Source organism: Trachypithecus francoisi, unplaced genomic scaffold, assembly GCF_009764315.1.
Source record: "Trachypithecus francoisi isolate TF-2019V2 unplaced genomic scaffold, Tfra_2.0 Lachesis_group2, whole genome shotgun sequence".
Lineage (NCBI taxonomy): Eukaryota > Metazoa > Chordata > Mammalia > Primates > Cercopithecidae > Trachypithecus > Trachypithecus francoisi.
The window spans coordinates 82522658-82666836 of record NW_022681465.1 but is presented as its reverse complement, the minus strand read 5'-3'; the positions used below and the strand labels follow the sequence as shown (position 1 = coordinate 82666836).

The window sequence follows — 144179 nt, the reverse complement described above, 5'->3', positions numbered from 1 at the left end:
GAATCTGGGTGCTCCTGTATTGGGTGCATATATATTTAGGATAGTTAGCTCTTCCTGTTGAATTGATCCCTTTACCATTATGTAATGGCCTTCTTTGTCTCTTTTGATCTTTGATGGTTTAAAGTCTGTTTTATCAGAGACTAGGATTGCAACCCCTGGTTTTTTTTGTTCTCCATTTGCTTGGTAGATCTTCCTCCATCCCTTTATTTTGAGCCTATGTATGTCTCTGCATGTGAGATGGGTCTCCTGAATACAGCAGACTGATGGGTCTTGACTCTTTATCCAGTTTGCCAGTCTGTGTCTTTTAATTGGAGCATTTAGTCCATTTACATTTAAGGTTAATATTGTTATGTGTGAACTTGATCCTGCCATGATGATATTAACTGATTATTTTGCTCGTTAGTTGATGCAGTTTCTTCCTAGCCTCGATGGTCTTTACATTTTGGCATGTTTTTGCAATGGCTGGTACCGGTTGTTCCTTTCCATGTTTAGGGCTTCCTTCAGGGTTTCCTGTTAGGCAGGCCTGGTGGTGACAAAATCTCTAAGCATTTGCTTATCTGTAAAGGATTTTATTTCTCCTTCACTGATGAAACTTAGTTTGGCTGGATATGAAATTCTGGGTTTAAAATTCTTTTCTTTAAGAACATTGAATATTGGCCACCACTCTCTTCTGGCTTGTAGAGTTTCTGCTGAGAGATCTGCTGTTAGTCTGATGGGCTTCCGTTTGTGGGTAATCCGACCTTTCTCTCTGGCTGCCCTTAAGATTTTTTCCTTCATTTCAACTTTGGTGAATCTGGCAATTATGTGTCTTGGAGTTGCTCTTCTGGAGGAGTATCTTTGTGGCGTTCTCTGTATTTCCTGAATTTGAATGTTGGCCTGCCCTACTAGGTTGGGGAAGTTCTCCTAGATGATATCCTGAAGAGTGTTTTCCAACTTGGTTCCACTTTCCCCCTCACTTACAGGCACCCCAATCAGACGTAGATTTGGTCTTTTTACATCATCCCATACTTCTTGCAGGCTTTGTTCATTTCTTTTTCTTGTTTTTTCTTTTGGTTTCTCTTCTCGCTTCATTGCATTCATTTTAGCCTAAATCGCTGATACTCTTTCTACCAGTTGATTGAGTCGGTTACTGAAGCTTGTGCATCTGTCATGTATTTCTCGTGTCATGGTTTTCATCTCTGTCATTTCGTTTATGACCTTCTCTGCATTAATTAGTCTAGCTGTCAATTCTTCCACTCTTTTTTCAAGATTTTTCATTTCTTTGTGCTGGGTATGTAATTCCTCCTTTAGCTCTGAGAAGTTTGATGGACTGAAGCCTTCTTCTCTCATCTCGTCAAAGTCATTCTCTGACCAGCTTTGATCCGTTGCTGGCGATGGGCTGCGCTCCTTTGCAGGGGGAGATGCGCTCTTATTTTTTGAATTTCCAGCTTTTCTGCCCTGCTTTTTCCCTATCTTTGTGGTTTTATCTGTCTCTGGTCTTTGATGATGGTGACGTACTGATGGGGTTTTGGTATAGGTGTCCTTCCTGTTTGATAGTTTTCCTTCTGACAGTCAGGACTCTCAGCTATAGGTCTGTTGGAGATTGCTTGAGGTCCACTCCAGACCCTGTTTGCCTGGGTATCAGCAGCAGAGGTTGCAGAAGATAGAATATTGCTGAACAGCGAGTGTACCTGTCTGATTCTTCCTTTGGAAGCTTCCTCTCAGGGATGTACTCCACCCTGTGAGGTGTGGGGTGTCAGACTGCCCCTAGTGGGGGATGTCTCCCCGCTAGGCTACTCAGGGGTCAGGGACCCACTTGAGCAGGCAGTCTGTCCGTTCTCAGATCTCAGCCTCCGTGTTGGGAGATCCACCGCTCTCCCCAAAGCTGTCAGAAAGAGTCGTTCGCGTCTGCACACGCCCCTGCTGCCTCCCCTGTTGATCTTCAGCTGTGCCCTGTCCCCAGAGGTAGAGTCTACAGAAACAGGCAGGCTTCCTTGAGCTGCTGTGAGCTCCACCCAGTTTGAGCTTCCCAGCAGCTTTGTTTACCTACTTAAGCCTCAGCAATGGCTGGCGCCCCTCCCCCAGCCTCGCTGCTGCCTTGCAGATAGATGGCCACAGACTGCTGTGTTAGCAATGAGGGAGGCTCCGTTGGCATGGGACCCTCCCGGCCAGGTGTGGGATATATTCTCCTGGTGTGCCCCTTTGCTTAAAGCGCAGTATTGGGGTGGGAGTTACCCGATTTTCCAGGTGTTGTGTATCTCAGTTCCCCTGGCTAGGAAAAGGGATTCCCTTCCCCCTTGCGCTTCCCAGGTGAGGCGATGCCTCGCCCTGCTTCAGCTCTGGCTGGTCAGGCTGCAGCAGCTTACCAGCACCGATTGTCCGGCACTCCCTAGTGAGATGACCCCAGTACCTCAGTTGAAAATGCAGAAATCACCGGTCTTCTGTGTCACTGGCACTGGGAGTTGGAGACTGGAGCTGTTCCTATTCGGCCATCTTGCTCTGCCCCCCGTGCTTATTTGTTTAATATCAAAAAAGTAAGGTTTTAATGATAGTCTAAGGGTATGTACATCATTAATAGAATTATTAAATGAAAAAATGTTGTACTTAACATAAGGAAATTTAAACTATTTTTTAAAGATTTTAGAGGTAGAATCAGAGAGCTTGGTTACTGTACAATAATCACTGGGAATTGATCATGTGCCTGTAATTGTCCATATGCATTTTGTTCCATCAATAGTTGCTTAAAATTTTTGCTCTAGTTCTTTAGTACTTACCTATATGACCCCAAATGTTATTACTTTCCTTTACATATTACATTGAATTAAGATATTACATTTCAGTAGGTCTGTATTTCATTTTCTATTTCTGAAAGATCATCACAGCCACAATTTGTCTATGCACCGTTTGTGAATAACTATTATTCAAGAAAATAATTGGGTTTCCATGAGCAGAACAAGTAGGAGATAACATTGGCCTCAGATATATGAGATGCAACCAAACTACATGCAGAGTAAATGTTATTTTTGCTATTTTTGAAATAAATGAAATATTTTATTAAGAGCTTAATACATAAGAAGAAAAATAAGCAAAATCTGAATTTCCTTCTGAATAAGTCAGAAGGAAATAATGATGCTTTAAGCAGAAACAAGTATATGACAAAACAATAGATATGATCAATATGAGACATAAATAATTATACAGAAAAAACTGATTAACCAAATTATTTTGAAAATGAGAAAAATAATATTTTAACAACTATAGAATATGTTTTAAGGTAAGATTTTTCTGAGAAAAATTTATGCTAATATATTTAATTATCTCAAGAAAATGCAATTTTCTAAAAAAAAAAACACACAAATAGCCAAAACTAATTCAACAAGAATTTAAGAAAAGAAAATGTAAACCAAAAAAAAAAAAAGATGTCAAAAACTTAGCACAGAAAAGCATCTTCAGAGACAGAGGCTTTTACACTTGACTTATTTGAACTTTTCAAGACACAGATGTCTATGCTTAAAGAAATGGTGCAAAAAGTAGATTTAAAAAGTGGAACATTACCAAATTCACTTTATAAAGCAATAACTACTGTGACAATTAAAGCTGGCTGAGATATGGAGAAAATAAAGAGGTGTATCCAATTATTTATGACTGCAGACATGTAAAATCCTAAACAGACTATAACAAAATGGTCTGTAGTCTAAGAATCAAGCTACTCATCATTATGAAATCTACTAATAAAATTTGTCACATAGATAAGTAAGAAAAATAACATAATGTTTTCCATTGGATCCTCAAAAAGGCAACAACAAAAATCGAGGACAATTAGCTGGTATATGATTTTAATATACGTAAGTAAAGATGCTTTCTCAACATGAAAACTATCAACCTGAGACCAGGAGACAATGTGACACTTAACCCAAAGCCACAGGAAGACACCATTACTATGGAATATTGTCCTAAGTCTGGCTAGTGAAACCTGGAAAGGAGACAGTAAAATAATTTTTTTGCAGATGATACCATGTTAAATCTGGAACTCCCAAATGTATACAAAGCAATGTAACAATTGAACCTCACTAAAAATGAAACTTATATATAGAAAAAGACTAGAGTATAAAGAGTGTCTTTGGAGAGAAGAATTGTAGTATCTGTTTTTTTTCTACCTTTTGTAGATTTCCCAAATTTCTTAATACATATGTAATGTTTCAACAGGTAAATGAAAACAGTAAAATTATCTGGAAACAATAACACTAAACAAACTGGCAGTAGGGGAGAAAAATGATTCCTATGATGCTAAAGTCACAAACAATTTTGTGTGTAGACTTGTACATGTATGTGATACCCACACCTATTCCAACATATCCAAGTGTGTGTGAATTCATACAATATGTATTATCTCTTAATTTGTAATGATATCGGCTTCTTGTCATTTTTTCATAAAATACATGTATTTATTCTAATCATTCCAACAGCCAGACACATGGTAGTTTTTTATATGGGTTTGCTATAAATTTCTTAACTAGTCCCTTAAAAATGGAATTTAAATTGTTCACAGACTTCACATTTTACAGATAATGCTTCAGTGAAGATTCTTGCATATATGTCTTTTTTAACTTACGTATTGCTACAAAACATACTACCACAAAATGTAGTAACTTAAAACAATAATTTATTCTGTATCAAGATGTTGTGTGTCAGGAATTCTTGGGTGATTCTTTAATTACATATGCCATGAATGCAAGTCACTAAGTGGTATTTAGGTGCAGAAGTGCTGGTCCAGTGTCTAAGGTTGCTTCCCTCCTAGGACTGGCACCTAGACAGGAAATCCTGGAAAGCTGGACTCAGCAGGCTCTTGAAAGGAGTACCTATGTGTAATCTCTTCAGCACAGTAGTGTTAGTATTTTGGGGCTTCCCAGTTGGTAACTTAGAGTTCAGAATATATATATCCTAAGAGGTCCAGATGGAAGCTACAAGGTGTTTTATGACCTAATTTTAGAAGTCCCATAACATCACTTTTTCTACTTTCTACTGGTCAAGAACTCCACTAACACCAGCCCAAAGTTGAGGAGAGGAGAAATAAATTCTACCTCTCCAGAAACATAGTAAATAATTTGCAACCATCTTTTACTAAACATAAGTTGTAAGTCTAGAGTACCTTGAAGTGCAGTTACAGGGTCAAAGGGTCTATGCATTCCTGTCACCCATTTGCACCTATGGCTCTGAGGGATGCAGCCACAAGTCCTGCATTTCCTTTTGTTTCTTTTCTTTCCTTTTTCTTTTCTTTTCTTTTTTTTTGTCCTTGGAAGAGAGAAGAACAGAATCTTCAATTCTGCTTATTTGTTTTTACTGTGTGTGTGTGTGTTCCTGTGTTTGTTTTGGTTTTTGTTTTTGTTTTAATAGAATCTCCTTCCTCTCTTTTCCCCCCTTCTCCCTCCCTACCTCCTGGCTTTTGTTCCTTTTGTTGTGTTGTTTCAGTGTGAATCCAAATTCCTGTTTGTACCCCTTGGTTCACCAAGTTTTAGGTTTGCAGTATAACTTCATTACACTAAAAGAAAAAAAATCACTTTCCACAAAGTTTGTATGAAACAAAATTTAAGGAAATCTCCAAGAGCACCTTGAAAATAGATATATGCATTGACATGTTCGTTGTCTCTGAAGAGCCCTCAAGGCCATCCAGCATCTTCAGGAAGGGTTCACTTGTGACGGTACATGCAGCTGAGCACATAAAATGTGACTTTTGGTATAAACATTTTATCTATAATCAGGATATTAAAAAACAATATCAAGAGAAACAAGTCAGAATTCTCTTTTATCTGAAAAGCTCACTGAAATCCTATCAGGCTGATTTTTATATGGTTTGCAATATGTTCAGGTCTATCTCCTGAAGGTAGATCATCGAACTGCTATGCTGGGAGGTTAAACGGTGGTATTAACCATATTAGAATGAGACCTATACTGAGGCAAGAAATCTTTTTGCTTTCCAAATCTTCTTTAGATCATTTCCGTGGATTGCTTTCCATATTTTCTTCCCTTCCCTGAAGCTGATGAGGTATGAAGAACTCAGAACCTTCCTCCACTTAGATGGAGATGCTATCCACATGTCTAACACTCCAACTCTAAAAGTTTAATTTACAAATATTAACCTTTATCTGGCTACAAGCAAGAGAGAAACCGACTAACTGTGACTCAAAATATAACATTTAGTTTTACTTAACAAGCCAGGGAATAGGTAGTCTCAAGATAGGTCAGCAGTTCCATGATATTATCAAGGATTCAATTTCTATCTTTCCACTCCTCTATTCTTATCTGTTGGCTGATTGTTCTCATCTTTATTGCCTCGTGGGGAAAAATGGCTGCCTTAGCTCCAGACAGTATTTTCATGCTCAAAGCTTAAAGAATGGAGAATGAGTTTTTTTCTCATCTTGTTCCCTTTTTTAAGATACTTTAAAACTCCCAGTAGGCACCTCTTCAGCTATACTTGGTTACCCTTTGTCTTCAAGGAAGCTGAAAAAGAGATTACCTGACTTTCTGTTGTGAGTAGGTAAAGAAGAAGGAGATGGGTATTGCTTTCTGGTAGTGAACCAACAATTCTACTATGTAAGACAAAACAGAAAGCAGATTGAGTTTTGAGGTAAGTTTGAAGAATCACACTCAAGAATGTATTTATAAAAGGAAAAAGAAGCCTTTACAGGTTATGTATGGTCCAATCTAATTCCCCAATACAGATCTAGCGAATAATGAAACCCAAGGTATTCTTACAGTCTTGGTTCTTACCCAAGATCACTTTTCTTGAAGACCTAATGAGGGTAGATTTTTTTTTTTTAATTTTTTATTTTTTTATTTTTTATTTTTTATTATACTTTAAGTTCTAGGGTACATGTGCATAACGTTTATATCATGTATAACACCCCAATGCAATCCCTCCCTCCTCCCCCCTCCCCCGATAGGCCCCAGTGTGGGATGTTCCCCTTCCCGAGTCCAAGTGATCTCATTGTTCAGTTCCCACCTATGAGTGAGAACATGCGGTGTTTGGTTTTCTTCTTGTGATAGTTTGCTAAGAATGATGGTTTCCAGCTGCATCCATGTCCCTAAAAGGACGCAAACTCATCCTTTTTGATGGCTGCATAGTATTCCATGGTGTATATGTGCCACATTTTCTTAATCCAGTCTGTCACAGATGGACATTTGGGTTGATTCCAAGTCTTTGCTATTGTGAATAGTGCCGCAATAAACATACGTGTGCATGTGTCTTTGTAGTAGAGTAATTTATAATCCCTTGGGTATATACCCAGTAGTGGATGGCTGGGTCATATGGTACATCTAGTTCTAGATCCTTGAGGAATCGCCATACTGTTTTCCATAATGGTTGAACTAGTTTACAATTCCACCAACAGTGTAAAAGTGTTTATTTCTCCACATCCTCTCCAACATCTATGTTTCCTGACTTCTTAATGATTGCCATTCTAACTGGTGTGAGATGGTATCTCATTGTGGTTTTGATTTGCATTTCTCTGATGGCGAGTGATGATGAGCATTTTTTCATGTGTCTGTTGGCTGTATGGATGTCTTCTTTTGAGAAATGTCTGTTCATATCCTTTCCCCACTTTTTGATGGGGTTGTTTGTTTTTTTCTTGTATATTTGTTTGAGTTCTTTGTAGATTCTGGATATTAGCCCTTTGTCAGATGAGTAGATTGCAAAAATTTCTCCCATTCTGTAGGTTGCCTGTTCACTCTGATGGTAGTTTCTTTTGCTGTGCAAAAGCTCTTTAGTTTAATGAGATCCCATTTGTCAATTTTGGCTTTTGCTGCCGTTGCTTTTGTGTTTTAGACATGAAGTCCTTGCCCATGCCTATGTCCTGAATGGTCCTACCTAGATTTTTCTAGGGTTTTTATGGTATTAGGTCTAACATTTAAGTCTCTATCCATCTTGAATTAATTTCGTATAAGGGGTAAGGAAAGGATCCAGTTTCAGCTTTCTACTTATGGCTAGCCAATTTTCCCAGCACCATTTATTAAATAGGGAATCCTTTCCCATTTCTTGTTTCTCTCAGGTTTGTCAAAGATCAGATGGCTGTAGATGTGTGGTATTATTTCTGAGGACTCTGTTCTGTTCCATTGGTCTATTTCTCTGTTGTGGTACCAGTACCATGCTGTTTTGGTTACTGTAGCCTTGTAGTATAGTTTGAAGTCAGGTAGCATGATGCCTCCAGCTTTGTCCTTTGACCTAGGATTGTCTTGGCAATGCGGGCTCTTTTTTGGTTCCATATGAACTTTAAAGCAGTTTTTTTCCAATTCTGTGAAAAAGTCATTGGTAGCTTGATGGGGATGGCATTGAATCTATAAATCACCTTGGGCAGTATGGCCATTTTCACGATATTGATTCTTCCTATCCATGAGCATGGTATGTTCTTCCATTTGTTTGTGTATGAGGGTAGATTTTAATGAGCTTGTGGCAATGTGAGAGTTAAGAATATTATCTCTCTCTCTCACTGCTCTCTGTCTCTCTTTTTTCTCTCTTCTCTAAATTTGGCCTTAGTATCTGTTGTCCACTTGCAATGTTTTTTTTTTTTAAATGTTTGAAGCAAAGGATAAAATAAGCTTTTCAGACAGCAATAACACAATATAGAGGAAAAAAAAGAACTTAGATACCTGGATAACGATTTGAGGTTTTATTCTTGGCTCTGCTGCTAATTCTAAAGTCAGGGTCTCTCTCTTTAATTATAAATCTTAATTTCCTTACCTGTAAATGAGGAAGTGGCAAAAGATTCCATTCAGGGCTATATTTTATCATCTCATTATGATTCTGCTACATAGTGACCAAAGTATGCTTAAGCACTGACAGGATTATTATTTTTTTAAAATTTTCTTATCTTTGCTTCTAACTGGAATCACTTAATTATCATCATCATCATCATCATCATCATCATCCACATCGTTATCATGAAGCATGAAAAGCCAGGCAATGTGCTAAATACTGTTTGTAAACTATATCATTAAATTGTACTTCTGTCCCCATCTTTAGAGATGACACAGTTTAAAGCAGGAGTGGTTATTTGCACACAGTTGCTTGGAAATTTATGTGACCAGAAATTATACAAAATTATAATTGATTACAGAGACCAGATACTTAATCATTACACCATTGATTAACTGAGGAATATCTCAAGAAAGCAATGAGATTAGTATAAATGTTCTGGGTTTCAAACAAAACTTGTTAAATAAAATATTACTAAAATAAGAAAATGAGTTCTTTTAAAAGTTTTCTATCATATTCTGACAAGACTGACCCAACTGTGAGATCTGTGTTCACTTTTGAATGTTTGTAAGCAGACTACACAGATTTAGGAGAGGCAATAGACGCTCAAGAATGGCCAGTTCAAGTGTGGTGGCATGCACCTGTAATCCCAGCTACTTTGGTGGCTGAGGCATGAGAATTACTTGAACCTGGGAGGCAGACGTGGCAGTGAGCTGAGATCCCACCACTGCTCTCCAGCCTGGGCGACAGAGCAAAAGAGTGGCTAGTTACAAGGTTGCCTAAATATTGATGAGGAGTAAGACATGCTGATTTTTGGATAGTTTCTAACCCCAGTACCAGAAAGACAAACTTTAAAAACAGAGAAAGACTGGCAGAGCAGCCTGGAATAAGACAAAGTAATTGAAGGATCTGCTATAGTCCCCTCACACACTAAGTAAATCAGGATGCAGTGGTGGTCAGGGCAGAATAACGGCAACCTATTGCACAGAGCAGATGCAACAGGAAGCTTGTAAAAGCCTTAGATTGAGAAAGAAACAGATACTTCCTTTGCCAAAATGAACTGCTGCCAATGCTAATTCTACACAAAACGGATTGGCAGTCAGCCTGCGGTGTGATGTTTGGGGCCAGACTCCCATGAGAGGACAATGTGGAACTGCTACTTGCATGCTCAGAAAATAGAAAAGGCAAGACTTTATTTTTCTTTTTTCTTTTGATGCTTTAACTGAAGAGGAAAATAATTTTATTTTCTGCCACACCCTTTGAAGGTTGCTTCAGACAGCCATGCAGAGACATTTGCACCTGAACAAAAATAAAATCAATCCCAAAAAGGGAAGGTGTGTTGAAGTGAACTAAATGTCACTCGTAATTTAATAACAAGTAGATGGTAATGTTTATTTTCTGAGACATGGACTTCTGAAAAGCTTTAAAACCAACTGTGGCCCAGAAGTATATACCTGAAACCTAACAAATGAATTTTAGTTAGTAGTTTTTGAATAAAGGTTTTTCTTTGCTGCGTAAAGCTAGATTTGCAAATATTTGTATTTTCCATGAAAAAACACATTCATTGAATGGTATCTCAAAACATGCTGGATAGAATTCCAAGTTTAAAAGCCATTTACACACTGGTACATCAACAGAGCACAACAGAGCAATTCTTTTACAGCAAGAATCACAAATTCTTAATAAGTTTGAATTTGAGGATCCTGGTCTTTCTCTCTGTCAATGTTTTGTGTTCACTTACTTTGAATCCCATAGATTGAAAGAGAAATAAGAAATAAGTCAATGTTAATTAGCTTGACTTAGCTATTCCATGATGTATATATTTTATAACATCAGGTTGTACAATATAAGTATGTATAATTTTTGTCAGTTAAATATTTAAAAGCAAATAACAAACCTAATTTTAAAAAAAGTGAGATGAAAAACCTCACTTTCTCTAAAGAAGAATAGCAACTGTCATCTTTAGATCATTGCTGAGCTACTCTGACCACCACCACTTATTAGACAGTCATGGGGCAGAGCTATGCTGATGAGAATGTTGCCTGCACCGCATTCTGAGATCCTGATATAGAGTTAAGTTACAAGAAAAATGATGTCAGTGGCCCACAGTGTAGTAATCTTAATAAGTATTTCCCTGAAATGGAAATCCTATAAACCAGGATTACATATGTTATTTCCAGTCCTACCAAATTTTTTACAACTTGCATTGACATTTTCTAGTATTTGTGTTTTATAACTCTATTGGGATACTGAGGTGATTTCTTTATCAAAAACTAAACCCATATATTTCAAAACAATTCAGTGTTCATTAGCTTTTTCCAAATATTAAAAGTACATTATTTATTTAGTAAAAATTACCCCATGTCTTCTTTTTATTGTAATGGCTCAATTAGAGAAACCTAACCTGGCTCAGACTTTTGCATCTGTAAGACAAGTGATGACTTAAGGGTATGATTTGAGAGGTACCAGAAGACTGTCCCAGAATAAAAATGTTACCTCCTACATTGTCTGAGTATCCACTATTGGGTGATTCTGTGGCTAACACAATCTCACTGTCAAATGTCCTCTTTTGCAAGAAAACATTGCTTCCGAGATAAGTACAGCCTTGGAATGAAAGAAGTTGTCCAGTTATTTTCTCCTTAAATTATCAACACAGAAACAGACGATCCTTCTCCTTGCAACAGGCAAAGTAATTTTTACACCTCAAAATCCAGTTTAATTACATGATTTTGGTATTTCTTTATTTTATTTTACTTTAAGTTCTCGGATACATATGCAGAAATTCAGGTTTGTTACATGTGCCATGGTGGTTTGCTGCACCTATCAACCCATCATCTAGGTTTTAAGAACCACATGCATTAGGTATTTGTCCTAATGCTCTCCCTCCCCTTCCCCCAATCCCCTGATACGCCCCAGTGTGTGATGTTCCCCTTCCTTGTCCATATGTTCTCATTGTTCAACTCCCACTTATGAGTGAGAACGTGTGGTGTTTGGTTTTCTGTTCCTGTGTTAGTTTGCTGAGAATGATGGTTTCCAGCTTCATCCATGTCCCCACAAAAGACATGAAGTCATTCTTTTTTATGGCTGGATACTATTCCATGGTGTATATGTGCCATGTTTTCTTTATCCAGTCTATCATTGATGGGCATTTGGGTTCGTTCCAAGTCTTTGATACTTTAAGTAGTGCTGCAATAAACATACGTGTGCATGTGTCTTTATAGTTGAGTGATTTATATATAATCCTTTGGGTATATACTTAGTAATGGGCTTCCGGGGTCAAATGGTATTTCTGATTCTAGATCCTTGAGGAATTGCCACACTGTCTTCCACAATGGTTAAACTAATTACACTCCCACAAACAGTGTAAAAGCATTCCTATTTCTCCACAGTCTCTCCAGCATCTGTTGCTTCCTGATTTTTTTTTTTTTTTTTTTTTTGAGACAGAGTCTCACCCTGTGGTCCAGGCTGAAGTGCAGTGCTACAATCTTGGCTCACTGCAATCTCCACCTCCTGGGTTCTAGTGATTCTCCTGCCTCAGCTTCCCAAGTAGCTAGGACTACAGGCGTGCACCACCACTCTCGACTAATTTTTTATATTTTTAGTAGAGATGGGGTTTCACCGTATTGGCCAGGCTGGTCTCAAATTCCTAACCTCATGATCCACCCGTCTCGGCCTCCCAAAATGCTGGGATTACAGGCATGAGCCACTACGCTGGCCTGTTGTTTATTGATTTTTTAATGATCGCCATTCTAATTGGCATAAGATGGCATCACATTGTGGTTTTGATTTGCATTTCTCTAATGACCAGTGATAACAAGCTTTTTTTCATATGTTTGTTGACTGCATGTCTTCTTTTGAGAAATGTCTGTTCATATCCTTTGCCCACTTTTTGATGGCGTTATTTGGTTTGTAAATTTGTTTAAGTACCTTGTAGATTCTGGATATGAGAACTTTGTCAGAGAGATAGAGTGCAAAAATTTTCTCCCACCTTGTAGGTAGCCTGTTAACTCTGATAATAGTTGCTTTTGTTGTGCTGGAGCTCTTTAGTTTAATTAGATCCCATTTGTCAATTTTGGCTTTTGTTACCACTGCTTTGGTGTTTTAGTCATGAAGTCTTTGCCCATGCCTATGTCCTGAATGGTATTGCCTAGGTTTTCTTGTAGGGTTTTTATGGTTTTAGGTCTTACATTTAAGTCTTTAATCCATCATGAGTTAATTTTTGTATAATGTGTAAAGAAGAGGTCCACTTTCAGTTTTCTACATATGGCTAGCCAGTTTTCCCAGCACCATTAATAGGGAATCCTTTCCCCATTGCTTGTTTTTATCAGGTTTGGGAAAGATCAGATGGTTGCAGATGTGTGGTTTTATTTCTGAGGCATCTGTTCTGTTCCATTGGTCTATAGATCTGTTTTAGTACCAGTACCATGCTGTTTTAGTTACTGCAGCCTTGCAGTATAGTTTGAAGTCAAGTAGGGTGATGTCTCCAACTTTGTTCTTTTTGCGAGAAGCACATCAAAAAGCTTAACCACCATGATCAGGTCGGCTTCATCCCTGGGATGCAAGGCTGGTTCAACATATGCAAATCAGCTAATGTAATCCATCACATAAACAGAACCAATGACAAAAACCATATAGTCATCTCAATAGATACAGAAAAGGCCTTTGACAAAATTCAACATCCCTTCATGCTAAAAACTCTCAATGAACTAGGTATTGATGAAAAATCTCAAAATAATATTAGCTATTTATGGCAAACCCTTAGCCAATATCATACTGAATGGTATTTCTACCTCAAGGGAAATCAACTACTTCTTTCTCCTGGCTACCATAGGCTTTATATTCACTGTTATCATAGCATATATTACTGTGCTTTATAATTAGCAGTTTACAGGTGTCTGTTATCCCTATTGAACTGTGACCTCCTTTAGGCCAATGAGTAGGACTAAGTCTGATTTGTATTTATCTTTATATTCTCAGGATCTACAGCAGCACATTAGTATAGTGGATGTTCAAATATGTTTCTAAAAAGATTTAATGATGAAATCAGTACCAAAAATAGCAAATCTTTCTTTACTATCTTACCTAGAGTATAAGTCAGCCCTGTATCTAACCTCATGTGAATTCAGTCAAAATGGCTGACTTGCTCATTACACGCATATTGACTGAGCACCTGCTGTGTGCTGGGCTCTGCTCTAGCACAGAGAAGTCAGTGCAGCAGACAGTGGGGGAAATAAATGGGACCTGTCCCATGGAGCTTACATCACCCTGTGGCAGCTAGATAGTGAGCAAAAAACAAACAAACAAACAAACCTCTATATTGTCAAGTAGTGACAGATGGTATAAAGAAAAGTCAAGCATGGTGAGGAGAGAGAGTGATGGATGAGAAAGAGAGGGAAGAAGATGCTGGATCAATGGTTGAAACAATTTTGTGGGTTGGCAAGGCATTCATTTAAGAAAACACATACTCCAGATACTAGATGACCAAAAGACCATGGTGTAGCAAAAGGGGAGAGATGGAAGCAGGGTACCTGGGATCTATACATTAAGGGGCTGCATTTTCTGTACCCATGGAAAATTTTAAAATAACCATCTAAGCACAAATCTGTCTTTTATTAATACCATGTGCTAGTAATATTAAACAATCTTACTGGTAAAATATTCCTCCCCACTAAGGAACACTATGCTTATGCCTCCTCCTCCTTGGTGCACTATGGCAGAAGTATATTGTCATTTTTTATATTTATTCTTATGTTTCAAAACCTAGTCTAATTTCTCAGCTGCACCACCAATATAGTCATTTCAAGTTAGGCTTTTAGGTATTTAATTGGGTTTTCTGTTCCACTAAATACAAAATTTGATGGGGTTATACTTTGCATTATGTTTTTGGTCTTGAAGCAATCTAAATAGGCTCTATTTTCTACTGCAAATTGAATGAATCATACAATTATTTAGAAAATACAAGTTAAAAATCAGTTCTCATTTGGTTCTATTAAATTTACTTTCAGCCTGTCAGGGATTGTGAGTCCATCGTTTCTTCGGTGATATTTTTTCTTTATAATCTATGTTAACAATTTTTTATTTGGCAATAAAACTGAGACTTACTTATATTGGCAGGCAAAATCTATTAATTGAAAGAAATAAGTAGATTTGGGAAATGTTGGTCATTAGTAGCTCCCCAGCTGTCCCTCCTTTTATAGTCATTCTGTTGGTGGACACTGTTGGAGAAAATATGCAAAATATTTTCAATAACTTACATATATCTGTCTCAAGATTATGTGCTTATAGAACATGAAAGCAGACTGTGCGTACGGCCTCACCACACAGATAAACAGCATGTATTTATCAAAAATCTTTCGAGACAACATTTGAATGAAGAGAATATGTTTGACTCATAAGCACTGCCATCTTGAAGCTGTTCAGGCAATTATTTTGGTTTCCAAGTAGAAATACGTTACGTAAAAATGTTGGTATTCTCATTGATAAGAACCTAATAGGTTAGACATCTCTTCTTTCTTTTGCAAGCCTTTCATGGATTTTTTTCTTAGAAAAGTAGTTCAAATACTGTTGCAGGTTAATATTTTGATATATTAGCCGACAGGATTTCTGCCTGTAAGTATGTGTATCTCATGATCTTTCCAGAGCTCACAGAGCTAGCTTCTTCCAAATTCATATCTCAGGGAAAGGATATATTAAGAGAAATACAGAGCCAACAAAGGAGTCAAATTACTGGCTTTTGAGGCAGCCTGATTCTACAGATGGGAGTGAGAAGCATGAGCCCAGCAACCTTGTATAAGAAAGAAACAGTAACCAGCTTGGTCCAGCTAACACAGAGGACTGTGCTCAAGAGTAATCAAGTTGTAAGGTGAATATATAGTGAATCAGTGTTTGAAGGCTATTGTAGGTAGATTTGGATCCAGTAGGAATTGAGATAGAGTGTCATATGCAAAGGTGAGTATAATTATTTAAGCCAATTATCTAGTTCTAAAAACAATCCCGTGGTAGCTGGAGTGCTTATTGTTGATCAACCCTCCTTACCTAAAACCTTCTGGGATTATTCTCTTACTAACATAATTGTCATCAAATGCTGGAATGTGGAGGGAAGTTCAGGTCTATCGGAAACAGAGTCCTAAGGAAGAGAACAGACACATTGAGTTTTATGGTTTACACCTGGAGGAGGTTTGAGACTCTTACCTTAATGATGGCAAGCAACCTCTGCTGATGAGGGTGTCATGGAGGAGAGATCGTGTTGGCTGAGGACAAGCTTTCTTTGTTTCAACCTGCCAACTGGGTAGCCCTTCCTCCAGGGGCCTCAGCATAGAGCTACCATTTGCCAGCGGTCCACTTGTGAAAAATCCTGCTTAACAATCCACTGGCTGTTGATCTACCATTCTCTAAGGAACCCAACAGCTTGAAAAGCACAGCCCTAGAGCAGCACTATTATTAATAACTCAAAGCCTCTGTAATCTGACTGCCACACTCAGAGTCCTAGCTATTCCTTAGAATCATAGTGGAGTAATCAAAAGCAAGTTGATTAACCTGTCTGTGCCTCAATGTTCTCACTAGAGAATTTTATAGTGCTGTTGTGAGAATCAGAAATATGAGCACATGGGAAGTTCATAGGATTTTTGGACACATGGGTATGAGTTCCTACTGTAAAATTTATCATGACACAGCCTTTGGTTGACATGAACTAATAATGAGACATGAGTTCTTTGCGGTAGACTGATTAATGCCCTCCAAATATATCTATCAGAATCTGTGAATCTTACCTTATATGACAAATGGGACATTGTAGTTGTGATTAAATTAACAATCTTGAGATGGGGAGGTTACCCTGGAGTGTCTGGATAGGTCAAGATACTCACAGTGGTCCTTATAAGAGGACACAGAAGTCAGATTCAGACTAGTGGGCAATATGATGACAGAAGCAGAGATTAGAGTGATGTACCTTAAGACTGAGGAGCTGGCCACGTGCCAAGAAATAGGGACTGCCATTAGAAGCTGAAAAAGCCATGATTTTAAAAGTTCTGATTTTAATGCCCTGAATCCTCAAATAAAGTCAGGCAAGGTGTTATTGTACTGATTCTATAGGCAAGATAATGAAGTTAAAAAGCATTTGTAACTTGCCCAAGATTAAGTGTCTAGTAAATGGGGAACGAGAACCACCTTCCATCTGTCTAACTCCAAACACTACACTTTCCATGATTCCAAGGTGTCTCTGTGGAGACTTCTATCTCAAGTTCCCATCTTAAGGGAAACCAGTTACTTTGTTAAAACGTAACAACATACCTATACATGCAACATCATTCTAACTCACTTCCAAACTTCATCTTATTCTTAGCAAAGTAAAAACAGAATGATAGCAAGAGAAAGCTACTTATTAATACATCTACAGCTATAACCTCAAGGAGTTATGAAGATCAGGGGCTAGAATTAAAATATTTGAAGTCCAAAGAGATTTGAGTCTTGAGTCAGCCATATTTCTGCTATGTGACCAAGAATGATTCACTTAATTTCCTTTAGTTTTAATTTCCCCATTGTTAAAATATTACCTGACAAGATTTTGTGGAAGAGTAAATGATATAATCAATTTGAAACTCTTTATATGCCATGTACATAATTGTAATCATATTTAACCTTTATAGAGATCTGATTACATGTCCTAAATTATTCTAACTTCATTATATGAATTATCTCATTTAATTTTCACATTATTCCTAGCATGTAAGCATGCCAGAAGCAGTATAATAATGGCTTAGAGCATAAACTCACCATCCAAACTGTGGGATTAGAAAACACATTTAACCTCTCTATGCCTCTACTTCCTCACTTATAAAATGATAACAATAATTCTTTACTTGTATATTTGATGTAAGAAATAAATGAGTGTGTGTGTGTCTGTGTGTGTGTGTTTAGCTTTAAGAACTGTGTGCTTCCTATGTAAGTGTCTGTGGTTATCGTTCTCCACTTTACAGATGAGAAAAGTAGTTAATTGCTCCTCCAAAATCCAAGAGCTTTTAGGTGCTGGGGTGCTGGAAACAAGATTAAAATTCAATCTTTCCATGTTGCTTCCCAGTATTAAAAAAATACTTAATCTATATTCTATAACATAAGAGAAATGATGCGAAAACTGATATAAAGGAATTTGAAATGACTTATTTCCTACCGGTAGATGGTGTGAAGTCTTTGCATACAATTTTTTTCTCTAATTATTTTAAATTCCATAAATTCATTTATTTGTAACCATTGGAATTTTTTAAAAGAAAGGACTCTGCACTTGTAAATGAATGTTTATAGCAGCTTTACTCATAATTGACAAAACTTGGAAGCAGCCAAGATGCCCTTTAGTAGGTGAATGGATAAGTAAACTGTGGCATATTCAAAAAATGGAATATTAAACATCACTGAAAAGAAAGAATCTGTCAAGCCATGAAAAGGCATGAAAGAAACTTAAATGCATATTACTAAGAGAATTAAGCCAATTCAAAAAGGCTACATACTGTATAATTTCAACTTTATGCCATTCTGGAAAAGGTAAAATTGTGGAGACGGTAAAAAGATCAGTGGTTGCCAAGGATTAGTGGGGCAGGAAGGATAAATAAGCAGAACACAGAGGATTTTTAGGACAATGGAACTACTGTGTATGACACTATAATGGTGGAAACATGTTACTGTGCATTTGTCAAAACCCATAGAATGTGCAATACCAAGAGTGAGTGAACTCAAAGGTAAGCTATGGACTTTGGGTGATAATGATGAGTCAATATTGGCTCATTGATAGTTGGGGAGGCTGTGCATGTGTGCAGGGAGGGGAGTATGGGAACTCTACTTTTGCTCAATTTGTTATGAACCTGAAAATGTTCTTAAGAAAGAAAAAAGGCGAAAAAGAAGCCTTCATCCATCTGATATTTGCTCAACTTCTTATTTTAAAATTATAATTGCCCTAATTTGTTGCCTTTGTATGGTATTTTATAATAATATCAAACAAAATGTGAGTGATTCTCTTTTAATCATATTTTGGGTTTTTGAAAGTATAATTTACATAAAATTATTAAAAAATAAATATTTGATTTTTTTCATCATTATCATTCTGGAATTTAAATAACTCAAAGAAAACATTATTAATTATTTGAGAAGGCCTGCCCCAGAAATCAGACCTAATTTTACCTGAAATTAATGTTACAGTCTGAGTCCTATCCCTAGAGTGTTACTTTAAAAACATCATAATTTTCACCAAATTTGACCATGCACTTGCTGTTTAAATTCACTTGTTTCATGATATAACACATTCAGAAAAGGCAAACCCCGTCGGCAGTGAACTCTACACTTCACCATGATCGTCTCTTCTCCTGTTATCCTGAGTACTACATCTTTGAACACTCTCAGCACAAAGCTTTATTATTTCTGCCAATTTCTGAAACTTCTAATCTATGCCCAACACTATTCTCACTGCTGAGAAACATTCTCATTTATCCACTCATCTTTGCAATCATCCTCCCCAAATTTGGGAGATTTATACAGAATTTATTTTTGTTTGTTTTTATTCGCATACTACTTACTGATAAGACAAATGCCAAGAAATGTTTGGTTAATTGTTTCACACTAACTTCCATCACTATTTATTGCTTCCTCCTTTCTCTTTCTTTCCTTCCTTACATCTTGCTCTCATCTTGTTTTTCTACCTCCTCTCTTTGTATTCCTATAAGTTCGTTTACAATCGAAGTATAGGAAATACTGGATTAAATAACTGTTTAATTACAAACTCCAGTGGGGGACCTTTGATTGATTTCAAGGATGATTCTCCCCAAGAAAACTTTTCTGTCAGGGTGGTAGTATATATGCCCTTGCATGTCCCCTGAATACCCAATAACAACCACAACAACAATAAAATCACATGCAGTTTATATAAGCCTTGATGCAGAACTTTGGAGTGTTCACACCCTATCCTATATTATATCATTTCTCCAGTTTTTTATCTTGAGTTCTGAAAAATATATAAAAAGATGCAGAAAGTCATTTCAGCATATGAAAAATAAAAGTTACCTTTTTAAAATAGATTCAAACAGGGAAATGCAGTTTCCTGAGGGTGAGATCAAGCTGTTTGGACCTGTGACTGGCAGCATTCTTCAAAACCCAATAATATCTCAAATTTTCTGAAGACTTAAAGAACAATTTGAGATGATGAGACATTTTAGTACCAATACTTATTTTCATTTAGGAAAAGTCAACACATTGTTACCATTATTGACTCAGATGGGATGTTAAGGCTCTTGGTGATGTAGCCAATAACATGCATAAAAGGCTGTACAGATGCTTGGTTCAATCAATTCACCTGCAGTAACACGTCTGAAAAGCGTCACTTCTGACTGAACCTGAAGCATTTAGTGGAAATGGAAGTTAAGTGGTTAACTCAAGTATCTGCTAAGATCACCCAGAAGTTTTTCTGTGGTTGTTTTGTAAACAAAGCCATAGCGACCACCACAGTAGAATAGGAATCCAGGGAGAGTGTAGCATTTGTAAGCAAGTTACTAGAATTTAATAAAAATGGCATTAATCAGAAATATATAGATCTCTTTTGAAAAAAAAACACTTAGCAAAAGCTACGCAAATTGTCTCATTTTTCTGCAATAAAGCTATTATGCAAAGCAGTAAAAATAAAGCAAATGATCAAAGAATTCGCCAATGTGAGCAAGAAAGAAAAATTCAAGTAGTGCAGTAATTAATTAAACAGAAATTAGAAAAATATATCTTCAAATGTCAGTATCTAAGAAAATGTTAAATTCGTAATAACAGAGTCCTTTCTAAATATAAAGATTTAGAGATATATAAACAGACTAAAATGAGTGACATTTACAACTTTTGAAAAACAAATAGATAATTTTCATCTGCTTGGATAGTCTTCAGAGAAAGAAGTAAACTATATTACAACCTGAGTTTATTTACAATCTGACAATCTGCATACGCTAGCATCTATGTAATGAGGCAGCGAAATAAATATTTGATCCAATTAGCTCATTCATTTCCCATGATACTGTAATCTTATAAAAAGTATAAAAAATGGAATTGGGAAGCATGCAAATACACTTTTGAACTTTTCAAAAGATACAAATGCAAAAACAATATATAAACTTAGACCTCCATTGAACTGCAAAAGGCTAAATTTTTTTAAAGGAGTTTGAATAGGTGCAAACTATTTTCTTTCTAAAGCAGATTAACTAGTTGGGTATTTCTTTGAATACTTTAAAAGGTTCAAGTTATATCTGGCAGAGTGAATAGGTAATGATATACGCCTCATTCACCAAAGAAACAAATGTTTTGTTTCCCAATTCTAATTCTGTATTTTGTAGTAAGCTAGAATGATATAATATACACTAGTATTATTGTAAAACAAGAGCTTATTACCTGGCTAAGTAAGTTGATCTTTGGAAAAGCGTACAAGTGCTTTGAAATAAAATAAAAACTACTTAATCCAATCTTCTCTTATACAGTTTATTTCAAGGAGAACAGACACAGCCTGTTAAAATAACAAAGAATGTAGAGTTTCCATTCATGGACAAAGTGTCCTCATTCAAACTCCCACTCTAAAGCTACCTTGCCCTTCTTCTCAACTTTCTTTGCAGTAGGGAAATGTGATTCCATGAAACCACCAGGATTCTGTTTTATGTTAACTGGCAGAGCTTTTCACGTCTCACAGACCTGCTGACACCTAAATGACACACACTTTGGATTGTCTTGTTGTGTGGAAAAGGTAGATAAAGGGAGGAGGAGAAACTTAAAACAGGTGGGGAAGGGCAAGGTGGCATTCACAAATGTTCCTGAGATCAGGGCCAGGCTTAGGATCATTGGGGAGATAAAACAATCGTTCCAGTGAAATGATTTCACAAGAAGTGTTAAGTTACAGAGTCCTGAGAATTCCCCAAAATCTGACAGCCCTAGAATGGAGCTTTGCAAAGGAAAAGGTAAAATCTTCAGAATCTACAACCAGTATATGAGCAGAGACTAATATTATTTAAATGTAATTAGTAGACTATATCTGGCTTGCAAAGTGACTGTGGAATTGTGTTAGATGGGGACTGAGTGGTATAAAATGCCAGCATTTCCAGCTGTACTGGGGGATAAGATAGAATGCTTGGAATGGAATTCTATTTGTTCTCATATTTATATCACTTCTAGAATTCAGCTATTGGTGTGTATTTAGTATATATATATATATATATATACATTCAAATTCTTTGTAGGAAATTATAAACAATGCATGTTTTCTAGTTTCAGAATGATTCAGTGATTTAGAACAAAAGATTTCATACTAATTTGAAGAAAATATGCATATACTGTCTAAGTTTCTGACTTTATAGAAATACATCTTTAATGCATGCATTCCCAAAATAATTTTTAAAAGTGTGTTCAATAAAAAAAATCATTAAAGGTTGAAATGTGATTTCCACAAGATTACAAAATGTAAAACAAATGTCAAAGTAAATTTTTGCAATTGCTTTTGATTACAGCATTTTGAGATTCTAGAGCATTAAAGGAAATTCTTAAACCAGTTTTTTTTTTTTTAACCAAACATAACCTCCCTTGAACCTAACCACATTTCTTTCCCCTCCTGTCAGTCAGTTCCTTGTACTTCTTTTGAATCGCTGTTTGTAAGACAGGCCCCTAGGGCAGAAAGCATTTGTTGGGCCAGCTCCCATTATAAAAAGACCTTTCTGAGGGCTGGGATACTCTTCAGCACTGAGAAGGCAAAGCCTCTTCTGGAGGTTCATTTTATTAGACTCCTTGTTCCCACTGTCAATGTGAGTAACTCACAACTTCTTAGAAAAAGAATGAAATCAAGTGTGAACCCAGGTTACAAACCAGAGTTTTTATATAGTCAGTGAGAATATTTATTTTCTTCTCTGAAAATTCAGTACTGGCTAGAGTTACTAATGGGACCAATCATTACCAAAACATATCTGTATCATTGGCTGTATTTTTTTCCAGTTCTGAACACAACTGTATTATCCTACCACAATAAAGTACCTCCTTTCAACTAATGAGTTCAAAACTGAATCTAATCTTGGTGGTTATATGAGTAAAGCAGTAGAGCTCATTCCTATTTAGGAGAGCAGTTCTGTGTATCACAAAAGGAGGCCAGGTGGAAATAAAATGCACATCTACTGAATTCCTCTTCAACATTCCAGCTACTAGAAAGCACTAGCCTCACTGAGTTCCACTCAATCCCTTGCTTATTTGACATCATGATTATATACATAAAGTTTTAACTTTCTGTTTATCAAACACCATAGATTTCATGAGGATTGTAATTTTGAACTTGGTCTATTTGTGCCAAATGGACTGAAAATAATAATTAGAGACAGTTTAACATAATGAATACAGTAGTTTCAGATAAACTGCCCCTACAGAATATTAATTTTATTCATTAAATAGAAAGGGCTAAAATTCCAAGGCCAGATTTATTACGGTTTTATTTTTAGAAATCATCTTCAATTTCTCTTTTTAATTTAGAAGACAATAATTTAAACAAAATGAAGAGATGTTTAGCTAGTAAAATTATTACATTAGGATGTCAGTTTCAATTTAAAAAATTTGGCTTAAATTCACTCAAAATCACATTCTAGTTATGTTCTGACTTTGTGTGTATGCATTATTGTGAGTTTAAAATCTCCTTAGTATCTAAGCCATAGAAGATTATTCAAGTTTGAATTTTTTCTGGTTTGTTAGTTTCATTAGCCTAAATGAATGAACATAAAAGTAGATATATGGAGAAAAGCATACTGAATTCGACATTGAGAAGTCTACCTAGAACACTCTTTTGGATATCAATGATTGGTCAAATTTAAATAGAATAAATGCCCTTAGATGTCTTAATTGATTCTTTTTTATTGTTACGATTATTGATCCTGAAGGATTTACCAAGATTTATCAAGGACAGGGTTATGAACTTAATGATGGGATTGAAATGTGACTTATACAGGAATAGTTATGAATTATGTCTCTTCTGACCCAAAGTCAATGTGTGTTGGCACAAGCCAAGGATATGGTATGTATTCAAAATTTAATATCCTGGACAGAGGGAAGTATAGAATATTTGATACTAAAGCATGACTGATCATTCATGATTTTCTTAATGAAAACCCTCATAAAATCATGAGATGCCTTTTTATCACCTTCCAGGTTTAATGTGTAGCTACCCAACTGCTAATTCAGTGCTATTGCTAACTGAAAAGGAATGATCTGGGGAAGTCTCACCACTAGACTTACATACTCCTCACTGAAAACCAATAAAACTTCAGTTTTTGTTTTAAATCTATTGTTACAACCTGGGTGAAGATGTGCCCAAATGCTTAAATCTTGTTAACTCAGGCTGAAGTGTTAAAATCAAAATTCTGAACTTGGAAACCTTGGTCATTTTAACTCCACCAAAATGACTCTCTGCCTCTAGTCAGAAAATATCTATTTGCCTATCTAATAGGCATCATGAACTTAATATGACTAAAACAGAATTTTTTCCTTTCAATTCCAAATCTGTCTCACTGTGTAAGAAAATGGCACAACCATCCAGCCATTTATTCTAACAAAACAACTAAACAAAAACACTAGGAGCCATTCCTTGATTTCTCTTTTTCCCATTCCCAACACACAAGCAATCTTGAATTCTCCCCGCTAAAAATAAAACCCACTTGAATTCACTTCTCATTATCTCCATTTATACTTCCCTGGGTCTAGACACAATCTTCTGTTGCCTGGACTCCTACGACTAATTCATCCTCCCAAGTTCCCTTCTTGCACTCCATTCTACACTCTATGGAGCCATTCTTTTACAACATAAGTCATACAGTATCTTCCCTCTACTCAAAAACTTCCAGTGGCTCCCATCTTACTCTCAATAAAAGCAAAGGTTCTACCACGCTTTCTATAATCTTGCACAGGCTGGAACTTTGACCTACAATTTTGTCCCTCTCTCACTGGTACACTTTGCTTCAGGGGTACTTGCCTCTTTGCTCTTCCTCTAGTTACTCAGGCTCACGTGTGTGTCAGGACTTCTGCCATTGCCATTTCAGTGGTCAAGGATGCTGGTTCCCCAGATAATTGCATCGTTCTTCCTCAGAGTATTCAAGTTTCTGTTCAAATTTTGCCTCATCAGAGAGCCCTTTCCTGATCACTCCAAGTAAAACAGCAATTCCCCTCCCCAACCATTCTCTTTTCCTTCATCCCGTCTTGTTTCTTCTCAGCACTCATCATTGCTTGAAATAGTAAATAAGTATATTTTCGTTTTTGATCTGTTTCCCACAGTAGACTGTAAAGTCTACGAGAGCAGGGACTTAGTCTGGTGTGCTATCTCCAAGTTAGAGCAGTGCCGTATATAAACTGTAGAAGATAAATAAATATGTAAATATCAATTCAGGGAACAAACGAATGCTAGACTGGGTATAAGAAATACATTTTTAACCGGGTGACACTGCTGCTTGGTTCACAGAGTATCTTTCTTCATTTCTATATTGTTTATAATAAAATGGAACAAAAGGTCCTTATTTAAATGTAATGCTTTGATCAAGACAGGCTGAAGGATTTGTGTGTCTCCTTACTCACGATGTGATTTCAGTCCTGTGTGAACCTCAGGAAGCATGACACCTGCCTCCATTGCCCTCCCCAGTCTGGGCTCTCCTGGCAAATATCCACCAAGTTAGCTTTTTGGAAGCTAATTCAACAGACTTCTCACAAGTAAAATTATCACTCCTCTTTGTAGCTCTATAACCTATGCATAATTTTCTCATGGCTCCCGGAATATTGTCCTTGTTTTTTACTGGTGCATCTCTTTCTACTAGTCTGTTAAGTTTCTTGACAGCAGTGTCTATGTGCTCATCATCTTGGTGTCCTCCAGATCAAAAAGTACTTCACTCATTTCAAAAATAATTATTATGAAATATGTTGCGAGCATGAGTTTGGTGTGTTCAAGCGATTGAAAGAAAGCTAGTGTAGCTTGAGAAGAGATAACAAAGTGGGGGAGGTAGGAGATGAGACAGACTAGGAGTCAATCATATTGGGTATTGTAGGCATTAATACATTTTATTATTTTAAGTGAAGTGGGAAGGCATCAGAGGTTTCCAACAGGAGAGATATGATCTGATTGATGTTTTTTAAAGCTCACTCTGATACATGAAGAATAGGCATTAAAGTATCATGAAAACAATGGGAAAAAAACAAAACAATGAAAAACAAAACAAAAGAAGACTATAAATTTGGGAGGACCATTAGGAAGCTTCAAGTAGCTTGAACTAGGGTATCAGTAGAGGAGATGGAGAGAGGTTGGTTTCATGTTATAGAAGGAATGTTCTGAATGGATATATGAGATGGCAGAAAGAAAGCAACCGAGGCTCTCTCAAGGGTATTTGGTTTCAGTAACTGGGCATATTGTATCATTTATGCAATGGCATGAGTCGAGAAAGGGTTGGACTGTGTGTATGGTATCAGAAGGCGTTTTTGTTTTGACGTGTTTTGTGTCCACATTTAATTTTAGATGCCTTTTAAACTTCTAAGTGAAACCACAAGTAGGTGGTTGAATATGCAAATGTAGATCTCAATATTGATAAGTTAATTAATTTACTAATGCCTCATGGAAGCATCTTAAATTGTTCTTTGTCAGAACACCAAGATTTTATGATTGTACAAATTAAATAAATGTCCTTCATTCAATAAATAAATGGGAGAAACGTTTATACAAGAATCTTCTCAAATGTACATTTTATCCTAATATATTTTTTCTCACATTTTCACTTATCTACATTAGAGTCTGGCAATAGATAGATAATTATATATGAGAAACATATATGTGCTATAAATACAAATCCAAACACACACAAATGTCACTCAATATTTTTATTATATGCTTAATATTTAGTTCTTTTATGACTTTCTATCTAAATGTCAATATATTTCAAATGACTTAGCACTTAAAAACATTGGAGAATCAGTCTCTAGGGGATCTGATGTGGTATCCCAAGAACCCAGCTGTGACAATCTCCAATATTCTGCTTTACTCTTCTATAGGGACTCTGGGTACAAGTTACAGATGAAAATGTCTCTACAAAGGGTTAGAAGCTCCAAGAATATAGGTAATTATCACCACCATTAAAACCAACTGTGTCCTAACTAATGATCCTAAAAGGGAAGTCATGGGTCATTGGGCCAAAATTCAGAGTGTCTATAACTGAACTTGCTATTAGAAACTCATTGCTTCAATCACTGGGATATTATCAACCACATGTTACCATTAAGGTAGAAGAATTATATCCAGCATTCGAGAGGAAGAAATAATTTTAATGAAGAAAAGAAAAGTGTTACCCAAAATAAATGTAGCAAAAAGAAGATAGTAGGTTGATTTTTTTATTGGCTTATTTAACAGCACATTGTGAATTCTAAATGAAGCTGTTTTCCACCTCATAATGTTCACACCTGGTGCTATAAAAAATTCTTAGCGTTTTACGGGCTGTGGCTGTCAGTACTTCAACAATACTGACTCATGAATTGTTTATGTTGTTGTTTTAATATAATTTAGAGGACACTTATATCTCTAAATGAGGAAAACTCTAGATGAGTTTTCCTAGGTCTTTAGACTATATTTAATTTCTTTGTTAGGAGATTTCTAAACATTTCACCTTAAAAAAATGATTCTACAATTTCAAAAACTGGTAGACATTGACACTGATTTCTTTGGCCTCAGTTTAGAAAAGATAACGCCAGTTAGTTTATTTTAAAATCTTAGGGAAACAATTTAAAAGCTGTATTAACAAAAAAGAAAAAAAATCAGAAAAGTTACATATAAATATTATCCTTCAAACTGACTACTAGCTAAAATGTCCACATGAAAGAATACAAAGGAATGTAAAAAAGCTACCACTTCCTCATTTGCTGAACAGCAAAACGATGTATTTCACTGCATTTTTTTTGTTTTTGCTTGGTTTTGTTTTGTTTGTTTTCGAAATAGAGCCTCACTCTTTCCCCCAGGCAGGAGTGCAGTGGCATGATCATAGCTCACTGTACCCTTGATTCCCACGGTCAATAGATCCTCCTGCCTCAGTATCCCAAGTAGCTGGGCCTACAGGATTGCACCACGACACACAGTTAATTTTTTTCATTTCTTGTAGAGACGAGGTTATACCATGTTGCCCAGGCTGGCCTCGAACTCCCAGCCTCAAACAATCTGCCTACCTCGGCTTTCCAAATTGCTGGGATTACAGGCATGAGCCAATGTGCCCAGCCTTCATTCTTATATATGTTTCAAATTAAAAAACAATTTAATGCATGTTAAAATGATGTTTATACGTACTTAAAAATTCAAACACTGAGAATTTATGTAGATAAATAGTAATATCACTTTTAATTTGTACCCCATCTCACTTCTCTCTCCACAAATAATCACTCAATATTTTTTTTATCACTCAATATTTTTATGAGTATTCTGCAAGATTGATTTTTAGGTATTTAAATATTACTTTTATAATATAACATGAATATGTATGTGTATACACATATACACATGTATGTATACACATATACACATATATGTATACACATATATACACATATATGTATATTATATAAAGGGATCATATTATACATACTGGGCACCCTGCTTGCTTTTTCAGTTTAACAATATATCCGCACTCTTTTCATACATAATTGATTTTTTGTATATATTACACAGCTTAGATAATAGCGATATACAGTAAGCAATGCTACTACCATTTAAGTCCATTTCTTTCTTGAACTATAGAGACAAATATAAAAAAAAATTGTTATGCTCTAACCAAACACATTTGAAAAAATGAACAGATAGATAGACAAATAATCCAGTAGTGATTGAGATTTCATAGTCACCATAACTTTGTTATAAAATATTTCTGGAAAACTTGGGATTACACAAAAAGCCCCAAGTGGAGTTGAATTAATCACCCTTTTGGATTCCTCATTAGATGTCTGCCACCACAATCATGTTGTTCTTACAGATGTTCACAGGAAAAAGTTCTTAATTAGTACCTGGGCTAAACATTTATACTTGTCATGATAAGCTCGATTCTTAAGTCTCTTTTTTTTTTTTTTTTTTTTTTTTTTTTTTTTTGAGGCGGAGTCTCGCTCTGTCGCCCGGACTGGAGTGCAGTGGCCGGATCTCAGCTCACTGCAAGCTCCGCCTCCCGGGTTCACGCCATCTCCTGCCTCAGCCTCCCGAGTAGCTGGGACTACAGGCGCCCGCCACTTCGCCCGGCTAGTTTTTGTATTTTTAGTAGAGATGGGTTTCACCGTGTTAGCCAGTATGGTCTCGATCTCCTGACCTCGTGATCCGCCGTCTCGGCCTCCCAAAGTGCTGGGATTACAGGCTTGAGCCACCGCGCCCGGCCGATTCTTAAGTCTCTTAACAAAGGAAGCATCTGCCTTGCTTAAATGTCATGGTCAATAAATATCTACCTGGAAAAGTAGAACTTCTGTATATCATTCTACAATGTCAAACACATAGTGTATACTAATTAAGATAATGTACTATCTAAAAGGGGACTATGGGTAGGAATAAGCCACGTAAGCTTATTCACCTAGGAAACTCCCTGATTCAATCTTACTACAAAACCAGCACTCTGTAAATAAAATTTAATCCAGAAATTGTTAACAGACCATTCCCTAGAAATTGTGTAAACATTTCTAACATGAGAAAAACAGGAATGATATAGAAGCACCTCTTTTATCTCCTAATGGGGAACAAATCAGGTTTAAAACAAAAGATGAGACTTCGGGTTAAAAATAAGGAATAAAGCAAGCATTGTCATTTTGGAACACTTTCTTTAGACAGAATATTTTATAATTCCTTCATATTTCTCACTCAAAAGTAGGTAGGAAGCCATTTAGGAATGCACTGGGGATGAAATAATATGCCATCATGATGGGATGAATGTCCTTAGCTTGAAAATAATTCCTATGGTTGTCCCATCATGATGTAGCGATCCTAGTCATGATATTAACATTGATGTAAGATTTCTCTGGACAAGAACTATAAGAACGATGTAGATGAAAATGGTTTATACATATTTCGGATGGCAAAATAAATTAGGTCATCCATATTGAATGTGAGGTGACAGAAAAGGGAGACAGAAAACCACAGATTCAATGATTACTCAGTTCTATTTTTTCTATAAAAATAGAAAATTTATTATAGGCTGCTATATGGATCACTGAGAGCATTAAAGATATAAAAACAGGAAATGGACTTCAATTGTCATAGAGGATTTATTTAAGACTGATGGCAGAGACTATTAAATTCTGAGTTTCTTTCCTGAAAAGTATTTAAGAATATAGAGGATAGCTGTTTGCAGTATTTTACAACACCTTTGTCTGTGAATGCCATTTCCTACTTTATCAGTTATATAATCCTGTGATTTCTCTGCTTTCTGTAGGTCCTCTCAACTTAGCAGCCAGTGCTCTTTTTATCTTGTTTTATTGCAAGCCTAGTTTACACAATTCTTAACTATCCAGTAACGAAGATTGCTTGCAGTGTACATATGTGATCATGGAAATGCTGAATGTTCAGACACTGAGTTCTTGCTGTTTTCCTAAATTGTTAGGAAGAGGAAAAGGAACTGTTTTATTAGACAATGTTCAAAGTTAAAAGGCTGAGCCAATATCATCATGGGACTGTTCCTAGTATTAGAATTCACATATTATATTTCCCAGAAGTTGTGGCAATTAGTTGTCTTTGGACTCTTAATTAACATTTTCAGAATGTCCTTAAGAATCACCCATCCGTATACTACCTTAATGCAATATCAGAAAAGATAACCTTACAAGATGAAATGGCTATAAGTCAAATTATATTCTCTTTGTGTCCTTGGAACCACAGATGCATAACTGTTTAAGGAAATAAGAAGGTAGTTAAAATACTAAATAGTCTACAAATTCTGGGAACATCTTTAGAAGTATGTCTTGCAAACACAGACTAGAATCATTTCAAATCCTTTACAGTCTCATCTTCTTTCACATATTCATGCACATCTGCAGGTTGTTAATCATGAGTGTGATTGTAATCTGGGAGGATTTCAGTCTTAGTTTGAGTCAATGCTCTTTCATAAGTTTAATGCATTTATCATGAGGTGTAGGGGCAAGGGCCATCTCGTTCTTGTTATGCTTCTAGTAATACATGGTATAGTATTCTATATACACCTGATTTTAACAAATCCATGTTGAATTGAAAGGATTTCTGGTGAATTCATAAATATGAATACTATTAGTCCCATTTTTTAGCCCAATCATTTTTGTCAGTGTTTCTTAAATGTCTAACATATCCATTTGTCAAAGATGAGATTCCTTGGAGTGGAGAGTCAAGTACGGTTTACAAAGGGGGGGTCTTCAGGAATAACATTAGTGGGAGAGTGGATATATTGGAAAGAAGGAGAAGTAGTTGAAGTGTAATACAGTCACCAGAAAGACCTTACTGGATGTAACTGATGGCTCTAGGGCTGCTATGCCTTCCATCTCCAGAGTTGTCCCACTTTAAGGAAAGGAGGTTTGCCTTAATACTTCCTCATCGACCAGTCTTGAATGCAGTCTACCCACAGAGGAGGGGGCATGACTTTGGGTGAGCAAACTTTCTTCAGAAAAGGGTAGTTCTAAGAGAAGGACTCAACTAAGGATTGTCAACCACCAACATTACCAGCAGCTGGAGGAATGAGCGCTTCAGTCCCAAAGGGGATCTAAGTGTTACACTACATCAGCTACTACACTATTTTTATTTCAATCCTTTGTCATCTGGTAATTCGTTCCTCACCACTCTACTAAAAAAAAAAAAATCAGACATCATTGATACCTTTATTTTTCAATACTCAACATTTTTGTCTATAATTGAGCCACAATATCTTGAAAAATTCTCTACTCTTGTTTTATATTCTTCAGAGATCTTTTCCTACTCCAAATGCTACTTTCTCCTGCCTTGTACTTGTTCTCATTATTCTCTTTCTATCAGATGATTCATCCTCTTGCAGTTTAGTTCTCAGGGTATATGAAGGGTATACCAAATGGACATCTCCAAGTTGTCCACACTTACAGATGACTCTTTTATTTCCAAATTCATGTTGGATACTTTCGCTTGAATATTTCTTTCCATTATGTCAAAGGAAACATTTGAAAGTAGTAAGACACTTTTAAAACAGCAAACCAATACCATTTTATTAGTGATAAAGCTAGTGTTATTTTATTATTATCACTATATTATTATTAATGATTTAATATAAGTAATGCCAACCCCTGCTTCCACTTCCCCTTTCATGAACTCTTTCACTAAGTATCTTTATGTATTCCAGTGGATCTTCTTTCCCTAAATACCTAATTTTGCATCAGAATTAATTGTGATTTTTTTCTTCCTCTTATCCAATAACCAGCCATAAAATATTAATTCGAAGTAATTGCTATCTTCTTTGTTTTGTTCTATTTCATCTTGACCACAAAATATGCACTAAATTTCCATAACACACTTCGAGAAGATGGGCTTCTTGTCTTAATCCTTTACAGCTTTGGGGCATTTGAGTCATGATAGTATATTCAAATAATAATTTTGGAAATTAACCTTACTATAATACCTCTTTAACATAACACTTTACTGTGAAAAAGATACCACAGGTGTCTCAGAACCAAGCAAACACAATTTTCAATGTTTGGCCTAATTCTCAGGACTTGGAAAATACAGTCAAAATTGAACAACCACGATATGCCATGTACTCTTCCAGGAACTGAATTACACTAGTGAGCAACATGGACACAAATTCTTGCTTACAACTATTGAAGAAGTGACACAATAATCTAGATAAATAATAAAATATTTAGGATGTAAGTAGTAGACTTATAAGTACCAAGGGGGAAAAACAAAACAGGCAAAGGGATATTAAGTACTGGGAGAAAGTGTTGTGATTTTATACAGGGTTGGTGCCCTAGTTGGTTTTGCATTACAAGTCTGATAGACAGGATACCTTAAACAACAAACATTTATTTCTCATCATTTTGGAGATAGCAAAGTCCAAGATCAAGGTGCCAGCAGATCTGGCATTGGGAGAGAACCATTTCTTTCATGTTCACATGGTCACCTTCTGTTGTATCCTCACATGGTAGAGAGAGAGAGAGATCATCTCTCTCATGTCTCTCTTAAAAAGGACACTAATTCCATTCATGAGGGCTCTACCCTCATGACTGATTGACTCCATAAAGGCTCCATCTCCATATACAATCACAATGGGGCTCAGGGCTGCAGCACATAAATTTTGGAAGGGCAAATATTCAGTTCATAGATGCAGAATTCACCAAAATTGGGACTGTTGAAGGAAATGAGAGCACATGTCATATAGATATCTGGAGGAAAAGGGAACAGTAATTTCAAATGTCCTGATAAAAGAACTTGTAAAGCAGGTTCACTGTGCATTGGTTACCAACATGTGTGAGTCTGGCGAGATAGAACACCCACATAAAACAATTTACATAAAGCATGTTTATTTCAAACACATAAACAGCAAGGGATAATAGAAGTCTAAGATTCATTGTCAACCTGTCTCCCAAGGCTCAGGAAAGCTGCTTGGGTTAAATGGGATCTCATCTGCCTGTGTTCTACTTGCCCCACAGCTGAGCGACCCCCAAAAGTAGCCCACTGTGTGTCTTCTACCTGAGGGTGAAAGAACTCTAAAGCATTGAGGGACACTTTTTCCTGTGAGGAACAAAGCCTGGGCTGTTCTGGTCAGCTCCCTCTTATTGCAAGATGTTGCATTCCCAGAACATTCTTGAGAACTACAAGTAAGAAAGAAGGAAGAACTGGGTTAGTCTAAGGTCACTATTCTGCAGACCTTATCTGTATATTTGAAAAGCAGTAAAAAGAACCATGTGACTGGAGTAGAATGAGTAAGGAGAGTACTAAGAGATGAGGTCAGAGAGGTGAAGAATGCTAGATCACTCAAAATGTTGGGGTTATTGTAAAAACCTTTTTTCCAGTAATCTCTGAGTGAGATAGAAGCCATTAAAAGATGTTGAGCAGAGTTGTAAGATGATTTGACCTTCATTTAAAAAGCTACTCTGTTGAGAATGTACTGAAGGAGGAAAAGTGGAAAGGAAGAGCAGACTAGGAGGCTATAGTAATTTGGGTAAGAAATAATGATGGCTGGATCAGGGTGTTGTAGAGGAGATGAGAAGTGGCTGCATTCTGAATATACTTTGAAAGTAGATTCAACAGGACTTACTGATGGATTGAATAAGTGGTAATAAGGGAAAATGAAAATGAAGAATAAATCTAGTTTACTGTGCAAGTGACATATATATCTCTATATTTTTATATATATCTATATATTTTTATATATATTATATATATGTATTAGAACTACAACGTAGCAAGACAGGGAACACTACAAGAGAAGGACACAGCAGTGAGGGGAGGTAAGGTAGATAACAGAAGTTCAGTTTTGGATATGTTTCATTTAATATGTGTATTAAATATTCAAGAGATTATATGTTACAGATGATCAAGTAGGTGGTTTTATAGCTGAATGTGAAGTTCAGGGAAGTAGAGGGTAGAGATATAAGTGTAGGAGATACCAGTTTATATATGGCATAAAAAACTATGTGATTGAAACAATACCACATCTGAAATAAGTACAGAAAAACCAGTAAAGGAAACTAGAGGGAGTGTCCAGAAAGGAAGAATAAAAGTAAAGCATGGATAATGTTTGGAAGCCAAATGATGAGTTTGTTTCAAACAGGAGGGAGTGATCAGGTGTATCAGTGCTGGTGTTTGGTCAGGTAAGATGATGACTGTGAACTGAGTATTTAACTTAGACCATGAACGTCACTGGAGACCATTAATGACAAACTCAATCTCTCCTTCCAAACAATTATTTCATAAACATTTACATACATGCTTTTTTTCCAGTTAGATTTGCCTACTCAGTGTCTTATGAAAATGGCATATTCGGTTATGCTTCTTTCTGTACTCTTAGATGTATATTCCACAATTAAAATAGTTACTTCTCTACCTATTCAAAAGCTATGCATCTTTAAAGTACTAATCTCATTATCCTGTAACCATTTTCTGCAGCATACTTTCTATTCAGTATCCAGGACAACAGGTTTACTATCAAAACCACATATTTATTAATTGTCATAGAAAATACTGCTTGAGGGAGTATACATTCATGAAGAATCTCAATCAGCAAACTTCAAGATTATTTAGACAGGATTCACGCATGTTATTGACCTTGGAGTCAATTTTTTTGGCTAAACTTGCATCTAAATTAGAAAATCCATGCCATTTTAGAATTTCTAAATTTTAAAAAGTTCTTCTTTTTATAAGTCATGCCCTGCCTCCTTTGAACTTAATCTACCACTACTAGTGAGACCTTTTGTGACCCCCCAAAACAAATCCTCTTTATTTTGTTGGTCCTGTAAATGTTTAAAAATAGATGGCTATCATGTTCCTCCACCAATCCATAGCCCCATCATTCTTTCCTTCTGCAGACTAAACATTCCAGTTTTTTCTAAACATTTCTTATGTGACACCATGTCTAGCCTTTTACTATCTTGGTTGCCCTATGTATTATCTCCAATTTGTCAATGTCTCTCTTAAAGAATGGCAAATCAAACTGAACCCAGCCTTCCAGAATGCCTCAAATCAGTGTATGCTGAAGTAGAAATTTTCTTCTCTGTGTTCCAGTCATTCAAATTGGTTAAGGTAGTCTAAGATTTAGCTTACTATTGGCTGATAAATGATTTTCTATTGAATCTCTTCTCTGATTTATAGTCAACAAACATAATGATTATGTTCAATATAGATAAAAGTAAATTTTTAGTATTGGTGAAGGAATCTACATTTGTACCCACTATCAAATGTCCCTTTATTTCATCTTTACTTTGTGGTGTTTAATAGCAGTTGTTGGTTGTTTGCAAATTTAGTGAGAGTCAAATATAAAAAAGTACTGTAAACAAAATTGAACATCAAATTAAAGTAATATAGTCATTTATAAATTTATAAAACTTAAGGTTAATGCAAAAATAGTTTTTTTAATAAAATATTAAAAGCTTTCTACATTATAGTATGCAAAATTCATTGTTTTGGTTCAAAACCACAATTGAAATTCAAATTTCTTTAGCTGGTAAAGAGAGAAGCACAAAGACATAGAGACATGCAAAATTCTTATCTTTGAATAGAGAGCTCATGTTGTTGTTTATAAATATATCCAAATAAGCTTGAGTGTTGTTTTCAAGTGTAAAATGACAGTGATAATAATAGTCATATAACTCTAGAAATTAACTAAGGTTCATTAAATTGTACACTTACAATAGGTATATTATACCACAATAAAGCTTTAAAAAATCGCTTCTGACAAAGAACTTGTATCCAGAATATATAAATAACTCTCAAAATTTATAAGAAAGAATTCTATTAAAAATGAGTAAAATGTTTTGAACATACTTTTCACTAAAGATATACATATGGAAAAATAAGCACGTCAAAATCACATCAAATAATGCACAGTCATTAGTCATCATAAATCGAAATCTAAAAATCAAAAAGGTATCACTGCATAGCTACTAAAATGGCTAAAATAAAATAAACAGCATTTGAAAGCCATCTTCAGGCAAAAAAATGCAGAGCAACTGGAACAATGAAACATTGTTGATAGGAATACAATATTGTATAGAGCCGGAAAACAAGAAAGTCACAAAAAGAAGAAAAAAAAAGAGGAGAAATGTAACAATAGGAGTATGTCAAAGGAACACAGAAGTCAGCTCAAAAGGCCCCCAATGGCTAAAATTGGAGCAATATGAAAATCAAGATAATGTAATATTAGTTTATAATACAAAGTATAAAATACGCATTTATGAGTCTGCGCTGATACAAATAAATAAGGGAATAAATAAATGGGAGTGAATAGAAAAATTTCCTGTGCAGAATAATCTAAATAATTTATGTAGACAGTTCCCCGTTAACAGGCAGAGTAGAATATCCTAGCCATTACATGTGGGTTGTTCACAGTTACTTCTTTCTAAATAATTCTGTTTAACAAGTAGGAGAACAGGAAAATTTATAGGGAAGAAACTCAACAAATGATACATCAGCCAAGTGATTAACAATGATAAGTCTCACTAATAATCTGCCCCCTTATATGATACGTAGGGAAATGAAATTTTACCTCTGTGGTTTTCCTTCCCCAAATCCAATAACCCCATGAGAAACACGTTGGACAACCAAAATTGAAGGACCTTCTACCTGATGGGTACTCCTCAAAACTACCAACGTCATCAAAAACAAGGAGAGTCTGAAAAACTGTCATAGTCCATAGGAAGTTAAGGAGACATAAGAACTAACTGCAATATGCTATTCTGGATAAGAGTATGGTCGCAAAAAAGGACATTAAGTAAAAAGTAAGAAAATCTGAATAAAATACAGATATTAATAATAAGATACAAATATTTATTAGTTGTAACAAATGTATCTTACTAATTTAACTTGTTAATAGAGGAAACTAGTGTGGAATATATGGAAACTCTACAAAATTAACTTTTTTGTAAATTTAAAACTTTTGAGAAATAAATTTTTACTTAAAAGTCTCTATATGGATATTTATAGTAGCTTTATTTATTAATACTCCAAACTGGAAACAATCCAAATGTCCTTAAACTAGTAAATGGGTAAACAAACTGCTGCACCTCTAATCAATGGAATACTGCTCATTAATTTTAAAAGGAACAAACTGCTGATATATACTACAATATGCATAAAATCAAATGTATAAGACTAACTAAAAGAAGTTATACTTAAAGGGCTACTTCCTGTATGTGTCAATTTGCACACCGTTCTTGAAAGGCAAAACTATAAGAATGAAAATAAATTAATCATTACCGGGACAGGCAGCGGGAAAGTGACAAAGGGGCAGTAAGAGGATTTTTTTTTTTTTTTTTCAGATAATAGAACTATTTTTTGCTTTTTTTTTTTCAGATGACGGATTTTTCAGATGATGATATTTTTGGATTGTGGCTGTAGTTACATGCCTGTATGCATTTGTACAACCTCATAGATCCATACTCCAAAAAAACTAAATTTTGCTGGATGTAAAATATACTTCAATTATTTTTTAAAAATAACTGTCAGAATTTATTCTTCCCAAATAAAGAGAGGAAAAAATAAAGAAAATGGAACACTTTGGCAAGGCACAGAGGTTAAAAGAGAAGGAAACAAGAAGTAAACATAACCAAAAAAAAGTAAGATTAAAGATATAATACCAAAAATGTTGATTACTATAATTAATATACATAGATTTAACTTTGGATTGGAACCTGCATATGATGAGCATTATAAGACCCGGGTGCTTAATTAAATATGTGTTTAGCCCATGCAGTTTCAGTAGGCAAAGGGGAACATTGCCTCATTATTGCCAAGTATGGGGTGGAAATCCAGTTTCTCCACCTCTCCTCTGTAGACATGAGAAGGAACTATTTTGATGGTTGCTGTAGTAATGGCAACATCCATTCTTACCTTCTCCTAGACTGTTTAGAGTTACTATTATAATATTGTTACAAGATTTACAAAAATAAAATTATTTTACCAACTCTTGCTACTAAACTTTCTGATATTGTTTTCATATAAATTATCTTTACATGGATTATAACCCCCCAAAGAAGGTTATAATTTTTCTATCAATTGTGCTACATGTTTTAGAGATACTGATGGGTTATTATTTTGTATTTACCCAAATATTTATTTTCTTTTTTTTTTGCTTTTGTTACTGAAAATCCAACTTTCCTTTTGCTATCTTTTCTATCCATTATGATTTCTAATAGCACAGGTCTGCTAGTAAAAATTTTGTCTGAAATTTTCTTTATTTGAAATTGCATTTGTTTTTATTTCATTCTTAAAGAAAAGTTGGCTTGATACAGAATTTTGAGTATACAATTTTTATCTCTGCAATTTAAAAATGTTCTTCCACTGTTTTTTACCTCTATAGTTTCTGATATGAAGTCTGTTATCATTCAACTTTATGTTTCCTTGTATGGAATGTAATGTTTTCGTATTGTTGCTTTCAGGACATTTTTTCTATATCTTTAGTTTTATACAGTTTGATTTTAAAGTATGTAGGAGTAATTTTCTTTGATTTTTTTTCTTCTTGGTTGTTGATCTTACTGAACCAGGTATTTTGCCAAATTTACAAAGTCTTTGACCATTATTTCTTTCAATAATTTTTTAGCTCCATTCTCTCTTATCTTTCTGAGACTCTGATTATGCATATATTATACCTTTTGATGTTGTCTCACAAGTCTCTGAGGCAATGTTTATTTTCTCTCTCTTTCTCAGAGTGGATAATTTTCATTTTCTTATGTTCGAGTTCACAGATCCCTTCCTGTGTCATTTTTATTTTGCTATTGACCACATCTGGTAAAACTTGTATTTCAAATATTGCACTTTTCAATTTCCAAATATCCATGAGCTGATGTTTTGTTCCTTACGTTTATCTGCCAAGCATAACTTTTTTTTCATTCACTTAGAGTCATTTCATTTTACTTCATCCAGTATAGCTTTTTTTTAATCTGCTGTATAACTTTCTTGGAGCTGCTAAAGCAAAGTGCCACAAAGAGGGTGACTCAAACAGCAAAAATTTGTCCTACAATTCTGGAGGATAGAAGTCCAAAATCAACATGTCTGTAAGGCTGATTCATTCTGAGAACTCTGAGGGATAATCTCTTCCATTCCTCCCTCCTACCTCCTGATAGCCCCAGGTATTTCTTGTTTTGTATATGACATTTTTCATGTGTGTTTACATCATCGTTCCTCTATATATATCTATCTCTGCATCTAAATTTTGCCTTTTTTATAATTATGGGGTCCTATTGGATTGAGGCCAACCCTTATGACTTCATCTCAACTTGATTTGGAAAGAGCACATTTGTAAATAAGGTCACATTCACAGGTACTGAGGGTTAGGACTTCAAAATCTTTTGGGGAGACAAATTTCAACTCTAACAGTTGATTTAAATTTCATCTTTGATAATTGCAACGTTGAGTCATCTCATGATGTGAGTCTAATGATTGCATTTTCTCTTGGGAGTGTGTGTTATTTTCTGATTTTTTTATGTCAAGTAATTTTGGATTATGTCCTAACTGTTACGCATGTTATGTTAGAAAGACTCTGTGTTCTATTATAGTCTTCTGAAGAATGTTGGTGGTTTTGTTTTAGGGAGAAATTAACTTTGTTAGACTCAGATTTGAAGCTCTGTCTTGCTCCTCTGGTTTGTAACTCAAATCTTTGTCAATTGTTGAAGTTCAATATTGAAACAGGTATTACCGATGCATGCATGATTCAGTGGTGTCAGCCTGAGACCTGGGCAGATTTCATACATAAAGTTAATGAACCCCTTTCTCTAGCTCTTTCTTCTCCAGCATTCACCCCTTACTCTCCAGTGCCCTTGGTTACTTGGGCCCCTTTCTCTGTTTTTTTCCTAGCCAGAAGAATATTAGGCTTTTAATTTCTTTTAGAATTTCACCCATCCATGCTATAGTACTCAGCAACTGCTGCCCATACTTAAGGCAAAGCTACCAAGCTAAATGAAATGAGACAAAACCCAGGAAACTCACACACTGTCAGTTACCGTTCAAAGTTTTAACTCCACCTCATATTTTATTTGTGTTCATTTTCTCATTAGTTCCTTCAGGTAGTAGGGATTTAATTTAGAGTTTTTCCAGAGTTATTATCTTGTGGTGGGCTAGTTTGTAATGGATTTATGCTATCATATATAAAGCAGACAGCCTGTATTAGTCTGTTCTCACACTGCTATAAAGAACTACCTGCACCTGGATAATTCATGATAAAAAGAAGTTTAATTAACTCACAGTTCTGCAGGCTTAAGAGGGAAGCATTATTGGAAGGCCTCAGGAAACTTACAGTCATGGCAGAAGGTGGAGAGCAGGCAAGTACTTTCTTCACATGTTGGAGCAACGGTGGGGGGCAGGTGACACACTCTTTTAAACCATCAGTCTTCGTGAGTACTCATTCACTCTCATGAGAACAGTATGGGGGGAAATCCACCCCCATGATCCAATCACCTACCACCAAGTACTTTCCCCAATAATTGGAATTACAATTCAACATGAAAATTTGGGTGGGGAAACACAGCCAAACCATATCATAGCCCTTACTTTCTTTTCTATCCACAATGATATTTCAACAATTTTTCCATTATTTACATGTGTTTTTAGTCTGTGTGTTAGTGTGTGGGAGTGGGTGTGTTTTGAGAGCAGGTGGTGTGTGTAAAACTCCTTACATATCAGCTAAATCTGCAACATGGAAAAGTTGAACTTGTAGTTCACCATTACCTCCTGAAAAATTAGCAAAACTAGAAATTAGTAAACAGTTTAAACACTCAAAGACCAACCAATGTAAATTTTATTATGTTATAACCTATGATATCTATCAATAGGAAATAAAAGATTTATGTTTATCCTAATTAGAAACTACTAATAATGAAGGCAGGGCATATTAAAACATATAAGATGCTGACATAGTTATCACAGAGAAAATTTTAAAGCTTTAAGTGTTTTTATTACAAAATAAAAAGGATAAAAGTAGTTGAACAAAAACAAACCTCAGGAAAGCAGGAAAAATGATAATAAAAGTAGACATGATTAAATTAAAGAACAGAAAAAGTAGAATTGATTTATTTAACAGAAAAAGGCAGCAGACCTCACTGTAGTTATTATAACCCACAAAATAAGAGATAAAATGCAAACATATAAAATTGTGAATGAGAAATAGAATATAATCTTTCAGAATAAAACAAAATGATTTTGCAAGTGATGGCTTTTAAATTTTAGGGAAAACATGAGAAAAAATCCATGCTATTTATAGTTTTCCAGGACAAAATAATAACTACAAGTACTTTTCAGCAGTTTTAAACAATTCATTTACTGTGGACTCGTAAGTCTGTTGTGTTGCCAGTTTAGCAATGGTTTTATCATTTTGTCTGACGACAATATGTACCAAGAGAAGAAACAGAATAGAAATAGATAATTGGAGTAACTGATGCTGGTAATTAGTTAAGAAACAATGGCAGAGAACAAGGTTGCTGGACTTTGAACAAATGGGTTAGGAAATACATCTAGTACTTGAAGACTGGCGATCTCAATAGTGTAAAAGAGATTCCGCGTGAATGAGGGCACATGGTTCAGAAATTGGAAATGCTTAATTCAAGATTTTTAAGGATCACACCTGGAAAATTACAAGTTCCAAATAATGTCAAGATCAAGTAAAAAACACACATTAAAATAAGAGTTAAGATCATTGGTGCAGAAATATTTCAGAGGCTTATTAGAGGATTCATTCATGAGGACATTATAGATATCCATATTGATAACATGATTTGAAATAAAAGATGACTTTTCAATTAGGTGACAGTGCAATCTTTGAATACCAATTATTTATCTTTAATTCTTTAAAGGACAAAATATAAATGAGAATCTAAAAACCAAAGCCCCATGGCACAGACCATGAACAGACCTTGTTTTTCTTTGTGCTGGTGAAAGAGCAGTAGCCTAGCAATGGCCAAATGGAGTGAAGACAATGAACTGTAATAGTTCTAAAAAAAAGGATCAATTGAAAGAATGAGCAGCCTCCATTTGAGAGGACTTTGTGGGTAACAAAATTCTCCCACAAAAGCTTTTTGAAGTCTTTACCTCAGTGATAGTAGTAGTGTTACGGTTCCATAGTAGGGAAAATGGTGTTGGGTTCATTAGCCTTAGAGTTTCTCAAGATTATGGTTGTGACCAGTGTCTCGAGAATCATTTTACCATAGTGGGGAGCAGAGGGTGATCGTCAGGAACTGCAAGTCATTCCATGTCAGCAACTTTTTTTATAGCAAAGTTTCAGAATATAAACCCTATCCCTTAATGGAGTCTGTGTCTATACCACTTAGACTTCGACTAATAAAACAGAAGTGAATAAATAATTGCTCAATTCTATTCTCAACCCTGCGTCCTAGCATTATTAAAAGTCAAAATATACCCTCAGATTAGACACTATTTCCTCCACATTTTCATGGTTTCACAAATGTTCTTCAGTTAGAATCCTTATGGTTTCAGAATGGAAACTGAACATTTTACAGGTGACTTGAAATGTCACAGGGTCCAAGATTTTTATTCTTCAACCTACATGTAAATCTGCTCTAATCAATACTCACAGGCTTTTAGTTGAGGAAAACAAAACCATTTCCATTTGACTACTGTGATATTTTAAAAGTTCTAGAATACTTATCCATGATTATACAACTCAATATATGAAAAGTATTAGCCGAAAGAACAGATTCTTAAAAGGTTATTAGTTTCCTTCTAATCACTATTAAAACTTGTTGTCTTTGAATCACCTCCACAGCAAGATAGTGGAACCCCTGATTCCACTGTAGCTCATTCCTATGGTCTCATGACTAAGAAAGCACACTAATCTACTCCTTTTACAATATTCTGTTCACCCAAGCTAATCAATACTTCATATATAGAATGACTCCAGGCCAAATTGAACTTGAACAAGCTTTTAAAATCTAAAAGTATAGGTCTTTGTCTGAAATAGGCTTTCATTGTGATTAAGAGAAGTGGTATTCCTATAATAGCATGTGGTCCTGGAATCAGAACCACTGGCATGAACAAGCAGAGACCCAAGTAGAACAAATGGGAAAAAAATGGCTTTTCTCCAAGTAGCAAATTTCCTTGAAACATATTCTCTTAGAGCATATTAAAAAGAACTAGAATGTCTGGTTAATGTTTAGATCACTTTATAAGATCTCACATGTAGGCTTCAGGTTGTGTACAATAGTGGCCATATAATAAATCCACTGGAGATTTTGGTTTTGTCTAGATTTATTGTTTTATCCATCATTTAAAGATCTTACTTGACTTCATTTACAAGGCCATTGTGAAACCTTCCCACTTCTAGATGGCTTATAGGGAATGGGGTGTTTTAATTTAAAAGCCAACAAGCAGTAACGTATGCAATAAGGATCTCTGTTCCAGAGCCTTAGAAAGCCTTTTCTATACCTTGATAGTTAATTGTCAGAGATCTGAAATCTTTTCAAATTTGATTCCTCTATAGTAATTTAAGTTAAATTTAGGAAATATTTTGTGAAACTTGGTCATTTTTAGATATGAATCATAAAATACTGTAGTATCTGTGTACATTTTAGAATAGCTGTGAATTATTCTCACTGTAATAAAAAGATAACCCTTCTAATATTTGTAAATTTAACCATTTCAACGGAGTAATATTTTGTCCAACTTCTGACAGTAGAAAAAATTCTCATTTCTGTCCAAATTAATTGTTAATAATTTTCCTGATCCTTGAGTGAGATTAGGTACAGAATTCTCATACAAGTTAGAATAAGCTATCGAAAAGACACTGACCTCATGGGAGTTTTATCCAAACCTACAAATCTTTGAAAGTTTATGCATCACCACTTTTTAATTTGAATTAGGAATTCCAGCCAGAAGCAGCAGAAGGACACGAGCCAAGTGAATTATAATACCTAATAGTTATTACACTGGGAAGAATTGGTTGAAAAACTGGGCCTGGAGCCAGGCAGCTTTTAGCTACTAATAGTATACACACAAATCATTGTCCATATTCTCAACATGGGTTAAAGGAGTACCAGTAGAGTGGAGCTTACAGACCACACCCCTAAAGAACTAAATTAAAATTACCTTATCTCTAATTAAAAGTTGGCAGAAGTCACTCTATTTTATCTGTCAGTTCTCATAGTACAAGCATGCATCACTTAAAGAGGGGGATATATTCTGAGAAATGTGTCATTAGGTGATTTTGTCATTGTGTGATCATCTAAAGTATACTTATACAAACGTTAATGGTAGAGCCTACTACTCCCCTAGGTCACATGGTATGGTCTGTTATCCTAGGCTACAAACCTATACAGCTTGTTACTGTTTTGAATACTGTAGGCAATTGTAACACGATACTTAATATTTGTGTATATAAAACATATCTAATCATAAAAAAGTTGCAGAAAAAAAATAGGATATAAAGCTTAAAATGTGGTATACCCATATAGGGCACATAGCATGAATGGCGCTTGTAGAACTGAAAGTTACTGCAGGTGAGTCAGTGAGTGAGCCGTAAATGAATGTGGAGACCTAAGGCATTACTGTACACTACTGTAGACATTATAAGTACTGTAAATATAAGCTATACTAAATTTATGTCAAAATAGTTTTCTTTCTTCATTAATAAATTAACCTTAGCTTACTGTAACTTTTTTAGTAAATTTTTTTGTTTTTTAACATTTTGACTCTTTTGTGAAAACACTTTGGTTGGCCGGGCACTGTGGTTCATGCCTGTAATCTCAGCACTTTAGGAGGTTGAGGCGGGCGGCTCACTTAAGGTCAGGAATTCGAGACCAGCCTGGCCCACATGGCAAAACCCTGTCTCTACTAATAACACAAATTAACTGGGCATGGTGGCACCTGCCTGTAATACCAGCTACTCGGAAGGCTGAAGCAGGAGAATAGCTTGAACCTGGGAGGCAAAGGTTGCAGTGAGCCAGGATCGTGCCATTGCACTCCAACCTAGGCAACAAGAGCAAAACTCTGCCTCAAAATAAATAAATAAATAAATAAATAAATAAGCACTTAGGTTAAATACAAACACATTGTACAACTGCACAGAAATATCATCTGTCTTTCTATCTTTATTATATAAGCTTTTCTATTTTTAGTTATTTTTATTTTTAAAACTTTTTTGTTAAAAAGTAAGACACAAATACACACACTAGCTTAGGCCTACACAGGGTCAGGTTCATTAATATCAATGCCTGCCACCTCCACATCTTGTTGCACTGGAAGGTCTTGGGGCAATAACATGCATGGAGTTGTCATCTCCTATGACAATGCCTTCTTTTGGATACCTCCTGAAGGACCTAACTGAGGCTGTTCTACAGTTAGATTTATTTTATATGTAGAAAAAGTGCACTCTAAAATAAAGGTGAAAAGTATAGTATAGTAAATACATAAGCCAGTAACATAATTGTTTAGTATCACTATCAAGTATTAATAACTGTGTGTAATTGTACGTGCTAGGTTCTTACGCAACGGGTATTGCCACAAACATGTGAGTAATGCCTTGTATTATGATGTTAAGATGGCTACAAAATCACTAGGCAATAGGTGTTTTTCAGCTGCATTATAATCTTATGGAACCACCATCATAAATGCAGCCTGTCATTGATTAAAATGTCATTATGCAGTGCATGGCTATATTTTGAGAAAGCCTCTATTGATTATTGTTAGCTCTGAAGGGCCTAATGTCATGCCTAAGAAATGTTCATAATAGCACAATTTCTGCTCGGCGTGGTGGCTCACGCTTGTAGTCCCATCACTTTGGGAGGCTGAGGCAGGCGGATCACTTGAGGTCAGGAGTTCGAGACCAGCCTGGCCAACATGGTAAACCCCATCTCTACTAAAAATACAAAACATTAGCTGGGCATGGTCGTGCATCCCTGTAATCCCAGGTACTCGGGAGGCTGAGGCAGGATAATCACTTGAACCTGGAGGCAGAGGTTGCAGTGAGCCAAAATAGCACCACTGCACTCCAGCCTGGGTGACAGAGTGAGACTCTGTCTCAAAGAAAACACACACAGAAAAGATACATACACACATAGTTTCTAACCAAACTATCAGCAATAAAAAATTATTGACATGTGAAACTTCTGGATTTAAATATATTTATGCTTTTGTGGACAGAGCTACTAGTTGAGTATCATATGATTAAAAATTGGAATATTATAGGAGATTAATTTATAAATAAATAAAATATTGCATGAATGATTTACATAATGACATAACGATAAGTCAGATATAAAGTACATTTTTTCTTTTGAATTATGAACTCATCGTAATGTTATTCAGGCATAATAAGACATGTGAGTCCTTTGTTTTAAATTACATATATTCAGCTTCCCTTCCCATTCACTAATCATGCAATCACCAGTTTGTATTTTTTTTTATTTATTTTTATTATACTTTAAGTTCTAGGGTACATGTGCATAACGTGCAGGTTTGTTACATATGTACACTTGTGCCATGTTGGTGTGCTGCAACCATCAACTCGTAAGCACCCATCAATTCATCATTTATATCATGTATAACTCCACCATGCAATCCCTCCCCCCTCCCCCCTCCCCATGATAGGCCCCAGTGTGTGATGTTCCCCTTCCCGAGTCCAAGTGATCTCATTGTTCAGTTCCCACCTATGAGTGAGAACATGCGGTGTTTGGTTTTCTCTTCTTGTGATAGTTTGCTAAGAATGATGGTTTCCAGCTGCATCCGTGTCCCTACAAAGGACGCAAACTCATCCTTTTTTATGGCTGCATAGTATTCCATGGTGTATATGTGCCACATTTTCTTAATCCAGTCTGTCACAGATGGACATTTGGGTTGATTCCAAGTCTTTGCTATTGTGAATAGTGCCGCAATAAACATACGTGTGCATGTGTCTTTGTAGTAGAATAATTTATAATCCTTTGGGTATATACCCAGTAGTGGGATGGCTGGGTCATATGGTACATCTAGTTCTAGATCCTTGAGGAATTGCCATACTGTTTTCCATAATGGTTGAACTAGTTTACAATCCCACCAACAGTGTAAAAGTGTTCCTATTTCTCCACATCCTCTCCAACACCTGTTGTTTCCTGATTTTTTAATGATTGCCGTTCTAACTGGTATGAGATGGTATCTCATTGTGGTTTTAATTTGCATTTCTCTGATGGGGAGTGATGATGAGCATTTTTTCATGTGTCTGTTGGCTCTATGAATGTCTTCTTTTGAGAAATGTCTGTTCATATACTTTGCCCACTTTTTGATGGGGTTGTTTGTTTTTTTCTTGTATATTTGTTTGAGTTCTTTGCAGATTCTGGATATTAGCCCTTTGTCAGATGAGTAGATTGCAAAAATTTTCTCCCATTCTGTAGGTTGCCTGTTCACTCTGATGGTAGTTTCTTTTGCTGTGCAGAAGCTCTTCAGTTTAATTAGATCCCATTTGTCAATTTTGGCTTTTGCTGCCATTGCTTTTGGTGTTTTAGACATGAAGTCCTTGCCCATGCCTATGTCCTGAATGGTACTACTTAGATTTTCTTGTAGGGTTTTTATGGCATTAGGTCTAACATTTAAGTCTCTAATCCATCTTGAATTAATCTTCGAATAAGGAGTAAGGAAAGGATCCAGTTTCAGCTTTCTACTTATGGCTAGCCAATTTTCCCAGCACCATTTATTAAATAGGGAATCCTTTCACCATTTCTTGTGTCTCTCAGGTTTGTCAAAGATCAGATGGCTGTAGATGTGTGGTATTATTTCTGAGTACTCTGTTCTGTTGCATTGGTCTATATCTCAGTTTTGGTACCAGTACCATGCTGTTTTGGTTACTGTAGCCTTGTAGTATAGTTTGAAGTCAGGTAGCGTGTCGCTTCCAGCTTTGTTCTTTTGACTTAGGATTGTCTTGACAATGCGGGCTCTTTTTTGGTTCCATATGAACTTTAAAGCGTTTTTTTCCAATTCTGTGAAGAAACTCATTGGTAGCTTGATGGGGATGGCATTGAATCTATAAATAACCTTGGGCAGTATGGCCATTTTCACGATATTGATTCTTCCTATCCATGAGAATGATATGTTCTTCCATTTGTTTGTGTCCTCTTTTATTTCACTGTGCAGTGGTTTGTAGTTCTCCTTGAAGAGGTCCTTTATATCCCTTGTAGGTTGGATTCCTAGGTATTTTATTCTCTTTGAAGCAATTGTGAATGGAAGTTCATTCATGATTTGGATCTCTGTCTGTTACTGGTGTATAAGAATGCTTGTGATTTTTGCACATTAATTTTGTATCCTGAGACTTTGCTGATGTTGCTTATCAGCTTAAGAAGATTTTGGGCTGAGACAGTGGGGTTTTCTAAATATACAATCATGTCATCTGCAAACAGGGACAATTTGACTTCTTCTTTTCCTAACTGAATACCCTTGATTTCTTTCTCTTGCCTGATTGCCCTAGCCAGAACTTCCAACACTATGTTGAATAGGAGTGGTGAGAGAGGGCATCCCTGTCTTGTGCCAGTTTTCAAAGGGAATTTTTCCCGTTTTTGCCCATTCAGTATGATATTAGCTGTGGGTTTGTCACAAATAGCTCTTATGATTTTGAGGTACGTTCCATCAATACCGAATTTATTGAGTGTTTTTAGCATGAAGGGCTGTTGAATTTTGTCAAAAGCCTTTACTGCATCTATTGAGATAATCATGTGGTTCTTGTCTTTGGTTCTGTTTATATGCTCGATTACATTTATTGATTTGGGAATGTTGAACCAACCTTGCATCCCAGAGATGAAGCCCAATTGATCATGGTGGATAAGCTTTTTGATGTGCTGCTGAATCCGGTTTGCCAGTATTTTACTGAGGATTTTTACATCGATGTTCATCAGGGATATTGGTCTAAAATTCTCTTTTTTTGTTGTGTCTCTGCCAGGCTTTGGTATCAGGATGATGTTGGCCTCATAAAATGAGTTACGGAGGATTCCCTCTTTTTCTATTGATTGGAATAGTTTCAGAAGAAATGGCACCAGCTCCTCCTTGTACCTCTGGTAGAATTCAGCTGTGAATCCATCTGGTCCTGGACTTTTTTTGGTGGGTAGGCTATTAATTGTTGCCTCAATTTCAGAGCCTGCTATTGGTCTATTCAGGGATTCAACTTCTTCCTGGTTTAGTCTTGGAAGAGTGTAAGTGTCCAGGAAATTATCCATTTCTTCTAGATTTTCTAGTTGATTTGTGTAGAGGTGTTTCTAGTATTCTCTGATGATAGTTTGTATTTCTGTGGGGTCGGTGGTGATATCCCCTTTATCATTTTTTATTGTGTCTATTTGATTCCTCTCTCTTTTCTTCTTTATTAGTCTTGCTAACGGTCTGTCAATTTTGTTGATCTTTTCAAAAAACCAACTCCTGGATTCATTGATTTTTTGGAGGGTTTTTGTGTCTTTATCTCCTTCAGTTCTGCTCTGATCTTAGTTATTTCTTGCCTTCTGCTAGCTTTTGAATGTGTTTGCTCTTGCCTCTCTAGTTCTTTTAATTGTGATGTAAGAGTATCAATTTTAGATCTTTCCTGCTTTCTCTTGTGGGCATTTAATGCTATAAATTTCCCTCTCCACACTGCTTTCAATGTGTCCCAGAGAATCTGGTATGTTGTATCTTTGTTCTCATTGGTTTCAAGGAACATCTTCATTTCTGCTTTCATTTTGTTATGTACCCAGTAGTCATTCAGGACCAGGTTGTTCAGTTTCCATGTAGTTGAAAGGTTTTGATTGAGTTTCTTAGTCCTGAGTTCTAGTTTGATTGCACTGTGGTCTGAGAGACAGTTTGTTATCATTTCTGTTCTTGCACATTTGCTGAGGAGTGCTTTACTTCCAATTATGTGGTCAATTTTGGAATAAGTGCGATGTGATGTTGAGAAGAATGTATATTCTGTTGATTTAGGGTGGAGAGTTCTATAGATGTCTATTAGGTCCGCTTGGTGAAGAGATGGGTTCAATTCCTGGATATCTTTGTTAACTTTCTGTCTCGTTGATCTGTCTAATGTTGACAGTGGAGTGTTGAAGTCTCCCTTTATTATTGTATGGGAGTCTAAGTCTCTTTGTAAGTCTCTATGGACTTGGTTTATGAATCTGGGTGCTCCCGTATTGGGTGCATATATATTTAGGAGAGTTAGCTCTTCCTGTTGAATTGATCCCTTTAACATTATGTAATGGCCTTCTTTGTCTCTTTTGATCTTTGATGGTTTAAAGTCTGTTTTATCAGAGACTAGGATTGCAACCCCTGTTTTTTTTTGTTCTCCATTTGCTTGGTAGATCTTCCTCCATCCCTTTATTTTGAGCCTATGTATGTCTCTGCATGTGAGATGGGTCTCCTGAATACAGCAGACTGATGGGTCTTGACTCTTTATCCAGTTTGCCAGTCTGTGTCTTTTAATTGGAGCATTTAGTCCATTAACATTTAAGGTTAATATTGTTATGTGTGAACCTGATCCTGCCATTATGATATTAACTGGTTATTTTGCTCGTTAGTTGATGCAGTTTCTTCTTAGCCTCGATGGTCTTTACATTTTGGCATGTTTTTGCAATGGCTGGTACCGGTTGTTCCTTTCCACATTTAGGGCTTCCTTCAGGGTCTCTTGTAAGGCAGGCCTGGTGGTGACAAAATCTCTAAGCATTTACTTCTCTGTAAAGGATTTTATTTCTCCTTCACTTATGAAACTTAGTTTGGCTGGATATGAAATTCTGGGTTTAAAATTCTTTTCTTTAAGAACGTTGAATATTGGCCCCCACTCTCGTCTGGCTTGTAGAGTTTCTGCTGAGAGATCTGCTGTTAGTCTGATGGGCTTCCCTTTGTGGGTAACCCGACCTTTCTCTCTGGCTGCCCTTAAGATTTTTTCCTTCATTTCAACTTTGGTGAATCTGGCAATTATGTGTCTTGGAGTTGCTCTTCTGGAGGAGTATCTTTGTGGCATTCTCTGTGTTTCCTGAATTTGAATGTTGGCCTGCCCTACGAGGTTGGGGAAGTTCTCCTGGATGATATCCTGAAGAGTGTTTTCCAACTTGGTTCCACTTTCCCCCTCACTTTTAGGCACCCCAATCAGACGTAGATTTGGTCTTTTTACATCATCCCATACTTCTTGCAGGCTTTGTTCATTTCTTTTGCTTCTTTTTTCTTTTGGTTTCTCTTCTCGCTTCATTGCATTCATTTATCCTCAATCGTTGATACTCTTTCTTCCAGTTGATTGAGTCGGTTACTGAAGCTTGTGCATTTGTCACATATTTCTTATGTCATGCTTTTCATCTCTGTCATTTTGTTTATGACCTTCTCTGCATTAATTAGTCTAGCTGTCAATTCTTCCACTCTTTTTTCAAGATTTTTAGTTTCTTTGCGCTGGGTATGTAATTCCTCCTTTAGCTCTGAGAAGTTTGATGGACTGAAGCCTTCTTCTCTCATCTCGTCAAAGTCATTCTCTGACCAGCTTTGATCCATTGCTGGTGATGAGCTGTGCTCCTCAATTGAAAATGCAGAAATCACCGGTCTTCTGTGTCGCTCACGCTGGGAGTTGGAGACTGGAGCTGTTCCACTTCAGCCATCTTGCCACTATTTCTGGGATTTCAAAATATTTTTATGATGGGGAAGGGAAGGAGGGGGGAGCCTCACATGTTACTTCCTTATTTTATAAACTATTACTCTTTCAAATCTAATGTTTGAATAAAATATTTTTTCTTCAATATAAAATTGAACTTTTTAGATAAAAATCAATCAGCACAGTGACCTTGTCTATCTTACACTAAAGCCAGCATAACAGTAAATCTGAAAGGAAAATTTAGAAAACAATATTATACTGTCATAACCTGTATTTTAACTTGAAAATTTTTTCATTAATTCTAGCACCTAAATTAATAAGTAAGAATGCTCAGCATCCAAGCCATGAATACAGAATTTATTCTACTTTGTACTTCAAAGTCACAGAATGACATCCATATGATAGTTATAAATTCTACTCTACATTTTCAAGTTCTCAATCCATAGATTAGGACAAGTCACTTTATTGCTGGCAACATTCATGGAAGGTCCAGGTTTCTCATAAAAAGACTAATTTTGATTGGGAGCAGGGCAGTGCCCTACTCACAGATCAGCAGAATTATAGAAATCAAGAGACAACCTTTTTTTTCCTTTCAAAGTAGCAAAGGAACAACAAAAGATTGGCTGACTGGTGACTGGCCCCACATAAGAGTGCATAGCTCATCAGGATCAAGGCTGGCATCTGTGAACAGTTAACTTCATAAGAGCACATGTGGGCATTATATCATCTGCATTACAGATTTCACCCTGGAAAATATCTGAAAATATTTTATGCTCAAATGACAGCCTGCAAATGAGAGTATGCATTCCTTCTCCTTGAGTACCCAAGTATAAATCTAAAATGATAAGGGTACTTCTTCAGTCTGAAGGCAGGAAATCCTTGCAGCAGAGCAGCTCTAGAATTTCACAAAAATAAAAGCAGCAGCTAACTCCTCTTCAGCTTCTTGGCCCTTCGACGTTGCATTTCTTCTTCTTCACGTCTCATTTCCTCTAAGTCCTCTTGCATACCTAGTCTTGAGCTCTTTGCTTCTTCCTTCTGCTGCTCTTTCCAACTACTTTCCATGTAACGTAAGGCATAATCACTTTCATCTTTGTATTTTTTTTGGTCATAACCAAAATTTCTCTAATGTGCTTGGATATTTCTTCCTGAGGCTCTCCTTCATCTTCGATAAAATCTTCCATTTCAGAGTCGTATTCATCATCATCATCATCTTCCTCTTCATATTCTCACTGCCTTTTGTAACCAGTAGGGAAGGGAAGCCTTTGAGGACCTTGGGCAGATCTGTAGCCAGATAGGGGAGGCTTCATTCCATTCATCTGTCCATTGCTGGACCGGCTAATGATATTCTTGGAAGAAATTGTTTCAGAGACAACAGTGCACTTAGGCTTTATCGTGGGACCTGAGCTACTAACTGTTCGCCCAGGTCTCAAGCTGCTCACTGGTCTTCCTGGGACTGAACTACTGACAGTCCGTCCAGCTGGAACTGAGCCACTTACGGATCTCCCAGGGCCACTGACAGACCGCCCAGGGGGGCCTGAGCCACTCACTGGTCGTCGAAGTTCATGTGGACTGCTCACAGGTCGGCCAGGGCCACGAGAGCTGCCCAAGGGTCTTGCAGAACTACCTGAACCACTGATGGGCTGCCCAGGGCCACTTGAGCTGCTTGCAGGTTGTCCAGGGCCACATGTACCACTGACTGTCCGCCTAGAGGGATTTGAGTCATTGGTTGGCTTCTTGGACCCACTGATTGATCGCTCAGGTCCTGAGCTGGAGCTGCCATTCTGGCGTTTAGGCACAGGGCCAGAACTAACTGTGGGTCGAGCAACTCCTGTGCTGGGCTGCCCAGGGGCTGAGCTAGAGCTGCTGCCTGGCTGCCTGACACCTGGACTCTTAGCCTTATTGTGTGGGGTGACCATGGGCCCAGGCCTGGAATGGCTAGGATGGGATGGAGATTTTTTGGCTTCGTGCTTAATAGCAGATTTCTGAGTCCTGCTAGCAGGAGTCTTTGGGACACTTGGTGAAGAGGTGCTGGAATAAGGCTTTCCAGCTCCATTGAAAACAGGTCTGTCGTGGCCCTCACGAAGTGAGGGTTGGGCGCTATTGCCAGATCCTGTCTTGATCCTTTCTCCTGGCATGGATTTGGATGAAGACAAAGCAAGGTGTTTCTCATTGGCCATGCTGGCTCTTGATTTTTTCTCAGCATGAGGAAGGGGCATTCCTTTGGAAGAAGGATGCCTGTCTCCAGAACCTTTGCTTAGTTTTGTGCCCACACTTTCTTTCTGAGAGGGTGCCTTTTTGGACACAGTTGGAGGTAGTTTTCCATCTGTCTCAAGTTTTTTTCTCCGATGCTTTCGTTCAAGGAATTCTCGCTCCCTAAGTTCTTCTGCAGTCATAGGTCGCTCTTCTGATTTCTTCACTACCTTGATTTCCACTGGTTCAAACTGCTTTTTCTCAGCCAGCCTGAGTAAATCAGTGAAGTTCATAGGTGGTGGGGCACTTTTAAGGGGGACCTTTGGTTTGCTTTCAACTTTGGGAGGTTCTTGCTCTTCCTCATACTCCTGCTCTGACTCTGCGTGATTGTACTCAAGGAATTCATTCTCTTCTTCCATTTCATACTCTCGGTCGGTTCCTTGGCTGGTATGGCTTTCTGTTGCCTGCCTCTTCTTTGACTTTTCCTCAATAGGAATCCCATTGTAACCATGGAAATTATCCTTTGTCTTCTTGGCCATAGCTCTTGCTTTCTTGTCATATTTGAGCTCAATTCGCTTTTTCACTAGTTCCTCTTTTCTCCTTTTCTCCTCTAAGGCTTTCTGTCTAAGCTCCTCTTCTTTCCTTTTAAGAAAAGCTTGTACAGCTGCTGATTGGACACCTTTAACTTTTGGGTCTTTTTTGGAGGCCCCACTGCCAAACTATACCTTTTCGGCACATTGTTGACACCTTGTCCCTTGGAAGCTATCAGGAGAATTTCTCTGAAGTCCATGTTGGGCCGAGGCGGGAGAAACTGGGGCAGGCACTCGGAAAGGACTGACAGCGCACCTAACCGAGGAGCCCAGCTACAGCCAAGTCACCAGTTTGTATTTTTGTTATTGCTGCTACTCTTCTGTGGATAATATAAAAAGATATAATATATTTGAATAAGAAAGATGAAGAAAAAGAAGCATCTTTACTCTGAATTGACTAACCTCGATTGCTCCTCATTGCAATGGAGGTAACAGTTGACGATTTTCAGAGATCATCCCTCGAGTTTTATAATTAGACTGTAAAACACTGTGAGAACTCATACTGCCCCCTAAAAGTAAAACTACAAAGAAAGATCACTGCATGAAGTGGGCACATTGATAATTGTATCAGTTGGCAGACACAATAAATATTTTCAATTATTCAAGAAACAAAGAGTGTATATTAATATTAAAATAATAGAAATTATTTAGAACAAAGCATTTTAGATCACACTGAATTTGGATTCCAAACCAAAATATTTAGTTTATTTTCTTTACCTTGATACTGTGACAGGTAAGCTATATATATATATATATATATATATATATATATATATATGAAGTAAAATCAAAAGTAAGATATATTTAATTTTTAAAAATCTTGGATGGAAAGGCTTTTGCAAGAAGACTTAATGTAAACAATTCAAAATTTACTATGATTTCTTTTTTAATCCTATACAATAACAAATGCTATAAAACAAGTCAGTAGCCAAATGATAATCAGTAACAAATATTTTCAACTCACAAGAGTCAAAGTGCTGATAGCCTTAAAATGAAAAGAGCACTTACAACTCAATAGCAAACTGATGCTCAAATGAAATAGAAGGATGAAAAAAATGAAATAAGTAGATAAAGAAAAAAGAAATATGAAAAGGGGCCGGGTACGGTGGCTCAAGCCTGTAATCCCAGCACTTTGGGAGGCCGAGATGGGCGGATCACGAGGTCAGGAGATCGAGACCATCCTGGCTAACACGGTGAAACCCCGTCTCTACTAAAAAAAAAAAAATACAAAAAAATTAGCCAGGCGAGGTGGCGGGCGCCTGTAGTCCCAGCTACTCGGGAGGCTGAGGCAGGAGAATGGCGTGAACCTGGAAGGCGGAGCTTGCAGTGAGCTGAGATCTGGCCACAGCACTCCAGCCTGGGCAGTAGAGTGAGACTCCGTCTCAAAAAAAAAAAAAAAAAAGAAATATGAAAAGGTAGTAAATATTTACAACGTGTGCATCAAAATGTAATACTATCTTTTATCTATTTTGTTGATTAAAATTTCACAAAGAAATGGCAAAATAGATCTTTTCATACTTCACTAGTAATTGGTCCAATCTCTATGGAAGATGTTTTGTCAATATCAAAAATTGAATCACTTAAAATTTTGACCCAGATTCCTATTCTAGGAATTTTTTCTATGAATGTTTTCCCACTGCTACACAAAGGCCCACATGCAAGGACCATCAAGATATATTTCAACAATAATAAGTTAAAAACAAACTAAATATTCACTCATAGGATACTAGTTAATTAAGCAATGGTACATCTACACAATGGGTTTCTAGGCAACAGATCAAAGTAATGTTGCAAGTGTTATTATGGAAAATAGCCATAATATATTGCTAACTGTTAAGAATCAAGTTGAGAACAGTGTATACTGTAATTATATAATATAATCCAATCTGTAATAATATTTTAAGAAGTGTGTATGAGTGTAGATATGGATAGCATCTTTTCCTCTGGTTATTAGCTTTTTATATTTCTTCTTTTTACCTGTTTATTTCATTTTACTATAAAATTTTGTAGTAAATATTTTAATATTGCAATTACATAAGCATCATGGAATCTGTTCAAAATCATTCTTTGTCTTTGAGTTTTCCATAGACTGTCTACAGTCTTTAAAAACATAATTTCTCTACACAAGTGCTATATTTTATTATATACATCTTCTGGTTTCCATTGTAAAGTACAACTTAATCTACACATATGCACAAGTTGAGAACAGTATATACTGTAATTATATACCCTAATCCAATCAGTAACCATATTTTAAGATGTGTGTGGGTATGTAGATATGGATACAGAAGAACCTATTAGCAATAGTACCTATGTGAAGTAGAAAGGTGGGTATGGAGAGTTTTAATTTTTACTTACTTATTTTCAAATATATACAAATATTTTAATATTGTAAATACTTAAGCATCACAGAATCTGTTCAAAATAATTCCTTGTCTTTGAGTTTTTCATAGAATGTCTATATTCTTTAGAACATAGTTTATCTCTGCAAGCACTATATTTTATTACATTTTTTTCTGATTTCTATTGTAAATTAAAACTCAATCTATACATATGTACAATTTTGACATGACAGATAATTTTTCTGTATTAGTTGTTAACTTTGTAGTTGGTGATTTGGGGCACCTTTTTACTTCAGGGTAGCATCTCAACGATGAAACTCTAACCAGTGTCTGCAATGGTAGACATAGTTGCACTATTTCATTATATGTTATTGATCATGTTTTTGTATTGTCTTTGGCCTTCAGGCCAGGCAGTATCATTTTTGCACAGAATGGTCCCCTTGTTGATGGGGAAGAATTCCCTTTAGTTATCATATGCCACTTGGTAATGTTTCCTTAAATATCTACATATGTCCTTTATTAATATGGTATTAGAAACTAAGGTGCATTAAAATAGCAAACAAAAGTTATTTTGAAAACACAGGATTAGAGCCATATTATAAATAATTGAAAAACAATAAGAACCTCAGAACCTCTTTGTAGCATGTGAATGACTTGATTGCTTGCTGGGAAATTTACCCACCCAAAAGTGTAACAACAAAAGTAGTGCATTTATTCGGCATGCAATTTTACATACTCTAATGAATATTGCATGATATTAATAATTGTATATGAATTATAAGACTGATATACCAATATTCACAAGGGGTCTAATCTATGTTTAAACTAATAATTTATAAGTAGTATGTGTAGAAGAAAATTGTGTTTCTTTTGTGAAATATGATCTTTAGAAAAAGAGAATAAAGAGTGAATGAAATGTTCTGGAAACCCTAGTCAATATTTGTTTGGATTTCAGTTGTTTAAAAAAGTGACTACCAATAATGAGGCTAATTTCCTGGAATAATATGATAGTATTTTAGATCTTTCTCAGTATTCATATCACAAACCAATATGTGGGATTCAGCTCCGCACAAAACAATTTGATAGCTAAAATGGCTTTTGATAACTTCTTAATCTTTTATTCATTTCCTAAGTACTCAGTGCTAAAGTGCTAACCACATATTACCAAATTAGTGTATACTTACAGAATTTCAAACCCAACTTCTAGTGCCCATAACTACAAGCACCAGAAGAAATTATACAACATAAAAGGCACCATAATAAATGCTTCTGAATTTTAATTTCAGAAACTGTTTCTTCTATTTATGTTTTCTCTTTAATACATTACAATTGCATGTACTTGTCAAGAATAAGATGTGCTTTTAAAAATTCTTTGAACTTTCTGGATCTTAAGACTATTCGATTGGGTGTGGTGGCTTACGCCTGTAATCCCAGCACTTTGGGAGACCACGGTGGGTGGATCACTTGAGTCCAGGAGTTCAAGACCAGCCTGGCTAATATGGAGAAACTCTTTCTCTACTAAAAGTACAAAAAAATTAGCTGGACATGTGGCACACTATTGTCATCCCAGCTACAATCCAGTGAGGCTGAGGTAGGAGAATTGCTTGAATGTGGGAGGTGAAGGTTGCAGCAAGCCGAGATTGGTGCCACTGCACTCCAGCCTGAGAGACAAAGCATGACTCTGTTTCAAAAAAAAAAAAAAAAAAGAATTATTCATTCACAAATGTACATAAATCAACCTAAATATTCCACACAATGAGGTTAACCCATTCAACATCCAATGTTCTTACTCCAACAAGATGCTGAAAAAAAGAACACTGAGGAATAAAGAGCTTGGCTTTTTGGAATCAGACAATTTGAGTTAGAATGACAGTTCTTCCAGCTGCTAGATGTATCACTGAACCCCAGTTTTCTCATCCGAGAAACAATTATTTATTGCATACTACTATGAGCCAAGCATCTGATCATAATACTTTCCACGTAAATTCACTGGGAGAATTAATTATTGTAAGGATTCTTGATTAGGCACTTTACACAGAGTCTGAAACACAGACCATATTTTTTGCATGGTAGCTACTGTAATTTTATTGTAGAAAGGGACTTCATCCTTCTTGAAATCACCTTTACATATTATATATGGCCTCCCAAACAACTTCATTTCCTTTACTGATAATCTGTCATGAGCATTTTGGGTTGAATATATTTAAAACTTTTTTAAGTGATGCTGTCTGCAGTCCATAGTACCTCTTTAAACTGTTTTATTCATTGTATGCTTTAATTCCCTATGTTCCACTACAGAGTGTCACTGTATGTTTAGAATAATTGAATTCAAGGTCAATAAGCAGTTCTTATTGACTAATGCTTGTCAAGTACAACATGCTTATACTTTTATACATTGTGTTTTAGAGACTTGAAATTCTCTTTATATTTGTGGCAAAACCTGAGATAATGAGATATGTACCACGTGGCACAAATATAATAATTTTGAGAAGCTCTTTTACGTTGCTTCCAAAATACACTTTGCTACTCTTTGATCATAGGCGTAATTCCCAAGCCAACGCCATGATGGTAAAGCAAAAAAGCATTGCAGAGTGACAAATACTCGTGTTACTAGAAATAAACTTGCAGCAGGGTCTTAACTAGGAGATCATGTAATCATGTTTGAAAAACATTTTAGTGCTTTTTACACACAAGATTGGACATCATGAGACCTGAATTCTAGTACTGGCTCTGGCACTGACCAGCTGTACCCCTCTCTACCTGATCCAGATATTTATTGTCTATATGAAGAAAATTCTAGGCCGGGTGTGGCGGCTCACGCCTGTAATCCCAGCACTTTGGGAGGCTGAGGAGGGCAGGTCACGAGGTCAGGAGATAGAAACCACCCTGGCTAACACGGTGAAACCCCGTCTCTACTAAACATACAAAAAAATTAGCTAGGCGTGGTGGCAGGCGCCTATAGTCCCAGCTACTCGGGAGGCTGAAGCAGGAGAATGGCGTGAACCTGGGAAGTGGAGCTGGCAGTGAGCGGAGATTGCACCACTGCACTCCAGCCCGGGCTACAGACTGAGATTTCGTCTGGAAAAACAGAAAAAAAAAAAAAAGAATGTGAAGATCTCATTCAGATAAAAATTGTCACATTCTTAATTCTTATGATGAGCAGAACCTCTGAATGCTTTGGTAAGCAACTAAAACAATCTTTGACCTGGATTCTTGAACCTGTATCTCTACAGCTTCAAAATTTCTGAACAGATGAAGAACCACTGTTTGACTCTAAAACTATCGACAGAGCATAAAGCAATGATTAGAGATGATGTATTTAATAAACAGAGAGCTCTTAATAGGTGCATGCACACTCCTAAGTATTTTACAGTTGTGAATTTATTAAATCCTCATAACCTTATGAGGTCATCACTACCATAAATCCATATTACAGATGACAAAACTGAGGTAAGTAATTCACCTAAGGTAATACAAATAGTAACTGACAGAGCAGAGATTCAAATTAAGGCAGTCTAGTTCATATGGGCTCTTGACTACTATGCAACTTGCATAATCATTTGATGTAATTAATTTATTTTAGGAATCATCTAGTCTTCGGTAAGGAAAGCAAAACATTTCCCCCTTTTGATTAGTCATGAGTTCTAAGCACACACTGGAACTGATAAATAATATTATCATGAGGCCTGAAATGTAGATGGTAGTGCTGATATGGGAAAATAAAACATGGTCACTTAGGAAGGCAATAGGGAGGTGATTGTTAATGTGGATTCCAAGTTGAGCAGCTTCAACAAGTGCTCGCCGTGTGCCTCCAAGCAAGTGAAAGTACCTCTCTAAAGTTCAGCTTTCTCATCTGGGGATAATTACTGTATCTCACAGAAGTGATGTGAAAATAAAGAAAATTTTGCTTATAAAATGCTGACCACAGTACTCACAGAAATAGCAAGTGCTCGATAAATGCCAGTTATTGTGATTCTAAGGTTATTGTGAAGTATACTCCAAAAATGTTTATTTGTATGCTTTTATGTAAATAAAATTAAAATTCCATCTTTATTCACTTTTTCCATGACCATTCTCAGCCATGTCACCATCAACTTCATCTGTGCTATGACAACCCACTTCTAAGTAGTTCTCTTGCTTCTACCCATGTCTTTTTCTCAAATCCATTCTCTACATAGAGAGCAACACAACTTTAAAAAACTCTCATGCTTTTTTGCTGCTGTTAGAACAAAATGCAAATTCCATACACTAGCCTTTAAGAAACTTCATTGTTTCATGAAAAACCAGTCTGATTCCTGCCCTAGAGTCTTCACACTGGTTAGTTTCTCAGCCTAGAATATTCCACTTCCAGAACTGGTTCTTTCTGGTTACAAACCTCTCAGGAAAACTAATTCCTCCTCATCTCTTTGCTTACCCAGCTTCTTGTTTTATTTGCATCATAGAATCAGAGTATATCCTTAATTATTTAGCTGCTACATTATTCTCTCTCATGTCCTTCATGATAGTAGGGACTGTGCTTTCAAATTTTTCACTTCTTTTGGATTTTTCTCATCAGTCCACAATTATGTTTTTATTTTCCGTTAAATAATCCCTTCTTGGTTTCACTTACAACTTCAGTCACCACTCCTTTTCCTTTCATAACATATATATGAAATTTATATTGAATGAATGTATTCTGCCTAATGAGAGAATTTCAGTAAATCTAATGAAATTGTCAATTGCAATTACTCCCAGTTCATGTTACATCCTAAAATCTCGTAGACAGTTTGTAAGGCTATTTTTTCCTGACATCCCCTTCTTACTCCATTTTAGTGCACTCCCATACTTGAAGTCGACAGGAGGAGGAGAAATATACCTTCTCTATGAGTACATTATAATTGCTAACTTTTACTGTTTTAGAGATGGGCAATGAATAGACGACTCTTCAAAATGATTTCACTCTAAAGAAGTATTTTAAGACCCTTTAAATATATTAATGACAAGTGAATCCTCTTAGATATTAAGTACCCTCACACCACATGGCCAGACAGGAACCTCCATTTTAAAGTATTTAACAGGGAATCAAATATCACAAAACAAATGGAGTATCACTTTCATGGATTAGACAGTTATAATGCATACTCAGGTAAACTTGATTTACTACTTCAACGCTCATGCCTGAAAGCTTTTAAAGGAGATTCATATATTTTTTAAAAAATCAAAATGCTCAGGACAAGGACATCTAAGCGATGTTCTCTTAAGCACAGAGCCAAGTTACACAATTGGAAATATATGGCTCTATGACCACACAACTTCCTAGGCTAAAAAGATACTTTTCATGCTTAATACATTTGGCTGTCTTCCTGCTACATAAAGAATGAATCTGATTTAAAGCTTCTACATGAATTATTCTTTGTTGTGTTAAATTATAGTTCTTTTCTTATTTACAGTCTTCATAGAATATAAGAACTATTCTGTAATGTGCATTTCAAGCAATGAAGGAAACTTTCTAGAATCAATCAGATTTTTGGAGAAAACTACAAATAGTATGTAGTTTACAAATAGTTGTGTAAATCTATAGATTAAGAAAATGTATTTTTATGCTTTCAACTTTTCTAATAAATAGAAACTTTTATGTATAATGAGAGTATGCACTGGCCATTTCAAATCCTTCTTCATTTGTTGATTCATACATTCAAAAATATTTAGGACTTATATCCTTCTTGCCCCCACCATTGAATTTAGCTTAAGCTATTTCAGAAGTAAGTGCAGAATAAATTTTATATTAATGAATTATCTATTCATCAGCAACCTCTAATAGCAGGATTTAAATATATATACTTTTTATGTTTTATTTAATAGTCAAAAAAGATATTGTAGGTTTACATTGCTCTCGCAAGTTAAACACAATGAATTAGTTAATTTATGAGACTAAAGCCTATTGTTGATTTTTGTGATATTGGAAGTTTCTCCTTCAATATGAATTTGTTTCTATCAGAATGTATGCCTGTGAACACCAGCAAAAACAAGACTATGTTACTCACTATCACAGCAATAAATTTGGGGTGTTAGAATAACCATGAAATTTAAACATCAAGTAGTTAATGTTGCTCTCTTATTCCTTTAAGTTTTCATTGATTTACTTAGTTTCTACTAGCAAAAATAATGCAAGGTGTTTGTAGCTGTTAATTATAAACATTATAATTTTAAATTATAAATTATTGATATCCCTGTGACACAAGTTAACCTATATAACAAATCTGCACATGTACCCCTGAACTTTTATTTTAGTGAAAGTTAAACAGTTTTTAAGAAGGAAAATGGGTGAAAATTTTTTTTCACTTTTAAAATTTCTCTTATTGATATGCATGACTCTCTTTACCAATGCATAAAAGTAATTAAAGTTTGCCCTTTACGTAAGAAAACATATACTGCTTCATAATAGGACATAAAGACCTATTTTTCCTGCATTATATTTTCTCCTCATCCTTCTTAAGAAAAAAAAATGGCTATTTTTATAATATCAACTCGGCCTAAGTAATCACATTAACTTATATACATTAATAGAGTCTTTAAGATACATTGCATGCTTATTTAAAAATGTCATCCTGCAGTGAGACAGAGAAGCCTGAGTGGAGATCATCAAGTCACAGTGAAAAACTAGAGACCACTCACCAGAGTAATAAACAGGAAGGGCTCATCTAGGTTCTGCAATTAAAATCTCTATGTGAGAATGGGAATGAGTAGTGCAGGGAAAGGGAACTGTGTCTCTGTCATCATTCCTGTAGATAACAGTTTATTATAAATGTGATCAATATCTAAGGCACTAATCATTGAAGCTGTGGTACCAAAGTACCAAAAGGAACAAAATATGCAACTTTTAATTATGTCTTGTTCCCATCAGGTAGATGATGAAGATAGTATTTCAGACACTCTGTGAAAATATTATTGCCTCTGCAATGAAATTATATGTTTTTTAATCCTCTATTGGAGGTTTTGACTTAAATGGAAATAAAAATGCCAGGTGATTGATAGATACTTAATAAAACCTGTGCTGTGCACTGTGTGAAGAGATTAGAGAGGTATTAGACACAGTTTCTGCCCATAGAAATTGTACAATCTCTTTGGAGATATAGTGTGCATATTCAGAAAAATGTAACAAGCAATGACTCCTTGGGAATACTGCTACTATTGGATGTGTAAAAGCCAAGAATATAAATGAATCTTTAGAAGCAAAAGTATATGTGTTTCACTTATGTGTTCCATAAGGAATTAAATAAAAATTAACATGACCAATAATGTTTCCTTTTTTCAAGCCCTGAATCATCTGTTTCTCTTTCCCTCTCAGACTCAGGCACCACATTTTGTTCATCTTAATTCCTCAACCTTTTTCCTATATTTATATCCATCCACAATTCTCCACCGTCTACCACCACTGCCCTGAGTCAGGCTTCTCTCTCTCTCTTATCAATAACCACCAAAATATGTGTTTGTTTATTCAACAAAAATCTATCGAGCACCTGCTCACTTTGCAGGTCATTGAGACCATTGTGAATAGGAAAAACTGTTTCTGCAGTTCTGAAGCCTAGAGTCTTTGCACCATCACTCCCGAAGGACAGCAGAACAATTCAGCCAGAGACATCAGTTTAAAATACAAATACAGTTAGTTATGCCTTACCCCTACTGAAAACCATGTAACACCTCCATTACCTGCAGTGCTAATTCCAAATTCCAGCAGGTGGCTATAAGGCCCCCTCTGACCTCACTGTTCCCTGTCTAGCTACATAACTTCAACTGTTGTGAACCTTCAGCCTCACCCAGTTATTTCATACTTGATATGCTAAGAATTACAAACTCTCTGTGCTCCTGCTAGCACCACAGAAATCCTGTCTTTTAGTTAGTCTCTATCTACTGAAGGATATTCACTACTCATTCTTCTAGACAGCTGAGCCCTACTTCCTCCAAGACGTCTTGCTCAATTCCTGGAAGATCCTGCTCTGTGTTCCCAGACATCCTGCATGGGCTGCTCTGTTCTTAGAATTTGCCACAATATTTTTGAATTACCTGTTTATTTGTCTACTTTGGAAGACCATAAAAGTCTCAAGGGCAAGAAGTGTGTCTTATCGATATGTGTACTCTACCTTCCAGCACTTACAAGGTATTTAATCTGTATTTACTGAGTCCACTTAAATCGTGTTGTGTGCTCTCTCCCACATACTGATTGCATAGCTTTTGCCAATGATTTAGCTAATTTAGATTATTACACATATCTTTTATTTATACTGAATATAACACAAGAAAATAAGAGAATGAGGAATACGTTTTTACTTCTGAATGTTCAGTGCAACCAACATAAAGGCAGTGGTTTCTCTTTTCCTTTGAACTGTAATATCTACATATTTATGTTTTCTGCTTGAATGTTGGGAACCTCTGGAATAGTTGTTGCATGTGGTGGTATAATTTTGAAGGACACAAGACAATCATAATGAAGAACACAGTACTAGAGAAACTTCCTGGATTCTCTACCTATATTTTTAGAGTAAATACATTAAGAAAAGCTCTTTGTGATCTAGCCCAAACCTGATTCTTTTAATTACATCAAACTACTCTTGTGCTTCATAAACATGTTAATCTCACTCCCTCCTTGGGACCTTGATTCCCACCCTCATTGTCTGGGATGTCTTCCATATGCACCCTTTCGGACAACTTTCTACCTGGCGTATTTCTAGTTATCTTTCAAGGCATATAGCTCAGATACTAAATTTGCTCAATTTTAAAAATTCTTACACCGTGTTGTACACATTTCTACTATTCACAATTCCATTTTATCTTCATTATGAATTTCATGGCATGTCTTTCACATTAGGTAGGAAACTCTTCATACATGTTTTTAGCCCACAGTCTTAACACAAATCTCATTCCCATGAATCTTTGTTGAATCTAAGAATGAACAAATGTAGTGTCTTAATTCGTTAAAAGATCTACACTGTCTTTTTATATCAAAATATATTTTATTTACCCCAAAGGGGAGGAGATTATCAAAATAAACACAATCAGTCATCTATCAAATAAAATGTCCCTAGTATGTAGGATTATTTTTATTCAAACCAAAGCATCAGCATTAATAAGATTAGTTTAATTTTCCAAGGATTCTAAAAAATTTTGTGATTGTTTTTATTTGCATTTGATATGAGAATAGAGGTGAAGGTGTCTGAGCAATCACTGTTAGAGATGAAATTAAATATTTGAACAGTCTATTTTTTATTACAAATAAACATTTTTATTTTTTCAACAGTGTAATAGGGTAGTTATATATTTCATATAAAGCTATTTATAAATTGTAGGTAATTAGAAATTGGCTGTTAGTAGAAACGAACGGAAACACGAGCTAAATGTAGCTATGGTGTTCCTAATCTCAGCACCATATTGTTTCTTATTGCTATATATCTTCTTGTATATAATTAGCTATGATTAGAAGGAAATTTAATTTTATATAATAATTTATTCCTTTGAAGATGGAAGGAGAATAACAGATTTATAAAGTGTAAAAAGTTTGATAATTATTTCAAAATCTTATTTGATTAGCAATAAAACAAATGTTTCTAGTATAAGCTAAAATAAATGGAAATTTTTGTGAATTAAGTAGATTTTAAAATTCAAAAGATATAAATTAATAACTGGTACACATCAGCAATGAAATGAGTTTTTTAAGATAAAAATCCTTAAATATGTACCTTATTAGAAAAGCTAATGTTTTGGTAGATGAAACTGTGTATGGGAATTACTAGAAGATTATTCCTCAAGGGAAAGTCACTTGCACATCACAAGAAAAGGACATGGAATCTGTCAAAGAGATTAATTAATTTTTAAAAAAACAGTCACTGGACTCTAAAATAGTGATCTGGGTTACTCCACTGTCTTTTAGATTTGTAGGGCCAAATTCATACTCTATATACTCACACAACTCCCATCGAAGCCAGAAGGAGGACAGAGGTTGATGTATGCTGTTTGACATTCACCTCAGACACCATTTAATAAAAGCAAAGCCATCCTACTCTAACTGGGTCACAATTAGTCTGGCTCCTCAAAGTCCACAAAATCAGCCTTTTCTGGTCACAATAAAACTAATTTAAAAATGGGATCTAGTTCATCAGAGTTGCTTGCAGTGAAGACAGTAACACATAGAAAGTTGTATTGAGTTATATTTTTAATTAGAATTCTAATATTTACCACAATAATCAAAATAACATTCTCTCTCTCTCTCTCTCTCTCTCTCTCTCTCTCTGGAAGTTGGAATGCATCCTAGACTAACAGAATCAAAGAAGATTTAAAGATCAATGAGACTCAAGAGAGGACTAAATTTACATGAAATTCAGATTTTTGTTTACCTGTTTTTAAAAGTCTTCCCTGAAGGAGATTATACAATTGTATTTGCTAACTCACATCACTATGTTAGCAAGATGTAAAAGTGAGAGATTTTGACTGTAGCTTTAATAATTAACACATATAAAACTCTGAAAGAAGAGTGAAGAAAAACTTACCAAATTTGACTTATCTAACAGCACCAGAAATTTTTCATATGTAAAAATCAACCTCAGGCAAATAAAGAGTATGATCAAATATGGGAAAATCCTAAATAGAAATTCTCAGCTTTGATTCTTTAGGTCACATGAGACTTAAAATTCCAAAACCTCTGCCCTGCTCCCATGGGGCCCTCCTTGTCCTCTGCTCCTAGTTGATTTTTCTTCATAGCACTGGTGCTTGTCGGACACACTTTATTTTGTATTTCCTCTCTCTGCAGTAATTTCCTATAGGGTAGAATGTTTTTCCTAATTATTCATTGATCTAGCTCCAATGCCTAGTGCCATGCCCATCATAATATAGGCACAAAAATCATTAATAAATAGATTAATTAATTTGTGAGAAAATACATTGTATATTGTTCACGAGACTGAAGTCATGGGACAGATGTATATTCAAAATATAAAAATTCATCCTGTCTTTTGATTCCTAGCCTAGATTAAGATTTGGAAATTTGAGAAAAAATATATGATACCTTATAAATTAACTGAACAAGAAGACCAAGAATATGTATATATCCCTCTTACAAATACATATCGTTATTTTATTCCTTCCTTTAAACAAGGACCAGTTTTGGCCTATTATAAAGTCTGTACTGAGCATAACAGTTAGAGGAGTGATAGAGCCAGAAAATGATAGATTCTGCCCTTTGGGCAGCCTATTGGGTGTTCTGTATAACTGTGCTTGTGGTTACATGAATTATCTTCTATTTTTGTTAGTTGTTCTAACACCTGACCACTCACCACTCAGTTTTCAAGAAAAAAGGGAAAAAGTGTACATTTAGTCCTATTTAACTAATCAAAGATAGTTTAAAATTATTTATTGCATTTAATTTCATCTTTCCTGGAATAAAATATTTATGTGCAAATCAAATCAGAGCATTCATGTGAGTATAGCCTGATTTAAAACTTACCTTTTATTTCTCTCTTTAGTAGAAAAGATTCAGTAGTTGCATAGGATTATTAGTAAATATGGCATATTAAATGGCACCAACCAATCAAAATGGATAGCAATGGATTATCTTAGTGAAAACAGCACAAACTGGTGGTTTTAGTGGCCTTTTGACAAGAATGCCAAAGGAAGCTTCTGACCACTTACAATAGAATGTTAATAGCTCATGCTACTTCAATACTGACAGCTCTGAAGTGAGAGGGACTAATCTCTGTTTGTAATATCCACAATTGAAAGGAAAAAATAAGTATTTCTTCTTAAGCATGGGATAAACATTAACTGTCTAAAAATTTCGGGAATGTTCTACATGTCTGAAAGTCAGAGAAAAAAGAAGGCAACAATAGACAAGGATTCGATTTTTTCACTCCTGAACCAAAATATATGATTAAAATGGAATGCAGTTTTCAAGACCAATCAATTCATCATTCATTTCTTATTAGAATAGCTGTGTATGTGCTATAGCAATTTACATATAATTTTAATTAAAAATTTAACATCTATATGAAGACAGAGGTTGTGCTAAGAAGAGCCTCTATATTTTTATTTTTATTTATGTATTTTTTTAGTAAGCCAAATCATTAAAAAAAAAAAAATCTTTGCTAGAGAGCTGATGCTTTCAGATCTAAAATGGAATTTGTTCATTAGCTCTACATTATTCAGGACTATAAAAAGGAGACATTTTAACAATCCCAGGCTCAATTAGGCATCAACTGCTATCCTGGCAGAAACCTGGCATGCATCTTGTTCTCAGGAATTTGGATGGCGTTATTTACAATTCGTTCCTTAGGGAATGCCTTAGAAAAGAAAGAAAGAAAGAAAAAAAGTCTGGTTGCCATCATAACTTATGTCCTAACCTCATAATTCTTTACATGACAGCTCAATTGTACATCCTTCATTTAATTAGATGGCAATACACTCCTGCTTAAATGGCAGCCACTCACCACTCAGCTTTCAAGAAACAAGGGCAAGTGTGTACATTTATGAAATTATCTTACCGAAGCATCAACTTTTGTGAATATCAGTTTTACCCAAAGGTAAGCACTGAAAGAGTCAGAGTCAATAGTTCCTATTAAATAAACTGATTTAAACTTCAAATTTTCCCAACTGTTCAATATATAGTTAAATTCAACTATAATCACTACATTATTCTCTATATTCCTACCCACTATTTTACTTGAATTCTTGGAATCTGTACTTTTGTTTGCTGTAACAAACCCAATGATCTGACTTGCCCTTTAAGTCAGATGAAATTTTTATAAATATAGATATTGCATAAAATTGAAGTAAAGGGTTTTTTAATAACACTTAAATGCAAAATAACAAAAAATAAATTGCTAATTGTGTTTGATAAATGATATTTTAGAAAATGGATAGTAATGCATTTTCATCCTTATATTTCATGGCAGAGTCATCTATGGGGTTAAATTTTAAAAACTAGTTAAATTCTTTTTATTTGTGTCAATTTTACTTATTGTTCCTTTTCCTTTCCTTTTAGTCTTACTTTAGTTCATTAGATGCCGTAATATCTCCCTTGTCTGTGACAATTTCCATTAATATCTCAAAAGCAGCTATTAAGTCTCATTACAAGAAAAGATTATAGAAGGATACTGCACACAATAACAGTGAAGATAAAGACAATAGTCACATTTTCATTTATTTCTTTGTTCTTAAGATGCAAATGTAATGACTCTTTTTCTGGCCTGCTTTTCTCATTTTATACTTTCAAAGCTTTTGGAAAAGGAAAAACCTCCACAGTTAAATAAATTCTAGTATTTGGATTATTTCTTTCTCAAAATGCAACAAAGAAATGTACCTGCTGTCAGAAATTTGCCACACTTATTACGCTCAAAATCTCATTGTCAGGAAATTCTGAAAAATTACTAGAGTTTCATCATTTACATAAGTTATTCAAAAGAATTAACTGTGGGCTATAATGAAGCTAATTAGTGGTTGTTGCAGAGATGCTTTATAAAGCATTCATTATTACCAACAATAGTCCATCATTTCATCAAAATACTTAAAACATCAATTCTTAGACAATTATCTAAACATATCCTTGTAACGTATGTCTGAGAAAAACTCAGTCAAACCCCCAAGAAATCAAATGTTCATGGGTTTTTAATCTAAATAGATTAATTTTAATAAATATATTAGTGGTTCTTAGAAAAGGTCTGAAATCAAGCCCTGTGTTAATATTTTTCTATTTAGAAGATATTAAAATATTGATCATAATTATAAAATATCAATACCAAATGCATTAATTTTTCACTTGCAGAACTACAAAGTTGCAGAATGAGGAATACATACAGGTCAGGGGCTTAACCCCTAATGTCTAGACAAAAGCGCAATTATCTTGCCATGTTTTCCTTTTGAACTGTATTCTAGCTTACAGGCTCAATAAGGATGAAGACATAATTGGTCACTCTGCATAAATCTCATTGCTTAATACATAGATATGGAATTCAATTACTAAAATTAATAAATGGTGAAAAGAAAACTTTAAATAAAATGTTATGCTTCATATTCCATATTAATGATGAGAAATTCTGCAGTATGTGCTACCTTACCTGTGAAATTAAACATTTATGAATTTCCATGCAGAGAATTCACAAAAAGAGAAATACAACTATGCTAAGACACTTTGACCCGTATTTGTTGCTTCCTTTGTCAGCAGAGTGGCTTCTCTTTCTCCCTGGGCCCTCCACTTTCCTCTTCTGTCTCTCTCTCCGTCGCCTTTCATCTCCTTCACTTCCCTGATTCATTCTCCTATATTTGCAATAAGGCTCACAACCTTCCTACTCCTATTTACCATCATCCTTCAGGGTGTAATTCCACTGAAAAAAATAGTTGTAATTTGCTGCTTTTTCTCTTTTTTTTTCTTGTCTTTCTTTTTTTTTTTTTTTTTTTGCAGGGAGTGGGGGACAGAGTCTCACTCTTCCACCAAGGCTGGAGTGCAGTGTGCAATGGCGTGATCTTGGCTCACTGCAGCCTTGAACTCCTGGGCTCAAGGAGTCCTTATGCCTCATCCTTCCAAGGAGCTGAGACTACAGACACGGGCCACCACACCCAGCGATGTTTGTTTGTTTGTTTAGTAGAGACAGGTTTTCCACATGTTGCCCAGGCTGGAACTCCTGGGCTCTAGCGATCTGCCCGCCCCATCCTCCCAAAGTGCTAAGATTACAGTCCTGAGCCACTAGGCCTGGTCACTATTTCTTCTTTCTAACTACAAGTCCACCATTTGCTGCCTGGTTTCTTGTTTTCATCATTTGTTCAAAAGTGCTCACTTGTGGATCAGCATTAGCGTTCTCATTACCAAATTCAAGAGTGTCTGTTCAGTATGTTCCCCCCTTACCTGCCATGGTGTAAACAGAGGTGACTAGCCTGTCTCTCTCCTGTGTGACACCAATGCACCCTTCTATTCCGATTCTTCAGCGTCTCTCACTGCTCCTGTTAGTCCCTTGCATAAATTTGTTTATAGTTTTGTTTTCAGAGGTTTCAACGTTTACACTTCTTTTTCTGGAATTCAGTCCACACTCCTCACTGACTTTGAATATCCCCAGATATATTTCCGAACTGTCTGCCAAAAACACTGGTTTGAATACAACAAAGTGTTGTTCATAGACTCCTCTTTCGCATAAGACATTAACAGATATTCAAGATTACAAATATATATATAAAGTATAATTATTGATATGTGTGTATATATTCATACATATATAGTATATCAATGTATCTATATATCTATAAATATATAGATATCTATATCTATATTATAGAAAACATGGGTAAAATAACAGTTTTGCTTATTTTGATTTTGTAAGATCTCTACTCACTACCATCGGTAAAGACTTAATATTGGAAAAGAGCATACCAAGAATTTGGCCATGAACCAAGGAATCCTTTCTCTCTCTAGCCTTCGCTCTCTCTGTCTCTCTTTTTCTCTTTCTTTGAGATACATATACACACACACATGAACATAGCTATAAATACATACATACACATATATATTTTATATATATATATAGAGAGAGAAATAGCTAGATAGCCATACAGAACTGTTTAGCTATTTCTCTCTCTCTATGTGTGTGTGTGTGTGTGTGTGTGTATTTATAGCTATATCCAAATATCTATAGACATATATACATATATACACACCTATCTCTATAGCTATGTATATATCTATAGACAGAGATAGAGATGGAGATAGTATATATAGAGAGAAATTCTATAACTTGGTTGATGGATGGTCAAGTAAAATTTTGCACATTATTTCCTACCCTTGTGTCTTTACAATGGGAATGAGCAGAAGTCTTACAAAATCAAAATCAACAAAACTTTTCTTTTATTCATATTTTCTATAAGTTATTTAACCATAGGATGACTGTTTTGAAGGGGGGGCAGCTTAACATCTTGTGGAACATAGTGTTCTAGAGAACACATTTTAAGATGGGCATAGATGTAAATCCTCAACCGTTATGCACTCTTTTTCCTTATTTAATATGTGTATATATTTAAAGACTTCTCCAAACATTCCAAGACCTCCATCTCATCTCTTATTCTTCCTAGTCTCTCATCCCCAAGTTCATTCATGTAATAGATATGGTCACTTCCACTTTTACAGATTTACCCTGTCTCACTTAACCTTTGCTGTCTGTTTCTACATGTTAGCGTGGGACCTCTAATGATTTCGGAGAAATATTTCAAAACTTTAAAATCAAACACACTACAAAAAATGTTTTTGAATTATATACATGTAATAGTCTACTCATATGTTAAACTTATTATAATATATACATAATTAGAAATGTTTAGATATGAGATAAATAGGAAATTAATAAGTAGCTCATGACTTGTTAACCCTGATGAATTTTAATATCAGTGTATTTACAAGTATATACACTGAGGCTAAGGTTCATCATTAACATTAGTGGCGGCAAATCTAATTTCAAGCTGTCTTGATAATTTCATTTTTTTCCCCTGACTTCTTATCACTCCAGTTAGGTCCTAAGTAAATTCATAATGTGGCTGAGTAGAAGTGTCAGTCTGCTATCCTGTGGATTTTGCCGCCTTGTGCTTGCTTTGGCATAATATCTTTAATCTCCAGTTTTATTACAAACATCTTTTTAAGCTCCTTGTACATGATGTGCTAGTTTAGTTTAAAAAGTCTGTATATAATCTACACATGCACTTACTTAGCTTTCTACACATTTTAGTAGATTGCAGTAAGTTTTACTCCAACAAGTGCAGGTGACTTTCCCAGACCCTCTTGGTTTGTGGAAGACCCACCCTTCCCTAATCACAGCCAGCATAATAAGCCATCACATAAGGAGTTACACAGAGAAGACACCAGAGGCAGTCAACACATTAAATACTGAAACGGCTAAGTTATTTCTTATATTTTAAATAAAAGTAAAATAAAGAGACCAGTTCAAGTATTTCCTCTTGCATCTCAACCCATCACCGTCTTCATCTTCTCCTAGATGACCACCAATTTACATTTCAGTATATTCTGATAATTTATCTAATTCTTACCCTTCTCTAACCTATTATATTAGAGAAAAAGCTCCCTGAAGACACAGCTGATGTCTTCCTCATTTTTGTTTGGGACGATCATAGCAATATTTGGCACATAACATTTTCTCAATAAATATTTGTTACATTGTAGAATAAATGAGACAAGCCACTATGACTATTTTAAAAATATTTTATTATTATATACTATTTGTACATTTCTGTGGGGTACATGTGATATTTTATTACATTCATACAATATGCAATGATTGAAATCAGTGTATTTAGGGTATGCATCACCTCAAGTATTTATCATTTTTATGTGTTGGAAACATTTCAAGTCCTCTCTTGTAGCTACTTTGAAATGTACAATACATTGTTGTTAAAAATAGTCACCTACTCTGCTTGTTTGAATATTGGAACTTATTCTAACTGTATGTTGGCACCCATTAACCAACTTCTCTTCATCCCCCCAAACAATCTTCCCAGTTTCTTGTATCTATCATTCTACTCTCAACCTGTGTGAGATGAACTCTTTCAGCTCCCACATAGGAGTGAGAATATTTAAAATTTGTCTTTCTGTGCCTGGCATATTTCACTTAACACAATGACATCCAGTTTCATTCATGGTGCTGCAAATGGTAGGATTTCATTATTTTTTATGGCTGAGTAGTATTCCTTTGTGTATGTATACCATATTTTCTTTATCTGCTCATTCATTGACGGACGCTTAGGTTGATTCCATCTTTGCTGTTGTCAATAGTGCTGGAGTAAATGTAGGGGTGCAGGCATCCCTTTGATATAATGGTTTCCTTTGCTTTGTATAAATACCAAATAGTGGGACTGCTGGATCATACAATAGTTCTATTTTTAACCTTTGAGAACCCTCTATACTGTTTTCCATAATGGCTTTACTAATTTACATTCCTGCCAAAGGTGTATAAGAGTTACCTCTTCTCCACATCCTCACCAACAGCTGTCATTTTACTGTCTTTTAGTAATAGGCATTCTAATTGGGGTAAAATGATAGTTCATTGTGGTTTTGATTTGCATTTCCCTGATAATTAGTGAAATGTAAATGGAACAGAATTTTTTTTCATATACCTCTTGGTCATTTGTATGCCTTTTTTATTGAGAAATGTCCATTCACACATTTTGTCTACTTTTTAATTGGACTATCAGGTTTTGTGGTTTTGTTTGCTGGAGGGGGGAGTTTGCTGTTGTTTTACTGTTGAGTTGAATTCCTTATATATTCTGGATATTAGTCTCTTATTGGATAAATAATTTGCAAATATTTTCTCCCATTCAACAGGTTGTCTCTTCATTCTGCTGATTATTTCATTTGCTGTACAGAAGCTTTTTAATTCAGTATTGTCCCATTTGTCTATTTTCTGATTCATTGTCTGTGCTTTTGAGGTGTTAGATGTAAAACCTTTACCTAGACTAATGTCCTGTAATGTTTCCCCCATGTTTTATTTTAATAGTTTTATAATTTGGTCTTACATTTAGGTCTTCAATCTATTTTGAGTTGATTTTTATATATAGTGACAGATATGGGTCTGGTTTCATTCTTCTGCAGATGGATATCCAGTTTTCCTTGTGCCATGTAATTAAGAGGTGTCTAGAACAATGTATTTTCTTGGGAACTTTGTTGAAAATCAATTGCCTATAAATATATGGATTTATTTTGGGTCCTCTATTCTGTTCCATTGGTCTATGTGTCTGTTTTTTATATCAACACCATTCTGTTTTGTTTACTACAGCTTAGTAATATATTTTGAAGTCAAGTAACCTGATGCCTCCAGCTTTGCTTTTTTGCGCAGTATTGCTTTGACTGTTTGGGCTTTTATTGGTTCCATACCAGTTTTATGATTTTTTTTTTCTGCTGCTGTGAACCATGATGTTGATATTTTGACAGAGATTGCATTCAGTCTGTAGTTTGTTTTGGGCAATAGTGTGGTCATTTTAACAGTATTAATTTTTCTGATACATGAGCATGAGATGTCTTTCCATGTATTGGTGTCCTTTTCAATTTCTTTCTTCAGTGTTTCGTAGTTTTCATTTCAGCGGTCTTTCACCTCCTTAGTTAAATTTATTCCTAAGTATTTCACTATTTTTTGTAGCTATTGTCAATGAGATTGCTTTATTGATTTCTTTTTTGACTATTTTCTTATTGGTGTATAGAAACACAACTGATTTTTTTCATGTTAGTTATGTATCCTGCAACTTTACTAAATTTGTTCATGATGTCTAAGAGTTGTTTTGATGGAGTCTTTGGGTTTTTCTAAATATAAGATCATGTAATCTGCAAAGAGAGGCAATTGACTTCTTTTCTAATTTGCATGCCTTATATTTCTTTCTTTTGCCTAATTGTGCTGGCTAGGACTTCCAGCATCATATTCAATAGGAATGGCAAAATTGGGCATCCTTGTCTTGTTCCAGTTCTTAGAATAAAGACTGTTGTCTTTTTCTCATTCAGTGTGATGTTACCTGTGGTTTTGTCATATATGGCTTTTATTATGTTTAGTTATATCACTTCTGTGCCTAGTTTGTTGATATCATGAAGCATTGTTGGACTTTATCAAATGCTTTTTCTTTGTCTATTGAGATGATCATATGATTTTTGTCTTTTATTCTATTGATACAATCTATGATGTTTTTTGATTTACATATGTTGAACCATCATTGCATCCCTGGACTAAATCCCATTTAATTTTATGTACTGTCTTTTGGATATGCTGTTGGATTCAGTTTGCTAGTATTTTGTTGAATATTTTTCTGTTTATCTTCATTAGGGTTGTTGTCTACAGTTTTCTTTTCTGTTGTTGCTGTCTGGTTTTTCTGTGTCAGTTGAGATTTGTTGATAGTCTTTTAATTCTAGACATTAATCTTTGGAGAATAGGAAACAGAGATTATGATATAAGATCATGTCTACCACCAAGTTAGGTCTAACAGGACCAAATTGATATCTAAGTGCAAAGAGAGGAAATTTTCAGTGCTCAAAGTTGTAAAATTTTAATAACGTATATTTTAGATAAAGTATTTTAAACCAGACATAGAAATAATTAGTAGCTATTGATTATCATCTTCTCTAAAGGAGAGGCTATAGTAATTTTGAGATGCCTACCTGAAATGTAATGTAATAAAATAATACACTAGCTCATCAGTATGAAATTGTTCATTAATATAACATAATATAAAATAAATCACATGTAAAATAAAATTATTATATTAGCCTGCCTTTTTTATCGTCCTGAACTGCTTTTCAAATGTCCATCATTGCATCCCTGGACTAAATTCCATTTTATTTTGGATTACTCATGTAAATAATCAAATATTGCTATTTTTAATAACTGGCTTTCTCTATTTATGCCTAGCTTTTAACCCAACAAATGTAGATCATCTTCCAAGAATATCGTCTATAGGAATACCTATGCGAATCATATTTGTAGCAATGACTACATTCATTCAAACATTTTAAAGCTACATTCATAGGCATTTTCTTTGATCAAATTCCTTCAAATTTCCATTGACTTGTTTCCTCAAAAGGATTTATTTTTGTCAGAAATATTCAATCCTGATCCAAAGAAAAGTGTTGAGTCCCCTCATGTACAAATATTATTTCATGATGATTACAAACAAATATAGAATATACCTAAGTCTGAAATTTCCAGGACAGGCCGGGCGCGGTGGCTCACGCCTGTAATCCCAGCACTTTGGGAGGCCGAGGCGGGCGGATCACAAGGTCAGGAGATCGAGACCACAGTGAAACCCCGTCTCTACTAAAAATACAAAAAATTAGCCGGGCGCGGTGGCGGGAGCCTATAGTCCCAGCTACTCAGGAGGCTGAGGCAGGAGAATGGCGTGAACCCAGGAGGCGGAGCTTGCAGTGAGCTGAGATCCGGCCACTGTACTCCAGCCTGGGCGGCAGAGCGAGACTCCGTCTCAAAAAAAAAAAAAAAAAAAAAAAAGAAATTTCCAGGACAATTGGGTCAATAATGAAATCAAGTTTATCTAAGTCTTCATTCTTTCTGTCCTCTCCTACTCTTTCTTATTCCTATTCTTCTACCTCCTAATAAAATTTCTAAAGGCATCAAAAGTCACCTATCTCTCACTGACTGTCCTCCATTAGAGGACACTGGAAGAAAGAGAAGTAAGGAGCATGAACATTTATAAGCACCTGGTTGGCATTGTTTAGTGAAAAATAATAAAACTCTTATTAAACATCTGGAACTAAGACACCTTTTGCATAAAATTAAGATCTTTTTACACAATAAGACTGACCTCAGAGTAAAACTTAGATCTCTTTGCACAATAAGACTAATCTCAAAAAACAGCAGACTCTCAATAGAGCAGCCAAAGACCCAACACGGATTACTTCAGGAACAGGGAGTTAGACGAATGGCCTAAGGATTAGTGCTTTCTGTAATACAATAAGAGCGTGACAGTATCAGAACTCTGTTTAATATAGTATGATCTTTTTCAAGAAAGATTGTATTCCATCAAGGAGAATTATGAAGCTGTAAATTACATTGTGTCACAGTCACTAGTATTAAATACCAAGTGTTTAATTAACAGTTTTACTTTCATATTCTTGCTTAGATATACCTCTATAATACTCAAAAGATGTTTTTTGGTAAAAACATTTTTAATCAGATAAAAATCAAAGAAGAAATGTCTAAGCACCACAAATATGATGTATGACTTGGCAGTGAAGAAAAACTAAATTATTAGTAAGATAAAGTAATTTATATTTATATTGTACTGGCTTACAATGTATTATATTAAACCTAAAAGTAATAGCAATCTAAGATATTTTTGACACTGAGAATTCTTTCCAGAAATCTTAGAAAAGGCATTAAGAAAAATGAATCCAACAAATGTATTATGAGAGCATGTGCCACTTGTATACACATCTCCAGTCTTCTGCTTGTCATAATACTTTTGGGTTGCTTAAGTTCATTTAAATTAAAAGGAATTAATTGCCTTGGAATCAGCTGTCTTGGAACTGTCTTGAAATCAGCTCCACCATTTGATTGACAAAATAATTTTATCTCTTCGGTCTTGTGGTGCTACATAAGTGAATTTATACATCAGCCTATGCCCTTGTAGTTTTTGAGCAGGACACTACAAAGAGACAAAGGGGAAACTGTATACAAACCACATAACATACTTGGGGCAGTTCTCTCTTCATCTCCCTCGAATTAATCAGTCTTCTAACATTTGTAATTATGATATTCTTGCTTTTCATTTTAGTTTTGCAGCGCACACATACACACCTATGTATATACATATACATTATATATGTATATATGTATGTGTGTGTGTGTGCTACAAAAAGACTAGTACAAAAGGATTACTCCCTTAATGGAATACAATTTTTCTTTGCTTTCTTCTACAGAAAAACCATAACATAGTAAACAGAGTTCTGATACTGTCATGCTCTTATATTACAGAAAGCACTAATCCTTAGGCCAAACAAGCACACATATGTGCACATATTACAAACACATATGCATATATATGTGTGTGTATCATATATGTTTTGGTTTGAATGTTTGTATTCCCTACAAGTTCATATGTTGAAATTCTAATGCCTAAAGTGATGGCATTAGAAGGTAGGGCCCTTGGGAGGTGATTAGATCATGAGAGCAGAGGCCTCATGAGAAAAAGGGCCCCTTGAGTCCTTATAAAAGAGGTCCAAGGGGGCCGGGTGCGGTGACTCACGTCTGTAATCCCAGCACTGTGGAAGGCCGAGGCAGGCGGATCACGAGTTCAGGAGATCGAGACCATCCTAGCTAAAACGGTGAAACCTCGTCTCAACTGAAAATAGAAAAAAATTAGCCGGGCGTGGTGGTGGGCGCCTGTAGTCCCAGCTACTCGCGAGGCTGAGGCAGGAGAGTGGCGTGAACCCGGGAGGCGGAGCTTGCAGTGAGCCGAGATCGAGCCACCATTCTCCAGCCAGGGCTACAGAGCGAAACTCAAAAAAACAAAAAAAAAAAAAAATAAAATTTAAAAAATTTTTAAAAAAATTTAAAAAAGAGGCCCAAGGAAACTAACTTGCTCTTTCCACCATGGTAGGACACAGTGAGAAGGCATTGTCTTTGAACAAGAAAGAGCTTCCATTAGACACTAAATCTGTCAGTGTGTTGATCTTGGACTCCCCGCCTCCAGAATGGTGAGAAAATTCCTGTTGTTTATAAGCTACCCAGTCAATGGCATTTTGTTAAATCAGCCCAAAGATTAGGACAATTTGTGTGTGCGTTTGTGTTTCTGAATGATATAGAGTCACTCTGTCGGATTTTGAACTATACATAAATAATGTCATTTAATATGTTTGTACTTCTTTTACATAAGGTTTGTGGAATAGGAATTCACCTATGTTGTATGTATAGCTCTAGTTCTCACTTTTAACGTGTGCTACATAATATTTATTCCTCTGAATGTACTGATCTCAGCTCACTGCAACCTTCGCCTCAGGATTCAAGCGATTCTCCTGCCTCAGCCTCCTGAGTAACTCGGATTACAGGCATCCACCACCACGCCCGGCTATTTTTTTTTTTTTTTTTTTTTTTTTTTGTATTTTTGATAGAGACGGGGTTTCAACATGTTGGCCAGGCTCCTCTGGAACTCCTGACCTCAAGTGATCCACCCTCCTCGGCCTCCCGAAGTGCTGGGATTACAGACTTGAGCCACCGCGCCCTGCCCCATTCCACTATTAGTGGACATTTCAGTTTTTCTGGGTTGGGGCTATCATGAACAATGCTGCTATAAAAATTCATGTGCATATAACCTGGTTCACACTGACAAGAGTTTCTCTGGGGTATACAGCAAGAAGTAAAATTATTAAATATTAGCAAAATTTATCTATTATGTTTAAGAAATCCTTTACTGGCATGAGATGAAGGACATATCCTCCCAAATTATTTTCTAAAGTCTGATTAGCAAATGACTTTTTAGTATAGGATGTAGTCAGGATATAATTTCATTTTTTGACTTTGAATACTTACATGTTAGTAACTGTTGTATACATTAATTTTATATTAACCCTTTGATAAATTATTTATATTTTCAGTTTTATTTAGGTATGTGCCACTTATTTATTTCACTTGTTATTTCTTCCATATGACAACTTTATTTGGATTTGTGTTTCTTATTCATGGAGTATATTCATGCAAGTTTTCTTCAGCTGGGTACATTGGTGGACTGATTTTTATTTTGCCTGCATTCTTAAAATATATGTTTGTTTATTGCAGAATTTGAGGTTGGCATTTATTTGTAATTTTCAGTGACAGAGAAGTCAGTTGTCTGTCTAACTTTTGCTTCTTTGAAATTAATTTATCATCTCTGACTGCGTCCCACATCTGTTTGTCTTTCATATTCTACATTATATCTTTGATGTTTCTAAGTGTAGATTAATTTTTATATTTCTTGCTTTGGATGTGGAAATTTTTGAGTTTATATAGGGTAGAATATTCTGAGTTATTTGCTCTTCAAATATAAAAACTCTGTCACATTCTCTTTCTTCTCTCTGGAATTCTGATTAGGTAAGTATTAGTATGTCTTGCTATGTTGTCCTCATCTATTAACCTCTCTTTCATATTTTTTATTTTTCTGTGCTGCATTCTGATTGGTTGCCATTAACCCATCATCCAGGACACTCTAGGTGTATTTAATTTACTGTTAAGTAGATCATTATGCTTATAATTTCAATAATCTCATTCTTATAATATCTAGAATTCTGTTGGACAATTTTTCAAATTTCTCAGTCACTTTCATAGTTTACTGTTCTCTGGGTGTGTTTTCTGGGTTATCTTTAAATTTTTTTTAACAAAATAAACACAGTTATGTTATAATCTGTGTCCAGTAGTTCCCGTATCTGCAATCTTTGCAGGTTTGGTTTATGGCATTCTTCTTTCTACTAGATCTGAGTTTAATCTGAGTTTAGAGCTGTTTTTTTTTTTTTTTCTTTTTTCTTTTAGCTACTCAGTTACTTTAAAAAATTATTTGGGCCTTATATATAGCTTCTTTCCTCCAAGAGAGACTAGACTTTGCTTATACTTGGTTTTTGGAGCCACTACCAGCAAAATAATTCTTTTAAATATATGACTTGATATATTTTTGCTCCATCTAGATAATAGTAGTTTGTTGCATGTCTATAGAAAGATTGGCTAGTCATTACACTACCCTGTGAATTTTCCTTCTTTCCTGCTCTGCTCAACATTAAATCAAATTTCCTGCAGAGTAAGGAGGAAGTGTAGAACTTTACCTTTCCTTCCCACTTGAACTGAGAAGGTAGGCTTTGAGGCCCTGCCTTAAGCAGGGAGACTTAGGTCCCCAACTTTAGTGGACCCAGGCTTTGGTTTTTGGTCATTTTCTTCCCACAGGACCTTGGAAAATGAATGTCATTTTCTCCTCCATTAGGAGGAGAGATTTTGGCCTGATCACTTCTTATTGTTGTGTTTATTATTTGAGATATATATATATATATTTTGAGATGGAGTCTTGCTCTGTCGCCCAGGCTGGAGTGCAGTGGCGCGATCTCAGCTCACTGCAAGCTCTGCCTCCTGCATTCAGGCCATTCAATTGCCTCAGTCTCCAGAGTAGCTGAGACTAAAGGCTCCTGCCACCATGCCCGGCTAATTGTTTTGTATTTTCAGTAGAGACAGGGTTTCATTGTGTTAGCCAGGATGGTCTCGATCTCCTGACCTCGTGATCTGCCCGCCTCGGCCTGCCAAAGTGCTGGGATTACAAGCGTGAGCCACCGCGTCCGGCGTATTGTTTGATACTTTCAAGAATATTTTCAGGGTAATGGTTGCCAGGACATTTAATAGTTTTTACAGAGAGAGTTTGTCCAGATACCTACAGAATTAAAAACGTATGTTTATATTTATATATACAGACATAGATATATACACATACACACACGTACATGTATATGAAAAGCACTTATAAATTAATAAGGGCTTTATGAATAAAAGTATCTGAAGTTTCACAAAAGAAAAAACGAATAAAAAAAGGGAGACAGGGAGGGAGAGAGAATGGAAATTGAGAGAGAAAAAGAAAGAGCAAAATTCCAAATAAAATGTAAAATAAATGTTTAGCTTTGCTCATTATTAAAGCAGCACAATATAAAAAAATAGATATTGTCAGATGGGAAAATATAGAAAGTGGGGAAATAGGCACTTTCCTGCCTTGTTTCAGAGGCATTAATACAAAGTTTTAGGAATAAAATATAAAATAACTATCAAACTGTTAAATATACTTAAATGTTTATCTAGCTTCTTATATTTTAGAAATTCTTCTTGCAGACACTGGTACCAGAGGAAAACATATATGCATTAGAATAAATTTTATAGCACTGTTCAATAGAAAAACAATCAGAAAGAACTTCAGTCATTATCTGAAATACAGATTGAGTATGCCTAAACTAGAAATTCAACTAAAATATAAGTTTGAAATGCTCTGAAATCCAAAATTTTTTGAGTTCCCACATGACTCCACAAACAGAAACTTCCACACCTAACTTCATGCGATAGGTTACAGTCAAAATGTGGTTAAAACTTTGTTTCATGTACAATGTTACATAAAATATTTTATAAAATTACTTTCAGGCTAGATATTTAAGGTGTATATAAAACGTGAAACAATTTTGCGTTAAACTTGAGTCCCATCCCTAAGATACCTCATTATGATATATAAATATTCCAAAATAAAAAAAAAAATCTGAAATCTGAAACACTTCTGGTCTCAAGTATTTCAGATAAGGGATATTCAATCTGTAATTAAATATATTATGGCATTGCTTGTGCATAAAATGCAATATTATGTAAGTAAGTTATTTATTTATATTCAGATGTGGAAAATCCCCAAGATAGACTTAGATATATATTTTTTTAAAAAAGCAGCAAGATGCAACACATACAAAATGTTCTCATTTTTAAAATATTCTGAAAGAATACGTAAAAACTTTTAATGGTAGAAAAGTCTGCAAGTCAGATCAGGCATCTGAGGGGAAGAAAACACCTATTCATTTTTAAACCTGTCTGTACTTTATGAATCTTTTTCCCTATGAATATGTATTAATAAAAATCCATTAGAAGAAAAATCAGTAATATATGTAATATTTTACACACATGAACCATCAGTATCATTGTAAAATAAAAGCATTGAAAAAGAGTCTAGTTTAAATAAATTATGATATTTCACTTCTTGTAATATCGTGCTATCATTAGTGCATCTTCATTTTTTTCCATAACACGGAAAATGTTCATGTTGCAATGTGAAGAACGTAGGGTACACACACATATAATATGACTTCAATATTATGTAAATAAGAGACAAAATGCAAACATAGACACCTTTATTGAAAAACTATCCCAAAATATTAACTGTTTCTGGATGGAAACACTTGTTTATTTTAATTTCCTCTTTATTTTTTCTCTATTTTCAAGTTTTTTATACTAAAATATTCATTATTTCAGTAATATGTAGAAAATTACACTGTTACAAATGTGATTGTTTATAAATGTTTAGAGCCATAATAGAGGGTCCAATAAAAAGTTATTTATCTTCCCTAGAAAGCATTGTCTTTCTATTTTAACCTTTATAAAAGCATACAAATAACAGTAAAACAAAAGGTGAAGTTATATAACAAGACAGTCATGTATTTAGAGCTTCCAACAAGCAAAGTCAAGTTGATGCAAAGGCCTGACCTAAAATGATGCTTATCTACTTGGAATTATGACTCACTTGCTGTTGTAACAGAAGCATCAGAAAGCTGTTCAGTGTTTGGAATGAACACATAGAAAGATATATGTGAGGTATTTCTTACTAAAGTGAGTAGAATATAATAATGAGGGTCATTTAAAAAAATACTGGTGCATGTTTCTTTAAAACAGCAATATGTTCTGGTGTATGTAACTTTTTTTCTCTCTGCTCAGAAAAAGGGATGATGGATTTGAAAACTACCAAATTAATACATTTTTTGTTTTTACCCAGATGACTGATGTGATACTATTTTTTTCAGTTATTAAAAATGAAGAAGGAAAATGAAATGAAAAAGATATTGAAATATAAGCAACACATACATACATATAGATATATGTTTCTGATCCACAAAACAGTCACATACATACGTATAATATATGTTTCTGATTCACAAGAAAGTCTCTACCTGATTCTATGACATGGCAAGTTCATATGTATGTTCTCATTCTACTTGGAAACATTACAGTTCTGGTTTCCTGGTTTGTAATTGTACAATATGTTCTCTACAGAGGAAGCACAGCCAAGTGCCCTCGAAATATGTCTCAGTTCTCTCTCTTTCTCTCCCTCTCTCTGTGAGTGATAAAAATCTCCTAAACAAAAATAAACCTCTTATTTATTATTTTTCATCACAAGGCCTAATAAGTACCCTCAGGCAAAATCAGATTTGTTAACCATAACTCATAACTCAACAAGTTGTCCAAAATATTTTATTTTAATCCTTGAGTAATGATAAGCATATGTAATTTTTCAAGTGTTCAAGAAAGAATGCTCTTATCTTTAGTATTTTTAATTGTATCTAGTTATTTTCCATTATTTTTCATATGAAATATCATTAATCATAGCTTTTCTGACACCTCAATTGCTTACATGCAGAGAAATTCTTTGAAGCTTAATGTTAGTAGTATTCATTTACCTGCTTCAGGGAAGGTTTAAGGCAATAAATGTATATTCACCTGAGGAAAAAAGTCTGTCTTCAATATGAAGAGGACTTAAGAAGTGTTTGAGAAGTAGAGGCTTCTGAGACAAACAGATCCGAAAGCTTCCTGACCCAGGTTGTTAAGTCTTTAGAGGTTGGTTTGGTTGCTCCCTGAGAAGGGAATTTTCTACTATCGGAAATGCCTGAATCCAAAATTCACAGTTCACAATTGAATATTAATTATTTATACAATTTTGTTGACAACATAGAAATAGCTTATTTTTTAATACATTTCTCATTACATGCACTGTAATGAGTCCGTAGTTTTGAACAAATAACCTCCAGAGTTGAATTAATTATTTAATTTGCCTTTTTGCATTATGTACTTTTTGCTACTCTCAAATATTTGGAATAATTTAAAATTGTGTATATTTATTTTTATCACATTTCATAGTCACATTCACCAATTTAATAGCTTCCCATTGTCTCATTTACTCATTAAAAGTTTTGTAGTAAGTGAAATTCATTACTAAATAAAAGTTTGTGTGATTGATTAATGAATTAAAAATAAGTGAATGAGATCTTTGAAATAATAGAAGACATCAATATTATCCTTCCTTTAGTGACTTTAAAAATAAGAAAAATACAGTAAGGCCTAGTTACTCTTTCAAAATTATATATATAATATATACACACATACATACATATATATACTTTTAGACTCTTATACTTGAAATGAAAAAACAATATTATTATATTTATTGATAAATTTTTCCTCTAAGAGTAGACTTTTGCAAATTATCCACTATTATATGTCTCTCTTTGAGGGGTTGAGGGGAGGAATGAGTTTTAGGAAAATTTTGAAACTGGTAAAAAAAAGTATTTATTAATACTTACATACCACTTAACTATTTAGCTGAACAGTTTTAACCTAACTTAAAAGCCATTTATCTATAGATGTATATATATGATTATCCTAAAAAAGTTTACTTTTAGATGGAAAACATGAAGAAAAACACTTGAAAATGTTAATCAAAATATCATTTTAGAATCATGATGCCTTCACCATAGGATAATTTAAAACAAATAGTTTGCATATATTCCCTCTTGCTCCTATTGTAGTTATTATATTTGGTTATTAAAAGGGTTTATTTAGAAATATTTCTATATCTAAAACTGACTTGCTGAAAATATATAAAACAAAATGCAGTAAGCATTGGATATCTAAGGTTTATGTTGTCCTACATTGTAGGCAAAGATAAGAATGACATATAACAAGATCTCCATAATTAAGTATAAAGGGCATAATTATCATTAGAAGAGAAAGAAATGTAACAAGTTATAATAATTTAAAAGTGTTTACTAAGAAAATCTACCTATGATAATAATTTTTGAATTTTTAAACGTCTTACCTTTCTCTATAAAGGATATTCAATTAAGATCAAAGTTTAGAATTTTGTTTTAGGATTTAAAAACATTAGTATTTACAACTATTTTAGTCAACTAGTAGAAAAGAGGTAAGCTTATATGGTAATTTGATGCCAGAGCAGATTGATTTTTATTTTTGAAAAGAGCTGCTTAATCAGGTAGTTTTAAATTGTCACAAGTTGGGGAGGGGGAGATTATTTTTCTTATCTTGGTATTAGTGGACTACTTTTCTTTTTGACATTCAGTAAAATTTCCCCTACACAAGAAAAGAAAATAGAGTTGCTAGAATTCTGCTGCAAGATCCAGTATTTTTCTTCCTTTGCAAAGAAACCACACTGGGACCCAGATGGTCAAATGGTCATTCTGCACATTGTACCTATTTTCTCAGGTATCTAAAAGTTGGTAATGCTAGACTTCTAGTATCTTGATAAACTAAGAATGTTTCACATATGTGTAACCAATACTTTAGAGAATATTAGGAAATAAAAGAAGCCAGTACCTTATCAGTCATGGAGACTTTTCAACATTTTTAGAAGTGAACAATTGATCAAGTTATAGCAGGTTCATTGTAAATAAAATATTATTCTCATATAGTCCCATCAGTAGTTTACTTTTAAGGTAAAGACAGAGATGATTTGCAGTTTTATTGTGAATATTTTGGTTTTATAGAAGGACTTTTCTATAGAAGCATATTCAGATGATTCTTTTCTTGACTATTACCTTTGAGAAAGAAGGCTGCCTTCTCAAGGCAGTGAAAGATCATGCTGATTAATGCATGCCCTATATGATAACAGTAAACCTAGCTAGATTTCATTTGAGAATTTCAGTACAGGTGGGCCTTTGTTAATGTGACTTGTACCAACTGTTTTTAAACTCTTGGAAGAAACAAAGACAAAATCAGCTCCAGTGCAGCAAAAACCTTGTGGGAATCTTTAAACTCATTAAAACTCAAAGGTAGTTGGATCTGTAGAAGGAAAAAAAGTCTTTCAAATGAACAAAGTGTGTTGTTTAATCTTAGGCAATAATTTATTCAGCATCAAGGAAAAAAAAGAAAACAATTACTATTGAAAATTACTGTTGACAATGTGAGAGGAAAAGACAGGAAAGGATTTCTTTGGCAACAACAATTTTCCTGCATTTACAGTTTTAATAAAGCACTATACTTTGGTTTTTGCCCTTCAAAAATCACAATTTTTATTTATTTTATCATATCAGGAGTTAATATTTAGTAATAGTTCTGTTAGTTTAGTACTATGTAGCCAAAAGTTTAATGAGACTTTTGCAAAGTGCTCTAGCTTCTCAGGGCTCTGTGCTCAGTTCTTAGCACAAGTCTAAGCCGTGGTTATTGCCATCAAGATGATAACTAGTAAAGCAAAGATACACCAAAACTTGGACAATCCAGTTTAACAGCTTCTGTTCTTGATATCTAAGTCACTCTCAACTATTTAAAAATAAATGGGCCTAACAGCTAAGGCAAGAGAAAGAACGGTTATTACTCAGTACCAGATATATTAAGTGTTACACAGTAGTTTCAGCTACTTTCAGAAAGTGGCTTAGTATACGGGAGATAAAAATCCTCTGAATTTAAAATACAAACATAGGGATCTGTTTATAATTCCAACAGCAAGTAAGTCAGACTCAGAATTTTTTCTAAAACTACAATTTATTAGGATCAAATTTTTCAGAAATTCAATGATTATTATTATAGCCATGACTATAAATGCCAAATTGCAAAGCCTCCACATATACTAATATCCTGAGCATAGCTATTGCCTAATAAAGAACTCTAGGGTATCATACAGTTTTTATTATACAAAGTTTAGTGTTTTATTAAGTTCTTAAGTCAGATGGTTAAAATGAAGCTCCATGATACAGAAAACTGCTTTTAAACCAACTAGTCAAAAAATCCGAGACCTAATTGTCCTTGTTTCTATGCTTTATTCAGTGCGCATTTGAATGCTGTCCAACATACTTAAACACCTGCAAATGAATTGTACAATTTTGCTCAAATGTTAAGGGAAAGATCATCCTTTCTCATGCAATGAACTATGAATTCTCCTGCAAATAAATAACATTTTTGCTAACTTTACATTTATGACAAGAAATGAAAATTTGAGTCTTAATAATGCAAACATTTGAACATCTAAACAGAAATGGAATTGCAATAATTATTAATGTATGTTTTAGTTTTTTAAATCAGAGTACTTTCTTTAGTTCATTATAAATTGAAAATCCAGATGAATTTCTCAACAAGTTACTATCTTTTTTCTGATGCTTAAGATTTACTTTCATCTGGTAAAGTTATTTTTCTTTAGGTTTGTGAATTTAAGTATCAGGGAAAATTGCCTGGTTATGAAATAACCAAGGAAGATTGTGCAGTTTTCTTTCTGGTTTGTTCTCAACTCAGTAAGTCCAGGCGTCTGTTACTACACTATGTACCAGTTTTTATGTTTATATTTTGCATCATAAGTGATATATGTAACAGGAAACTATATGTCATAGGCCAATCTTTTTTCTTAGTAAGCACAGAAAAGAACCAATGAACAAATGGCCACTTTTCTATGAGGGAAGTTTCCAGACTTGCGAAATAAGTGTTCCCGGGCCCTAGCAGATGGTGGAGTTTATACTCTGCAAGACTCTTCTCATTATAATTTGAGAGCTCTATATAACAGGGTGTTTATTTTCTTTTACAAAATCAAGAAACTTGAAGAATAAAACTAGACTAGAAAATTATTTGATCCAAACACTAAACAATTTTTTAAATTCTAAAACTCTTCATGATTCTTCTCCTCTAAGTTTCAATTTAAATTGAGATATGTTTTTTCTCAGTATGGATGTATGAATGTAATACTTTCATACCTAGAAAAAAGTTCCTTCACTATAATTTATAACTTATTATATATTAATGATTGAATTATCACCATGCATTTTACAGTGCAGTGACTTTTAAAATGTAGTGAATTAATGGTTGTAATCCTGTATATATTTTAAAGTTGCCTATATTATCTGTCAGTTCAAAATCTGAAAAATTATTTTCAAATTAGAATCTTATTGGAAATTCATACCATTAATTCAAATCTACTTCAAAATGATTGGTATTTCAGTATAAAAAGTATTTATTGTCTATCAAGTTTTTGAAACAAAATATTCAGGAATGTCAGTAATATGAAAAATCACACAAATGACTAATCATTCTTTACTACTTTTAGATATGTATGTGCCTTACACAAGCCTTCTTAAATTTAATCTAAAATGTTAATGAGGAAAAAAATCTCATCCTATCTGGAAACCAAGTTATTTTTCTTAATTAACAAAATGATAATAAAGCCTTTCAACACACTGAAGCTGGTTTTAAGCTCATGTCTTATGAACTGGTGTATTTCTCCCCAACACACTTGTCATGTAGATGGAAACTTTGCTTTTTCTAATCCAATTCCATACTTATTTTGCTTTCCTTTTGATGTCTCCAGTTTGGCAAATAATCTGATTCTGCCCACACAAATTTAAAGGATATGATGTTTCCAAAGGTTTTTGTCAGCCTGAATTGCCATAGTTCTTGAACTATTGAAATCTGTGGGCTTTCAATCTCTTTACTTCCATCATCAAATTTTTCAGATATATGAATGAATTATATAGTGTAAAAATATATCAATGGCCACGTTTGACTATATTTTATAAAAACCCTTTCTCCGTTATTAGCATAGAAAGATAGAAAAAGGACCTGTATATCATAAGTGTATAATATACAAATCACAATTAGTGGTTTAAATCTCAATTATATACAATCACAGTGGCAACTCTTGAGTAGATACAAACCCACCACTGTATATCATGTATACATACATACATAAAATCGTATTAAAAAATACATATCCAAAAATTATTCACCGCATTGGGAAGAATGTATTACAATTCAGACAGGCTATGGTTCAAACCTATATTTATTCGTTACTCATTTTTTGCTTTTGAATTCTTTACTTAAACTATCTCACCTCAATCTTATACTTTATAAAATTGAAACAATAATACTTCTATCTTTATTTGTGTAGAAGAATTGTAAACAACAAACCCTGCATCTTCACATAGTAGGGTCTCAATAAAAGGTAGCTACTGTTATTTTACATGCATGTAATTTGTGTTACGTAACAGATAAAAATAATAATCAAGATTATTGTTTTATCAGCAATTAATACAGTAGCTGCCATTGGACACTGAAGTATAACATTTAATATTAACACATAAGAAGCACCTTAATATGTTTGCAAGCCAATAATTTCACTGTTTTATATGCATACCCTAACAAAATGTCCCAGGTTTCAATTATTTAATAGACTGCATCTGTTAATTTTTTCTTTTTTTTTTTTTTGAGACGGAGTCTGGCTCCCTCGCCCAGGCTGTAGTGCAGTGGCGCCATCTCGGCTCACTGCACGCTCTGCCTCCTGCATTTACGCCATTCTCCTGCCTCAGCCTCCCGAATAGCTGGGACTACAGGTGCCCGCCGCCACGCCTGGCTAATTTGTTGTATTTTTTAGTGGAGACGGGTTTCACCATGTTATCCAGGATGGTCTTGATCTCCTGACCTTGTGATCCGCCCGCCTCAGCCTCCCAAAGTGCTAGGATTACAGGCGTCAGCCACTGTGCCCAGCCTAAATTTTTTAAATACTAGTCAGTTTATCAAATTAAAAATAAATGACAGGGGAGGGAGTAAAGATAATCAATACATTAAAGAAAAAAAAAAAACCTCGTGATTGATATTATTCTTATATTAAAATATAATACTTTGTCACTAAATTTTGCACTTTCTGTGTTTATAGAATCTATGTATGACATCCTCAATGTCTTCAAATATAATGTCAGCAATTCATGGCCAAATATTTGCTCAGGAGGCCACAACTTTATCTCAGGACTTTATACAAGTAAAATTGTCTACATAATCCACATTCTATCATAATCTCAACAAATTTTTAGTCTATTTTTGGCAATGATTGTGAATCTAAAAAGAGTAAAAGAGGCAAGTTAAGATAAAATGGCAGTAATGATAAGGGTGTTACATAAAATCCTAAGTGCATCTGCACTGTCCAGTGTAACTATAGCTGAGTTCTAAACTAACAGAGCAGATTCTGATTGTAAAAAAGTAATGCAGCCTGCATAAATGATGGTTCCGCAAATAGTTCTTACAGTTCAAACTTTCATAAGATGTTGCTTTAGAACAGGTTAAATAGAGTATCTAATTACTAACTGCAAAGCATGTTTATAAAATATGATACTTAGTTTTTCCACTTGGACAGGCAAAGTGGTTGTCGCTTTGTAAAATCACAGGGCTTGAGTTAGAACAGGCTCACTAGTTCTGTTGAAAATCAATGAAAACCAAATAATGTATCTGAAAAAATTGTAGAAGGCTCCAAATAATACTGTGATTATATGAAATCTATCTTATTCTCTTGAATATTGATATAAACATCCTTTTTCTAAAGAAATTGTTTCACTTTGAATAGCTTTTGAAAAAATAAATTTTGTTTTATGAAATGTCAGTAACTCTAATTGTAAATTAATAGCTTTACATTTAGAATGTATCACAAGGAGACAATTTTCTCTACTCCATCTTAGCCTTGGCCTCATTCATCCATGGTTTGGCTGACTGGTCCGTTCTGTGATGACAAACTTTAGCATGTCACTACTGCTTCATGTACTAGTTAACAAACAAACTCTTCTGGGAGGTAGGAATGTCACAAACGTCTATTTTCTATATCATGCACAATACTTTCTTAAGAACTGACTGCTTTGCAATAATCTGTTTTGACAATAGCTACACATAAATACTGTGTTAAGTATTTTAAACTATGATAGAGTATGGACATATGGGTAGAGTGTGGGCCTTGTCTAATTATATGCATTATACAATTTGCTATTATTGGGGACCGTCTTCCATTCATTTAATAAGGCTTTTGCAAATTGGCAGATAGCATTTGGGCTAAAATACACACAGGATATTTGCAATGAAAAAAGAAAAAAAAAAACTCCTCTGCCTTTTCTCTCGTGTAGAGCAATTTGTCAAGTAATTAGCCAACCTAATTAAATTTTTGTAGCACTAATCAAACGAATATGCTAAAATTTTCTTTGCACAGCCAGTTTGCTGTCTGCTTGCATTTAACTTGATGGTTTGAAAGGGGCCCTACTCTGTCTGCCACTCCACTTAATAACCTAATTTGCATTTTATATTGGTAAATCAAATTAAGCACCAGTGGCTTTTAGTATGATTGACTGTGGTCAGGCCTGTTCAGATGGGACTTTTTCACAGAAAATTAGGCACATTTTAATATGACTAAGGCTGTGCTTTCTGTGTTCAGCAAACTGCATTCACTCAGCTAATTAAAAGTGCTTGCCTCCCCTATTCCCCCCTGCACATGATAGATTTATCCAGCTGGTGTGTCCATTTTCTTTGCACAATTTCTTGATGGAAGTTTTTATTCTTAAATATAATAAGATTGTCTAAGCAACACTTCAAACCAATTTGCATGAAACATATAAACAATACTTTGTTAGAAACTGATTGATTTAAGAGGTAGGTGCATCTGTTTGTAAATACAGATTCTTGTGAGGGCTTACAGGTTTTAGCTTATCTATTGAGCAACATCAAACTTGGAACATTTTCACTGATTGGTATATTAATAGCAGCCAATGTTGATGAATCATACATTATGCCAAATTAAAGAAGATTTCTAACTTTGTTTTTATTGTTGATTTTGTAAAAGCTATTTATATTTTTTAATGAGAAATGATAAAATAAATACAAGCTTAAAAACATCCTCTTACCCAGTAAAAGCAAGATCCACTCCTAGTGAGACTTACCAATATATTTCATCATAAATGGGTATTATCTACAGTCTACAAATGAAACACAGAGAAAAATGAGACACAGAGAGATTAAGTGACTTGTCCATTAAAATGGGAAGAACTGAGATTTGATTCTAGCTTTCTTGACCTTCAATCTGTGTTCTTCCCAATATCCCACTGTCCTTTTAACTGACCCCTAATACCAGCCACTTTGTTACCTAAACATTTGCAATATCTCACTGAGAAAAAGTACAAATTCCCTTAGAATTTTGGACTCTGTAATACTGAATACAATTATTCTTTCCATGTACTTCTCACAACACAGTGCAGTAGTAGAATTGTCAAGAGCTAGTTTTATATTTCTTTACTGATACTGTATATACCTGATCATACTTTTCACAACAGCAACAACAAAATTTCCTTATCCGCTAAACATACTTGTCACAAAAAGAACACTTTAAAAATTGAGAAAACTAATGGTCTAAATACCAAATTAACCTGAATCATCAGCAAGTGAGTCAGAAACATCCTTCTTACGCTGGTAGAGCAACATCTTTAGCTTGGGACTACTTTATAGTCAATTATGCAGCCCCAGGTAGCTTTGGAGAGGGATGGAAGAATGTACACATTAAATGTCCTAAGAGTAAATAACAAAAATTATCCCTGGGAACATAAAGGAAAATGTGCTGTGTTGTCTAACCATTATCTTATACTCTGACTTTAACAGAAGTTTGAGATAAATGCACTAATACCATGCTCCAGCTATCTTCAGACTGATCATTAAGGTCAACCTTTAATTAGAAAGAGAACTAATATTATGGAAGAAATGGAGCCAAACATGGTAATCATCAGAAGCACTCTTGGATTTTCTGTTTTATTTTAATTAAGGCAATGATGCACATGTTCTGAAACCTCAGTTCAGTTCATTTCTTAAAAAAGGAGGGGTGATAATTCTGAAAGAACACTCAAGAAATTATCTGGTGGCAGTGCTTGTCCTAAAGGAAGGCCAAATTTCAAACTCCGAAGTCTCTCAGACCTCTAGAAATTGATGCTGGTAAAATGTGTATGTATAGGTTTATGCCATTTTATCACATGCTTAGATTCTTGTAACCACAGCCATAATCAAGACACCAGACAATTTGATCACCATGAGCTCCCTCTTGATACCTTTTACATTCACAGCCAGTACTGTCTGTTCATTTCCTTCCATCTTTAAACCTTGGAAACCACTAATCTGTTCATCTCTGTAATTTTGTCATTTCAAGAATGTTATATAAATGGAATTATGCAGCCTGTAACTTCTCGAAATTGGCATTTTTGGCAATCAGATTAATGCTCTTGAGATCCAAGTTGTTGTACGGTAAGGATACACCACATTTTGTTTAAGCAATTGACCAGAGGAAACCATTTGGTTTTTTCTAATTTGGGCAATTATGAATATAGCTTCAATGAATATTCATGTGTGAGTTGTTGTGTATTCATAAATTTTCCTTTCTCTGGAAAGGAAAGTGTTTTGGTAAGTGTATGTTTACATTTTAAGAAACTGCCATACTGTTTTCCAGAGTTTCGGTACCATTTTGCATTCCCATCATCAATATCTGAGAGATTCAATTTCTCCGCATCCTCATCAGCATTTGGTATTGTCACTTTTAAAAAATGTTTAGCGGTTTCAGCAGACATATAGTTCAGTAGTCCTGCTTATCCATGGTTTTGCCTTCCCTGGTTTCAGTTAACCACAGTAACTAAAACCCTGGGTAACTGACACTGTCAGTGGCATTCCAAAAATATTACATGGAAAATTCCAGAAATAAACAACTCATAAATTTTAAATTGCATATCATTCTGAGATGTGTGATGAAATCTCAAGCCATCTTGCTCATCTCTTCCCAGGACATTAATCATCCCTTTTCCCAGATATCCACATTGTATATGCTATCAGTCCATTAGCTATCTCAGTTATCAGCTAGCCTGTTTTGATTATTGCATTGCTTGTGTTCAGGTAACCCTTACTTTACTTAAAATACTTCCAAAGTGTGAGTGGTGATGCATACTGTTATACTTGTTCTATTTTTTACTAGTTATTGTTAATCTTTTACTGTGTCAAATTTATACATTAAACTTTATCATAGGTACATATATATACAGGAAAAAATATTATATATATATACACACACATATATACACACACACCCACACACATGCACACACACAAACATATATGGTTTGGTACTATCTCTAGTTTCAGGCATCCACTGGGGATCCTGGAATATATCCCCCCAAATGTAAGGGGAAAGTACTGTCTATCTCACTGTGTCATTATTACACATTTTCCTAGAGTCTACTATTGTTAAACATATTTTCTCATGCTTATTTGCCATTCATACCTTACCTCTTTGGTGAAATGACCCTTTATGTCTCTTGAATATTTTCTAATTACATTGTTTGCGTTTACTTTAAAGTTCTGAGAATTTTTCATATATTCTAGATAGGAGTTCTAGGTTTCATATAAGGTTTTCAAAATTGTTCCCACCCTGGAATTTATCTTTTCATCCTCTTAACAGGATCTTGAAGAGCAAAAGTTTTAAATTTTGATGAAGTCGAGTTTGTTGATGATTTGTTCTTTATGAATAGTGCTTTTGATGTTATATCTGAGAAGTGTTCTCCATTAATAGTGGCAAAAACCGCAATTACTTTTGCACCAACTTAATATTTATTCCTACACACAGACTCTTGATTACTGTAATATATGATATCTCAAAATCAGAGTGATCCTTCCCACTTTATTCTGTTTTTACAATATTATTTTCACTATTCTAGATACTTTGACTTCATTTTTAAAATTTAGAAAAATTTTGTTCATTTCTACTACAAATCATGCTGGGATTGTGATAAGAATTTTGTTGAATCTGTATATTAATTTGTGGAGAACTGACATAATTACTATGTTAAGCTTTGCAATCCACAAACACATTATATTCCTCCACCTATTTTGATCTTCTCCGATTTGTTTTATCAACATTTTATACCTTCCAGCATGTAACTCCTATGCGTGCTTTGACATATTTTAGGATACTTATCTCTAAGTAGTCTTTTAGTGCTTATAAATGCATTATATTTTTTAATTTTGGTTTCCACGTGTTCATTATTAGTGTGTAAAAACACAGTTGATTTTTAATCGTAGATCTTATATCATGTGACCTTGCTAAACTCACTTATTAATTCTACGAAGTTTTTGGGAATTCCTTGGAAATTTTTATAGACCATCACAGCATATATAAATAGGAATGGTTTTATTTCTTCTTTTCTGTTTTTTTCTTTTTTTTTTTTTTGAGACGGAGTCTTGCTCTGTCTCCCAGGCTGGAGTGCCAGATCTCAGCTCCCTGCAAGCTCCGCCTCCCAGGTTTACGCCATTCTCCTGCCTCAGCCTCCGGAGTAGCTGGGACTACAGGCGCCCGCCACCCCACTCGGCTAGTTTTTTGTATTTTTTTTTAGTAGAGACGGAGTTTCACCGGGTTAGCCAGGATGGTCTCCATCTCCTGACCTCGTGATCCACCCGTCTCGGCCTCCCAAAGTGCTGGGATTACAGGCTTGAGCCACCTCGCTCGGCCTCTTTTCTGTTTTATATGCCTTTTATTTCCTTTCAACGCCTTATTGCACTGGCTAGAACTTCCAGTATAATGCCAAATATCAGCAATAAAAGTGAACATCCTTGCCTTGCTCTGAATCTTAGAGCAAAAGCATTCAGGCTTTTAGCATTGAGTACCACAGTAGCTTTTTATAGATGTTCTTCATCAAGTTGAGACACTTCCACATTACACCTAGGTTTCTGAGAGATTTTTATCATGAATGGATGTTAAATTCTTTAAATAATTTTTCTGCATCAATTGATGTCATCATGTGATTTTTCTTATTTGGCATGTTAATATAATATATTGATTGATTTTCAAATATTGAGCCAGCTTTGCATCCCTGGTATCAACCCCAATTGGTTAGGGTACGTAATTCTTTCTATATATTACAGGATTCTAACTACTAATATTTTGCGATGGATTATTACTCTATTAATTAGTAATAATAATCAAGAATTGTTAAGTTGCTTTTATTTTTTCTTCTTTATTTTTTAGTACTGTCTTTGGTTTGGGTATCAAAGTAATACTGGCTTTATAAAATACATTTGTAATGCTATCTCTCACTTACATCTTTTGGAAAAGAATGTGTAGGATTGATGTTAATTCTTTAAGTATTTGGCGGAATTCTCCAGTGAAACGATCTAGGCTTAGAGAGTCCTTTTTTTTTTTTTTTTATGAACTTTTAAAATTAAGAATTCAATAACCTTAATAGTTATAGGATTATTCAAATATAAATTATCTAATTCTCACTGGATAATTTATGATAGTTTCTATGTTTTTAGGAATTATTTCATGTCATGTCATTTGTGAAATGTATATGTAGAATTGTTCTTAGTATTCTCTTGTCCTTTTGATGTAAAATAGTTCACAGCAACAACCCTTGGTTATTTTTTGTTTGTTTATTTTTCCTGATATTGATAATTTGTGCCTTCTCCTTCTCTCTTTATCAGTTTTGCTAGATGTACAGTTAGGGTTCTCCAGAGAAACAGAACAAACAGGGTGTGTAAATATACACAGAAAAACATTTATTTGAAGGAATTGGTGCACACAATAGTGGAGGCTGATAAATCCAAAATCTGCAGGGCAGGCTAGCAGGATAGAGACTCAGGCAAGAGTCCACATTGCCATCTCAAATTCAGAGGTAGCCTGGAGGCAGAATTCTTTCTGCCTGGGGACCTCAGTCTTTTTCTCTAAAGACTTTCAACTGATTGAATGAGGCCCAGCCATGTTGTGGAGACTAATCTGCTTTACTCAAAGTCTGCTGGCTAACAAGGTAATTACTTCTAAAAAATACTTTCACAGCAATATCTAGACTGGTGTTTTACCGAAAACTGGGTACCATGTCTTAGCTAAGTTGACACATAAAATTAACTATTACAGGAAATATTTGCCAATTTCACTACTCTTTTTGAAGAACCAGTTTAGGGCCGGGCATGGTGGCTCAAGTCTGTAATCCCAGCACTTTGGGAGGTCAAGGTGGGCTGATCACGAGATCAGGAGATCAAGACCATCCTGGCTAACACGGTGAAACCCTATCTCTACTAAAAATACAAAAAATTAGCCGGGTGTGGTGGCAGGTGCCTGTAGTCCCAGCTACTCGGGAGGCTGAGGCAGGAGAATGGCGTGAACCCGGGAAGCGGAGCTTGCCCTGAGCCGAGATCGCCCTGCTGCTGATTTTCTCTATTATTTTCAACGTCACTGATTTCTCTTTGTGTCTTAACAATCGGATTCCTTCTTGTTTTGATTTATTTTGCTCTGATTTTTCCACTTTCTTGAGATGAGAGATTAGGTTATTAATTTGAGACTTTTCTTTTATCTAATATAAACATATAGTGCTATAAATTTTCCTCTCAACACTCTTTAATTGGATCCAACAATTTTTTTTTTTTTTTTTTTTTTTTTTGAGACGGAGTCTCGCTCTGTCACCCAGGCTGGAGTGCTGTGGCCGGATCTCAGCTCACTGCAAGCTCCACCTCCTGGGTTCACGCCATTCTCCTGCCTCAGCCTCCCGAGTAGCTGGGACTACAGGCGCCGCCACCTCGCCCAGCTAGTTTTTTATAGTTTTTAGTAGAGACGGGGTTTCACCGTGTTAGCCAGGATGGTCTCGATCTCCTGACCTCGTGATCCGCCCGTCTCGGCCTCCCAAAGTGCTGGGATTACAGGCTTGAGCCACCGCGCCCGGTCCAAATCCAACAAATTTTGATATATTGTCTTTCACTGTCATTCGTTTCAATGTGTTTTTGTTTAATTTCCCTTTAAACTTTCTCTTTGACCCACGGATTATTTTGAAGTTTACTGTTTACGAGTGTTTGTAGATATTCTTTTCATGTCTCTGGTTCTGATATCTATTTCATTGTGATTAAAGAACGAGCTTTGTATAATTTCAATCTTTTAAAATTTGTTATGATTTTTTTTTATGGACCATTATATGCTCTATCTTGGTATGATTTCATCTGTACTTGAAAGGAATATGCATCTTGCTGTTGTTGGGTGGAATGCTTTATAAATGTTCGTTAGTTCCTGACAGGGGTTGGTGTTACTTACTTCTTCTATGTCCTTACTAATTCTTTTCCCCAGTTGTATTATCAATTACTGGGAGAATCACGTTGAAGTATCCAACTATAATTTCACATTGGTATGTCTCTCCTTTCAGTTCTAATAGGTTTTGCCTCATATATTTTGCAGCATTGTGGTTTGGTTCATACAAAATTCAATGACTGTTTTCTTGGTGGATTGACACTTTCATTATGTAATGTTCATCTCTGTCTCTGGTAATTTTCTTTGCTTTGAAAGCTACATTAACTGATATTCATAGAGCTGATCCTTCTTTCACTGATTGATATTTCCATTGTAATATGTGTTTATATCTTTTTTTCATCCTTTTACTTCCAACCTACCTATATCATTATACTTGAAGTGAATTCCTCTTAGACACCATACAGTTGGATGAGTTTCTTTTAGATAGCATACATAGTATGTGTGTGTGTTTAAACTACTTACATTTAATGGAAATATTAATAGGTGAGGGCTTAAGTCTGCTGTGTCATTTTTTGTTGTGGGTTTCCTCTTTTGTTTCATCTTACTACTTCCTTTTTCTTTTTTTTAATTTATTTTTTATTATTATACTTTAAGTTCTAGGGTACATGTGCATAATGTGCAGGTTTGTTACATATGTATACTTGTGCCATGTTGGTGTGCTGCACCCATCAACTTGTCAGCACCTATCAACTCGTCGTTTACATCAGGTATAACTCCCAATGCAATCCCTCCCCCTCCCCCCTCCCCATAATAGGCCCCAATGTGTGATGTTCCCCTTCCCGCGTCCAAGTGATCTCATTGTTCAGTTCCCACCTATGAGTGAAAACATGTGGTGTTTGGTTTTCTGTTCTTGTGATAATTTGCTGAGAATGATGGTTTCCAGCTGCATCCATGTCCCTACAAAGGACACAGACTCATCCTTTTTAATGGCTGCATAGTATTCCATGGTGTATATGTGCCACATTTTCTTAATCCTGTCTCTCACTGATGGACATTTGGGTTGATTCCAAGTCTTTGCTATTGTGAATAGTGCCGCAATGAACATACGTGTGCGTGTGTCTTTATAGCAGCATGATTTATAATCCTTTGGGTATATACCCAGTAGTGGGACGGTTGGGTCAAATGGTACTTCTAGTTCTAGATCCTTGAGGAATTGCCATACTGCTTTCCATAAAGATTGAACTAGTTTACAGTCCCACCAACAGTGTAAGTGTTCCTATTTCTCCACATCCTCTCCAGTACCTGTTGTTTCCTGACGTTTTAATGATTGCCATTCTAACTGGTGTGAGATGGTATCTCATTGTGGTTTTGATTTGCATTTCTCTGATGGCCAGTGATGATGAGCATATTTTCATGTGTTTGTAGGCTGTATGGATGTCTTCTTTTGAGAAATGTGTGTTCATATACTTTGCCCACTTTTTGATGGGGTTGTTTTTTTCTTTTAAATTTGATTAAGTTCTTTGTAGGTTCTGGATATTAGCCCTGTGTCAGATGAGTAGGTTGCAAAAATTTTCTCCCATTCTGTAGGGTGCCTGTTCACTCTGATGGCAGTTTCTTTTGCTGTGCAGAAGCTCTTTAGTTTAATTAGATCCCATTTGTCAATTTTGGCTTTTGCTGCCGTTGCTTTTGGTGTTTTAGACATGAAGTCCTGGCACATGCCTATGTCCTGAATGGTATTACTTAGGTTTTCTTCTAGGGTTTTTATGGTATTAGGACTAATATTTAAGTCTCTAAACCATCTTGAATTAATTTTCGTATAAGGACTAAGGAAAGGATCCAGTTTCAGCTTTCTACTTATGGCTAGCCAATTTTCCCGGCACCATTTATTGAATAGGGAATCCTTTCCCGATTTCTTGTTTTTCTCAGGTTTGTCAAAGACCAGATGGCTGTAGATGTGTGGTATTATTTCTGAGGACTCTGTTCTGTTCCACTGGTCTATATCTCTGTTTTGGTACCAGTATCATGCTGTTTTGGTTACTATAGCCTTGTAGTATAGTTTGAAGTCAGGTAGCGTGACGCCTCCAGCTTTGTCCTTTTGACTTAGGATTGTCTTGGCAATGCGGGCTCTTTTTTGGTTCCATATGAACTTTAAAGCCGTTTTTTCCAATTCTGTGAAGAAAGTCATTGGTAGCTTGATGGGGATGGCATTGAATCTATAAATAACCTTGGGCAGTATGGCCATTTTCACGATATTGATTCTTCCTATCCATGAGCATGGTAAGTTCTTCCATTTGTTTGTGTCCTCTTTGATTTCACTGAGCAGTGGTTTGTAGTTCTCTTTGAAGAGCTCCTTTACATCCCTTGTAAGTTGGATTCCTAGATATTTTATTCTCTTTGAAGCTATTGTGAATGGAAGTTCATTCATGATTTGGATCTCCCTTTGTCTGTTACTGGTGTATAAGAATGCTTGTGATTTATGCACATTAATTTTGTATCCTGAGACTTTGCTGAAGTTGCTTATCAGCTTAAGGAGATTTTCAGCTGAGATGATGGGGTTTTCTAAATATACAATCATGTCATCTGCAAACAGGGACAATTTGACTTCTTCTTTTCCTAACTGAATACACGTTATTTCTTTATCTTGCCTGATTGCCTTAGCCAGAACTTCCAACACTATGTTGAAGAGGAGTGGTGAGAGAGGGCATCCCTGTCTTGTGCCAGTTTTCAAAGGGAATGCTTCCAGTTTTTGCCCATTCAGTATGATATTAACTGTGGGTTTGTCATAAATAGCTCTTATTATTTTGAGATATGTTCCATCAATACCGAATTTATTGAGAGTTTTTAGCATGAAGCACTGTTGAATTTTGTCAAAGACCTTCACTGCATCTATTGAGATAATCCTATGGTTCTTGTCTTTGGTTCTGTTTATATGCTGGATTACATTTATTGATTTGCGTATGTTGAACCGGCCTTGCATACCAGGAATGAAGCCCACTTGATCATGGTGGATATACTTTTTGATGTGCTGCTGGATCCGGTTTGCCAGTATTTTATTGAGGATTTTTGCATCGATGTTCATCAGGGATATTGGTCTAAAATTCTCTTTTTTTGTTGTCTCTGCCAGGCTTTGGTATCAGGATGATGTTGGCCTCATAAAATGAGTTAAGGAGGATTCTCTCTTTTTCTATTGATTGGAATAGTTTCAGAAGGAATGGTACCAGCTCCTCCTTGTACCTCTGGTAGAATTCAGCTGTGAATCCGTCTGGTCCTGGACTTTTTTTGGTTGGTAGGCTATTAATTATTGTCTCAATTTCAGAGCCTGCTATTGGTCTATTTAGGGATTCAACTTCTTCATGGTTCAGGCTTGGGAGTAAGTGTCCAGGAAATTATCCATTTCTTCTAGATTTTCTAGTTTATTTTCATAGAGGTGTTTATAGTATTCTCTGATGGTAGTTCGTATTTCTGTGGAGTCGGTGGTCATATCACCTTTATCATTTTTTATTGCATCTATTTGATTCTTCTCTCTTTTCTTCTTTATTAGTCTTGCTAGCAGTCTATCAATGTTGTTGATCTTTTCAGAAAACCAACTCCTGGATTCATTGATTTTTTGGAGGGTATTTTGTGTCTCTATCTCCTTCAGTTCTGCTCTGATCTTAATTATCTCTTGCCGTCTGCTAGCTTTTGAATGTGTTTCCTCTTGCTTCTCTAGTTCTTTTAATTGTGATGTTACAGTGTCCATTTTAGATCTTCCCAGCTTTCTTTTGTGGGCATTTAGTGCTATAAATTTCCCTCTACACACTGCTTTAAATGTGTCCCAGAGATTCTGGTATGTTGTATCTTTGTTCTCATTGGTTTCAAAGAACATCTTTATTTCTGCCTTCATTTCGTTATGTACCCAGTAACCATTCAGGAGCAGGTTGTTCAGTTTCCATGTAGTTGAGTGGTTTTGATTGAGTTTCTTAATCCTGAGTTCTAGTTTGATTGCACTGTGGTCTGAGAGACAGTTTGTTATAATTTCTGTTCTGTTACATTTGCTGAGGAGTGCTTTACTTCCAACTATGTGGTCAATTTTGGAATAAGTGCAATGTAGTGCTGAGAAGAATGTATATTCTGTTGATTTGGGGTGGAGAGTTCTGTAGATGTCTATTAGGTCCGCTTGGTGCAGAGATGAGTTCCATTCCTGGATATCCTTGTTAACTTTCTGTCTCGTTGATCTGTCTAATGTTTATAGTGGGGTGTTGAAATCTCCCATTATTATTGTATGGGAGTCTAAGTCTCTTTGTAAGTCTCTAAGGACTTGCTTTATCAATCTGGGTGCTCCTGTATTGGGTGCATATATATTTAGCATTGTTAGCTCTTCCTGTTGAATTGATCCCTTTACCATTATGTAATGGCCTTCTTTGTCTCTTTTGATCTTTGATGGTTTAAAGTCTGTTTTATTAGAGACTAGGCTTTCAACCTCTACTTTTTTTTTTGTTCTCCATCTGCTTGGTAAATCTTCTTCCATCCCTTTATTTTGAGCCTATGTATTTCTCTGCATGTGAGATGGGTCTCCTGAATACAGTAAACTGATGGGTCTTGACTCTTTATCCAGTTTGCGAGTCTGTCTTTTAATTGGAGCATTTAGTCCATTTAAATTTAAGGTTAATATTGTTATGTGTGAACTTGATCCTGTCATTATGATATTAACTGGTTATTTTGCTTGTTAGTTGATGCAGTTTCTTCCTAGCATTGATTTCTTTACATTTTTGTATGTTTTTGCAATGGCTGGTACCGGTTGTTCCTTTTCATGTTTAGTGCTTCCTTCAGGGTCTCTTGTAAGGCAGGCCTGGTGGTGACAAAATCTCTAAGCATTTGCTTATCTGTAAAGGATTTTATTTCTCCTTCACTTATGAAACTTAGTTTGGCTGGATATGAAATTCTGGGTTTAAAATTCTTTTCTTTAAGAACGTTGAATATTGGTCCCCACTCTCTTCTGGCTTGTAGAGTTTCTGCCGAGAGATCTGCTGTTAGTCTGATGGGCTTCCCTTTGTGAGTAACCCGACCTTTCTCTCTGGGTGCCCTTAAGATTTTTTCCTTCATTTGAACTTTGGTGAATCTGGCAATTATGTGTCTTGGAGTTGCTCTTCTCGAGGAGTATCTTTGTGGTGTTCTCTGTATTTCCTGAATTTGAATGTTGGCCTGCCTTACTATGTTGGGGAAGTTCTCCTGGATGATATCCTGCAGAGTGTTTTCCAACTTGATTCCATTTTCTCCCTCACTTTCAGGCACCCCAAACAGTCGTAGATTTGGTCTTTTCACATAATCCCATACTTCTTGAAGGCTTTGTTCATTTCTTTTTCCTCTTTTTTCTTTTGGTTTCTCTTCTCGCTTCATTTCATTCATTTGATCCTCAATTGCTGATACTCTTTCTTCCAGTTGATCGAATCGGTTACTGAAGCTTGTGTATTTGTTGCGTCTTTCTCGTGTCATGGTTTTTATCTCTGTCAGTTCGTTTATGGCCTTCTCTGCATTGGTTATTCTAGTTATCTATTCTTCCATTCTTTTTTCAAGATTTTTAGTTTCTTTGTGCTGGGTACATAAATCCTCCTTTAGCTCTGAGAAGTTTGATCAACTGAAGCCTTCTTCTCTCAACTTGTCAAAATCATTCTCCATCCAGCTTTGATCCGTTGCTGGCAACAAGCTGCGTTCCTTTGGAGGGGGAGATGTGCTTTTATTTTTTGAATTTCCAGCTTTTCTGCCCTGCTTTTTCCCCATCTTTGTGGTTTTATCTGCCTTTGTTCTTTGATGATGGTGATGTACTGATGGGGTTTTGGTGTGGGTGTCCTTCCTGTTTGTTAGTTTTCCTTCTAAAAGTCAGGACTCTCAGCTGTAGGTCTGCTGGAAATTGTTTGAGATCCACTCCAGACCCTGTTTGCCTGGGTATCAGCAGCAGAGGCTGCAGAAGATAGAGTATTGCTGAACAGCGAGTGTACCTGTCTGATTCTTGCTTTGGAGTCTTCGTCTCAGGGGTGTACCCCGCTGTGTGAGGTGTGGGGTGTCGGTCTGCCCCTAGTGGGGGATGTCTCCCAGTTCGGCTACTCAGGGGTCAGGTACCCACTTGAGCAGGCAGTCTGTCCATTCTCAGATCTCAACCTCCGCGTTGTGAGATCCACTGCTTTCTTCAAAGCTGTCAGATGAGGTCGTTTGTGTCTACAGAGGTTTCTGTTGCTTTTTTTGTTTGTTTGTTTAGCTGTGCCCTGTCCCCAGAGGTGGAGTAGACTCCAGGCCTCCTTGAGCTACCGTGGGCTTCACCCAGTTCAAGTTTCCCAGTGGCTTTGTTTACCCACTTAAACCTCAGCAGGCCGGGCGCGGTGGCTCAAGCCTGTAATCCCAGCACTTTGGGAGGCCGAGGCGGGCGGATCACGAGGTCAGGAGATCGAGACCATCCTGGCTAACACGGTGAAACCCCGTCTCTACTAAAAAATACAAAAAACTAGCCGGGCGAGGTGGCGGGCGCCTGTAGTCCCAGCTACTGGGGAGGCTGAGGCAGGAGAATGGCGTGAACCCAGGAGGCGGAGCTTGCAGTGAGCTGAGATCCGGCCACTGCATTCCAGCCTGGGCATCAGAACGAGACTCCGTCTCAAAAATAAAAAAAATAAAAAATAATAATAATAATAAACCTCAGCAATGGCAGGTGCCCCTCCTGCAGCCTCACTGCTGCCTTGCAGTTAGATCGCAGACTGCTGTGCTAGCAATGAGGGAGGCTGCACTGGCGTGGGACCCTCCCGGCCAGATGTGGGATATAATCTCCTGGTGTGCCATTTGCAAAGACCCTTGATAAAGCACAGTATTGGGGTGGGAGTTACCTGATTTTCCAGGTGTTGTGTGTCTCAGTTCCCCTGGCTAGGAAAAGGGATTCCCTTCTTTCTTGCGCTTCCCAGGTGACGCGATGCCTCACCCTGCTTCAGCTCTTGCTGGGCGGGCTGCAGCAGCTGACCAGCACCAATTGTATGGCACTCCCTCATGAGATGAACCTGGTATCTCAGTTGAAAAATGCAGAAATTACCCGTCTTCTGTGTCACTCACACTGGGAGCTGGAGACTGGAGCTGTTCCTATTCAGCCGTCTTGCTCCACCCTTCACTTTTTCCTTTTTCATGCTTTCTTGTGAGGTACTTGAAAATTTATTAAATTCTATCTTGACTTTATCATATTTTTGGTTTATCTCTTTTTATAATTTGTTAGTAGTTTATATATGTGTGTATATAAACACAGAAATCACACAAAAATATGTTTGTGTATATATGAATATATTTGTATGCATATGTGTATGCATATACATATTACATATATGTATATATATTATATATAAAATAACATTTTATTGCTGTCAACGTTTTAGCATGTTTTATAAAGTATAAAAACCTTATTTCCCTATTATCACTCCATCTTCTATGTATGTTAAGGACCATGTCAGATAATGCTATAATTATGTCCCAATGATTCAGAATAATTCTGAAAACTCAAGAAAAAAAAGATAGTCTATTGTATTTATCTATGTTTTCACTATCTTCTTTCTTTTTAGTGTTCCAATGTTTTTTTTCTTTGAACATTTTCTTTCAGTTTCCTGAACCTCCTTTATCCATTCTTTTAGCCTAAATTTTATCTGCTGGCTACAAATTCTCTTCATTTTATTTCATCTGAGATTGTTTTGATTTCCTCTTAATTCCTGAAGACTATTTTCACTATATATAGAAATCTGGATTGACAGATTTCTTTTCTTTCAGCATTTGTAAAATGTTTTAGCATTATTTCCTCTGGTCTCATAGTTTCTGATGAGAAATCATCTGTCATTCAAAGTGTTTTCCCCATATAGGTAAGAGCTCAGTTTTTCTCACCACTTTCAAGAGATTTTATATTTCTTTGGTTTTCAGAATTTTATGATGCACCTTTGCATAGATTTTTTAAATCCTACTTGGTGTTTGCTCAGCTAATTGGATTTGTAGATTTGTGTCTTTTGAAAAATCTGGTAAGTTTTAACCTATTATTTATTTCAATACTTTTCAGATCCACCCTCTTTTCTTCTCTCTCAGGACTCCAATAGCAAGAATATTAATCTTGTAGAATAATTACAGGTTCTGTTTTTTTTTTTGTTTGTTTGTTTGTTTGTTTCCATATGTTTTCTCTCTGTTGTTTAGACTGAGTAATTCTATTATCCTATCTTCAGGCTCATTGGTTCTTTCATCTGCACTTTCCATTCTGTTGCTGAGTTTTTTATTTTATTCATTATACTTTTTAGTTCTGCAATTTTATTTTGATTCTTCAGATTTTCAAATTTTTTGCTGAGACTTTCTATTTTTGTATGTGTGTTTATTTCAGGTACATGCCTAAATACTTGTTGAACATTTTCACGATAGATGCTTTAAAATGCTTGTCAGACAAGTCTGCCATTTGTTTTCTCTCAGTGTTGACATCTGTTGATTGTTTTTCTCTTTGCATTTGAGATTTTCCCTGCTCATAGTATGATGGGTAATTTGTAACTGAAACTTGGACATATTGAGAGTATCATGAATCTCTGGATCTTATTTAAATATCTTGCTTTAGGAGATCTTTTTTTGACAATAATCTGAACATAGGAACTGATAAGTGACTGAGTTATTGCCACTTGGGTGAGGAATTCCAAGTTCCCATCTCAGCTTCCTTCCATACCCAGAGAAGGGCTGCTAATTATTGCTGGTCAGGAGTGAGAGTTCTGGCTCCCTACTAGGCCTCCACTGATACCACCCTCTGAGAAGGAGAGCAGCTCCTTGTTACTCTTCCCCATGTGGCCTCCACTGACACCATGGGCAAATGCCCTCATTACTGTGGGATGGTGATGGAAGTCTTGACTCTCCACTAGGCCTCATCTAACATGACATCAGCAAGGCAGGAGCGTGATGCCCTGTTATCTTCTGTTGGGAGCAGAAGTCCAGAATCAATATGCAGTCTTCGCTGACACTCTCTCTCTGTCTCTCTCTCTCTCTCTCTCTCTGTTTCTCTCTCTCTCTCTCTCTCTCTCACACACACACACATGCTTTTTTCAAGTTAAAGAGAAAGATCTAGTTTTGCACTAAAGAATTCTTCATACTCTGATATGATAACAGCCAATCTTTCAAAAAACTAATTGAAAATTTTATCCTTTTGTTCTGTCCTGTATTCCCTGATGCTCTTACTTGTTCTCTTGAGGCCCATTGCTCTCAACAGAGGTGTTCACATGTGAACTCTGTGACTAACTGTGGAATGAAAAGCTAAATCCCATGTAAATAAACTGTAGGTAATACTGGGCACATGGGGAAAAAATTTTGCAGGGCAGAGTCTTCCTGGGTCCTCCAATGTCATCCTCTGTAGACAGTAAATAATTCAAGTAATGGAACCATTCCAGTTAGATACAATCCATGAATGATAATGGACTCACTGTGTATTGTTGAGTTAAAATATCTTCTTTTAAATCTGAAACTCTTATAGGAATATTTCAAAGTTGTGAAATTACAAATGTATTTGTTACATTGAGTTTACTATCTAAACAACAAAATAAGTTGATTTTAAAGTGGTACAACAAAACAATAGACATTGAGTCAACAAGAGCCAGATAATACAAAGAAACCAAGAAATGTAAGACGGATGAAGCAGAGGTCTGTCAGAGAAATGCCAGAACTGAGAAGCACAAATGTCACTGGGTGAACTAGCAAAATGATGTCATCATAGAGGAGAAGGCAAGAGTCTCTGATCTCACTAGGGATGAAGTATGAAGGCTTATTTTTGTTGTTATTTACTTGAAACACAGAAACACAATCATCTTTAATCTATGTGAGATTTATCTTTTTTATGATTTTTTTCATTACCAAAATCACTTCCATTCTACACATATTTCATTCTCATGTAATATAGTACTCAGAAATATTTATATTCCTGAATAATGTAATGCTGTTTTACATAGGGATGTATTTTGATTCCAGATGTTATATCAGTCTATAAATGTTCTATTTCTTGTATTAGTTTTTACTCACCACTTTAAGATCTATCCATTTTGCTGTATATTTATCTAGTTTACTGATTGTAACTCCTTCATGACATCATATTGTTTGTATGTACCTCTTTTTCACTTATTTGTTCCTACAGTGATGGAAACCTAGTTTGTTTCTATATCTTTGCTATGGCAAAACATGTAACAATTGGCTATACAAAGCTTTATTTCAATAAATACCCAGCAGTATAATATGACTAGATCATAGATTGGATCACAGATTACATGTATACTTCATTTCATCAAACCTTTAAAATATATCTCATAAAGAATTATATCATCTTCTCTTGCCTCAGGCAGTTCATACAAAATTGTCTTTTCCAATATCCTGAACATGCTGGTACTGACTTTCTAATTTTCAATAATTGGATGCATATAAATGTATATTTATTGTCAATTTACATTGATCTGATTAGCTGTGTGATTAATCTTTTTTCATATATTTGTGAATCATTTGGATTTTGCTTCTCTTTTTTGAAAATTTTTCTTTTTTTTTTTCTTTTTGATTTGTATGAGTTATATTTAGGTATTAAATCTTTGTCAGTTTTAGAAGAATGCAAATGTATTCTCATTGCCTGCTAGTGGCATTCTCAATTCTGCTATTTTTTGAATAAAAGTTCTTAATTTTGATGTGGTCAGTCTCTTATATTTTCCTTATGGTATTTCTTTGGGTGTCTCATTTAAGAAATTCTTTACTACAAAATTGTAATTCCTTATAGATTTATTCATTCACATTATATTTTTTATTTACCCCAATTATTCCTTTTTATTTGTTAAAATTTTAGTTTTCTTTTATAATAAGCTAGCTGTCCCAAAATCATCATATCTGCAGCCTTAAATAAATATTTTAGTGGCACAATAGAAAAATGTGGAATTGTAGGATTTTTAAGCAAAAAGGAAACTAACATAATAGGATAATTACTATAGCAAATAAGGAGATGGAATATAATTGATAATTTTCTGGATTATTAGCAGATAATTTCTGTTCCAGAAAGCAAATATTTGTTGCTTTCCTACTCTATATCACTCTAAAAAAAATCTTTGCAACTTAAAGTTTTAAGTAGTAAAAATTAGTATCAAAATGAGAGACAATTTGAATGATTAAAGTAAAATTTAAAAGAAAAATCTTATATTATCTGTTTTTTTTTTTTTTTTTTTTTTTTTGCATTTAAGAGAAGAATGTGGGATTTTATTTATTGAGACAATTACTTTGGTTCATTATTTTATTTTACATACGTGGATCCAGACTCCAAGGAAAAGATGTTTATATGTCTGTTTGAATAAACTTTCTAGTGCCTTAAATTAATCAACTGAAGGCTAACATTCTACTTCTGACTCAATTCCCCAGACATATTTTCGCCCTGCTAATGGAGTTGTTTACCTATATAGACCAAGTCTCAAAGTCAGAAAAGATCACAAGAATTTGAAACTTTAAATAATATGATCTAACTATATACATTATTCGAGAGGAAACTGGGGTAATTCTACATACTCAGGTTTAAAAAAAGAAGATTGTATCTGAAATATATAGTAATGAGAAAAAAAGTATTTTACTTCAATTATCTGAATAATTGGCTCCATTTTCCACTTCACTTTGCTAGTTTAGACTTGTCCTAACACAAGAGAATAAATTTATGATAATAGAAAGAATTTTGAGCAAAGAGGCAGGATTTAAGAGATTTGAAAGAGTGTCATTAATTGAAATACTGCAATCCCCAAAGAGCTAAATCTTTTCAGAGTCTGCATTTATTCTTCTTCCAAGACATAAGTATAACAAATTTATTTCACTGCTTCAGGTAAGAGAAAATCCTTTCTAAATTTCAAACTAAACTCAACTTGGTACTTAATAAAGTAAAAAGCAGAGCTGTCAATTAATAAATGTATTTCCTTCATGAGACATATGGGAGAAGTCATAATATAAAATTTACCCTCGACGCAAATAATTCACTTTCTTGACTTTGGCATTCACTAGGTGATTAATAACAATGTAAATATATTAGGTAGCCTTATCTTAAAACTGTATTTTGTTGCTGCTTTACACTAATGGTTTTATGGTGATTTAATTGTATTATTTTTATTTACAAAGGAGTATTTTAAAGCTATTCCAGTATTTACTAAGTGAATATAATGTACAAAGCACACCAAGTTGAGAGGGAAGGAGAGGAAAAGGATTCATTGTCTTCAGAAGAATTTACCATATAATAGTGGACACAAAATTAATATAAGAAATGAGTAAAGATGATAGAGAAGGTAATTGCTAAAATTAATTGTGGAATTTGTCAACTTGGGAGTTATAAATTGAAACATTTGCATTACAGTGTGATTAATAAATCCTGCAACAACTGGACTGTAGATATTAGAAAGTCTATCTTTGGTTAAGGAATGAAAGAATGAAATTCCACTAAAAAGACCACCTTTAAATTTCGTTCTGGCAGTAAAGTTCATAGTTCAGTGCCTTACTGCTTCTGGAAGAAAAAAAAAAAAAAAAAGAAGATTGAGATAATATACAAATTATCTGTGCCAAGGAAAAATGATCTACCCAATTCTGAAGGAAAACTTAATAGAGATGAGAAATATAAGGCCTTACAAAATGTATACTCATCAACAAGGCAGCTATTCAGAATTGAATCCTAGAAGAGACAATTGGATTGAATCTCTTTCATTTAATCCCTGGTAGCATTACAGGCCTCAGACATGAACTCTGATTTCACTTGCAATGTCTCTAGATTTCAAGTCCTGTCTCTCACTACCAGTGGAAAATATAGTCTCATAATTGCATAATGTCTTTAAGTTATAGTTAAGGAATTATCCCCTAAGATAGATAATTTCTTGAGATAAATAATTTCTGTCTTGAGGGAAATATACCGCTAGGAACTACCAAATTGCATTTTTTAGATCAAGGGATGCATTTTAGATTTCACTCTAGGGATTCTAAGTCTAAGCACACTACAGTCCCATTTCATGTCTTTGGAGATTGCTTGTTCAAATAAGATTCATTGCATAGAAGCCACCTTGTCAAGCTAATAAATGTGAGCCTAGGGAAAGAGATGAAACCAACAACTATGGATTAAGGTACATGTAGGGGCAAACTTGCTAAGAAAATTTGATGAGAATGTTACATATGTCACAAGAATCCATGTTAACTACATCTTTTGGATGTAATTTTTAATTATGACTCCAAATTCTTATCATAGGGCTGTCTGACATTCCAAAGTCGAAGTATCTCTGACAGTCTTGACATTCTCTCAAACATTTTTTCCACCACAGGTAGGAAGTACTCCCTAAGTTTTCTAAAGCCATGTGAACTAGATCCTGCACACTCACAACTGACCCCCTCTGTTAAATCCTAGTAATAAACTACCCTCCTCAAGGCAAATCCTTTCCTGAAAGCAAAGTATGTAAACTGACAACAATCTGCTAAGCTGAGTCAAAGCTAACCCCATTAGAGTCAACATCTGCCCAGGATTTTTCCACTTTCCCCATTATTGTGAGATGAATTGCATCCCCCTGCCCCAAAATATGTTCAAGTCCTAACTGCCAGTACTTGTGAATGTGACCTTGTTTGAAAATAGGGTATTAGAAGCTGTAAATGGTTAGGCAATGAAAATACAAAACAGGTGTACGATGAGGTCACACTGAATTAGAGTAGGCTTTAAGTTCAATTACTGGTGTTCTCAAGAGGAGAAAGACATTTGAAGACATAGACACACACAAAGGGAAAAAGGTGATGTGACCACAGAGGCAGAGATTGGAAAGATGCAGCTGTAAGTCAAGGAGCACCAAGGATTGCCAACACCCTTGCTAAGAACCAGCAAGGTATCCTTCCCTAGATCCTTCAATGGGAACATGACCCTGCTGACATGATTTCAGACTTTCCGCCTACAAAACTGTGAGAGAATACATTTCTGTTGTTAATCAACCCAGTTCGTAGTAATTTGCTATGGTAGCCCCAGGAAGTTAAAACACCCACCATGCTTCAGATATCTACATTATTACCCTGACTTCTGTAAGTATGTGAGTTTATGAGCTATGATTTAAAGCAACAAAGACAGAAATTCATCTTGTTTGTTAAGAACTTAATATTTCCTGGCCGGGCGCGGTGGCTCAAGCCTGTAATCCCAGCACTTTGGGAGGCCGAGGCGGGCGGATCACGAGGTCAGGAGATCGACACCCTCCTGGCTAACACGGTGAAACCCCGTCTCTACTAAAAATACAAAAAACTAGCTGGGCGCGATGGCGGGCGCCTGTAGTCCCAGCTACTCGGAGGCTGAGGCCGGAGAATGGCGGGAACCCGGGAGGCGGAGCTTGCAGTGAGCCGAGATCGCGCCACTGCACTCCAGCCTGGGCGACACAGCGAGACTCCCTCTCAAAAAAAAAAAAAAAAAGAACTTAATAATTCCTAACTCCAAAGGGATCTTGCTTCCAATGCATTCCCTGCATTTTAGATTTCACTCTAGTGAAATCTAAAGGCCCCATCTGCCTCGGGGTCTTTGCATTATCAATTGCTGCCTGTCTTTCAGATCTCTTGCCCCAGATAGTTGATGAATTCTTCCCTCACTTCCTTCATATCTTTATTCAATCTCATCTGCTTCTCTGCCCACTCTACCTAAAATGTCAACCCCTCCAACACTTAGCCTCCTGCTCTTTCTGACTTTTCTCCTTCATATTCATTACTTTTTAACATTCTGTGTACTTTATTTATTTAATTTTGTTTAATGATTGACATTGAGTAAATGTCTTCACTGGGACATTTACTCAAAGATCATCTCTAATCTGGAGCTTGAAACAACACAGAATTTTCAATTAAAAACATGCTTTTTCTTTTTAGAAAATAAAAAAACTTGTGCAAGTAATTATTTATTCAGCTCCCTTTTCAGCTTGGTACTTAGATTCTCACATGTGATTTAGATGAAAATTAGCCCCTGCTCTCCAAGCAGCGACATAGATTAATTACAGTTTTATTTTGATAACCATTAAGTTGGATCTGAACTTCTTAAACCCAATCTGTTTCAACACAGGAAAGCTAGGCAATGCCCTTGCCCCTTTTATAATATGGCTTCTGCTTAAATCTCAATCTATTATGCCCTTTGTGAAGCCATTTGGGGCTTCTCCTTCTTCTTTGGCACTCCTGCAAAATTTCCTAATAGACTACAACCACACCAAACACTCATATTTCTCCTCCCGCCTGTCTATAGAAACTTAGAATGAGGCTCCTTTATCTGCATCGGTTTATTTTACCTCATTATTTTCTTTCATTCATGAAGATATCTTTTGTTTAGCTCATTATTTCTTCCCTGAAGCTATTTCCATGCCTACCCATTTGGCTACTATTCTTAAATTTCTTATAAGAATCACATTTATAATATAAATATCATTATAAGTATCTACAAAACCCATAACTTACATATAGAAGTTGTATCTACTATAAAAGCAGATGTGAATATTAAAATAGTTCCATGAATGGAGGAAGATAATATTTACATATCTAATTTTTAGCATAGATAGTAGAGTCCAGAAAAAGGTGTCTTCTAATTAATGCTTATTCAAAATAATGAGCTTCTTAGTAATTTAAACTTGACTTTAAAAGAATCCTTATCTTTTAGGGAGTCATTACTGTGTATTTATCTGCTTCTGTTAGTCCTTTAAATATAGATTTGATTTTTAGAAACATGCAGATAAATTGGAAGAGAGTATGAAGATTAAGGCAAGTTTAAGCTCCATACATTTTCATATGTAGATACAGAGTTTAGTATACAGAGTCATTACTAAATGTCAGGCACTGCACCAGGCAAGATGAAAATGATATCAATTTTGTCTTCCAGTTGCTCCATATATATTTGATGAAAAACCTGCAAAAATCATATGTGTGCAAAGACTGAGACACAGATTAATTTGGAAACATGTAAAACACCACCAAACAGCCTGTAGGGATAGCATAGAGGGCACCAGAATGGGGTTTTAGACAAAGAGTTAGCCTAAGCCAAGTTAAAATCTATTTACTTTTAACTATACAAAGATATTTATTATAAGGATTATGTTCCATGTGATTTGGGAAAGTAAGGAGTCCTAACATGTAATAGTTGGCAAGCTGGAGACCAGGAGAGGTAATTGTGTAATTCCTGTCTGAGTCCAGAGTCCTGGGAATTAGGAGAGCTGAAGGTATAAGTTCCACGCTGTGTTAAAGTCCAAAGCCAAGAGAAGACTGATACCCCAGCTCAAAGGCAATTGAAAAGAGAGGAAACTCTGCCTTACTCGGACTATTTTTTCTATCCAGATGTTCAACAGATTGGATGAGGACCACCTACATTGGGGAGGACCCTCTGCTCTACTCCATCTACTGATGCAAATGTTAATCTCATCCAGAAACACCCTCACAAACACACACAGAATAATGTTTAATGAAATATCTGGGCACCCCATGAACCAGTCAAGTTGATACCTAAAATTAACCATCACATCTATGTTTTCCAAAGATCTCATTTCCAGCAATAACTTTATGGACTACTTAGAGAGTAAGTCAATATAAACTTCTATTTACAGAAAATATAAAATGTGACTGACTTTTGTTATGGTAGTCATTACTGTAACAATAAGAATTCAAAAAAACTGCATTCATAATATATGCACTAAAAGTAACAGTACAGTAAAATAATCTCACTGAAACTTAAAACAAGTTAAGCATTGCTTAAGGGGAATAAAGAACAATAAAGCATTCTTCTTTCAACCAAAAAAAAAAAAAAACACGTTATCCAGTGAAAAAGAGCTTTAGGTGAATTTTTACCTATATGTTGTTTTAACCTGTTATTTTAAATCACATTTTATAAGCTTCAGTATCAGTTATTTTGATAAATGGCAGTTATTTTGATAAATTTATAGTAACAAGATCAAATACTGTTAAAATTTTATCAACTATTTATAATTATTATGGCAATTAGTAAACTTTATTTTATATGTACAGTACTGAACATTCTTTAAGGTAATCAGAAAGTAAATAATATGCCTCAATATTATCCATTTTATGAAAAATTATTCATTTGTCCCACGAAAATTTTATTTTCTCTGAAGGGAGAAAAACTTTACCAATCATCAGTTGCAATCTACTGTGTCATGTTAAGAAACTTCAATGAATATGCTATTGAGAAGAGCTGGTTCTTCAGAGTAATAGCCACCAAGTCAAACAGTGAGGAGCATCTATTATTTGTTAATTACTATGCTAGATGCAATGGGGAAGTTTTATAAGTGTAATACATTTCTTTTCCTCAGGAAATTTTATTGTACTTAGAAACATAACATTATAAACAAAAATTAATATGAGGATTTAAATTAAAACGTTGCTTAACAAAAAGATGTAGAATATACAGGCAATGATAGATGGCTACAAAATTTATACAAATAACCATAGCTAAGCCACTTCCTGCTAAGTGGTCAGGGAGAGTAGCTTTTGTAAGTTTGATAAGGGAAGTGGCTCTTGAATAAATAAACAAGGGGCAGTTTAGTAACAATAGAATGGAGTGTAGATAAATATAATGTGCTGGGAAGACTCAAGGTATCTCTGAACTCTGGGGAACAAGCAAGTAGTAGTTGAAGTAGCAGATCTTTAGGAATGTTAGAAATCAGAAATAAGTTATTTAAAACCAGGCTGAGAATGTCATTAATGTTACTGAAGATTTATCAGCAATAATGTAGCATCATCTTCAGAATATTCTGTCTCTTGCTGATTAAAATACGTATCTTGTAAATTGGTAAGTGAGGAAGAAAGTGGACTAGAGCATGGATCTGCAAACTATAATCCATGACCAAATCCAGCCTATGCCTGCGTTTCATAAATAAAGTTTTATTGGAACCCGGCCAAGATTATTTGCTTACGAATTGTTTTGGCTGCTTTTGTGTTATAATGGCAGAATTAAGTAATTGCTACAGAGATGATATGGGCCAGAAAGCCTACAATTTTACTTTCTGGACCTTTACAGAAAAGTAGCCCAAGCCCTGAACTAAAGAGAAAAAAAGCCAGTGTGGATATGGATTGTTGAATAGACGGATGGATGTATAAAAGAACATGAAGAAGATATTATGTGGTGATATGGTATGGTATTGCTTAAATGCATAGGTAATGGGGTGAAGTTCTGAATCTGAGTTCAATAAAACTGAGGTTTTTAGATAAGAGACTAACACAATAAAATGAGATTATGTATTTCTTAAGCATTGTCCCACACAATCCTGGATCCTTGGGAAAAATATATTTTAAAAAACGCAACACACACAATTCTTTCCTTGGAGGGACTTCATTTCAAATAAGAAACACATCTTGATTTAATTAAAGAGAACTGTATACAATAAAATATAATAAAATTTTAAATAAAAACATAAGTGCTGTTGAACTTTTGAAAAAGTATGTCATTAGGACTTAGGTCATCAAAGGAAACAAAAATAGGAAGCCAGAAAAGCCAACTGCTTTTAGCCTCTGAGCCAGCATGGGTACTATGCAACCTGAACTGCTTGCTTGTGCCTATTAGTATAATGGGAACTGCTTTTAAGTAGAGTAGCAAAGTCTAAGTAACTTTTGAGAAAACTGCTCCAGGTGGGATATTTTGTTTCTTAAGTTTATATCATCAACATTTTTTAGTCTTTTATGTGTCCACAGGGGAAGAAGGCTTCTAGATACAGTAGTCTACCAGTCTACATTGTTTAGTGCTTTATTTAATGCTTCTTTTAATAAGTCCAGTTTCTTCCTGTTCTGGTTTTTGAGTAATCATTACGAGTAATGGGTAAAATTATGAACTTTATTCAGAATTTCCCATAAATTTTCAACTCTATTCTATTTTCTTAAATTAAATTTTTCCCTACTGCCTCTATCTTGTGGTTAGTTACTAAAGGGACATTTGCAAATGCAATTTTTACAATTATAGAATGCATTTCACAGGACTCTGTAAAGATTGCCTCATAATGAGGATACAATTAAGTTTAGCTCCAAGGGTGTGCTATAAATAGCCTTGCCTTACCATATAGTACATTGCTTAACCCTAGTCTTCAAATGGCTTTTCACAAGTCCGACTGACTGAGCAGTGTCATTGTGTCCATTTACTTGAACATAACAACAGCATTGGCAAAACCAATCAATGGGATAAAAAAAGTGAGAACTTGATGATAGGTGTTGATTAATCAGTTATTGTTGTTATTATAATTATTACTTAAATAATTAAGTTATATACTGGAGCCTCATCTCACACTGTATACTATGTATTTAAGAATCAAAAATAAAAAGATAATGTATCTTTTTTTTTTTTTTTTTTTTTTTTTTTTTTGAGACGGAGTCTCGCTCTGTCACCCAGGCTGGAGTGCAGTGGCGCGATCTCGGCTCACTGCAAGCTCCGCCTCCCGGGTTTAGGCTATTCTCCTGCCTCAGCCTCCCGAGTAGCTGGGACTACAGGCGCCCGCCACCTCGCCCGGCTAGTTTTTGTATTTTTTTTAGTAGAGACGGAGTTTCACCGTGTTAGCCAGGATGGTCTCGATCTCCTGACCTCGTGATCCGCCCGTCTCGGCCTCCCAAAGTGCTGGGATTACAGGCTTGAGCCACCGCGCCCGGCCAAGATAATGTATCTTTTAGTGATGTATTTTTATGATTGTAAAAGTAATGCATACTCATTACATGGAATTTTAAAAGTGTTTACATTTTTAAAGAATACCATCACCCATAGTATTAATCTTCATAAATACTGTTAACATTAAAATGAATTTTCTTATGCTATTTTCACTTAAAAATACATAATTTTAAAGCTAGATTTGGAAATATATACACATAGAGATAAAAACATATTTTATTTTATAATATTCAAATTACCCTATGCACCTAGTTTTACCTTGAGGTTTTACTTAGCTTGTAATATCTTTGGTAATATAGTTTTTAATGACTCCCTAAAACTTTGTAGTTTGGATATAATACAATTTAGGATATTCCAATTTCCCCAAAGTACACATTATATAAAAATTCTGAATTTTCCCCACCGCCAATATAATGTGTTCACCTATTTTTTTTAATATACCAACTTTGTTGAGTTATAATTCACATACCAAAAAAAAATTGTACCCTCTTAAAGGGTACAATTCACTGATTATTAGCATAATCAGAGTTATGCAATCACTGCTATCTAATTTCAGGACATTTTAATCACCTCCCAAAAAGTCTTATACTCATTAGCCATCACTCCTCTTCATTCTCACCCCAGAACCTGGCAATACCAATCTAGTTTCTCTTTTTATGAATTTGACCTCATCAGTAAGGTTCTTGTATAATAAGAGGCATGACAGCTGAACAAATTGCAAGTTTCTGACACTACTGAAGTAGTTTCTAGAGAAACCCAAGACAAAAAGGAGACAAAAAACAAGGACAGTATTGGAAATTTTAACCTTTCGTACCATAGCAATAGTGACTAGTAAACACAACCTAACTTTTAGCCAGATAAATGTATTAACTTCACATTAAAGACCCATCTACCTCAGTTCCTTGTACCCAGTACTTTATGTCTGGCTTTTAACAAAAAATTACAAGGTATTGTAAGAGACAAAAAATAATCAGTTGGAAGATACAAAGCAAGCATCAGAACCAGACCCAGCTACAACAGAGGTTTTGGAATTATCAGATCTTTGGGGATTTTTTTTTAAAGTATGAATTATATGCCAAAGACTTTAATAGAAAAGATGGACAACATGCAAGAATAAATTGGTTACATACGCAGAGAGATGGGAACTCTAAGAAAAAAAATAAAGAGGAAATACAAACCAAAAGCATTGCATATAAATAAAAAATGCCTTTAATGGACTCATTAGTGGACTGGACATAGTCAAGGAAAAGAATCAGTAAACTTGAAGATATGTAAATAGATATTCCCAAAATGAAAACAGGGAAACATAAATTTTAAAAACAACAGAATATTCAACTACACAGGTGTAAAATACACATAATGAGAATACCAGAAAAATAAAAAGAAAGAGGAACAAAAATTTTGAAGTAACAATAGCTGAGTATTTTTCAAAATTAATGGCAGACATCAAAACACAAATCCAGGAAGCTCAGAGGATACCAAGCAAGGTAATACCAAAAGTCTCACACTTAGGCATACCATTATAGTATATTCAAATTGTAGAATGTCAAAGACAAAGAAAACTCTTGAAATAAACTACTGGGAAGAAAAGATGTTACTTATAGAGCAATAAGAATTACATTTGGACATCTCTTTAGAAACCACACAAGCAATAAGAAGTTGGATAGAAACTTTTAAAGTCTTGCAAGTAGAAGCTACCAAGCAGACCTAGAATTATGCATCCAGGGAAGTTATTCATCAGGAATAAAGGAGAACCAACAACTTTCTCAGAAAAATAAAAGTTGAGGGAATTTGTCACCAAAGAACCTGACTTGCAAGAAATGTTAGAAAGTGCTTCAGAGACAACAACAATGATAGAGATTCAGACCTACAGAAGAGAAGAGCATGGCAGAAAGAATAACTAAAGATAATATAATATTTCTGATAGCACTGGTTTTAATTAATCTGATAGATTTCACTGAAATAGTTATAACAATAATATATTCATTTATACAGTTGATGGGTAAGTGAAATAAATGACTACATTGCAGCAAAGAATGGGAGGGAAGAATTGGGAACGCTCTACTATAAGGTACCTACACTATCCATGAAGCGGTATATCATTTTTTGAGAGTGAACTTAAATTAGTTGTAAATATATACTGCAAACTCCAGAGTAACCACTGAAAAAAACTTTAAAAAAACATAACTGACATGGTATAAAAGACATAAAATTATACAAAATGCTCAAATAAAACCAGAGAGTATAGAAAAAAGGTGAAAGACAAAAATGAAATGAAGAGCATGGGAAGTAAATATGAAACAATTAAAAATATAACAGATATGAATACAAATACATCAATCATCATTTTGCATATGAATTATATAAATATACTAGTTAAAAGAGAGAGACGGCTAGAGTTCATAATAAAACAAAACCCACTATGTGTTGTCTACAAGAAACTCACTTTAAATAAATAATCAGGTAGACTAAAATTCAAATGATAAAGATATATCATATTAATACTAATCAAAAGAAAGCTGAACTAGCTATAATATTTTTGACAAAGCAGACTTCAGAGAAGGGGAAATTATCAGGAGTAAAGAAGACAATGGTACAAAACCTGAAAAAGGCACATCTCCTAATTTAGTTGATTTCAACACACTCAATCAGTAATTGACAGACTCAGCAGGCAGAACATCAGTAGGTTATAGTTGAGTGAAATAGCACCATCAACCAAATTGGATCTACTTGACAATCATAAAGTCAGGCAGAACAGTAGGATGCACATATTCTTCTAAAGCTCACATGGAATATACACTAAGACAGAGTATATTCTAGATGATAAAACACCTTAACAGATATAAAATAAAAGAAATAACATATATATACCAATATACTCTCAGACCACAATGGAATTAAACCAGAAATCAATAACAGAAAGATAACTGAAAAATCCCAAAATGTTTTGGGATTAAACAATACACTTCTAAAGAGTGAATGGGTAAAAGAAGTCTCAAGAAAAAGTTTTAAATATCTTGAAATATTCTGAAATTTTTTCAAATGAAAATACAACTTATAAAAACTTATGGGATGGAGTTAAAGCTGTGCTTAAAGAAAAATTTATAGCATTGGATATGTCTAAAAATGATAATATTAGCTTCCATCTTAGTAAATTAGAAGAGCAAATTAAGTCTAAAGTGAGCAGAAGAGATGAGATAATAAAAATTCAAGCAGAATTCAATGAAATGGAGAAAATAATTAGAGAAAAATCATTAAAATCAAAAACTGATTATTTGGACAGAGAAACAAAATTGATGTAGTTAAAATGTTATCAGTCTAGTCAAGGAAAAAAAAGAAAGAAGAAACAAATTACAAACATAATTTAACATATGAAATTATGTCACCATTATTGATCCTTGGACATTAAAAGAATAATAAAGAAATATTATTAACAATTCTATGCCCACAGATTTGATAACCCAGATGAAAGAACCAGTTCCTTGAAAGAAATAATCTATCAAAATTCATTAAAGGAGAAATATACAACATGTGTAGGTCTATATCTGTTAAGAAAATTAAATAATTCATAAGCTTCCAAAATAGAAAAAAAAAGTTCAGATAGTTTTCTAGTGAATTCTACCAACTATTTATGGAAAATCACCCTAATTTCCTACAAAATATTTCAGAAAATAGAAGTAGAGGCAAGACTACTTAACTTACTCTGAGGTAAACATTATCTTAATACCAAAACCAGACAAAGAACATGGGATCATTTTAAAATAGGAAAACTAAAGACCAATATGCCTTTTAAATATGGATGCAAAACCTCAACAAAATATTAGCAAATTGAATGCAACAATGCATAAAATTAATTATGCTCCATGACCAAGTGGGATGTATTACAGGTATTTGACGACTATTTCAACAATTGAAAGCAATTAATGTAATACCTGACATCAACATTCCAAGAAAGAAAAATAATACGATTATAACAATATGTGTATAGAAAGCATTTGACAAATTCCAACACTCATTAATGATTAAACAACCTTCTGCAAGCTAGAAACAGAGAGCAACTTCCTTAACTTGATAAATAACACATACTGAGTGACATCAGCAAGATGGCCGAATAGGGGCATGCTCCCATTGAAAGTTCTAGGAAAGGATCCCTTGCTGGTTCATAGCTTCTGGGTGTTGGCAATCCTTGGTGCTCCTTGACTTACAGCTGCATCTCTCCAGTCTCTGCCTCTGTGGTCACATTGCATTTTTCCTTTTGTGTGTCTATGTCTTCAAATGTCTTTCTCCTCTTGAGGACACCAGTAATTGAACTTAAAGCCTACTCTAATTCAGTGTGACCTCAGTGTACACCTCTTTTGTATTTTCATTGCCTAACCATTTACATCTGCAAATACCCTATTTTCTAATAAGGCACAGCTTATCTCCCATGTTGTTCAACTGCATTTGATTAAGATTCTGTAAAGTCAAACTTAACATACCATCTCTTCTGTACTCATCTTTTCCCGCCACCCTGGTCTTTGGCGTTTTGTGTGGAAATAGACACAGTAAATAAATACACATGCACACATATGTTTATTGCAGCACTGTTCACAATAGCAAAGACTTGGAACCAACCCAAATTTCCATCAAAGATAGACTGGATAAAGAAAATGTGACACATATACACCATGGAATACCATGCAGTCATAAAAAAGGATGAGTTCATCCCTTTGCAGGGACATGGATGAAGCTGGAAACCATCATTCTCAGCAAACAAACGCAAGAACAGAAAACCAAACACTGCATGTTCTCACTCATAAGTGGGAGTTGAACAATGAGAACACATGGACACAGGGAGGGGAACATCACACACTGAGTTCTGTCGGGGGGTTGGGGGTTAGGAGAGGGATAGCATTACGAGAAATACTTAATGTAGATGACAGATTGATGGGTGCAGCAAACCACCATGGTGAGTGTATACCTATAACAAACATGCACATTATACACATGTACCTCAGAACTTAAAGTATAATAATAAAAAAAAAAAAGAATGAAGAAAACCTTCTGGAACTATGGTACACCATAAAGAGGCCTAACATTTTGCATGATAGGATTTCCCAAAGGAAAAATAAAAAGAGGAAAAAAATCCAGAAAATATATTTAAAGAAACAATGACTGAAGATTTCCAAAATCTGGGGAAAGGTGCTGACATCCAGGTTCAGGAATCACAGAATTCTCCAATTAAATTCAACGAAAAGAAGAGTTCACTAAGATACATTGATAATCACACCATGAAAAAATCAAAGACAAAAAAATTCTAAAAGCAACAAGAGTTAAGAAACATATCCCACACAAAGGAGTTCCAACTTGGTTTAGCAGAAAACCTGCAGGCCAAGGCAGAAATAAATGATATATTCAAAGTGCTGAAGGAAAAAAAAAGACCAAAAAAGACAAAAAAATCTCAACAACCAGGAATAATTTACCCAGCAAAACTATTCTTCAATAGTGAGAAATGAAAAATTTCCCAGAAAAACAAAGCGAAGAGAGTTCCTCATCCCTAGGCCTGCCTTAGAGGAATTACTAAAGGGAGTTGTAAGCACTAAAAAACCTGTTAATTAACTACATAAAATATACAAACATGCAAATCTCAATTGTCTAAGTAACATAGAGTCATATTCAGAATACTTTAGGATTGTAATTTTAGTGCTAAAAGCAATTTTAACTCTAGTATGATGGTTAAAGGACACAACTATTTAAAAACTACAGCTAAAATAAATTGTAAAGAAACATAAATTACAAAATAATGTAAATTTTAACACCACGAACATTGAATTTGGGGGATGAGTAAAATTATAGAGTTGTATGCAATCAAAGTTAAGTTGTTCTCTGTTTGGAATAGCCTGTTATAAGTATCAGGTATTTTATGTAAGCCTCATAGTAACCAGAAAGCAAAAATCTATAGCAGATCAACAAAACAAAAATACAAAGGATTCAAGGCACATCACTACAGAAAACCATCAAGCCACAAAGGAAGGGAGCAAGAGAGGAGGAAACAAAGTATATCCGGTGGCTCAAGCCTGTAATCCCAGCACTTTGGGAGGCCGAGACGGGCGGATCACGAGGTCAGGAGATCAAGACCATCCTGGCTAACACGGTGAAACCCCGTCTCTACTAAAAAATACAAAAAACTAGCCGGGTGAGGTGGCGGGCGCCTGTAGTCCCAGCTACTCGGGAGGCTGAGGCAGGAGAATGGCGTAAACCCGGGAGGCGGAGCTTGCAGTGAGCTGAGATCCGGCCACTGTACTCCAGCCTGGGTGACAGAGCGAGACTCCATCTCAAAAAAAAAAAAAAAAAAAAAAAAAAAAGACAAAAATTATAAAATGGGAATAGTAAGTCTTTACCTATCAATAATTTCATTGCATGTACATGGATTATGGATTAAACTTTTCAGTAATTAGATATATGGTGGTTGAATAGTTTTGTTGTTTTTTCTTTTTTAAAGGCCCAACTACATGCTGCCTACAATAGGCTCACCTCACCTTTAAGGATGCACATAGACTGAAAATGAAGGAATAAATAAAGATAGTCTATACAAACGCAAAATAAAAGACAGCAGATGTAGCTATACTTATATCAGACAATATAGACTTTAAGTCAAAAACTGTAAAATGAAACAAAGAAGGTCATTACATATTGATAAAGAGGTCAATTTGTTGAGTATAATAAATGCAAATACAGAGGTACTACAAGTCAGGGAACCTAAGTATATAAAGTAAACGTTAATAGATCTGAAGGGAGAGAAAGAATGTAATACAATAATAGTAGGGGACTTCAATACCCCCACTTTCAACAATAAACAGATCATCCAAACAGAAAATCTTTCTGGAAACATTAGACTTGGACTATACTTTAAACTAAAGAACCTAACAGACACACACACACACACACACACACACACATGCACACATATATACATATATATGACATTTATATATACATATATGTGTATATGTATATATGACAGATATAGAGAGAGAGACATATACATATGTAGACTGATATATATACACACACACACACACATCTGTTAGGTCTTTTAGTTTAAAGTACATATATATATAACATGTTATCCAGCAGCAACAGAGTTCACATTCTTCTCAAGCACACACAGAAATTTCTCCAAGATAGATAATAATTTGGGTCACAAAACAAGTCTGAACAAATTTCAGAGGTTTGAAATCATATCTTGCATTTTTTATGATCTCAGTGATATAAAACTAGAAATCAATAAAAGGAGAAATGTTGGAAAATTCACAAATATGTAAAAATTGAACAACCAATGGGTCAAAAGGAATCAAAAGGGAAATTTAGAATTATATTGAGACAATGAAAACGGAAACACACCATACTAAAACCTATGGCATGTACCAGAAGCCATTCTAAGAGGAAAATGTATAGCAATAAATGCCTATATCAAAATAAAAAGAAAGATCTCAAATAAACAATCTAACATTATATCTCAATGAGCTAGAAAAAGAAAAACAAAACAAAACTAAGCCCAAAGTGAGCAGAAGGAAGAAAATATCAAAGATCAGAACAAAAATAAATACAATAAAGACTTAAAAAACAATTAAGTCAACAAAATCAAGAGTAAGTTTTCTGAAAAGATAAACAAAATTGACAAACCCTTAGTTAGATGAAGAAAAAAGAGAGAAGACTAATAAATAAGATCATAAATGAAAGGGAAGACATTACAACTGATACCATAGAAATAAAAAGGATTATAAGAGATTGTTATGTAGAATTATATGCCAAACAAACAAGACAAGCTAGAAGAAATAGATAAATCCCTAGGCACATATAACCTACTGGCGAACTAGGGGAGGGATAGTATTAGGAGAAATACCTAGGGTAGGTGACCGGTTGATGGGTGTAGCAAACCACCATGGCAGGTGTATACCTATGTAACAAAACTGCACATTCTGCACATGTATCCCAGAACGTAAAGTATAATAATAATAATAATAAACTAAGACATAAACACACACATTAGCCTAGGCCTACACAGGGTCAGAATCATCAATATCCGTGTCTTCCACTTCCACATCTTGCCCCACTGGAAGGTCTTCAGGGCAATCACATGCACGGAATTTTCCTCTCCTGTGAAAACTATGCCTTCTTCTGGAATAGTTCCAGAAGTATTATTGGGAAGGACCTTCCTTATGCTGCTTTACAATAACATTTAAAAAAATAAGTAAGAGGACACTCTGAGATAACAGAAAGTATAGTATAATATGCACATAGACATTTAACAGATTTGTTTATTAATCATTATCAAGTCTTATATACTCTATAATTGTATATGCTATACTCTTCATATGACTGGCAATGCAGTAGGTCTGCTTACATACACCAGCATTACCACAAACATGTGGGTCATGCATTGCATTACAACTGTACACATAGCTGCAATGTCACTAGGCAATAAAAATCTTTCAGCTCCATCATAATCTTATGGGACCACTGTTGTATGTGCGATCTGTCCTTGACTGAAACCTTGTGATGTGACACATGATTATATGTTATAGGTCAAATAGTACATTATATGCATATTATTTTATACAAATCATTTTAAAAGGGAGATAAACATGCATTCCTACTATGTTTTATAATTACATGTTTATCTTTACTGGTGCTTTTTATTTTGTAGGTGTGTCAATTTGAATTATTTTCTGGGATCGCTTGCTTTCAGCCTAAAGAATTTCTTTTAGTATTTCTTATATTGTGTTTCTGCCGAAAATAAGCTTCATTCTTTGTTGCAATATTCATTCTCTAATTGCTTTTGAAAGATAGCTTTCATAGTTAGAGGATTCTTGGTTGACAGCTTTTGGGGTATGTGTGTGTGTGTGTGTGTGTGTTTTCCTTAGAGCACTTGGAATATGTTACCTCACTGTTTCCCCAACCTCATTGTTTCTGCAGACAAGTCAACCTGCATTATTATTGGGGTTCTCTTTGAAAGGTTTGGCTTTTACTTTTTGTCTTTTGACTTTCAGAATTTGTACTATAATGTCTCTATTTGTATACCTCTTTGCGTTTACCCTTTTGGAGTTTGTTGAGATTTGTGGATGTATATTTCAACATTTTTCAACTGATTGGAAAGTTTTTGCCATTAGTGTTTTGAACATTTTTATGCTCCTTTTCTCTCTCTCCTCTTTTGATAATCACATGACACATGGGTGATTGATAGTATCCCATGTTTCTCTAAGGCTCGGTTCATTTTCTTAGCTATTTTTTATCTTTGTTCTTTGTATTGCATAATTTCTATAAATCTATCTTCAAGTTTAGTTCCTTCTTCTGCCATTTTAAAACTGTGTAGCTCCCATAAAAAATGTTTCATTTTAGTTTTGCATTTCTCAAATTTAAAATTTCCATTTGGTTATTATGAGTTCTATCATTGATATTTTCTATTTGATGTGACATTGACATCATACCTTATTTTATTTAATCAAGAACTAATTTATTTGAACATATTTATAATGGCTACTTTGAAGTTTTCTTTTTCTTTTAAATATAACATTTGATTACTCTCAGACATAGTATCTATTACCTGGTTTTTTTTCTGGTGTATGGTCATACTTTTCTGTTTCTTTGCATATCTCATGATTTTTTGGAGAACAGATATTTTAAATAACATGTTGTTGTAATACTGGGTGCTGGTAACCACCACCTCCCCAAGGTTGTCATGGTTATTTATTTGTTCAGTTTATAATTAACTGTAATTTAGTTAATTATTTTAGTGGTGTCTACTTATCTCAGAAGTAGTAAGCCTCTGATATTCCTCAAAAACTGCAGCCTTGTATATGCCCGCAGTCATCCTCAATGAAAGTGATTTTATCGAGCCTCTCGTTGATTGTTTCTTTCCCTGTTCAATCCCAGTTGTTAATATCCACTAATCACTGGTCAGTTGCACTCTATTGTTGTCAAAAATGTATTAGTACATAAATTGCCCCACAAACTAAACCAATAAAATTCAGACTGCAGTTAGTATTTCAGATTTCTTATGACCCCAAGCGGGTTCTTGCTGTGGTTCCCTTGTATAAACAAATCAGCTGCAGTTCAGCCTACTTGTCCAATGAATCTACCACTTTCCTTTCAATTACCTTTCCCCATAATCACCTGCATTATTTTTGAGAACATCCTTAGGCTTGAACTTCTTCATGTTATATTGTAAATAAAATAAGATTGGGAGAAGAGTGATTTGGAGCTCTCTGTTCTTGAACCTGCTTCTTCTCCTGAGCAAAATCTCTGAGCTATGACTCTGACGTTAGAACAGAAACAATAGCAGGCTTCTCTAAGACAGACATCCTTGCTTTAGGAGTCGTGTGCTAAAAGGAGGGGGGTGCAGTAGCCTCAGATCTTCTCAATTTCTCTCTCCCAATGTGAAATCAGTACCTTATGAGCCAGGGCAAAGGCAAATGTTTCACAGTAGTCTCAGTGTTGCTGTGTCCAAGGAAGAGTCTGTGTCTTATCAGTTGGGGTTGGGTGGGAGAAAAGAACCCTTACCTCTTTACCATACTTGCCTGAAACTTAGCTTTCACAAAGTGTAGCTAGAGGCAGGATAAGAAGTACTGATGTCATGTCCAGCATAGTTGATATCTTGATTTTTTTTTTTTTTGCTTTTATTTGAGGTTCAGGGAAACATGTGCAGGTTTGTTATATAGGTAAATTACATGCCATGTGGGTTTGGTGTACAAATGATTTCATTGCCAAGGTAATAAGCATAGCACCTGATAGGTAGTTTGTTGAACCTCTCTCTCCTTCCATTTACTACCCTCAACTAGGCCCTAGTGACTATTGCTCCCTCCTTTGTGTCCATGTGTTCTCACTGTTTAGCTCCCACTTACAAACGAGAACATGCAGTATTTGCTTTTCTGTTATTGCATTACTTTGCTTAGGATAATGGCTTCCAGCTCCATCCACAGCACAGTTATTTTTGAAACATCCAAGAACCACAGTCTTACAGTTATTGTTCCATTCATAATATAGTCACAATAATTCATATTTGGGGATATGTATTCAGTTCTGCTGCATGCCAGAATACGTGTTGAAGATACAAAAATGAGTAGGACATAGTTGGTGCCTCAAGGAGTTCTAAGTCAACTGTAATAGTTCTCAAACTATAAGAAGCAAAGTTGTCTCCTGGGCATCTTGTTTAAAAAGGAGATGTTCAAATCCCATAAATAGCAACTTTGATGCTATAGGGTCAATTAAAGCACTCTGAAGTTTTTATAAGCACTCTTATGTGGCTCTGATGCCTGGCATCCTCACACCACAATTCTACAAACACTGATCCTGGGGAAGAGGAAGTGAAAATAAGTGAAAAGATAATAACAAAGTATGTAGTAAGTTAAAATCATGACACAGATAGGGCCTCAGAGTGGTAGAAAATTCACACTTTATTCTAGATAAATGGCTTTTCACAGTGCAATATGAATAGACTAAAATGTGAACAGTGGCCCTGGAGTTGAGCAGCTAAGCAGTACTATGCATGCCTTTGCCTAAGGTGCTATGTAAAAAGAGAGGGACACCAACAAAGGTTGAGAGGAAGAGATGCTCTTATAGGGTGTCAGGAATTCAACTTGACAATCAAACAGAATGGAGATCCTGAGAAACAATACTGACCATGAAACCACAGAGTTAGTCAGGAGCCAATCATGAGAAGACTTGTACATGATATGTTAAGGAGTTTGTACTTCATAATGAGGGGGTAACTGAAGGAATTTTAAATAGAAGGATGTAAGTCTCAGATTTCTGAATTAAAGAGGTGGTTATTTGGAATACAGATTGGATAGATAGTTTGCAATTATTGCACGATGGATTTCTTAAGCCTTCCTAAACTTTTGTAGGAAGAAAATAGTTTCTTACTTGGATGCCCATTAAAATTCCCTCCTATGCCAAAATTCATTACTTTAGTCGAGGTATCATCCTTTCAATGACCACTGTGGAAGTTGAACCTATCATTATTTGTGTCACTTGAGGCTTGATGAGACTTAGGTCCTTTCACTCCCTCTTATGGTCATGTGTATTACTCAATAGGATACAAAAATATGTTACCAACCAGTAAAAAATCAGGTGCTGTATTTGTTACATCTAATAGAAAATATCATCACAACCACATCTAGAGTATCAGGTTTGAATAAAGCACCTCACTGGGGATATGAAACCCCAGAAAATATGGATCCCTCCTTGCAGGATTTAAATCCTGATTGCAAATTTAGGGCAAACAGTAAATAAAGATAAATTATTCATGGTAGTATGTTCTAATATTAATTGAGTGTACCATCAATAAGGGTCTTGCAAAGTTCCACATGCTCATTAAAGACTAGAGAAGAGGATGGCTGCTTGGAACATGTTGTATGACCTGAACCTTGAAAGGAAGACAAGAAAAGAAAGGGAGTTTCTACTTAGGGTGACAGTGATGAGAGGCAGTCTGGAGACTACTGATGCCTTTAAAATTATTTATATTAAAAACTACTTAATATAATGTCTATTCTATTCTCTTTCCCATCTCCCCACCTCCTGCTGCAAATGATGCATGTTTTAAAGAATGGATTTTGTGAATCCACCAATTATTTTAGTATGATGTAGCTGAACTAGAGAGGAGAAGCACAACTCAACAAGATTTGCTGTTTCTGAGCATTGTCTTAGTTTTATTCATTTTTGTCTCACAAATCTTAGCACAGAGCCCAGAATAGCTGATATTTAGTAGAATGCCAATTGAATAAAGGAATGAAGCTAAGAGTTATTTATAAGAATTTTTATAATAAAAGTGATTACATACTTAAATATAAGTTTTAATCAAATGAAGAAAATATCAGAATAAGAACATGTTGCTTTGAAAATGAATTTAAATACAAATGTGCAAGAGAATTGAATGATGATTCCACTATTTTAAGAGTATTTTGCTATAGACTTTGAGATTGTTTGTGTTAAAAATAAAAAAGACTGAGCATTAAAAATATATACTAAAAGATTACAGCAAAATTAACCAACAGAAAAGTGATCACAGGTGTCTATCAGATAACAAAACAACATCATGAAAATAATTACTGAAACCATATTTGAAGAGCTAAACTCATTGTTCTTTAGCAGGTCAAATTCTCACACAAACCCCGCTTCCTTTGATGAAATTGTCTCCCTCTCTACTCCTCACCCCCCACTCTCTCTCCCCACAACAACTTCACTAGAAGCTGGAGCCTCATGGTAACCAGAATCCCAATTTGCTTACACTGGAATGTACTGAAGCAGTTCAGGTCTTTCATCTTATTTAACTACAGAGCTTGGGTTTATATAAATTCATAATTGTGATTCCACACTTCATGAAAAACATAAACAAAATTAGACACTCTGGACAGCAAAGATAATAAATGTTCAAATGGTGCCCTATAGATAAATCATACAGATACAGATTTCAAACATCAGCCCAGTGTGTGGTTCCAAGCTTTTTGAAAAGAAATGGTTTCTCTGTGACAAGCTGATGTTAACATTTTAATTGATGAGAGGAAGTCAAATAAAAAACTATCATTCTCTATTACATTTTTCTAAATTAAGCTACACTACTCTTGTGTTTAAATTATATTTTCCATTAATAAATTTACTTTAAACTATATAGGTAACTTTCAAAATGTTGATATTTACATCACTCACTAAGTATATTCTGAACATTGCACTTTCTCTAAAGTGCACACTGCTGTAAGCTTTATGTTAACTGAAATATTTAAATACCACTTCAAGGTCATGGAGTTGATTCTCATAATAGAAAGTCTTTTTGTCCATTTTTACTTACAACTTTAGTTGAGCAAGTTCCTTATAGCATCCTGGTTCATTCCCTGAGAATCCCAGTGGCAAGAAGTAACTCTTGCTTGATGTATCTTTATTGTTTCTCTGCCACTGTTATGGCTACTCAAAGGTCAGCCAGAGCTTATGGCACCAAAAGGTCATTTTTGTTATTCCAAAGACAGAAGTTTTGACATATGATATATTATAAGAGAACAGAGGCACTAATTGATGTACCGTAATGTTAATCATCTACATCTTTTATTTCTTTAAAAGAAAGAAGAAGGAAATTTTTTATGTTCATCTCTGAAAACCCTTTAAAACATTTTAAAAAAGGAATGAGTGACATACTCTGTGTTGCACTTAACAAAATTTCTAATTTTGGTAAACAGAAATTACTGATCTAAGTTACAGCATTTCAGCTCATTTGCAATCCTCATTTATTTTTCACACATCAATGATACACACTTTTCTAATTTTTGTATCGGATCATAACTTGAGGAAAGAAGTTTTGAAAAAGTACAGGTTTATTGCTGAAAGAATAAAAAGAACAGTTTCCATGTTCTTTTTTCACAGCTGTCTTCTCTATTTTAAGAGAAGAAACAAAACTGACAGACATCTGAACTTGGATCTCTGAATAGCCAATTTAATGGCTGTAAGAATGTTCTTTACAAACAACAAAACAAAAAAGCCAATGAGCTGAGTTCTAAAATCTTGTGTAGTTGTGGTGATGGTTAAGTGTATATTGGAAATTGTATAAGTCTAGGCTTACTTTATTGAATAACTGGTTGCATTACTGATATCTCTAAAGATCAAACTTAAGGCAGGGATCTTAATCTGGAGTCTCTGGATAGACTCAATCCCTAGAAAACTGTGAACGCCGTGGAAAAATACAAAAATTGACATGAGTGGAAGCAGGTCTGTAGTTTCTGTCATATTCTCAGATGGAACTGTAACAAATTATATTAAGAAATTTTAGTGGCCGAGCTATGATATCAAGACCAAAAAAGCCAGAACTGTCCAGTGTGTTCTCATTGAATTTTTTTCATTCATTCACAAGGCAGATACTTCCTAGAGTAATAATAATAACAGAATTTATGACATGATTATTTGAGGACAGACACTTTGCTAAGTGCTTCAATACTGCTTCATAAATTCTCTGTAAACATTTCACATATTTTCTTTAATTCTTACAACAATCCTGGAGATTAGCTATTATAGTCATCATATTTTAAAGGAGAAATTAGAGACGTGTCTTGATATTTAATACTTGAATAGGACATCTAGGACATTATTTTCCAACACTTTTAGCAGATGACTTTCTTTGCCAAATGAAAATTAGCATACAACCACAAACAGTAAAGTGGTAATTTATTTGTATGCATTTATTTCTTATTTATTAATGTATAATAGCAATGGCAATCAATGATAACCCAAAGGTTATTTTCTAAACAAAAATTTCTATGTAGAGATGGTAAATGCAAGCTAGTATCTTATATCAGCCTTAACATCCAAATTATTTCTGTTTTATTTTGGGTTGCATCATATAAAAACAATTCTGTATTACATAGAACAATTGCAAATGATAACAGTTTTTTAACAGCTCATCCTGCAATTTCATGATGCTCTTCAATTTAACTCATCTGGAAGACTAAAGGAGAAGTAGCAGAAAATTGTTTCAAGGTTGAATTACTAACATTATCTAACATCTGCTCTCAAACCTTAATTGTTAAATTTTCAAGTTGGAATTGTTTGATGAACAGTTCCTCAGCCATTTTAAATGATCATTCTTGGGAAAATAATTTCTGAATGTATCGTTTAGTCATTCTGCGTTCAACAATGTCAGTGTCTAAAATTAGCTAAATCACCCTATCTCTATCAAAGTTTCAAAACAATAAATATATGTTACTTGCATTTCAAATCAAAACTTTAAAGCTCTGTTTTGATTGCTGACACTTCATCTGCAGTTTTAAGTAAGTAAAATGACATTGCGATAATACATGACTACAGGGAGTTTCTTTGGCTTACTCCGAATATTAGCAAGATATGTATGGGGGAAAGTCATGTGATATCTGAGCCAATTTTAATTAATGGAGTCTCTTTATTAAAACACAGGAGCATTTATTGTCTCATTTGAAATATCTGTACTAACACCTTGCCTTGGGGCAGTCAACAAACTCTACCATAAAAACAAAGGAAGTTTTAAAATTCATTGCTATATAATTTCAAAAAGCTCTGAAAAATCTGCAATTGAAAGATGAGACCTTAACAAAATACGTAATTTATATGACATTTATCTAACACTGTGATGAAAGTTGATGCATCGTATAACCATTAAATTTATCTATGCAACATACAATAACAGAAAACTTGAACATATTTTTCTGCAACAGCTTTTGGAAAAACCACTACTTCTACATTATTTACCATTGCTCTTGGTTGTTACAACCATCACTAGATATTGACCAACTTATTTAATGATGCAATAAAAACTTTAAATATTGTTTTAATGTTATATATTTTTCCAGTGATTTACAAGTGCTAGACCTTCTTTTAATTGGACTGTAGAATGTATTGTACAAAAAAATATGAGAATATCTGTAACACCCTCCTCTTGCCTAGCTGAATTGTTAGACTTCACATGAGATAAGACTTTAATAGCATCTAGGATGTGCACCCTCAGACTGTCTGTAGATTATATCATGAGACAATAGGAATAATAGTATTTTCATCATTGCCTGTCCATTTCACATTCTTGTTGCAATATCTGTAGAGGAAGATTCAAAGCATTTTCTCTAATAGTATATGATTCTTCCTCACATCTAATGCATTTAGTTTAAAAAAAAACTCTATAAATGCATTTCAATTTTCATAATTAAATTTTGTTGCATACATTTTTATAACACTATGTTGTTCAATTTATGCTGAGATAAAATGATAATTTTATATTTATTCTTGTTTATTTGTGTTCAAAAATGATTTGGCAGGAAACATAGAACAATTTTGTAAAATTGTACTATGTAAGACTTATTGAGAAACTGCAGAAATTATATCCTCTAAAAAATGAGCCCAGATGACCAATGGTTTTTGTGTGAGTTTTTGGAATATTACTTTCATGGATATATGCTTATTAGTATGGATAATAATAGCTGCACAATTAATTGATGAGTGTGAATATGATTCCACCCGTCACTTTATTTTGAGCCTGAACAGTCTTAGTTTTATTGCTAAATTTATTATTTTAAATGTTCTCTCTTTAAATATGCAGTTTCAAGAAATACTGTTTCACTTTACCTTGAACCCACGTAAAAATTTACAAATTTAAAAGTGACCGTTAGAAGTGCACCAAACTTAATCATGAACACAGAAAGAGAATAAACAATTATAAGTAATCTGGTGCTATTGTTTACTGAGCTTATTGGAATTAAATATCATGGTATATAACCAAAATGTTAACCAATTTGTCATTGTCATGCCTGATAAAAATAAATATTTATTGGACGACTATAATGTGCAAGGACTATGCTTCATACTGGAGATACAATAGGGTATGAAAACAGTCCAAGCTCTCATCATGATAAAATCAAACATTTCTTTTACCTCCAAACTATCTCTACAGAGTATTAAACAGGATTTTCAAATCACTCTTTAACAGCACAGCTCTTTCTTCAAAGAATGTCTTATTAATGCCAATATATAAATTATATTCGCTACCTAATATCTCTCCTTTTACCTCTTCACCTTTTGAGCAACATTCTAAAACCCACTAGGAATTCATGGAACACCATTTGAAAATCACTGCTTTGATTAATGGATACGAAAATATAGTTAAATAGAAGGAATAAGATATAGTGTTAAGTAGCACAAAAGGGTGACTATAGTTAACAATAATTTATTGTATATTGTTAACTAAGAGAGTGAAATTGGAATCTTCCTAACACAAAGAAGTGATTACTGTTTAAGGTATATGCTTGTATCAGAATACAATATGTACCCCATAATAGGTACAACTGTTATGTATCCACAAAAATTAAAATTAAATATAAAAAAAGAAAACAAAATTACCACTTTGGAAATCTTGTCTTATTTACACTTGATTTGGGCCTTCTCATCTACTTTAGAAAACAGTACATCAAACTACATTCCAAGGAAGATACTAAATGTCTTTTTGATACAAATACTTCTGCAGCATAACACATTTATTCATTTGTTAATTTTTAAATTATTTATTGAATATTTACTCTAGTACAACTACTAGGCTAACCAAAAGCAGATAAGCTCTGACCTCAAGTTGCTTAGAAGATGCAGAGAGAAATTAAGACTAATGTGAAATAATAAAGATATAGTAAAATTTAGTATTCCAATCTGCATTGGACAAATTGTTTTAGTGACATTTTAGAAAATGATAACAAGAATACAGATATCATCGACATTCTCTGGTGAAAACTTTGGATCTTACCAGCATCATATGTGGTCAGAAGAAATTACAAGAGTAGTGGTTGATGAATTACTAGAGAAATAAATAAATTTTGATAAGTAATGTATTTCCTTCATGTTGGAGCCATACATTTGTCTTAACTTCATAAGATCCAGTTTGAATTTTATGTAACACAGACTTACATTTTCATCATCATTTTTAAGGAACACAAATGGGGCTTTGGCTATTCTTAGACCACAATTAGTTAAATATAGTGAATTAATCCTGTTCTATAAAGGAGACCATACTTTGAAGGTTGTATCAGAGATCATTTTAATTTTATTATCAATTATCTGCAATGAAGTATATTTCTTTGCAAAACATTTGCAGTTTGAGCCACTTGTAAGATTGACATATTCACTTTATATATTATTTATTAATGTTCCTTTCATAAAACATTTTAATTTGGAAAATTACATATGTCAACATCACTTCTTTTTGCTGACCATATAAGATTTAATTTTGAAACTTCCATAACAAGTGTATGAGGCAAATCTTCAATTAATATTTGTTGGATATTTCTTATATCAGGGAATAATTTAAAATGGAATTTAGAACTTTCAACCAAAACACATTTTAGATAAAAATTATTTGAAAATGTTAAATAATGAAATATCAATGCTTTTATATGTTGCTCATATTTATATTGATTATGAATAAAATTCTGGAAGTTTTTTTAAGAATACTATTAGAATTTATACTCTTAAAATCATTGGATATTGAACATTAAATAATACAATATTTTCACAGTCAATAATATATAATTAATCACCATTTGTTACAGCTGCAGTAGTCTTATTAGAATGTAATGCATATTTTAAAGACTAAAAAAGAGAATAAAATATATATAAATCAGTGATATTAATACAAAGCAAGCTTTGTGAACTACCGTTTTTCAAGCACATAAAATAGAGCAGAGAAAATGGTATGTTTACCTTCATGTTAACATTTTCCTTTTTTACAGTACAGGCAATTAAAGCTTTTTCTTAAACATGAAAGTGGCTTCCTCCTCCACACTAAACTGATATTGAGAAAAATTAAGTCATATTAGTTTGAGTGATAAGGAAGACAATAGAGATAATTAAATGATGACACTTGTAGAGGCTTGACTATACCATCACACTGCATTATTTAACCTACACATATCAGTATGACGGTATTAGGTAAATTCGCAAATGCAAAATCATACAAAAAAAAAAGTTCTCTAACTAACATATTGAGTTTCGCTGATCCAGAAAGAACAACAGTTTTCTTTCCAGTGTTGTTCATTATAGAACAGGAGAGGTGGTCAGACCTGTCAGGGGAGGACTTGTTTGGTCTCTTTGTGTGGTATTTATAGCCTGGTCTGGTTAATGTCAATCTTCACTTTATTGGTATTCTCTTAAATCCTGAAATTTTACCCAGACTTTTCCCTATAAGCCCAATCTTCACATAGAAAAGTCTATGTACATTTTCAGCAATATAAAAATCCTCTGCTTCTTCTTCACAAAATATTTTACCTATCTGTCCCTGCATTTTGATGTCTAGTGTAAACTTCATCTAAGACCTCAAGTTCAACTGAAGTATTTGCTGTATATATACATGCATGCTTTTTTCTACTCTTTAGTAACAAAAACAAACAAAAATCCTTTCGCTGGGTCTCAAAGACTGATTTTTTTTTTTTTTTTTTTTCCTGACAGCCATTGTTCATAATGGCAGTGGAAAAACCCAATCCATCAGCTACTAGGGAGATGAGAGCTTGTGAGCAACAGCTTCTATATAAAGAAAGTTATTCCATTCTCTCTTTGGATATATAAAAATCAAATAATTCGTAATATACAACACAGAAAATATCACGTTCTCTCTTTGCCTATGCTTCTTTATTTAAAAATGAATCTTCATTTTAAAAAATGTAAGTACCTAGAATATTCTTAACACCTAATGGGTTCCTTAACTCTAATTCCATAGTATTTTATCTTTTTCTTCTAATGGTCTTAATTTAGATTGCAACAGTATAAATTGAATAAATGAAGAAAGCTAAACAGAGATTGTATCAATTTTAGGAAGAGAAAAAATGCAAATAAGCAATTTAACATAGAAAAAGAACATACTATATTCTCTCATTGTCATTTATTTAATATTCACAATATATTGATATCCTTTTCCCCAAAACACAGAGACAGTGTTTTTTAGGAATAAGGTAAATAGAAATGGAGGGCAATTTCTTCAAGTAATGCTGCTTCAGCCATCAAAGATAAGCCTACATTAAGAGCAGCAGGGTTCTGCGGAGTTGCTTTATCTTGATTACCAACTGTAACAACAATACAAAAGACTGGTCTTTAATTTGCTGGCCAAGTGGTGGATGGAGGTTAAGAAGAGTGTTAATTTTAAAATGTCTCTTCATTAAATTCACTGTCATAATTAATAATGATGGGATGCTTAGAGGTATTTTTTACTTTACCTCTTGAGCATCTAAGAACTGTAATAACATTTTAAAAAATTAACACCAAGAGAAAAGGTCTTCAATACTCTGAGCGTAAATACAACATTCAGTTTAAAAATCAAATTATTATATATTGAAAATTATAGTTGTAAATATTTAAGGGCTACAAAATGATGTTATGATTTTTAAATAAAACACGGAATGATTAAATCAAGCTAATTATTCATCACCTCAAATATTTGGCACTTTTTGGCATGTAACACGACATTTTTTCTTCTCTCTGTGGTTTAAAATCAATGATCTGTTAATTCTTAGTTTCTGTGGCTGAGTTTTGATAGCTACTTTGATAGCTGTTTATGTTTCTTTTGATGAATCAAATCTTTTCGAGAATAATTTTGAATAATTGTTTTTATATCATTTAATTTTGTCATACTTATTATATAATGTCATTGAGTTAAGAAATTTCCCATTGATGGATTCACAGGCTTTCTTAGATTTTAGGAGGACAGACCAAGATTCCTCATTTTTATTCATATGTTGGATAGTATGGGTAATTTTTACTGTAAATATCATCAATACCCTAAAAATATTTATCTTCCCACTGAATAATTTTAAAATTGAACCCTATGTACCTCCTTGTAAGTGACTCAAATGTACAAATTCAATGTCTGCCTCTCTTTTCCCATCTACCTTTTTAAGTTGTCAATATATTTCATAATTTACTCTCTTCTGATTGAACTAGTTCTGTGATCCAGTTCCTACTTCTGAGTCCCAGTCCTTTCTATTCCAAATACTAGGTGTTTTTTTTTTTTTTTTCAAACTGATACTTATAAATGTGGTGAGAATATCTAAATTGTCATTTAATCTTTGATCATATTATCCTAAATCTATTACATTTACTCTCCTACCAGCCAGATAGTGAGTTATTGCAGTACTGGTATTAAAGGCCTTTCTCTCATCTTCTAAGTGTCTATCTTTGTATATAAACAAGTTCTTAAATTGGTACCCAATATGGGAGATGCCAATCATGGGAAATATACATTATTCACTTTATAAAATATTCCTTTATTTTCCAAAGATCTTACGAAAAAATTTCTTAAAATAAACTATTGAATGCATTTCAACATAACTTGCTTTATAAAATCTCTTGTCAGAGACTTGTAAATGGAACCATATCCATAGTTGAAAATTCCAAATCTGTAAGATTAAATGTAAAACCAAAAAGAAAATTCTAGAGAACAAAGAGTAGGGTATTTTTTCCCCACAATCTGGACCTCAATGCTATTTCAAGATGTTCAAAGCTATAAGAAACGTTTAAATAAACTATATTATCAACATGTACATAACAAGTTCAGAAGACCATAAATATTCTCATGACTAACAAAATTGAAATTTATTGAAGGTATTATACATTTTCGATAGCTTTAGTTTTTAAATAAATACTTTCCCAATCAATACGCATTGAGAGCTTCTTAGGGTCAAATGGGATTTCTAAAAACTTTTTTTAAAGAGGTCTTTTTATTTGGAAAGTATCAGAATGTTTCATTTTAGTTCATATTGTTAATACTGCAAATGTACCTGAAAATATATTTTAACTGATAAGTAGAGCTGTTATTGCTAATCTCCAAGTTCAAAGACGCTGCTGCAAGAAATCATATTCTGTTTGGAGAATCTGGTTAGCTGCAGAAAACACTGGATCTAGCAGCATATTTCATAATATCCCTAGCACCTTCCTGGGCCTATAGGTTCTGTTTACAGAACCTGGTGTACTTGGTGAGTGACTTTTCACCTCCAGTCTGAGAGACTCCTGAGATTTTTTTTTAAGTCCCTCTCCCCATGATTGCAGCTTGTCTGTCTCAAGACTGTCCTGTCTGTTGTGGCTGCCTGCCTGTCTACAGTTCTGCTGTAACGTTTGAAGTGGTATCTTGGTGTGTCAATGAGCAGAGCAGTCTGTAAAAAACAAATTTGTTCGTGAAAGACGTTTTTAAAATATTTCAAAGCACTTCAAAGAACACTTCAGTTTTCCAAAACCTTTGAACTAGCTACATTTCAGAGGAAGAATGAATTCTACATTATTAAAATTTCACATGAAAAAGCGAGCAAGAAAAAAATAAATGCCCACTTTAAAAATACACTCAAATATCTATTGAAATATTTTGTCATGTACATTTCACATCTAGTAACATCTAAGTACTCATGGGGAGAGCTGAATAATTGTATTGATAACATAATACACATATAAGGGAAATATTATAAAATATTAGCTCTATGTATGTTGATTCATACTGTAAGTATCACTGATTTTGATGACAAAATAATTTCAAAATATCAAGTGTGATATTTTTGGATTAAATTTAACCTTTAGAAAAACAACGTGACAAAACCTGTCATAATTAATTGCATTTTATCATTGTTTCCAAGTCTGTCTTTCTTTAAAGTTAAACTTCCCACATATAATTGTCTACATAAAAGCCTCTTATAAAATATATCTTAATATAATTGGAAGACTACCATCATTCTTTTGACCTGAGATCTCTTGTCCTGTATCTCTTTGCCTGAGGTCTATTTTTCCCAAGAAACCAGCTGCTACCTTCAAATCTTTATTACATCTCTCTATCAGTGAAACTACAAACTTCACTGCACCCATCTAAATCCAGGCTCTGGAATATCTCTAAATTAAGGACATCTATGAGTTCTGTTTCTGCCAAGTACCAAGATTTAAGAGGAGAAATTATCAAATGTCATAACTTTTTTAAAAAGTAAAATGTAGCCTGGAATTTAAGCTTAAAAGTTATTCTTGATATTTTCCAACCACTTAGTCCATTGAAAACATTTACTTTTTTCTAACTTTTATGGACACTGAACCTCTTTTCTCTCTGAAAAGTATGACCTGATACTTCTGCCTGAAGTTTGTAATATTTCCTGGAACTTCCTAAATACTCCTGAAAACCTTTGTCATTCATTCCGACTCTCACAGGTTGGGTGCATTTTAATTTTTAAAAGGTCTTTAAAAATTGATTCATGTTTTTATCATGGAAATATTTCTTGTGGTTTGAATCGAAAATATAATAACTGGGATATGAAAAAGGGATAAGGAGTCCAAGAAAGGAGAATGAAAATTAGTTTAATGTAACATCTTCCATTTCTACAGCCATTTCTTTTGTAGTGTATGTTATTTGTGTCTATTTCCCAGAAAACAAGGTTCCATCCTCTATTGCTTTTATTTCTTAATTTCTATGGCCACCTGAGATAGGCGTGAGGGGTAGGATTCCCAGTAGAGGGAGGAACAATAAGCCTAAATTAAAAAATAAATAAAATGTTGTCTAGCTTTAGTTTTTGAAATCCAAATTTATATTGTCTAAATCCTTGTTAACATCTTAGATAAGAATAAAACTTTTTTGGGTCCAAACGTAAAACTTCTTATATAAATGTACTATTGCTAGCCATACCTTCTCTGTATTATGTTAAACTCCATGACCAGGTGGATCATAAACAGCTTTCTGGTTATTCATCAGTTTGACTGCTTGAAGTTGACTGAAGTGAAGTTAATAACTGAAGGCTTTGACATCTTGTTAATAAACACTAAGACCTATCCCAAAGGTCTGTCCCAAACTCTGAGAGGACAAAAACACTAAAAATAACTTTTTCCCTTGGTTACTTTCCAGTGTAGAATGAGGAGGGAAGCTACACG

At 34.8% G+C, this 144179-nt stretch overlaps 1 protein-coding gene across 1 annotated transcript; it reads right to left on the bottom strand.

Annotated features, from left to right (window-relative positions):
* Positions 1 to 52298: 52298 nt before the first annotated feature.
* On the bottom strand, positions 52299 to 54992 carry LOC117065099 (protein SPT2 homolog). The gene is given in 3 exon segments (XM_033179541.1): positions 52299 to 53051; positions 53054 to 54823; positions 54826 to 54992. Coding segments are annotated over 3 exon segments (2052 nt in total). The 5' UTR covers positions 54914 to 54992; the 3' UTR covers positions 52299 to 52857.
* Positions 54993 to 144179: the final 89187 nt, after the last annotated feature.